Source organism: Polypterus senegalus, chromosome 11 (genome assembly GCF_016835505.1).
Source record: "Polypterus senegalus isolate Bchr_013 chromosome 11, ASM1683550v1, whole genome shotgun sequence".
Taxonomy (NCBI): Eukaryota; Metazoa; Chordata; class Cladistia; order Polypteriformes; family Polypteridae; genus Polypterus; species Polypterus senegalus.
Window position 1 is genome coordinate 26,643,778 of NC_053164.1, and position 112,229 is coordinate 26,756,006.

At 38.7% G+C, this 112,229-nt stretch overlaps 2 protein-coding genes across 2 annotated transcripts; both read left to right on the forward strand.

Annotated features, from left to right (window-relative positions):
• Positions 1–6,868: 6,868 nt before the first annotated feature.
• On the forward strand, positions 6,869–40,003 carry LOC120538755 (cytochrome P450 2B19-like). The gene is made up of 11 exons (XM_039768208.1): positions 6,869–6,959; positions 7,155–7,244; positions 8,898–9,080; positions 9,171–9,333; positions 23,405–23,554; positions 28,006–28,166; positions 28,277–28,453; positions 30,520–30,661; positions 33,240–33,427; positions 34,628–34,769; positions 38,099–40,003. Exons 2-11 carry the CDS (start codon positions 7,155–7,157, stop codon positions 38,296–38,298), a joined length of 1,596 nt encoding a protein of 531 aa, XP_039624142.1. The 5' UTR covers positions 6,869–6,959; the 3' UTR covers positions 38,299–40,003.
• Positions 40,004–53,441: 13,438 nt separating this feature from the next.
• LOC120538761 (cytochrome P450 2B4-like) lies at positions 53,442–97,452 on the forward strand. The gene is made up of 9 exons (XM_039768217.1): positions 53,442–53,679; positions 53,774–53,936; positions 66,810–66,959; positions 69,911–70,071; positions 70,187–70,363; positions 78,249–78,390; positions 90,281–90,468; positions 92,871–93,012; positions 96,246–97,452. The coding sequence occupies exons 1-9, from the start codon at positions 53,506–53,508 to the stop codon at positions 96,425–96,427; spliced, it is 1,479 nt and encodes a 492-aa protein (XP_039624151.1). The 5' UTR covers positions 53,442–53,505; the 3' UTR covers positions 96,428–97,452.
• Positions 97,453–112,229: the final 14,777 nt, after the last annotated feature.

A 112,229-nucleotide genomic window follows, 5' to 3' on the forward strand; every position in this document is an offset into this window, starting at 1 on the left:
ATTATACTACTATACAGTATGTATTTACACGTCTAAGGTCAGACTTTCTTAAAGCTATGCCGGGTTGGACCCTGCTTATGAGAAATGTCAGCTGATGCCAGCCACCCTTAGCTACATGTTTTGATCTTGTTCATTACTCACACTACTTAACATTTATTTGTCTTGTACTGGCAAAGGCTTTTAGCACTTCAGTGGATCTTCATCTTGTGATCACCATCCTCTAAGTTATACTAATCTCAGTGGTCATTCGTGCAACTGCCTTTGTTGCACTGTTAGGTCACTGGCTGATATTACCCAACTTGAAGAAACCTTCAAAGAGTGGCATAGAGGCACAGCCTGAAATTTGAAAATAAAAAGATTACTGAACATAGAAAAACTCACTTTTGTACAAATATGATTGGCTTTCTTGTACTTGGTTGTTTTTTTTCAAGTTCAAGAACAACTTCAATTTCAAATTTTTCATTTATCGGAACAATGATTGTGAATATTGAAATAAAGCTATGTAAGTAACATTCCGGGTGGCACGGTGGCGCAGTGGTAGTGCTGCTGCCTCGCAGTTAGGAGACCCGGGTTCGCTTCCCGGGTCCTCCCTGCGTGGAGTTTGCATGTTCTCCCCGTGTCTGCGTGGGTTTCCTCCGGGCGCTCCGGTTTCCTCCCACAATCCAAAGACCTGCAGGTTAGGTGGATTGGCAATTCTAAATTGGCCCTAGTGTGTGCTTGGTGTGTTTGTGTGTGTCCTGCGGTGGGTTGGCACCCTGCCCTGGATTGGTTCCTGCCTTGTGCCCTGTGTTGGCTGGGATTGGCTCCAGCAGGCCCCCATGACCCTGTATTCGGATTCAGTGGTTCAGAAAATGGATGGATGGAAGTACTGCAAACTGCAAACACTTCAGAGCCTTTCCTGTAGGGGCCTCGCGGTTCAGAAACAGTTTCATCCCAAGTGCTCTAAACGCACTCAATCAGTCCATCAATTGCTCCTGGTAGAACTATTTGTACTTATAAGTACAATCTCCTCACTGTAAACTTGCACTACAGTTATAATATTGCACAACCTGAGTCACTTTATAAAGCGTGTATTTACATATGACTACGACTAGCCTTTTCACAGCGACTTTGATATCTGACCACTACTTATTTAATTCAGACACTTTGCGACTTTCTGACCTTGAACTTTTAAGTTTCTTCGCCACTCTGTTACTTGATCAACTTCCTTTTGTTCTTTATACCGCTGTTTAAACCAACAAATAGTACATTTTTCTTTGCCTCCACTTGGTATTCGCTGAAATTCTATTTTCCCATGTGCTTTTGCCATTGTCTTTTCACAGAATGCTGAGCTTAAGGGCTATTTATATTGATTTGCATATTCAAAGAGGCGTAATTCTGGGAGGAGATGGGGAGTGGTGGCAGGCGCGTGCACGTGCGTTACTTTTCATGCTGACCGGGATTTATGTAGCGGAAGAACGTAGAAGTTGGCGTAAGCACGGATTTATGCATCTGGATTTTTTTCTGCTTACGTATTTTTCCGCTTTTGTCCATACGCCATATTTTAGTGTGAATTCTACGCACGCCGTTATGCATGAGGCCCCTGGTGCTTGGAGTGGTGAGATAGCAGCATTAACCACTACAGCTGGGGTTGCTACTCAAAGAAATTAATCTATTATAATTACTAATTACTTCTGCATATTTGTAACAGAAAAACATGGTAATGATAATGATAATAAATTTTATTTATATACCACCTTTACCATGCTCAAAGCCTTTCACAGAAACTCAGAATGAATAAATACAGGAAACACAAAGCCTTGAGTTAGAATATAAGACAATATACCACAATACTAAAAATATATTAAATACTACAAAAAACAAGAGCAATTAACATCACTTGTGACAAAACACACCATTCATCCTGAGTACCCAAAGAGGATAAACTGAAAGAAGCGTCATAAGTTCGGGGTAAGTTAAATTTCTTACTGAATAATTAAAAATGAGCAGATGCTCAATTTTATTTAGGCTGGTCGGTCCAAACTCTGGGTGGAATGGTGATGAAGGCTTTGTCCAGAATGCAGGTTAGTTTGGGGTACAACAAGATTGCTAGAATCAGTAGACTTTAGTGGGCAAACAAGAAAGCAGAGATGCAGCAGGGTACTGATATAGTCCACAACAAAGCCATTTTAAGCTTTATAAGCCCATAAAGGCGAAAGCAGGATGGATGTTAAGTGTTTGCTATTGTGTGTCTAAGTTCTTTGTATCACCTGGAGCTGTGATAACAGATTAGGAGTACTTATTACTTCCTGAGAAAACATTATATTATTTTATTTTTATGTTACTTTTAAACCATTGCAAATATGTACTGTTAGGCACGTGCAACAATGACCCCTTCATGTCCTCAATATTGCAATTAGGTAGAACTAATTGGAAACAACTAGTGAAAGTGGGAACAACATTACATATTTTAACACCATGCCAGTTTAAACATATAAACCAGCAAGTCGGACTTTGGGTCCTAAAGGAGTTAGTGTCCTTGATTAATTATGGTGAAACAGAGTGGATGTCACATTGATTCTTACGTCCTTTCTGATGGACAAGGATGTCCCAAGGATTTCTTAAAAATGGTAATTCGCAGTGGATTCTGCTTCAGGCCCCACTAAAAAGTGCAGAGTGTTTGTTGTAATTTGGCAACTTATAGCCAAAAAAACACCCTGCAGAGGTTCAAATAACGTGGGCAGATTTTGTCATGTACTGATTGAATTGAGTGGTAGGAAAATGCCTTTTTTCCAAATAAAAATGCCAAGATTTTGAATTTGAAATGTTTTGAAATAATTTTTGCTATGGATGCAAACGCCTTGATGAGTCTTCTTCTACACAATATGCCAGCTTCTCTCTCTCAAACTCATTACGCTGTGTGATATTTGCCCAGACACCACCAGTTGGAGACCATATCTTTATAAAGCACACATTTATTTCTCCACAAATAAACAGAGGTTTCAGTCCCGAACAACACACAAAACACTTAGCAATAATCCCCCACAATGAACTTCTCTCTCTCTCTGTCCTTGGCCACCTTTATTCTCCTCCTGGGAGCTTCGTCCTACTCCCACTCCCAAAGCATCTTTTAGTATAGAAAACAACTGAAGTTTAACAAGAAAAGTTTAAAGAAGATACTTTTTTTTTTTTTTGGTTTTTATTCTACGTGTGTAACAACCTTTTTTCTTTATTCTTGTGTGGACTGTTTGCTTTGAGTTTTCACTAAATCATTTAAAACAAACTTTTGGACTGAGGGATTTCTTTCACCATGTGTTTGACCAGTGCTTGATCCTGCCTTACCTACCAGCAGCTACACAGGCTATACAAACATCCTTATATATAATATTCAAAGTAAATATTTAACAATAGTAATCAATTAAAAATTACATCTTTTTTCAGTTTGTGAAAACAGTGGTTCCAAAATTGCACTTAACTGGGTTGTGTGGGTTCTAGTTGAACCCTTGCTTGACAAAGAAACATTTCATTCCTGAAATTCTTTACATTTATATAGCACTTTTCTCACTAATCAAAGCGCTCGCCACTGGAATTGAAATTGTCCCTTTGGTCTTTGCAGTGGTTACTGACATTTGGACAAAACAGAAATCTTTAATGGATAGTAGGCTACAGGAAACATTGACCTCACGTAGAAGTGGGGAAAGAGGAAACAGAAGAAGATGATTGGGCTAAGAATACTGACAGATCAAGAAAACCTGAATTTAACCTGCGTGATTGTTTGTAGTAAGAGTACTCTTGAAATCATGAACCCATTGGTGTTTCACAAATCTGCCATCATCTCTTCATGGTTATTTACAGAGCCTGTTATGAACATTAACTAATAAAGGTTCTTTTTGCATCCTTCATGTGGATGGTTCTTTTGAAAACCAAAAATTGTTCCCTATGGCAATGCTCTGAAGATCCTCTTTGGCAACTTTATGTTTAAGAGTAGAAGAAAACTTAACAAAAAAACAAAAAAAAAAATAACTTTCCTCATTCTTAATATACAGTGATCCCTTGCTGTATCGCGCTTTGACTTTCGCGGTTTTGCTCTATCGCGGATTTTATATGTAAGCATATGTAAATGTATATTGCGGATTTTTCGCAGATTCGCGGATTTCTGCAGACATTGGGTCTTTTAATTTATGGTACACGCTTCCTCAGTTTGTTTGCCCAGTTGATTTCATACAAGGGACGCTATTGGCGGATGGCTTAGAAGCTACCCAATCAGAGCATGTATTACATATTAACTAAAACTCCTCAATGCTATAAGATATGCTTCCCGTGCGGCGCTCGATTGTTTGCTTGTCTCTGCCTCTATCTCACCTCTCTGACATTCTCTGCGCCTGACGGAGGGGGTGTGAGCAGAGGTGCTGTTTGCACAGAAGCTGTTTGCCTAGTGGATACAGACGCTCCTCTAAGAAATGCCGCTTTATCGAGGTGCGTCCAAAAGCTCACTTATTGATTTTTTGATTGTTTGCTTTAATCTCGCTCTCTCTCTCTCTGACGTTCTCTGCGCTTGACGGAGGAGATGTGAGCAGAGGGGCTTTTTGCACAGAGGCTGTTTGCTTAGAAGATAGGGACGCTCCTGTAAAAAATGCTGAAAGGCTACCTTCGCATTGATCCCTTCATTGCCGCTGCTTTATCGCGGTGCTTGCATACTTAAAAGCGCAACAGCCCTATTGATTTTTCATTGTTTACTTTACTCTCTCTCTGACATTCTCCGCTCCTTACGCGCACTTTGAAGAGGAAGATATGTTTGCATTCTTTTAATTGTGAGAAAGAACTGTCATCTCTGTCTTGTCATGGAGCACAGTTTAAACTTTTGACTAAAGGGTGTTATTTCATGTCTAGAGGGCTCTAATAATGTTAAAAAACGTATTTAGAAGGTCGTAAACAGGTTTTCTATGCTCTAACTGCGAAAATATTAGATTTATAAATAAAGAATCCTGCTTCGTGGAAATTCATTTATCTGTCTGGAGCGGATTAACCGCGATAAACAAGGGTTTACTGTATAACTGTGTGGAGAATATTTATAAACAGTGTGGGAGAGTTTCTAAGGGCTTAAAATATATAAAAATAATCATACAAACATATGGTTTCTACTTCGCGGAATTTCACCTATCGCGGGGGGTTCTGGAACGCAACCCCCGCGATCGAGGAGGGATTACTGTACATACAATAAAAGCAAAAACCTAACAAAAAAGTCAAATGTAGATACCGCAAAACACTTTATATTTAAGTTCAGAGCTAAACAGATTGGCTAATGTTAACCTTCTCTAAAACTTCCGAACTTCAAGGAGCCATAACTGCCTTTAACTGACTTGGCGTTAGACCCCAAGTGTGTGACTCAAGCCCAGAATTCTATCTAATTAAGGTTATTCCCAAATCAGCCTTGGGGTGACGTGTAATGATCTGCTTTTTAAAGTGTTAAGGTTGCTGCCATCTGGTGGATGAAATAACATTATGATGCAATTTCTATGCAGTTTCCACTCTAAAATAACTCATCAATGTTCATGAGTGGGACTGAGTCTTCAACCAAAGTACAATAGTGTGTAAATGAGAATCTGTAAAGTCAGTTTTAGAACAAAGTGAAACTGAACAATTAGTTGAATTAAGCAATAGTGAAGGCAATGTAACTTAGCCATAGACAGAAATATATACCTGGTGAATCTGTTCACCTGTAAAATCTCCATGACACAAGTAAGTTCTGGGCACAAGGGCAAAATAATTGTGAGCAAGTAGAAGGACAAGAAAGGCATTATCCCCCTAAGCACTATTCAAAACTGCAACTGTCCATGTTTGTGTCAAGGGAAATATGATAGTGTGATAGTCTTTAAGCCACACGCTGTGGTAGCCTTCAATAACAGTAGAGGCGCATTCAAGCACTGACATTCTACACTCTCATACTCAAGCAACAGAAAAAAATATGAGAAATGTGTGTAAAGAAACACAATTTTACTGTCTCAATTGCAATTTTGGTAATGCGCTGGTGGCTGTCTCAAAACATATAACACAAAGGACATGTACAAATTCTGAATCAGTACAACACTGGAGGTGCTGGAGATGAAAAGCTCATTCTTGAAGTTCACCACATGAGGGCGTGATTCTTCCAAAAGTTAGAGCTGAGATTCAAGTTCAAAGATCACTTGCCTACACATCTGAAACAATGATGAGTTTGCAAACAAAACCTTTTACAGACATCCACACATATGAAGGGTCGTCAGCAGAGCCTAGGTTAATGTTGATCAGAGCTTCAAGCTTAAGTGGCAAGTGTATCACAACATACTTTATTGAGCATCAAAGATGTACTGAACTTCCACCAAGCGGCTTGATGTGACAGATTTGGAAAGTTTATTGCCATCATCGCAAAATGATGGTCTAAGAGACTGGCCTTTTCAAGAGACACATTAACAGAAAAGGAAGCAAGCACTGTATACATAAACATGTCATCTAATCTCGAGTGAGAATTGTACCTGGATTAAAAAAAAGAAGAAAGAATAAACCACATTCAAATCACAGCCAAATCTGCACACCGATTGAGATGATAGCTGTGGCAGATTGCCAGGGTCATTACCTGGCCGGGATGCCTGGAGGGACCGGAAAAGGACAATAATAGCTTCTGGGTCATGAGAGAGCAACCATCCAGGACTAGGAGAGGACCACGGGAAAGGAGAAAAAGGGTTCTGGCCTGTTTTGACCCGTGGCCATTGCCAGGTGGCGCCTCCTGCCTCGTAGGACCCGGAGAACTGTCACTTCCGCCACACAAGGCAAGATGGCGGATGAATCTGCCATGGACGCCCGGAGTGCTTCCAGTGCAAAGGGGAGCACTTCCACCACACCAGGAAGTGCTGCCTGAAGTGCGTCATCAGCCACCTGGAACACATCCGGGCAGGAATAAAAGGGGCAGCCTTCCAGCAATCGGAAGTCACTGATTTGAATAGGTTTGTGTTTAAATTGAAAATCATTCACATTTTTTCAGTTATTGCTTGAATTATTCACTTTGTAATAAGATAATTTATGTATGTTTTATATGTTTTAAATTAGATGATTTTTTCATACACAATGTGTTGATTGATGTATTGCACTTTTTTCATTTAATTGGTTAATTAATGGGTTTGATTTTTAATTTCTCCCAGATGAAGTTAGCTCACCAGGAGGGCAAGAAAATGATGACAAGGTGTGAATGGAAAGGATCCATAAAGGAAAGTGCTGCGGCCGTGTTTGAGGTGTTGTAATACTGCTTTCATTTTAAAGTTTTAATTGTTATGATTGTATAATTTAATGTGTTAATTGAATACTAGACAATCTTGGGAGAGTTCAGAAACCTCACAATATGAAGAAGAAAAGGATGATTCAGCTCCTGACTGATAACTGTGTTGCCCACAACATACTTCCACATTTAGATAATGTTCGCGTTGAATTCCTCCCACCCAATTGCACGGCAGCGCTTCAGCCATTGGATTTGGGCATCATTCGCACCCTGAAAGTGTATTATCGCTAGGAAATGCTGAGAAAAATTCTTGTCAGCATAACTTGTAGGCAGGTGGGCATTAAAAGTAATGCGAACAAAGCTATTGAAATGATTGCAAATGCAAACGCCTCGATGCAAGTTAAAGAAAGCACTACAGTAACAAATACAGAATCTCATTACAACAAAATTTTCGTTACAACAAAATATTTTTTAGGTCCTTGCCACTTCGTTGTAACGGAATTTTATCTGTATTTGCACTTAATGTCGTACCACATGCATACTGAGGGCTTTATTACTTGATGGTACATATTTACCATTAAATCTCTCCGTATAGTGTATTGATCTATATAGATATGTAGGGTCTGACGCTGCTTTAATCCATTAGATCACGGGTGTCGAACTCCAGGCCTGGAGGGCCGCATTCTAATCCTTTTCCTAATCAGTGACGAGTTTTCACTGCTAATTCACTTTTTTTCCCCTTCATTTTAATAGCCCTGCTAGAAGGATTCAGTCCTGTGAATTGATTTGTTTCCTCATTAAATGGCAGCCAAACAGAAATAAGGCATAAAACGAGCTAACAGATGACCCGCTAAACTGGGGCTTCAAACTCCAACCACTTTCTTAATGGGAAGCCAATTCTTGCTGTTAATTAAACCCGTTATTTAATTCCATGGCTTGTTGCTGCTCTTGTTCTGCCACAGCAGACATTTCCAAAACTGTTGATTTTCTGTTTTTCATAAAAACATTGTCAAAGTATTTTGGTGACCTGAGAGATCAGCCTTACCTTCACTTTTCTTTATTTTCAGATATTGTGTGATGGGCATATGAGCTGGTCATGTGGCACCTTGTTTTGTGTCTCATTATTGTTTGGCAGCTAATTAAGGAAAAAGAAATAACTAAGGGCCCTGAGTCAAGTTAATTAAAAGAAGTAATTAGTAGCAAAACTGGTCACTAATTAAGAAGATGGTTAGAATGAAAACCTGCAGCCACAGCGGCCCTCCAGGACTGGAGTTCAACACCCCTGCATTAGGTAGTTGCGAGTCCCCATAAACTGTCCCGGCAGGAAATAGCCTCGCACGAAAACTAGGCAATTGATCGCCTTAAATTAATGAGGATTAGAGAGATCATCTCCCAGACAGAAACTGAAGGAACCAGCATACACACAAACAGTGATCAGATGGGAAGTTGAATCCGAATCACTAGAATTATTAGGCAGTATGCGACGTTCGTGGCAATATACAATGTAAAATATTAATTTTCCTACTGTGAATACAAACTTGAACTTGAGGTAGATGAGATGCTAAGGAACCGCTTCATACCAGGAGACGGAAATACACTTTGGCTAGAAACAAAGCAACAACGTGAACTCGACTTTATTTCGCAATGCTTCCGTTTTTAATGTTATCAGTGCGCGAATATGGAGCTCTTCGGGACTGCTGTTCTGGCCTCGATTGTCTTGGGTCTGCTGTTCCTGATATTCAGAAGGGACTCGTCTCGCTACAGCAAGATGCCACCCGGACCGACCCCACTGCCTTTTATCGGTAACATGCTGCAGCTGGACTCCGGAGCGCTCTACGAAAGTTTTATGAAGGTCAATAAGGATTAAAACACATGTATTATTTATTTTTTCTTATAAATAGGGGGTTTAAAATAATTACTTTACATGTTTTGTGTCCGGTAGCTGAAAGAGACTTATGGACCAGTAATGACGGTGCACCTGGGCCCGCTGCGCGTTGTGGTTCTTATCGGGTTCGATGCGGTTCACGAAGCGCTGGTGCAACAGCCTGACGAGTTTGCTGGGAGAGCGGTGTCACCTCTGATTATGAAACTCGCCGGTGACTTTGGTAAGAATCTTGTTTCGTAGCTGATGTCTTTTATATTTATTTAAAAAAAAAAAAAAACTTCAAGACGAGCTAACCTTAGTGACGCAATTGTATTCAATTTCAAACTACAGCTTCTGAATTGATTATTTGATTCCACCTTTGGCATAAATGCTTGAGAATGCTACGCGAGCCATTTAAAATCTGAGTATCGTGAACAGAAGGTGTGGTGTGCATAATAGCAAAGTACTATGTACCATTATATAAAAGTGTCAGATTACAGTGCGGCTCCACTCTATAGAGACTCGAGTCTTTTATAAGCGGGCGTTAATGTGCTTATTTACAAAGGCCCTGAGATGATGCAAGAGTATCTGAGAAAAAAGTTCAAGAAATGTGAACTCAGGATTTGGACTGTTCTGATAAACCAGATCTTTCAGGACATCTGGCTTTTAATACGCTCGTATGAATAGAGTGTTAAGGATTGCTTATTAAAAAATACATTATATTTACCTCAGTACAGTTGAAACCAGCTCTTAAATCTTGACTGATATACACAGTATTTTGCTTTGCTGAACTATCGGCTCCCTGAAACAGCGTTGGAATAACTCTGTTCATTAAAAAAAATACATAAATGAATGCACGTCTTCTCACAACTTAATACTTTCTTTCGCAATTCACTTCACTCCATTAGTTTCCATACTCGCTGTCTTTTTACTGAAAATGTTATGGATCCGCATGTTTCGGCAAAATTTATACTATCGTCTCTGACATTATTCCATTTTCACGTTTGCTACATACATATAACACTGCAATATGGTGCATCAAACCGACCATTCCTACAATAAATTTACAAAATGTATTTGCTTATGAGATTATTTAATCCAGAGTCACTAGTGATGAGCCAGCTCCGTTATTTTTATGTATGTATGTATTTATTTTTGCCTCGAGTTCTGCGAAATAACGCAATTGTTCCCAAACTTCGTCAAACACATGGACCTGCTTTGAATTCCACTGGGAAGGAGGAACTGAACTAGTTTTGAGAGGCTTATAATGATGCAATGGTTTTTAATGTCCCCGAGGTATAGAGAAAAGTTTGCCAAATATGTCTCACCGATTATTGTGCCCAGATATGTCATATGAACTGAGAGGAGCAGTGCTAACCACTGTGCAACAATTCCTTAAAAATTAAAAGACACGCACACCAAAAAATGCCACAAACTAGCCATAAGTAAATGCAATATCGATTCTTATAATGTTGGAGAGTATTGGCCATGTTAGGAAGGGTTATGACGGACTGTCAGTCCAACCCGCTATATCCTAACACTGCAGGAGCCAATCCCAGCCAACACAGGGCGCAAGGCAGGAACAAATCCTGGGCAGGCCACTGGCCCACCACAGGAGACACACACACCAAGCACACACTAGGGACAATTTTGGATCACCAATGCATCTAACCTGCATGTCTTCAGACTGTGGGAGGAAACCCACACAGACACGGGGAGAACGTGCAAACTCCACGCAGGGAGGACCCGGGAAGCGAACCCAGGTCTCCTTACTGTGAGGCAGCAGCGCTACCCACTGCACCACTGTGCCGCCTTTTTTTGTTTCCCATTAAGCGTGCAGATGTACTTAGCACTTTCTTCTTCCATCAAGCTCCTTATAAACAGCAATGCATCTTTCGTTTTTGTTAATTAACAATGTGTTTGGGTTTCTGATGAGGAGAGGGCTCCTTTAAGTCTTGTTTTGAGTTGTGGCTAATTTTAAATTCATAATTAGCAATGGGGTAGTAGTGCACAGTGATCCCTGTTATTTACCTGGTGGCAGTATTGGTAAAGTTTTATATTACTATCTTAACACATGCTGTTTAGATACTGTATCTGGCAGTGTTTCTTAAACTGTGGGTTCAGATCTCATTTTTACACTTTTTAGTTAACTAATAATCTGCATAAAATAATCACAGAACCCTGGGAGTTTAAAAACCTAACATGGATAGAAAAGATCTATATATACCCCCAGCCAAAATCACAGATTTTTTGCAATAAACGCCATACCCACAGTGAAACTTTGAATTTTGAATTATCTGCTGCAGTTTCATGACACATGCCGGTAAACCTGCCAGCAATGCCCAGATGTGACAAGATCGAAGCCTGGGCCCGGAGTTGTTCTGCAAACTCCAATAGAGGCTGATTTTTTCTGTTTAACCAATTGTATGACTGCACAGTCCAAAAGCTTTCAGATAGATAGATAGATAGATAGTGTGGCGGATGGCCAGGACCCATGCTTGGCCGGGATGCCCCTTCAACACTGGATCCGGGGGAGCAGCCATAGGGTGCACTCTATGTCCCCTGGAACACTTGGTGGCAGCCCCCCTGGGTTGCATCAGGCCATTATCTTGGAACACCGGAGTTCATCCTTGTTGGGCTCCATGGCCACTGCCAGGGGGAGCTACAAAGCTTCCTGAGCCTGTGTGGGTGGCAACACAGCCACACCTGGAAGTGCAGCCTAATTTAGGTTAATTACCACCTGACGCACTTCCGGTGGGGCTATTAAAGCCGCTTTTCCACTGCATAGTACGGCACGACACGGTTCAGTACAGCTCACCTTTGCGGGGCTTTCCACTGGGAACAGTACCTGGTACCTGGTCCTTTTTTTAGTACCACCTAAGCCGAGGTTCCAAGCGTGCCGAACCGTTACCAAAATGTGACGTGTAAACTCTGCTGGTCACTGATTGGCCGGAGAAAATCCTCATTACTGCGTCACTGAACTTGCGACACGAGACACAACAGACCCGCGAAGGTTTGAACTGGTTTTAACCAAAAATGGCTGTTCCGTGGTCTGTTGAGGAAGTACAGACGTTCCTCTCGTTGGTAGCCGAGGAGCGGATCCAGCGAGAGCTGGATGGGGCGACGCGGAATGAAAACATTTTTCCAGGAGGTCGCTCAGCTCTTGCCCGCACACGGCTACCATAGGACTTACAAACACTGTAGGGACAAGTTAAAAAAAATGAAGAGCGAGCAGTAGAGGCGGCGCAACTATAACGACACATGAATAATCCCGCCCACTCTAAAGCGGTACTAAACTGCAGTTGAAACGCAAACCGAGCTGAACTGAGCCGAACCAAGGTGAGCTGTACTGAACCGTGTCGTGCCGTACTATGCAGTGGAAAAGCGGCTAAAGAGGAGCCTGCAGCCATCACTCAAGGCGCCAGAGTTTGGATGAGGAGGACAAAGCTGCCTGGGAGGACTGGAGAAAGAGTATTTTGTTTGGGTTTATTTGGTGTGCTAAGTGTAGGACTGTTTAGTGCCTGTGGGACACGAGAAAGATGTACCCCATGGGTGAAGAAAATAAATCTTTGTGTTTTATTTTACGGGAGCCTCCCGTGTCAGTCTGTGTAGGGTCGAGGCTGATATAGTGCCTTTTCATAATAGATAGATAGAACTTTATTTGTCTCCAGGGATGTGTTTTTTTTACAGAAGCTCTTTAAATAAATACATACACATATAGGTAGATATATAAGTAAATAAATAAATACACACACACACTTTGGTCTGAACACACCCTGGAGTTACTATAAAGCAAGAAAAACAAAGATCAGCTTAGACTTGCCTGTCACAGTCACCCTGAGACATTATGCAGACATATTGCTATTGGTATAAAGGAGCCCCATAGTGTTTCTAGACACACTTCTGCTGATTAATTTGTTGGCTGAAAGTACTCGGCGTTAGTGTGCCTCAGATTGGATGTTCAGCATTGTTCATAATGGCTCTCAGTTTTATTTTATTTCTCTCCTTTGCTATGATCTCCTGGTGATCCAGAGTGTGTCCTATAATTGCCCTTTTAATTAGCCTGTTGTTTTGGTGGGCCTCTCTTGAATTGATGTTACTAGCCCAGAACTCCACAGCACAGGAAATCACACTGACCACGTCACTTCCCACATTAGGAAAAAGAGCCTGCTCTGCCCTTTATTATATTGTTCCCTGTGTCCAACTTGTCATTAATGTGGAACCCAAAGTACTTGTAGGAGTGCATCATCTCTACATCCACTTCTTGAATAGTAGCTGGACACAGAAGCTATCTGGTGTAGTGAGAGTTGAAGCTCTCTGGTGTAGTGAAAGTTAATAACCAGTTAATAAATTGGTTTTGCTGATGTTAAGGTGTACAAAATTCTCTATGCATCAAGAAACAAACCTTTCCACCAGACTCCTATACTCTGCCTCATCCCCTTTAATAATACACCGCCAAAAGTGCAGAATCATTTGAAGATTTCTGCAAGCAATATGACCTGCTGTTATATTTATAGTCTGAGGTTTACAAAGTAAAGAAAAAATGGGACAGGACTGTTCCTTGTGGTGCTCCAGTGTTGATCACATCTGTATCGGAAACACAGTCCTCAAGTCTTACAAACTGCGTGTTGTGTATTCAGCTTAAACAGCACACAGCCTCCTTTGTTCAAATGCTTTTATTGAAAAACTCAACCTCAACCAACCCAAACGGTCCTCACTCTCGTTTCTCCTCTTTTCCCTCTCACTCCTTCCTTCCATGCATACTGCCCTCTACTGAACATAGCATCAACACCACATATTCCCCCAAAAGTAAGTAAAGCTTGTACCAAATTATATTTTGCAAACTATCAGAACTTGAACTCAATCATCCCAAATAGCACACAGGATTTTTACATTGAGAAAACATGTGAAAATACATTCTGCATTCATCCAAAACCAACTATTATTGTCATTTACATCTGGTAATCATTTGCCCATACAGATGGTTTTCTAACTCTCTCACTCCGTCTAACAGGTTCAGATTGGGCAAGTCTGTTTGACATAATAAAAACAGGTAGATGTCATTCATCATTTTCTTCTCCGGGGTCTGAACGAACAGGAGCAAGATGAAAAGCATTCCATATACCTCCTTCCAACAACTCATAGGTATACTGTCCTTTCTTTCTCAATACTCGAAGTGGTTTAGTAAGCTTAGATCTTTCTTTCTTTTGTATTCCAGGTCTTTTCACAAATGATTTAGGCTGAAAATCAACTCCTCGCTTTAGATCTATGTAAATTTTACTATTGTCCTGTTTTTGTTGTACTGCATCCATGATAGCGTTCGTTTGTGTCTCCAGCTTTATATTTTCTTTCAACACTGCAATATGTAACTTTGTATGCATCTGTCTACCATGAAGTAGCTCTGAAGGAAACATCTTGGTTGTTGCATGGCGAGTTGCTCAATAGTTAAGAACTCGGAAACAAATGTGTTCCAAGGTTTTCCTTCAAGGCTGGCGGTTAGTATCGTTTCTTTGAGACTTCTGTTGAGTCTCTCAATTTCAACCTTTGCTAGTATAATGGTGATTTTCTGTTTCTTATATTCCTCTCTGTTAGGATGGTTTCAAATTCTGCCGAGACAAACTAAGGACCATTATCTGAAATCCGTTCCTTTCAATACCCTTCTCTGCTGAAAACTGATGTGAGGAACGCAATCACAGTAGCAGAGGTTACCTGAGAAGTAAAAGCCACTTCTGGCCATTTGCTGTAATAATCTATCGGAGTAATTGCAAAACGGCAGACCAGTGCTCCATCTGTAAATGTTCATACAATATCTATTGAAAGTTTCTCCCATGCAAAGTTAGAAAAAGATACTGGCTGAAGCGGAGGAGTGTGTACAATAGCTATTTTGTCATGGAGTTGACATGTTACACATGAACAAATTGCCACTTCCACCTGGGCATCAATACCAGGCCACCAAAAACAAATCTCGCAATCTTTGTTTTGTTCTGACAATACCTTGATGACTCTCATGTGCAATATGTACAATCTATCCTGTAAGTCCCGAGGCACAAGTAAGCGGTGAGATCCACAAATGATATAGCCATCCATTAAAGACAATTCATGCCTCACTCTGTAATACATTCGAAGGTTGGGTCTAGGTTTTTTTCAGATTTTGCCCATTTCTTTTGTAAAAGCTCTTTTAGCTTAATATGTACTGGGTATTTAAGATAGGCATTTTTAATTTCGGGCGGCACGGTGGCGCAGTGGTAGCGCTGCTGCCTCGCAGTTAGGAGACCCGGGTTCGCTTCCCGGGTCCTCCCTGCGTGGAGTTTGCATGTTCTCCCCGTGTCTGCGTGGGTTTCCTCCGGGCACTCCGGTTTCCTCCCACAATCCAAAGACATGCAGGTTAGGTGGATTGGCGATTCTAAATTGGCCCTAGTGTGTGCTTGGTGTGTGGGTGTGTTTGTGTGTGTCCTGCGGTGGGTTGGCACCCTGCCCAGGATTAGTTCCTGCCTTGTGCCCTGTGTTGGCTGGGATTGGCTCCAGCAGACCCCCGTGACCCTGTATTTGGATTCAGCGGGTTAGAAAATGGATGGATGGATTTTTAATTTCTTCTGGAGTAATAATGGAAGAGAATGCCTTTATCAGTGCAACCAACTCAACATCCTCATCAGGTATTTTATATGTGCTAGTTAAAGGTAGTCGTGACAAGCAATCGGCTGTAATATTCTCTGAACCTGGTTTGTACTGGATGGTGTAATTGAAATTTAGAAGACTGACTGACCATCTAGCTATGCGCATTCCCACTCTTCCCAGTCCTTTACTTGTCAGTAATGTCATCAGTGGGCTATGATCCATCCTTAATTAAAGTGATGTCCCCACAGGTATGTTCTCCACTTTTCTGTAGCCCATACGCATGCCAGAGCCTCCTTGTCAACTGTTGAGTATTTTCGTTCTGTTTCGCTGACTGTTCTGGAAGCAAATGATACAGTTCTCGCCATAGTCTGAAGCATCTGTAGTGACCATAGTAGGTAACAGAGTTAGTGCTGGACTATTTACAATTAATTGTTTGACAATACCAAAACTGTGTTGGGCTGCATCAGACCACGTAAGCACTGAAGTTCCACGGAGTAATGCTCTCAATTGTTTAACCACTGATGCGTAATTAGGTTTAAATTTAGCATACCAAGAAGTGAGACCCAAAAAGGAACGTAATGCATGCAGGTCAGAGAGTGCAGGAGCCTGCATAACTGCTTTCACATGTTCTGGTTCGAGTTTTAAGCCTTCTTGAGAACTTATATGACCTAAGAATGACAATTTGTTTTGTCTAAACTGACATTTTGAAAAATTCAGTTGTAATCCTGCTGCATTAATGTGGTGCAAGACAGCTTTAAGGTGTTTATCATGAAGGTCAGGAGTTGACCCATACACAATAAAATCATCCAAATAACACTGTGCACCTTGCTGATTTCTAAAAATTGACGCCATCATCCTCTGAAAACAATCAGGTACCGAAGCAAGTCCATAAGGAACATGTCTGAAGCGGAATAAACCGATGATAGTGATATTTCAGCTGTCCTCATGAAGTAGTACTTAATGATAGACATTTTGAAGGTCCAGTTTTGTAAATACCTTTGCACCTGTTAGTTCTGCAAATATTTCTTCCATATTTGATAATGGATAACTATCAATTACAACTACTTTGTTAGGTTCACGCAGATCAACACACAAACTAATACCTCCTGTTTTCTTTATGGTTACTACAATTGGTGAAACCCATTCAGATGGCTTTGATGGCTAAGATGTTTAGTGAAAGTTACATGAATTCTGGTTAAGCACAATGAAGCCTAGATTGATGAAAGTGCATTGTAGGTTTTTTATTGGAGACTACTAGAATTAATGTTATTAAACCTCAGATCTCTGCCGCACACCTCCGATCTTTCAGTTCCAAATACACATCAACAATCGCAGCACATTCCTGATCTTCTTGCCCATTGTGTGCCATTCATATTTTTATTCTACAAAAAATCAGTGCCTTTCCAAGTTCTTACATTTTTACATAATATTTAGGAATTACTGTGTTTTAACTAATATTTTTGCTAGATGGGGCACTTATTTCAGTTCTTTTCCTCCTTTTATAGGGTAATATTGATACTGATTTTATGCTATTATTGATCATTTTGTATTCAGTACCGCCGCTCCCTATACGCAGAGTACGCAGTCTGCGTAGGGTACCAACTCCCAGGGGGGTTTACCATCCCAGCTGCTCAAAAAAATTGTTTTTATATACTGCTCAAAAGAATTAAAGGAACACTTTTTAATCAGAGTATAGCATAAAGTCAATGAAACTTATGGGATATTAATCTGGTCAGTTAAGTAGCAGAGGGGGTTGTTAATCAGTTTCAGCTGCTGTGGTGTTAATGAAATTAACAACAGATGCACTAGAGGGGCAACAATGAGATGACCCCCAAAACAGGAATGGTTTAACAGGTGGAGGCCACTGACATTTTTCCCTCCTCATCTTTTCTGACTGTTTCTTCACTAGTTTTGCATTTGGCTACAGTCAGTGTCACTACTGGTACTATGAGGCGATACCTGGACCCTACAGAGGTTGCACAGGTAGTCCAACTTCTCCAGGATGGCACATCAATACGTGTCATTGCCAGAAGGTTTGCTGTGTCTCCCTGCACAGTCTCAAGGGCATGGAGGAGATTCTAGGAGACAAGCAGTTACTCTAGGAGAGCTGGAGAGGGCCATAGAAGGTCCATAACCCATCAGCAGGACCAGTATCTGCTCTTTTGGGCCAGGAGGAACAGATTGAGCACTGCCAGAGCCCTACAAAATGACCTCCAGCAGGCCACTGGTGTGAATGTCTCTGACCAAACAATCAGAAACAGACTTCATGAGGGTTGCCTGAGGGCCCAAATGTCTTTTGCACCCTGTGCTCACTGCACAGCACCGGGGAGCTCAATTGGCATTTGCCATAGAATACCAGAATTGGCAGGTCCACCACTGGCGTCCTGTGCTTTTCACAGATGAGAGCAGGTTCACCCTGAGTATATGTGAAAGACGTGAAAGGGTCAGAAGAAGCCGTGGAGAATATTATGCTGCCTGTAACATCGTTTAGCATGACTGGTTTGGTGGTGGGTCAGTGATGATCTTGGAGGCATATCCATGGAGCGACTCACAGACCTAGGCTAGACAACGGCATCTTGACTGCCATTAGGTATCAGGATGAAATCCTTGGACCCATTGTCAGACCCTACGCTGGTGCAGTAGGTCCTGGTTTCCTCCTAATGCACGACAATGCCCGGCCTCATGTGGCAAGAGTATGCAGGCAGTACCTGGAGGATGAAGGAATTGAAACAATTGAATGGCCTTCACGATCCCCTGACTTAAACCCAATAGAACATCTGTGGGACATTATGTTTCGGTCCATTAGGCGCCGCCAGGTTGCTCCTCAGACTGTACAACAGCTCAGGGATGCCCTCATACAGATCTGGGAGGAAATGCCACAAGACACCATCCGTCGTCTCATTAGGAGCATGCCCCAACGTTGTCAAGCATGCATACAAGCTCGTGGCACACAAGATACCGAAAAGCATTTTGAGTAGCAGAAATGAAGTTTTTGAAAAAATGGACTAGCCTGCCACATCTTCATTTCACTCTGATTTTAGGGTGTCTACACAATTGAGCCCTCTGTAGGCAGAAAACATTTATTTCCATTAAAAGACTTGGCATCCTTTTGTTCCTAAGACATTGCCCTGTCGTTATTTGTATAGATATCCAACTTCATATTGAGATCTGATGTATCTAATGTGTTTCTTTAAAGTGTTCCTTTAATTTTTGTGAGCAGTGTATATTATAATAATAAATTAATATTAATAATATACATATACAAATAAACAAAAATATAAATTTATATATTGCATTTTACGGTGAACGCAGAGTAGGCAAAGCACATGTGATGACGCGCGGGTCCTCATGTATTTACTTTTATTTGAATAAAGTTCTGTTTTGGCCCTTATAATAGGTGTTTTTTTATTATTTTATTTTTACTTCCGTAATATTTGGGGGAGGGGGCACAAAAGTAAATTTCTGCTTAGGGCACCCATTTGGCCAGCAGCGGCCCTGTTTGTATTAATAGGTATGTTTCAATTGCTGATTATTGGAAACCCTATTGGATACACTTTAAAAAATGTTATGCATAAGAAAGCAAACGCTCACAGAGCCTCCACCACTAATAGTCATCAGTCAAAGGCATTTTCACATCACTTGAATTGGAATCTGCTGGGTATGAAATCTGCTGAGCCACCACAAGCGTCTTTATGCTCCGTTTTTAAATCTATTGTAATGTGCTGTTGGAAAGCAGATATTTAATGGAGTCTACTAACATACAGAATTTTCGCTGTTACTTTTTAATATGACTTATTGTTGCAAAACTTTAATAAACACAATGTAATAAATAATTCTTAGATAAAGTAAATAAAAAATATAAAATGGTCCAAATTTATTTCAGTTAATTTAACCAAATACCCCAAAACTGAGTGTTGTGCCTTGTGTATACTGTGGAGCTTGTTGTGTTGATTAGATTAGATAGCACTTATCCCAAGAGGGAAATCTAGGGATACAGAAACATAATAAATAAATATATAATAAGAAAAAAAAAAACCAACCCACACATACACACACACACACGCACACACACCAGAATTACTACAAAGAAAGGAAAACGTCTGACTTGGCCACAGATAATAAGAGCAGTCACAATCCTAATGAAGCAATAGACAGGCGTATTTGCCACTGGTGTAAAGCAGCTCCTGTAGCATTTCTTAACACATTTCTGCTACACATTTCAAGGTTGTATACAAAATTAATAATACTTTGTCATTACTTAACCTATTACACTAGACAGAATTATATAATCAACCCTGTTCAATACCTATTAACCTGGAGTAATTACTTATAAATGGAGATGGTATCCCATTTCCCAATACTAAATCAAAGGTGTCACTGTGCTTTCACTATATTAGATTAGATTAAATTAAATTAGATTAGATAACTGTATGAAATTCAGACACATTTGTCACATTTTAGTATTTATATTAATGAACATTACTTTATCTTTAAAAAATAACAACAAATGACAGAAACACTGCATTTACCAATTGGAGTATGCCGTTTTCAGATTTAAGCAATTGATATCCTTCTCTTAACATATTCAAAATTTGCATCATCAGAGTGGTCCACCTTGTGCCAATAAAGATGTTCTGAAACATTAACTAAAATGAAAAAAAATCTTATTTCATTATTGTTGTAAACTAGCTACAGGTACAAATAAAAAGTATAGAAAATAGATCAATTGTTGGAAGGAAAACTGCAGTCATATATTGAAGACTCCATTTCTTTATTTGCATTTATAACAGCAACATATATAGCCCAGATAACATTTTTGTCATTCGTAACTCACTCATTCAAATGCACGACACAAGATAAACACAAATTATGTATTTTTATTTCTGAACTAACTCCACAATAGGATAAATTTGGCAATAGTGAAAACCTTTTTTACCTTCAAAGAATAGTGTGATTTTAAATTATTAAACTTAGCAATGCAGGATTTTTAAATAATGTCCACAATCTCTAGCTGAAATACAAGTGGCAGGACCTAAAATCAATTATTAAATTGAGGTGCTCTCCTATGTCTTGCATGTCCTGTTAACATGAATTGAGCAACTGTCCTTTCAAATTCTCTTCATGTGGCTGTATTTATGGATGCCTCACATTTACAGAGCCTACAAAATTTTAAAATAATTGAAAAATGTGTTTGAGGAGGGTTACTTGGTGACAGAGAAAACCTGCATATTGTTTGGATCTGGTCAACAGGCTACTCTTTGATAATCTCTGCAGTAGAGGGAGACTGTTAAGTGTCCATTGACCAGTTGCTCCTATGAAGTGATTCAATTGTTCCAACCCATATAACAATTGATATGTTTCAATGTCAAGAGAAAGGAAAAAAAATGCGCACATTTACTCCTGATTTTGAGAGGAGTAACTTGTCTGTAATTCCCAAGTTTAATTCCATTCTATAAGTATATTTTTGTTACTCATTGCATTGTTCTCCAGGGTTTCAATGGGGGCTGCAACCCCATCAGCCAAGTTTGTCATACCATGTTTATTTGTCTCAGGTAGTGCATGAAATGAGTTTGAAGAAGAGTCAACATCCGTATAACTGTTTAAAAACTGGGCCTTTTCAGGCAGTGGCACAATACCAGTAATTCAGTGCTCCCATAGAGAGAGGTTAGTAGCACATACTGATACAGTGCATTGTCGCACCCACCACATGACAAACCAACTCAGGATCCCAGATTAGAAACCAAGTGCAGCCATGCAACGGGGTACACCTCAGCACTGCACTAGTTCAGATGGCGTGGAACAGTGTGAGGTTTTTTATAGTGTCTGGAGTGTCAATTCTGCCAAACCCCCAGGTTTTTTCTCTGCAGGTTGGAGGGCCTACATGCAGGGCTGGATGCAGATTAACGTCATACCCAGGACAAGCATGCTTATTGAACATGTGTTAGTCCTTTTCTTTTGTACTATACTTTTCATACATAATACCAATATTGTACATTTTGTAGTGATAGCTGATTCTGAATTGGCTCAATGTGAGTGTGATTGTGGTTGTGTGTGTATTTGTAATCCCTTCAAAGTCTCAATTTGATAATGACAGTTATGCTATAGTCTAAATTAAGGTTAACATGACCTGATATGAGCACAATAGTGACTGACACAACAATAGCACGACTGTCTGGAATGCTTAAACACTATTAACTGTCTTAAAAAAACAGATTGAAGTGAAGCAAATAGATAAGCAATAGGCAGCATGGTTCTCTTTTTATGTGTCATTTTGTCAAAATATGTTGCTATAGGAAAACCACAAATGATTTTTTAACTTGCCTACCTGGGGTCACCAAATGGTTTTGCTTTCTCCAAAGGGAGAAGGGTGATTTAATTTCTCCAACCCAAGGATAGCAAATTAATGAAGATAATGTGATGTTTCACCTTCTAGCCATAATGCTAGAAATATGAATAGAGCTGGGCAATTCATGAACAAGTTTATGAATATCTACATTAACTTTCACTTTCTCTGTTGTGATCCCAAAACGTGGCTGAAAACTTACTTTCACAAATGACCCAGACATGTTTGTTTGAAATAAGCAAAATAATACCATTTATTAATAACATAAGGGTAATATAAGATGGATATTTGAAAATATATAGATATATATGTATATAGATATGCAGTGTATAACAAAAGACACTATCAAACAACACATAATATAAAATTATGAAAGCTTACTTTGAACTTTTTCTCTTTGATAGAAGAAAGCAAATAAATTATAAATTATATCTTTTGGCTTAGACAGAACATTCCTTTCTTATAGGAAAAGGCACACAACTTATGAATTCTGATTTAATTATCCAAGTTAAGACGAATATGTTCTCTGTCTGTTGTCGTGACTCAGGAATCTCAAAAGGACACAAGTCCTAAAAATACTTTCAAGAGTTGAAAGTGGGGAATTCCATCAAAACCCCGACTAGAAAAAAAAAGGCCTTGAATAATCTTGATAAAATAAAAGATTTCTTTTTAACAAAGACTCTCTGTTGCACCAGAAGCTCCTTTAAGCACAAAGGAATTGTGTGAGAAGACAAAGCAATCCACAGCAATCAAAGTCCAAATACATAATCCAAAGGCAAATTCAAAAGCAGAACACAGGTTCCTTGAAGTTATTGGCACATGGATCTGCTCCCTGGGGAACCACCTACAAAACATATGAGTCATAATCTAGGCATTTTTCAATTACAAATAAGCACAAAGTAAAATATGCATAATGAAACAAACAAAACATTAATATAAATACATGGCACAAAACTAGACAAAAAGACAAGAAACACAACTTTGAACACCAGCCAGAGAAGAAATGCTGGCTGAACCATAACATCTGTCTATGAAGTTTCTACAAAGTCTGCAAAGTTATCATTAGGCTTTTGTATGTCCTGTTCTGGTTCTTTAGCAACCAAGTGACTATTTTTCTAACCCTTTTCTATTGCAGTATTTATCTATTGAAGGCACTTACTAATGTTTCCCTTCTACAACTCTTCAGCATATATTATTGTGATTTAAGAATTTAATACATTTTAGGCATGCACTATACAGGTTATGTGAATCCTTTACATGTTATAACACTAATTGAAGTTTTTGCGATTCTTGGAAAGCTGTTTTGTTGTTGTTCTTGTTTGCTTTGAATCGTCAGCAATGTTTTCTCTGGTAGGTTTGATACAAAGCAATGGAGAGCGCTGGAAACAAATCCGCCGTTTCTCTCTGTCAACCTTGCGAGATTTCGGAATGGGAAAACGCAGTATCGAAGAATGGATCCAAGAAGAAGCTAAGCACCTCACTGAAGAGTTTAGAAAAACCAACGGTGAGTGAAGTCACCTGCAATTTCAACAGGAAGGTACAAATTTACCTGAAAGACTTAGAATATGTAAAGTAAGACTGATCTGTACTTGTTATCAATATAAGTACAATTTTGTTCTGCTACATGCAGGAAATGCAGTCTAAATGGTGCTACATAGAGGAAGCTTGCTATAGCTTGGAGTAGGGTATGGGTGGCCTAATCTATATACAGCAAGCATTAAATTGGACAGCCTAGCAGCACTACAGATTAGTAGTGATAATTAATAATCAATAAGACATAAATCCAGAGGACACCAATAAATGTTGTAATGAGTGTGACTTACCATGCCAATAGGGAGGGACAGCAATAATAGGAATGGGAAGATGGATTTTAATTTGGTTAATTAATTATCATTTTTGTCTTCAGCCATACCAGTAATTAATCAAATAATTTGGCAAGGCTCCTACTTTATTTACCATATATTTCTCTGTTGCAGGAGACCTGTCTCCTGCCTTTAGACTTATACAAAGGTAACTGAAGCACACTTGGTTCAAGAAAGAGAACAACACAATTTATTGATCAAAACAAGAATTATAGAAATATTATAACTGCTGTGAACGGCACCCGGGCACAGACAGGCGGACATGTTGTTTCTCAAACCACCACACGTTTATTTACAGTATTTACAAACTATGGTCACAAAGACCCCCAAATCCTGGTCACAAAGACCCAGTTCAGTGCACAAACCCCAAACAGTCCTGGCCACAATGCCTTTCTTCGGGCCGCCTCCACTCTCCACTGCTTCGTCCTCCTTCCACCCGACTCCAGCCTCGAATGAAGGGAGACGGCCCCTTTTATACAGGACCCGGATGAGCCCCAGGTGTTCCCGGCATTCCTCCTCTAGCCACGCCCCAGCGTGGCGGAAGTGCCGGCTGTTCTCCGGCAGCTCTCCGGGTATCCTCCAAAGTCTTCCCCCCAGCACTTCCTGGTGTGGCGGGAGTGCTGGGGAAACAAGTCCCCAAGGCATTGGGGCGCCTCCTGGCGGTGACCACGGGCCCCTACAGGGAAGGGCTTCCATGCCCTTGACCCGTGGCCCCCAAAGCAACCCGGAAGGCAAACCCCACGTGGTCCAGGCAGGGCTCTGACCCTCTTCCGGTCCCTCCTGGCGTCCCGGCCGGGTCATGGCCCCTGGCATCCCTGACACTGCATATATATTATATGATGACACATAAGACAGGACACAGACAGACTAGACAGGAAAACATTTAACATAGAGAGGCTGGCAGTTTTCTTACAATTTAGAGTTCTAATTTATCTTGGCACAGATAAATGGTTTTACAATACCAAGTCTCTGAAGGTGATATCTGATGTTGTGTGGAGTTGCTGCTTTGTTGTTGCTCTGTGTTCTCAGTGAGAGTTCTCCTTCGTTTTACTGTATGATAATTTGTTTGTAGTGTGTAGTGCTTTCCTCAGTTAGGCCCATTGTTTTATTGTCTGCAACCTAATATGAAAGATAATTACTCTTTATGGCATTGCTAAATTGTCAATTGTTAAAGCTACTTTCTAAAAGGGCCTGGTGTGCTACTAAAACCTGAATGGACAATGTCTACTTTGCCCTACAGATGCCAGTTTTGCAATAAAAGAGATGACAATCATGGTATTACTAAAGCAAATGTATTGGTGCCTGAAAAATAGGTGACATATTTGTTTAAGCGTGGCATTGCAATGCCGTGCTTCTGCTTTACAGGTCCTGTAGGATGGGTTTGAATAACAAAATTTTTAAACCGTCTTAAACTTAAGAAATTGATTCAGGCTTAAAGTCGTTTTCACAGGATCTGGTTCAAGTCAGGAATCAGCAGTGGAAAGGGAAAAAAACACAATCCTCAAAGTACCGCCAACTTCGTCTAGGTGAGAATTAGCTATTTCGTGCAGATATATAATTACATCCTCTTCTTCATTCTTTGTCTAATAGGCAAACTGCAGTAGGTCCTTATTCCAAAATGGATTAAATTCATTTTTTTCTCAGAATTCTACACACAACACCCCATAATGACAATGTGAAAAAAGTTTACTTGAGGTTTTTGCAAATTTGTTAAAAATTAAAAAACTGAGAAATCACATATACATAAGTATTCACAGCCTTTGCTCAATACTTTGTCAATGTACCTTTGGCAGCAATTACAGCCTCAAGTCTTTTTGAATATGATGCCACAAGCTTGGCACACCTATCCTTGGCCAGTTTCACCCATTCCTCTTTGCAGCACCACTCAAGCTCCATCAGGTTGGATGTGAAGCGTCGGTGCACAGCCATTTTAAGATCTCTCCAGAGATGTTCAATCAGATTCAAGTCTGGGCTCTGGCTGGGCCACTCAAGGACATTCACAGAGTTGTCCTGAAGCCACTGCTTTGATATCTTGGCTTTGTGCTTAGGGTCGTTGTCCTGCTGAAAGATGAACTGTCGCCCCAGTGTGAGGTCAAGAGTGCTCTGGAGCAGGTTTTCATCCAGGATGTCTCTGTCCATTGCTGCAGTCATCTTTCCCTTTATCCTGACTAATCTCCCAGGTCCTGCCACTGAAACACATCCCCACAGCATGATGCTGCCACCACCATGCTTCACTGTAAGGATGATGGTATTGGCCTGGTGATGAGCGGTGCCTGGTTTCCTCCAAAAGTAACGCCTGGCATTCACACCAAAGAGTTCAATCTTTGTCTCATCAGACCAGAGAATTTTCTTTCTCATGGTCTGAGAGTCCTTTGGGTTCCTTTTGGCAAACTCCAGGCGGGCTGCCATGTGCCTTTTACTAAGGAGCGGCTTCCGTCTGGCCACTCTACCATACAGGCCTGATTGGTGGATTGCTGCAGAGATGGTTGTCCTTCTGCAAGGTTCTCCTCTCTCCACAGAGGACCTCTGGAGCTCTGACAGAGTGACCATCGGGTTCTTGATCAACTCCCTGACTAAGGCCCTTCTGCCCCGATCGCTCAGTTTAGATGGCCGGCCAGCTCTAGGAAGAGTCCTGATGGGTTTGAACTTCTTCCACTTATGGATGATGGAGGCCACTGTGCTCATTGGGACCTTCAAAGCAGCAGAAATTTTTCTATAACCTTCCCCAAATTTGTGCCTTCAGAAAATCCTGTCTCGGAGGTCTACAGACAATTCCTTTGACTTCATGCTTGGTTTGTGCTCTGACATGAACTGTCAACTGTGGGACCTTCTATAGACAGGTGTGTGCCTTTCCAAATCATGTCCAATCAACTGAATTTACCATAGGTGGACTCCAATTAAGCTGCAGAAACATCTCAAGGATGATCAGGGGAGAAAGGATGCACCTGAGCTCAATTGTGAGCTTCATGACAAAGGCTCTGAATACTTATGTACATGTGCTTTTCTTTTTATTTTTAATAAATTTGCAAAAATCTCAAGTAAACTTTTTTCACTTCATTATGGGGTGTTGTGTGTAGAATTCTGAGGAAAAAATGAATTTCATCCATTTTGGAATAAGGCTGTAACATAAGAAAATGTGGAAAAGTGATGCGCTGTGAATACTTTCCGGATGCACTGTATATAGTCTGGGAACAGCCTCTCAAAGTAAAAAATAAATAAATAAATAAAATAATCATAATTTAAGTATAGTAAGAGTTAGAGCCGTTTTTAAACATACATTAAATGTAATAACATGATGGCTTGAACAGAAAAAAGTTTTGAAATTGATAACTTTGTTGAATAGACACTTATTGTTCTCACTTAAATTGGTGGTCAGCAGCAGATAGAAAATGTAAATAGAGAAATAGCTACTTAACTGTTAATTCAATTATCCAAGTGTTAATGGGTTATCTTTCAAATTATATTCCAACATATTAAAATTGGATAAGCTACAGAAAATACAATCAGATCAAGAAAACTATTGTGCACCTGGTGCTTGTATAAGAACACATTTACCTATAAAATGTCTTGTGGATTGTGCTAGAAAATGATATTTTAGAAAGAGTGGGAATGTTGTTGTACTTTTCATATTATCTGACACACCTCCAACCCCCTTTGGATGTATCTTCTTGACCTGTATCAGACCCTTATTCCACCAGCTTTATCTTGGTGTTCCTCTTCACCCAAGCATGCATCACCTTTCACTCCACATGTTCTGGTATAAAATGAAACAGCTCACCAGACCCTAAAACCAGCAATGCTAACCACAGTGCTACCATGTAAACCTATAAGTCAATGAATTTAGAATTCATTCTCCACTGTATAAAGAAACTTTTAAATAATCAATAGAGTTGGTGATTATAAACCTTTCTTTTACACAAATTTGGACATTTTGCTGAAGAATGGAATTCTTAGTATAGAACTAAAGAATGACCATAAAGCTTCACAGACTTTGAGCAGTTGTGTAATCATGTAGAAAAAGTGAGAATTTCAGAGTTAACAGTACTTACATGGTCCATAGTCATTGTTTTTAAATTACTGTGTTCTACTTCAGGCTCTCCATGTGATCCCACCATCTTTTTGAGTCGGGCCGTGTCCAATGTCATCTGCTCTATTGTGTTTGGTCAGCGGTTTGATTACCAAGATAAAAACTTTATTGAGCTGCTGTCTCTGCTTGATGCAAATTTACGTTTGCTTGCCAGCCCTACTGGAATGGTAATATAGTTGAATGTACATTTTTTAGATATAGTTTTGCATGTAGGAGTTGAAAAACCAAATCAGTTTATTTTTAACAGCTTTTTATATTTCTTTCATGACTTCTCCAGCTGTATAGCATGTTTCCAGTACTCACTAATTTAATACCTGGACCCTTCAACAAGATGCTAAAAAATGTTAATGAAATTAAGCGATTCACCTCAAATATGATTAATCAACACAAAGAGACTCTGGTTAGTGACAGCCCTCGAGATTTTATAGACAGCTTCCTCATCAAAATGAAACAGGTAAGCCAGTAATTAAGTTTGGTGGGGTATGAAGGGATGATTTGGTGCAGTTTAGCTAAAAAAAGATTTTCATTACATTAATTGTTAAATTTAATTAGGATTCCTACCTTAATTGTACTCTTTTCTAAGCCACGTCATGTAACAATCACCCTGGAATGTATGGTTTTCTTGTCCAGTTAAACTAAACTGTATTTAAAAGTTTTAAATTTAGTAAAAAATTTAATAATTAAATTTAGTGTTTCATGTGCTTGTTAAGAGCTTTTTTATGATGTTTAATAATTTGACATTCTCAGAACTGCTTAATCCAATTAGATAGATAGATAGATAGATACTTTATTAATCCCAAGGGGAAATTCACATAATCCAGCAGCAGTATACTGATACAAAGAAACAATATTAAATTAAATAGTAATAAAAATGAAAAGAATTAAAATAAAATTAATGTTCGCATTTACTCCCCCGGGTGGAATTGAAGAGTCGCATAGTGTGGGGGAGGAACGATCTCCTCAGTCTGTCAGTGGAACAGGACAGTGACAAAAGTCTGTCACTGAAGCTACTCCTCTGTCTGGAGATGACACTGTTAAGTGGATGCAGTGGATTCTTCATGATTGACAGGAGTTTGCTTAGTGCCCGTCGCTCTGCCACGGATGTTAAACTGTCCAACTTTAATCCTACAATGGAGCCTGCCTTCTTAACAAGTTTGTCCAGGCGTGAGGCGTCTTTCATCTTTATGCTGCTACCCCAGCACACCACCGCGTAAAAGAGGGCACTCGCCACAACCGTCTGGTAGAACATCTGCAGCATCTTACTGCAGATGTTGAAGGATGCCAACCTTCTCAGAAAGTATATTCTGCTCTGAGCTTTCTTACATAGAGCATCAGTATTGGCAGTCCAGTCCAATTTGTCATCCAGCTGCACTCCCAGATATTTATAGAATTCAAAGTATTCCTAGTGGGTACCAGCCCATCACAAGGTCAACTCACATAATTACAAAGAGGCTGCCTATTTATAAGCACCAAATAAGATGTGAAAGGAAAACTTAAGCATCTGGAGAAAAACCTGTTCAGAAACTGACAGCATGTGGAAACATCTCACAGTCAATCAGGTGGGGGATTCACACTGAACCTGATAAGCAGCAGCACTTACCACTGTGCTGCCATGCTAGCCGTTCTCTGAGCAGTTACTCAAAAATGAAGAAAGTCCCGTAAGCTGACAAAAGTGTACATGACAATGTCTCACTCAGAAGATTCACTATTGTTTATTTAATTTGATAATTACACCTCATAAGATATTCTGTCAGTGAGTTTTTATTTCTTAAGCAGTCTTAACTTTTTCCAAAGCAGTAAGTCAATTTCCAATCTGTAAAAGAGTGAATGTGGTGCCATATGTTTTTCTTTGAAATTCATCATCCAAGCTTCTTCCAAAAGTTGTGTTTACATGAGTTAAGTAATTGCCTCTTATTAACTAAGCAAAGCTATTCCCATGCTGTTATATTTATGCTGGCTGCCCTAACCTTTAAGGCATAATACCTGCACAGTATAAAACTGTCTTGTGAATGATAAATGTTCCAAAGTGTGTTAGAAATCAACATCTTAATTAAAGAAAGAAACATCCTCTATTGGGACAACTTTGATAAAAAAACATTTTTGTGTCAGTAATCAGATAGGAGAAAATTTGTCCATCTGTGTAATTTATTTACAGTACATTTGCAGTACAGATTCAACATGCTTGCTATGAATTCTAGGTTTGGTTGGAGTTTCTGTGCAATCTGCATGTTCTTTGTTGATTTTTATCTTGGTACTTTTTCTTCCACAACCTAAACACATGCATGTTATGTAGCTTTATTAACAAATCTAAATTAGTGGGTGTATGCTTCAGTGAACCCTGGGACAGATGTGTGTCTCATATAAGGCCGGCTCCTGTTTTTTTGAATGCCTGGATAGACTCTGCTCAAGTTGAATGAAGAAATTTTAAGATTATGTTATTCAAGTAAAGGTGGCAAGATACAGCATGTATATCTTATCTATCATTTTGATTCTGCATTTGTATTTCTTATAATGCTCAAGGAAAGGGATAACCCGGCCACTGAGTTCCACTTTGACAACTTAAACATGACAGTTTTCAATCTCTTTACGGCGGGCACAGATACCACCAGCACCACACTGCGATATGGACTGCTGATTCTTATAAAGTATCCTCACATCCAGGGTAAGAACTTTTCAAAATCATTGAGCACATGGACACTTAGAAAACTTGTTCATGTATTTTTAATGTTCATTCCACAGTAACCATAAATAGCAATGAAAGATGTAATGAAAGGCTGGAGTGTAAAGTCATTTCCACTGTTTATATTCTTTATTTTCATAGTGCTATAATCCTATGTCCAAAGTCTCATGATTTAAGTAAAAGAGTTAGGTAAAAATTTACAGCATATATAGAAATAAGTAAAATATATATAACTGTACTGATTTCTGATGGGAAATTAATGTATCTATAATTCCATTTGAACCATTGTTTTTTGTGTTTTATTATTATTATTTAATTGTTATGGAGAGTTGGAGTCAATCTTTCCCACATTGGGTGAGACACCGATCCATTGTCTGGTGTTTCATGGATATCACTATACTAGCAAAATTAAATGTAGATTTTTAGAAAAGTGGAGGAAATGTAAGTAATGGGAGCATTTTGAGACAAAATATGTGACCATGAGAAGAATATTTTAAAATAAGAAAAAAAGAATCAACAAGTTTGATCGATGCTTTATTAAAACAATAGACAAAACCAAAGTAAAAGGTTTGGAGTTTTCTCAGAGCACTCTGCTTAACTCTTTAAACACAGCCCCATTGTTTTAGACCTGCTGATGGGACTAAACAATGAAGCAATTTTTTTTTTAAAAACTGCATAAAATTATTCATTTACTAATTGATTTAATTAAAGTGCAGTATTTTGCTGTTAAATTGCTGTATTGTATACCCCGATATCACGTTACAGTGTTTTTCTTTTTTCCCCCAAAACCCCTGCTTTCTTGAACATCCTGATTCAAATGTGTACAATTTGATGGACAGATTATTATCCCCTAAATGAGAGGGATATTTCAACTTTTTTTTTTTTGTTAACTTGTTTTTGAATCTTTCAACTATCAGTTTTGTAATTTGGATCTCCTGAGAGTAAGATCTCTGCTTCAAAATAATACAATGCCACTTGTCTTCATTAATAGATAACTGTGCTTTGGACACTTATTTGAAAAAAGTAAAAATGTTATTTTTTTGTATTGTTTCAAAAAAGTAAAATTTGAAATACTGTTTTTATTCAAAGTGAATTTTTTGGTAAAAAACAAAATGGTGTTTTATTTATTTATTTATCCATCCATCCATCCATTATCCAACCCGCTATATCCTAACACAGGGTCACGGGGGTCTGCTGGAGCCAATCCCAGCTAACACAGGGCACAAGGCAGGAAACAAACCCCGGGGAGGGTGCCAGCCCACCGCAGGGCACATACACACACACCAAAAGCACAATTTAGAATCGTCAATGCACCTAACCTGCATGTCTTTGGACTGTGGGAGGAAACCGGAATACTCGGAGGAAACCCACGCAGACACGGGGAAGGACATGCAAACTCCACGCAGGGAGGACCAGGGAAGCAAACTTGGGGCTCCTAACTGCGAGGCAGCAGCGCTACCCACCGTGCCACCCCCAATTCAGAATTATATAGTTAGAATTTGTATTTTTCTGAATTACTTGATTTTAAAAAGACAGCTCTTGCTAAATTTTATATATTGTGCTCATTCTTTGGTGTCACTTTCTAAAAACCAAAAAAACTCAAACACCACACTTAAAACCTTTGCTATAGAAATGTCTACAGCAGTGTTAATCTTTAGGGTATGCCATCTGTAGAAAATCACTACACTCTATACCAAAACGCTGTACTGCTTCCACATTTACACACACTTTGGCACTGCCTCTAAAATTTGTAAACCTGTTTGAAAAGCTTTTCTTTAGTTTATTAATAAAGTATCATTCATCTGTCTCAGTTTTGTCTACTCCATGTCAAATACTCCATGTTTGACAACAGACTTTAGAAATTATGATTTTTAAGGGGTTTAGGAAAGTTTTGTATTTGTTTGTGCCCATTTGCTTCGTTTAGAATTAACTTAAATAATTGTAATGATGCTGTGCGTCTTTGTGTTTAACAGATACCACCATTTTGAGCAACATAGTTGATGGCAATGGTTCACTGTTGCTCCCTTGTCAAAATCACAGCTTGTGCAACGTAACTTCAGAGAGCCACCGTTGTAGAAAACTGTGTGAAATTACTGTCTGTATCCAAGTTTCTGGACACTTGAAAGACTTTTATAATGTGTCATTCTCAACATTTATTTTATGGTTGTTGTCTTTTTGCTTGTCATATTAACTGGAATATTTGACTTATATTTTGTTTGTGCACTTTTGGTTTCTACTGACTCCTAGTTTTCATACTTCCATGTTGTCATAACTATAGCATGTTCCTTCTTATTTGAAAAATAAAAAATCTGTCTGACCATTTATTTAGGCAGAATAGACAATTAGTCAAATTGAGAAGATATTTATTTTAAAAAATCAGATAAATACTATAACTCTATATTTACTCTGAAGTTGCAGATTTCTGATATATATGGGTAACTCCTTCAAACAGGAAGACAGCAGAACATTTATCATCAAAGCAATGAAAGTTGTTCTTGTGGAGGGCCTGTAAACCTGTGCTGTTATTTTTATGTCAGTGGGTTTATTTCTTTCAATTTAGAAAAGGTCCAGAAGGAAATTGATGCAGTGATTGGACAAGGCCGTGCTCCTGCCATGGAGGACCGGAGAAAGATGCCCTACACTGATGCTGTACTCCACGAAGTCCAGAGGTTCATCGATCTTGTCCCCTTAAATGCTTTTCATAAGACAACAAAGGACACTGTCTTCAGGGGCTACTCCATTCCAGCTGTAAGGGTCAATCATTCCCTGAAATGAATCTATTATTTAAATTTATGGAACGTTTTAGTAAAAAAGAATAGGAAGCAACAATTTGTTTAAATGATCTTAGATTCTTTTTTTTTTAATCAACTTAACAATGACTATTTCATATCTATCAGAGTGGTGCAATGGTTACTTCTACTGATTCATGGCTGGAACAACTCAGGGTGTCAATGTTTTGCCAGGTTGCTGTCCATGTGCAGTTTGTATGTTCTCACCATGTTTGTGTGTGTTGTTCTTGAGCCTTTCTTCCTCTCATATTCCAAATGCCTGTGTATTAATTGGATTTTCTAAATTATTACCATGTGTCATGAGACACAATATGTCTCTGAGGATTATTGTGAGAGTCAACACACAAGAAAATGAATCACAACACAAAGAAGTGGTTAAGTAAAACAAAGGGTAAAAACAGAGCGATCAAAAATAGCTAGGTCACCAGAATGAAAGGACAAGACAATAATCAGGAGTCAAATTAAAGTCAAAAAATTTATAACACAATCCTAACAGTGGGACATAACAAAAAATTTCTGAGATTGTTTTTATGTCCTTAAGGATAATGCACAGTGCGATCACTGCCATATTTACAGTATATCATTGCTATGGTGATGTCAATAGTGCAACAAAACAGGTCACATGACAAATTCTAAATGGTGTTGTGTAACAAAACAAAAGTTTATTAATTCAATTCCAGTCCTAAAATGCATATTAGAAATTGAATCTTCATAGTGTATGTTAAGAGTCGAAGATAAGGAAAAAATAAACATATACCAATTGTGAATATGGGCATGTGCACATTTTTTGCCTGAGAGTTGTCATATTTATATTTGTTTTTATGGCTATGGCCATGTTGTTTATGGCTATATCACTTATGGTCAATGCCAGTGTGACATATGACATCATCTCCTTGCCACTATTTAAGATGGTGTCATTCTGTCACTGGATTTAATCTAAAGAAACAGATATCTATGTATCCAGTGTAGATAGGGCAGAAGAATTTACCTTCTTTCTTTAGACATGACATCATTTCCACCTTAGGCAAAACAAGGTATAGTGCTGCAGGATTGGTCACTGCACCTTTAAAACCAGTCTTGTGCATTATTTACTTATTATGTGTATGTTCTAAATAGCATAAAAAGCCTTTTGTTTTCTTTTTTTTTTATTGTGATCCAGGGTACAGTGGTGTCTCCTGTGCTTCACTCAGTGTTGTTTGACAAGACAAAATGGGCAACCCCTGACACCTTCAACCCTGGTCATTTCTTGGATGAAAACGGCTGCTTCAAAATGAACCCAGCTTTTATGCCCTTTTCTGCAGGTACAGACACTTTAAATATTTGTTTTAAGATGAAACTTCACTGTATGGGTTTTCAGGACCATCACAAATTTTGAGTGGGTAAGCTGTTCATCATGTGTGTACCGATTTATCTTTCTTAAACATATTCTATGTTTATTTTCTGAGGAGAGCAGTACACTATGACAATAGCAGTGCTATTACATGAAAATAGTTGATGAAAATATTTCACTAAAATGTAGTGAATTTACCCACACTAAAGCATTTAAACCTACCATCAGTAATAAAGAAAAATAAATTGATAACTGAGCTACTAGGAGCATCTCAAGTCATTGAAAAAAGATTTCTAACATTTCTAAATACACAACAAAATGCATTATTTTTGACCAAATACACATGTAATCTCTTTTCACCACTTCTTTAACACTGAATAAGTGTGCTATTTTCACTCTTTTCCAGCAACACAGTGGCATGTTAGACCTTTCCAAGACTGCTATCTCTTGTGGTTGAGTACAAAAGTGGTTGGTCAAAATTTTCTTAAAGGTTCTTTTTTTATCCATGTGATCATGTAAAGGAATGAAATTAGATTTTAAGGGGAGGCATGATGGTTGCCCCTGCTTCCTTCCTATACAAAGGTATTGGTTCGGAATTGCAAGCGAAATACTGCTTTTGCAGACTTTGTATACTCTCCACAAGTGGATATGGGTTTTTCTCTCAGTATTCCAATTCTCGAGGTCCATATATGTACAGTTAAGGTCAGAATTGGTTCAGTGTGAGGGAGAGTTTCTCTTGTAACATGCTGGTCTCCTGAACAATGAATTGGATAAAACAGCTATAGAAAATGGTTAAATAAATAAGTCCAATATTAAAAGGGGTGTCATACTTAATGCGGCAACTTCACCATTCCAAATTCCAGCTCAGTCATTGATAAGTAGGGTTTGCCTGTTCTTCCAGTGCTTATGTGAATTTTATTGGTATTTGGAAAACATGCGTGTGTCTCATGTGTTTATTTATTTTTTTTTTAATTTTTATTAATTTTATTACAATCAATACATAGCAATCAAGTTTTTACAAAAAAAAGAATTATGCTAAGAACAGATCGATCCCCACCCTTGAGAGAGAGAGCAAGCCAAACGGTGTAAAATTTAAGGCTTGTAAAAATACCTAAATCAACAAATTCTCTCTGATCTATAAACTCATTTCAAAATATTACTGATTAGATCCTGCCATGTTTTGAAAAAAGTCTGCACAGATCCTCTAACTGAGTATTTGATTTTTCCAATTTTAAATAATATAACACATCAGTTTCCCACTGACTTAAAAGAGGAGAGTTTGGGTTCTTCCAGTTTATCAGAATAAGTCTGCGTGCCAACAGTGTAGTGAATGCAATCACAATTTGTTTGTCCTTCTCCACTTTAAGACCCTCTGGAAGAACCCCAAACACAGCTGTTAATGGGTTAGGAGGGATTGTGAGTCCAAGGCTGTCTGAGAGGTCATTAAAAATATTTTGTCCAGAATAATGTTAATTTGGTGCAGGCCCAGAACATGTGACCTAGTGAGACTGGGGCTTGGTTGCAACGTTCGCAGGTTGGATCATGCCCTGGAAACATTTTGGAGAGTTTTAGTCGAGACAGATGTGCTCGATATATAATTTTGAGTTGTATAATTGTATGCTTTGCGCATATGGAGCTTGAGTGAATTCTCTGCATTGCTACTTTCCACTCCTTTTCTGATATATTAATTGAGAGGTCATTTTCCCAGTGTCCTCTTGGATCTTTGAAAGGAAGGGATTGTAAAATGATTTTATATATTGTAGAGATGGAGTCTAATTCCTCAAAATTGAGCAATATTTTTTCCAGCGTGGATGAGGGTGCAAGATGAGGAAAATCTGGAAGGTTCTGTTTAACAACATGTGTTTATATACAAAAATATAAGCCAAAGAATTATCTACACTACCTAAGAGATAACTAAGGTTAGAAATGTATTGTTTAGTAGAATGTTTGCTGATGACATTGTGATCTGTAGAGATAGTAGGGAGCAGGTTGATGAGACCCTGGAGAGGTGGAGATATGCTCTAGAGAGGAGAGGAATGAAGGTCAGTAGGAACAAAACAGAATACATGTGTGTGAATGAGAGGGAGGTCAGTGGAATGGTGAGGATGCAAGGAGTAGAATTGATGAAGGTGGATGATTTTAAATTATTGGGATCAACAGTACTGAGTAATGGGGTTTGTGGAAGAGGTGAAAAAGAGAGTGCAGGCAGGGTGGAATGGCTGGAGAAGAGTGTCAGGAGTGATTTGTGACAGACGGGTACTACCAACAAGAGTGAAAGGGAAGGTCTACAAGACGGTAGTGAGATCAGCTATGTTATATGGGTTGGAGACGGTGGCACTGACCAGAAAGCAGGAGACAGAGCTGGAGGTGACAAAGTTGAAGATGCTAAGATTTGCACTGGGTGTGATGAGGATGGACAGAATTAGAAATGAGTACATTAGAGGGTCAGCTCAAGTTGGATGGTTTGGAGACAAAGTCAGAGAGGTGAGATTGCGTTGGTTTGGACACGTGCAGAGGAGAGATGCTGGGTATATTGGGAGAAGGATGCTAAGGATAGAGCTGCCAGGGAAGAGGAAAAGAGGAAGGCCTAAGTGAATGATTATGGATGTGATAAGAGAGGACATGCAGGTGATGGGTGTGACAGAACAAGATGCAGAGAACAGAAAGATAAGGAAGAAGATGATCCGCTGTGGCAACCCCTAATGGGAGCAACTGAAAGAAGAAGAAGAAAAAGTAGAATAAAATCATCATATATTGTCCCACATTTTTCTAAAAAATGGCATCTACAATATTCAGTCTACTTCTATTTATTAAGATGTGCAGTTATTTTAGTATATTATTATCTGGAAGAATAACATCTTTGTTAATTTAGATTTTTTTTTTATAGTATATTTGGCTAAGTCAAGAAAATATTCAGAAACTTCACAGACCTTTGCAAACTGGGGAAAGGAGGAACTGAGCTAATTTTGAATGGATTGTTAACATTACAATGAGATAAATCTTTATTCTCATATAGTTCCAATCTTAGGGTGCATTTGCCAGGGGAAACAAAGCAGCAGAGTGGAACTTGTCTTTCTTTGAAGTTGCAACTTTAGCAGCAGCTTGAACGTCTTTTTTTTGTTTCCACTTCATCTGCACAGATTCTTTGCACATTATTCTTCCATCCAGAAGATAGAAATGCCTTGTAAATACTAATACATCTATTTTATTATTATTATTATTATTTCTATTTATGTTACATATTGTTTCTTCTATTAAGTGTAATGCTACTGATCGACATGTCATTCTTTTATGTTTCAGGAAAGCGCATCTGTGCAGGTGAGGGTCTGGCCAAGATGGAGCTCTTCTTGTTTTTCTCCACCCTTCTACAAAACTTCTCATTCCACCCCACAGAGGATCCTGACAAAATCAGCCTGTTACCAGATTCCAAATCGTTTATTAAAGTTCCCTTGCCATATAAGTTTATGGCCATCCCAAGATATCAAGAGATGGACGTTTGAGCACAGAGACACTTAAAATGAAAGAACATGCTAAAAAAGCAAGAAATAGATAGATAGATAGATAAATACTTTATTAATCCCAAGGGGATTAATCCCAATCCTCAATTTAAAGAAAATCCTTGATTTTTACCTTTTTTCTACAACTACAACTTTTTCTACCATCTTATTCTGGTACTAATGCATGTTTCTATTTTAATTTCTTTTGTTTAATAATTGGTACTTACTGTAGTGATGTACTGTAAACAGTGCTAGACTGAATCTTTTTAATATGAAGATAAAAAAGAACATTTGCAGTTTGGATTATCACCCCTTCATCTCTCAATTCATTCTCAATTAAAAGTCATCCCCCAAACATCCCTTTGTCAGCTGGATTCTGCAAGGCAACACTAATGGGCCACACACTTGCCTCATGTGCAGCAGCTTTTACTCTTCTCGGAATCTAGAAATTTCAGCACACTTTGCTACAAAGGTCTTTAAGCTTTGTAGCACCTAGGTAAGAAATATTAGCTGCATTTTTAAAGTTTTTGGATCAACTTCATAGAGAAATGCTTACCTTTAAACTGCTGGTGAACTACTTTGATGGGACTGTAATAACTTTATGAATCAAATCTGTGATTTGTGTATGCTTTGTACATTTTATACACTTTTAAGAAAAAGAACTTCAGAAAACCTAACAAACAGCCTGTTGTTTGTGCTATATAAAATTTGCTCATTTTATTAAATAGATACATTAACAGACAGCTTATAGGTAATTTGAAAATGGCTTCATGTCCAGTACTACAAAATTGAAAGCACTTCCCAGTCACTAATAAATAAAAAATAGTGACCATGTCAAATTCTATCATCTGTGCTCTGTATAAATATGACAGATGTAGCTCTATTCTGCCATCACCTCAACAGTCACTTTTTTATGAAATTCTTCGAATTATTTTTTTTTTGTTTCTTTTTAAATTATTGATGTATAAATTTTTATATTGCCTGACATGGCAAGAACATCTCTGTTTTTTCAATGTGGAAACCTACCATGAAAACATGCAAACTGCAGGCAGGGAACACCAGGGATGTGACTCCCTGCAAGGCAGCAGCGCTATTGCTCCACCACCGTGCCATCCCGACATGTGTAATTATTAACACTATTAGTTATTTAAATGAAGTTAAGGGTTCATCAGTAAAATGTGACATACTTCCTTTAGCACATTGTATCATGAAAGTGATATTAAGTATAAATCTAAAGATTCAAAATGTGCAGAGAGCTGGATGTGTTCTGTGTGGCAATCGCTGCCTACCGCTGCTATCAGCACAGACAGAAGCCCCAGAGGCACATTGTGATTAACAACTGTGTCAGCTTTAAGATGACGTGCATGACGTACCACTTTAATAACAAAATAAACTACAAAATTAAATTCAAAATCTCCACTTTAATCATGAAATAGACCTTTTGTTTCTTCACTGTGTTCCTAATTATTTTTTTTCTCTGTTGCTCAAAGTCACTGCCATACATTCCGATGCTGTTGCAAAGCTGAAAAAAAAAGACAGGAGAGAAGATGGTATGTGAGACCTTTAAAATGTATTGTGTCTTTACAACACAAAATATGCAACGCGTCAAAGGAAAAGCACCACAAATACATTTGTATGTGAGCATTTTTCTTCAGTACATCAAACCATTCATCAAACATTGAAACATGCATGTTGATCCTGTAGGATCTGCAAAGCGGCTTGTTGTCACATGTTGATAGAAAACATAGACTCTTACGTCACATTCCAACTTGAACACACTGTGCCACCCAATTTTTTTCTGGTACTGCAAATGACACACGCGTTGCGTTAATTTCTGAGGATGTGCTCAAAGGTCGCGTCAAATAAACGAATGCGTGGCAGCCATGATGCACGTTCATGTTCTGAGCGTGAAGTATAAATAGAGTTTCTTCTTCTTCATTCTTCTTCTGCTTTCGGCTGCTCCTATTAGGAATCACCACAGTGGATCATCTTCTTCCATATCATCCGGTCCTCTACATCTCGTTCTGTCACTCCCATCACCTGCATGTCCTCTCTCATCACATCCATAAACCTCTTAGGCCTTCCTCTTTTCCTCTTGCCTTGCAGCTCTATCCTTAGCATCCTTTTACCAATATACCCAGCATCTCTCCTCTACACATGTCCAAACCAACACAAATCTCACCTCTCTAAGTTAACCTTTTGAAATGGGCTATTTTAGACAAATATAGAATTAGTCCAGAGACATACAGATTCCGTTTGTAGAATGATGTATGAAGGAAAATAGATACTATGAAGGAGCTTTACTGTTATTCAAAAGTATGTCCGATGGCTGCAACCCCAGATAAATAATAAAGATAAAATAATGGATCTACTAGGGGTTGGGATTGATTTGTTTTCAATCTTATTTTTTGTAAAATTGATCTATTTGTGTGGAATGATTACAATAAAATCAATAAAATGAAAAAAATAATAATAATGGATCAATTGTTACATGGTTTCAACTCAGAACTCAGGGTGTGGATTCGGGAGTACTCATCAAAGTTTACGAAGGAGGCCGCTGAGCTTGTAGAAATGTTCCTAGCAACCTACTGATGACATGCTGTACTGCAGCCAGAGCCTCTAGGAGTGACAAGACCTATACTGGGATCTTCTGCTCCCCAACCAGGTATTTTGCAGGTTGGTGGTGGCTGAGGTTCTCATTGTGGTTCTTAGTTTGCTCAAAAGGTATTGGGGAAAGAAAAAAGAAAGGCACCAGATTGAGTGCTATGGGTTTGGGCAGATTGTCCATCTAAAAAGTCATTGTCCAGGGAAAAGGAAGGTAGAAAGTCAGTTGTGTTTTTTTTCCCTGTCCTATACTTAATTTGACCCTTGTAATGGCAGAAAAGAGAAAGATGCTGACTGCGACTCTTGATGAAAAGAAACTTAAAGCACTGTTAGATAGAGGTAGCACCCAGCCCTTATTAAGAATGGATTGATTTGACTCTAGTGCAGTGGAGTCAAGGAGGAGTGTGGTGATAAGGTGTGTACATTGGGATGAGGTGACCTAACCTCTAGTTTGGGTTAACATTAAGGTGGGTGATGTTAAGCATGCTCTACCCATAGGTGTGTTGCGCAATGTGTCATTCCCCATACTGTTGGGTCTCAATGTACCAGACATTGATGATTGGCTGCAGAGGGATCTGGTGACAGAGACATTTGTGGTCTCTAGGGCACAGGCAGCCAAACAGAAAGCAAGTGATTTAGATAGTTGGGACTCGGCCCCATTCACAGAGAATGAATTAAAGTTTGACACTGCCCTGAAGACCTCCAGAGAGAAGACAAGAGAAGGTTTGGGGAACATCAGTGCATGAAGGGGTAGAGTTGACTGTCTCTGATTTATCCAGGTTGACCTTAAACTTACCAGAGGCTTTAGCAGATTCTTAACAGCCATGAATTTATTTATAATGTTGGTAAATGATAATTTGTATCATTTCTGTTACACAAAATCATCCTTTTTAGAAAAATATGAAATGCAAAAGAAAAAGAAAGATTGCCAATATAGTTAATTTGCTATATTTATTTTGGTATGTCACACATTTTATATGGGAGAGTTTTGCCGACAGACATTGCCATACGTAATGTTATGTTCCACTCAATGTTCTGCCTGGATGATAGTGATGAGCAACAATTCATTGTTTTTGAACAACTTTTTTTAGTGAATTGTATGAATCAAATCATGAGCACACTGTAGCTTAACAGGACTAGTGCTAAAGCGCATGCATGGCCTGCGTAATGTCGTTATCGTCTTCCATTTCACTGATGCTGCCTGCTGCTGGAAGTGTAAAGTAAAATATATATGCAATTCTAAATTATTGTACTAATTATTTAATTAAATATGTATGAGGTGACCAGAGACCCACAGCCTCCCCTCCCATAATACAGTATAAGTTATCTCTAAAAATGAACTAAATGAATCAAAACAAAAATGATTCACTTAAGCTGGTAGTTTAAAAGAATTCATTCATTAAAATGAATCAAAATGCACATCACTACTGCATGAGAGAATTTTTTTTGAAAGGACTGGAAGAGAAAGGGAAGTCAGAGATGCTCAAAGTTTGTTAACACAAAGATAATCCTATCTTTTTTCAAAACATAAAGCGTAAAACTAAAAAGTAAGAAAGAAAAATTTTGCTTAAGAGTTAACATACTTTTTAGCCAATCTCAGATAAATAAGAAGTAAAAAAAAAAAAAAAACATTTTAAATAGTAACATCGATGACTTCAACGGGGCGCCGTTCCAGTGAAATGTGGGAAACATTGCCTGGATAATGAATGACGTGACATCCACAAACTATAGCACCGGCAGCAGTCTCGCTGAGAAAGATTAATGGATTTTCATTAAAACTGGATGCGAACAATTCGACAGTATCCATCCATCCATTATCCAACCCGCTATTTTCCTAACTACAGGGTCATGGGGGGTCTGCTGGAGCCAATCCCAGCCAACACATTGAGCAAGGCAAGAAATAAACCCTGGGCAGGGTGCCATCCCACTGCAGGGCATGCACACACACACAATTTAGAATCTCCAATGCACCTAACCTGCATGTCTTTGGACTGTGGGAGGAACCCAGAGTACTGGGAGGAAACCCTGGCAGACACGGGGAGAACATGCAAACTCCATGCAGGGAGGACCCAGGAAGCGAACCCAGGTCTCCTAACTGCGAGGCAACAGCGCTACCCACTGCACTACCATGCCACCCCTCGACAGTATCATGTATTGAAATGTAATGTTAGTATGCACAAACTGGCGTGGTGTGTAAGCACGTGGGGGAGAACAGGAAAAGTTAAAGAAGCATTGTGTTCCAACACAAGTCATTGTCCTGTCTGTTGATTCAATTCCACAGTCCTAAGCTGAGGCAAGACGAAGGACTAAATACAGGCAAAGAAGGTTTTTTTCTAAATGGTTGTGTTTCAGACTGAAAAGTGAGTTTAATATTTGTCCAAGATTAAAAAATGTGAACCAAAATTCGATTGCACACTGAGTCCTCCATGCTGAATCATTACAAGACAAGATGGCTAGCAATGTTGGAGTTGTTCATGGATGGGAAAGGACTAATTTTAACAGAGAATATATTGGAAATGACAAAACAATGGAGAATTACATTACTTTTGTATCATATGGGTCCAGATGTGTAAGGTACAGTATATATATATATATATATATATATATATATATATATATATATATACTTAGTAAAAAAAGAAACGTCCCTTTTTCAGGACTGTGTATGTCAACAATAATGTTTTAAAAATCCAAATAACTTTACAGATCTTCATTGTAAAGGGTTTAAACAATGTTTTCCATGCATGTTCAATTAACCCTAATCAATTAATTAACACGCACCTGTGGAATGGTCGTTAAGACCTTAACAGCTTACAGAAAGTAGGCATTTAAGGTCACAGTTCTAAAAACGCAGGACACTAAAGAGACTTGTCTACCGACTGTGAAAAACACCCAAAGAAAGATGCCCAGGGTCCCTACTCATCTGCGTGAACGTGCATTAGGCATGCTGCAGGGAGGCATGAGGACTGCTGATGTGGCTAGGGCAATAAATTGCCATGTCCACACTGTGAGACGCCTAAGACAGCGCTACAGGGAGACAGGAAGGACAGCTGATCATCCTCGCAGTGGAAGACCACGTGTAACAACACCTGCACAGGATCGGTATATCCGAATATCACACCTGCGTGACAGGTACAGGATGGCCACAACAACTGCCCGAGTCACACCAGGAACACACAATCCCTCCATCAGTGCTCAGACTGTCCGCAATAGGCTGAGAGAGGCTGGACTGAGGGCTTGTAGACCTGTTGTAAGGCAGGTCCTTACCAGACATCACCAGTAACAACGCCGCCTATGGGCACAAACCCACCTTCGCTGGACCAGACAGGGGTGATGGACGGATTCGTGTTTATCGTCGAAGAAATGAGCGTTACACCGAGGCCTGTACCCTGGAGCGGGATCGAAGGCTAGGGCCATTCCCCCCAGAAATGTCCAGAAACTTGCAGGTGCCTTGGTGGAAGAGTGGGATAACATCTCACAGCAAGAACTGACAAATCTGGTCCAGTCCATGAGGAGGAGATGCACTGCAGTACTTCAAGCAGCTGGTGGCCACACCAGATACTGACTGGTACTTTTGATTTTGAGCCTCCCTTCATTCAGGGACACATTGTGAAACATTTTTAGTTTATGTCTTATGGTGTTGACTCTTTTAGTTTTCATACAAATATTTACACATTAAGTTTACTGAAAGTAAAAACAGTTGAAAGTCGGAGGACGTTTCTTTTTTTGCTGAGTATATATATATATACTGTGTATAAGATTCTGTGCTTGCCATTGTATTTGCCTGATATTAGATGGAAAATCCCACCCTAGTGGACATTTTCAAAAGTGTTTTTGTGACTTATGTGTTTAGGGACTCCTAGTTTATTCATGACAGAAAAATGGGTTTTAGTGTGTTCAGTTCTCTGCTCTACTATTTTTCACAAATAACTGTGAGGATTAACAGAAGTTGAATTCTATTATTACATTTACTGAAGACACCTTCATTGCAAGCCTAATCACCTGGGGCCTCATGTATAACGCCATGCGTAGAATTCGCACTATAACATGCATAAGCACAAAAGCCGAAATGTGCTTACACACAGAAAAATACAGATGCAGGAATCTGTATGAACTCCACTGCATAAATCCGGTCAGCGTGAAAACTAACGCTTGTGCACGCGCTTCAAGTAACGCCCCAACTCCTCCATGAATTACGCCATTTTGAATATGCAAATCAATATAAATCGCCCTTAAGCTCAGCCTTCTGTGAAAAGACAATGGGATAAACATGGGGGAAAATATAAGAATTTCAGCGAATACCAAGTGGAGGCAAAGGAAAAACATACTATTTATTTAATTAAACCGTGGTATAATCAACAAAAGTAAGTTGATCGAGTGACATAGCGTGTTTGAGAAACTTGAAAGCTCACGTTCACAAAGTCACACAGTGCCGGAAATAAAAAAGAAGTCACATATCAAAGTCACCGTGAAAAGAAGAGTTGTAGCCCACTGTCTGAGTGTCATATGAAAGCTTATTAGGGTACAAAGAAAAAAAAGGCACACAGTGGGGAAAAAGCACGAAATGTCAATTTCAATCTCGAAATTTCCACTTTAATCACGTAGTTACATTATTCACGTTATTTTGTCATTAAAATAGAACATCATAAACTTCATCTTAAAATCGTTTAATTAACCAGTTTCTCAAATCACATCGTAATTAAAGTATAGCACGTTAAATACTCTGTTTTGTATGTGATCTTCTATGTGCTCTATGTATGTGAATCACTACGCGCTTCTTAAACCGGCTCTCTTCCTCCGACAAGACACAGAATCCATTACATTCTGTAATACATATTCATGATATTACAGCTCTCTGAATAACTAAAATACTGAGATGTATACGTGATATTATTTTCATGATGATAGTTAAAGTACGTTATTAAACATGGGTTTCACGGCGCAGTGATTGTGTGCGACCTTCAATTAAATTATTTATTGCAGCAGTACTCATGGGCGGCTCTATGTCCAATAGAGAAAGTCCAATGTCAATATGGTATCTTATGCACGGTGGATGGCCACGTCTGTTGCGGACACTGCATAGCCGCCTCATGCTCATGACACAAGCATTTAAGCTTTGTCGAAATTTGCCGCTGCGTTTTTAGCTGTGTCGTTATTTTCTCTTTCTGTTTTATATTCAATATATATTGGTGTGGCCACCCCTGCAGTCCTTGCTTTCTTTCTCCAAGTAACCGATCGCCACACAATCAGCTCTGTAATAGACATTAAGCCATTTGTAAGCTTAGAGCGCCGATTCTTCAAAACGTTTAAGGAACATTGACATATCTTCGTAGTACATGTTTAATTATTCTATCCTTCATGCCAGTCCCAGTGAAGAATATAGATTATTTAAATGAAGTTAAAGTTTTATCTGTATAATATAATAAACATATTTTGCTTCATTTCATCTTAAAAATGATATTGTCATCATATGTAAATATGCGCTTTATAAAGTGGCACAGGTTGTGTAATATTTTAACTGTAGTGCAAGTTTACAGTGAGGTAATTGTACTCATAAGTACAAACAGTTCTACAAGGAGCAGTGACTGAGTGCGTTTAAAGTTCTTGGGCTGAAACTGTTTCTGAACCGCGAGGTAGCGTGTTCTTGAAGCTGTATACCGATAATTCTCTTTTCGATCAGCTGCTGTTGTGATTCACACTCAGATACAGTGATATAAATACTCTGAGTGGTGCAGTGAGAGTAATATGGAAAAAGATGATCCGCTGTGGCAACTCCTAACGGGAGGAGCTGAAAGAAGAAAAAGAAGAAGAAGAAGAAGGTGCATTGAGAGTAACAACGCTAAAGCAGTTATGGTATTTGGAATACTATGGACCATTATATTGTTGCAAGTTAATTACAATCAGATGCATTACACTAATAAACAATATGCGTTAGTTTCAGTGTATTTATAAAGCCGCGTCTGGAAAATAAGGAGTAACCACACAGGAACAGTAGCATTGCTTTGACGCTGGGTGCCGCCAGTCTGCAAAACCGAACGGAGAACTTGCGTATGACAAGGTATGAGGTACCGTGGAAAAGTGCGTGGCTTTACACCAAGTTTAGGTTTTATACATCGCGATTTGAACGATGAAAAGTTCTTAGGCAACATTTCTGTGCTTACGCACCATTTATACATGAGGCACCTGATCACCAACAATGATTAGATAACTTATGGACATGAGATGTGTGTTCTTTCACATGGGATAAATTGAAGAGAGCAAAGTAAAATTATTAACTTTGGTATTTTGGTATACAGTAATCCCTCGCTATATCGCGCTTTGACTTTCGCGGTTTCACTCTATCGCGGATTTTAAATGTAAGCACATCTAAATATATATCACAGATTTTTCGCTGGTTTGCGGATTTCTGCAGACAGTGGGTCTTTTAATTTATGCTACACGCTTCCTCAGTTTGTTTGCCCTGTTGATTTCATACAAGGGACGCTATTGGCGGATGGCTTAGAAGCTACCCAATCAGAGCACGTATTACATATTAACTAACACTCCTCAATGCTATAAGATATGCATCCCGCACGGAGCTCGATTGTTTGCTTGTCTCTGCCTCTATCTCACCCTCTCTGACATTCTCTGCGCCTGACGGAGGGGCTGTGAGCAGAAGTGCTGTTTGCTTAAAAGATACTGACGCTCTTCTAAAAAAATGCCGCTTTATTGCGGTGCTTGGCATATTTAAAAGTACACTTATTGATTTTTTGATTGTTGCTTTAATCTCGCTCTCTCTTTCTGACGTTCTCTGCGCCTGACGGAGGAGATGTGAGCAGAGGGGTTGTTTGCATAGAGGCTGTTTGCTTAGAAGATACTAACGCTCGTCTAAAAATGCCGCGGCAAACTTAAAAGCACAAGTATTGATTTTTTGATTGTTTGCTTTTCTTTGCGAGCGCTCTCTCTCTCTCTCCCTCTGAAATTCTCTGCTCCTGAAGAGAAGAAGATCTATTTGCATTCTTTTAATTGTGAGAAAGAACTGTCATCTCTGTCTTGTCATGGAGGACAGTTTAAACTTGTGACTAAAGGGTGTTATTTCATGTCTAGAGGGCTCTAATAATGTTAACAGTGTGGGAGAGTTTATAAGGGCTTAAAATATATAAAAATAACTACACAAACATATGGTTTCTACTTCGCGGATTTTCGTCTATCGCGGGGGTTCTGGAACGCAACCCCCGCGATCGAGGAGGGATTACTGTATTATAAATGGTAGCATACTGGCACAGTTGTTACCACCTCTGCTTCACTCATAGATCATACACCTCTAGACCTGGGTTGAAATCCAAGCCTGTCCACTATGCCTGTGAGGAGTCTGAAGATTCTAAATGTTTCCAGGTTTCTGGGATTTCCTCCAAAATATCAAAGGTAATGCTTTAGTTTATATATCAGTTATAGACAGATATTAACAGCGTCTCTGCGTTATATGTGCAGGTTAAGTTGTTTAACAGAAACTTGAATGGCATATCCTGGTCAAGGATAAGTTTCTGGCTTGTTCTCAATATTGCCAGGATTAACTTTTGCTCCCCACAGATGTGGAATTGAATTCAGTTAATTTAAATATGAGAATTTAGAAAATGTGAAGATCTTAACATCAGGCAACATGGTAAGATTGTAAAAAAGCACAAAGTTAGCACAAAGCTTTTCATATGAAAAAGAGTTACTGTGTAATTACCTTGTAACTGTGAACTGGAGTCAACTTATTAAAAGATTTTCATTTGTATATTGTCATCCTCAACCCTGATATTATTCTATTATGACTTTGTCTGAGCAGCATCCAGTCAGGATGGATTGGGATTTCTTGGTAGCTGACCTACTGGATCTTTTAAATATTGTGATGACTGTCATGGTATATCATATATAATCAGATTGTATTCTGTGGTTTTTATCTCTACATTGTTTGCACTGTTAACTATTCACATGTTGGTGACATAATTGATTCACTCATTTGATCCCATGTTCTACTAGGGGGTATTATCCTGGGCTTTTGAGTGTAAAGCAATCACTTTCATAGTTTTTCACTTATTCACAGCTGCTAATGAAGCATATCTATAAATTTAAGAAGAGTATTCCTGCCATTATGGGGTTACCGGGGTCATCTCATGGAGGAAGGCCTGGATGGAGTGCCTGCAGGAATCTGCCTGGCAGCCAGGCCTGCCACAGGCCCTCCTATAAGCCCTCTGCCTGCAGGAGGAATAGCAGCAACATGCGATGTGACCTGGGTGATGGTCGAAGGGAGAAGCTTTTGTGAACTGGCACCCAAATACATTAACTCTTGGGACATTAAATATCACCTTTCTTGCAGGGAAAGAGCCAGAAATGCTGGGTGAGGCGAAATACTTCCAAACTAGACATTGTGAATGCTGCAGAAGGGGCATGTGCTGGCCCTCCAGAAACCCCCTCTTAAACAGTTTTTCAATAGAAAAGAAACACACTCTTTCAGTACCTCTTTGTGGGGTCATCTGCCAGCTTGCCACGCGACTTGCTCCTCGTGCGGGGCTACAAACATTTAAAAGATCAAGCTGCAGACATCCTGTGGTCTCTCATTCTCCTGTCTCTTTTTCCCCAGACTTCCTCCGCTCTAGCCATTGCTGCCAGCCCGCTGGGTTCCCTTGATGAAGAAGACTTTGTGTTCTTTTGAGCAGGAGTTGGGGCTGACTCCGGTGTGATACTTTGACAGCTGTTTCCTGTAATGCCGGTTCACCTCTGTAAGAGACTTGTGTTTGTAACTGACAGAACAACAATAACATTTCTACTGCTTGAACTCTCCTGTGCAACTTTATGACCCAAGATTGACAATATAGTTGGGTATCACATCCATCCACTCAATTGACTTTGGAATCAAATCCTTCAAAAGAGGCTGGATTCCTCCTTACTCTGGAGTTGTCTTGGTAAAAGGCATCAGGCAACAGTGGGCTTCTTATTGACGCCTTGCCTGATCAATGCCATGTTCGAGTTTGTCCCGGAGAATGAGAAGGCTGCCCCATGCAGCTAAAGGTGGCAGAGGGGAAGACTCTAACTGCCACATATGCTTATGCACCAAAGGTCAGTTTGAAGTGCCTGGAAGGATTCTGGAAAGGGTCCAAGCTGAGGATCCCATAGTTCTGCTGGGCAGATTCAACACCTATGTGAGTAATGATGGAGACACCGGGAGAGACACCTCCCTAATCTAAACCCAATGTATGTTTTGTTAACGGAATTCTGTGCTAGGTATGGTTTGTTCATAGCAAACATCATGTCTGGACATAAGTTGGCTCATTATTGTACTTAGTACCAGAGTACCTTAGGCCAAAGAAATATGATTGATTTTATAATTGTATCATCAGATTTGTGGCCTTATGTTCTGGATACTCTGGTGAAGAGAGGGACAAGTTGTGAACTGATCATCACCAGGTGGTGATCTGAGTCAGATGGCTGGGGAGGCACCTTACAGACCTGGAATGCCCAAGTGAGTAGTGAGTGTGGATTGGGGACATCTGGGATAGGCCTCTGTCCAGGATACTTTCAACTCCAACTTCCCATTGAGCTCTTCCCAGATCAGGGGAGGCTGGGGACAGTGTCTGAATGTGCCTTATTTAAAGCATTCATTATGGAAGTGGCTGCAAAGATATGTGGCCTGAAGGCCATAGATACCTCTTGTGGCGGCTTCCCAAAGATCCAATGGTGAACACCAGAACTGAGGAATTCCATCAGGCTAAAGAAGGAGGCCTTCCATGTACGGTTGGCACCGGAGACTCCCAAAGAAGCAGAAAGGTACCAACAGGCCAAAAAAGCTGTGGCCTTTGCGGTCAGGTAAGCAAAAAAACAGGATTTAGGAGAAGTTCAGAGAGAGACCATGGAAAACAACTAAAAGGTTTTGGTAAACCATCAAACAACTCAGAATGGGAAGGCAGGGCTTCACACAGGCTGTTCTCAGCAAGAGTGGAGAAGTGCTGAGCTGGACTGAGGATGTAGTCTGGCGGTACAAGGAATGCTTTGAGGAGCACCTGAACTTGACCTCTTTGGAGAAGGAAGAGCCAGATGCTGATAGGGGTTCAATGTCAATTTCCCTGAAGGAGGTCACTGAGTTAAGTAACTCCAGCATTTTACTTTCTTGAGGATTTTGGAGGGGTCATGGGGGTGCACCCAATCAGTCTACACGTGTTTTGTGGACTTAGAGAAGGCATATGAATGTGTTCTTTGAGGGATTTTGGGTGTTGGGAGAGTACAGGATTTCAGGGCCCTTAAAAAGAGCAATTTTGTCCCTGTACAATCACAGTGAGAGCCATGTCCACATACATAGAAAAACATTAGCTCCATTCCCAATGACTGTGGAACTCCTCTAGGGTTGTTCTTTGTCTCCTATCCTGCTTGTGATTTCCATGGACAGGGAATCAAGGAATAGTTGAGGTTGGGGCATTATGATGACCTTAGAACTGCATTGCTGATTTTGCAGAGAACTGGTCCTGTTGGTTTCAATGGGCAGGGAACTCCAGCAAACACTGGGAGAGTTTACTACCAAGTGTGAAGCAGCAGGGATGAGGATCAGCATCTCCTAATTTGAGGCCATGGTTCACATTAGAAAAAGTGGTGGACTGTCCTTCTCTAAGTAGGAGGTAAGTTACTCTGTTAAGTGGAGGAGTTTACTGTATGTACCCCAGGGTCTTGTTTGCGAGTGAGCAGAAAAGGGGTGGTGAGATCAACAGATGGATCTGGGAAGTGAGTAAAGTTATGTGGTTCCTATACCAATCCATAAAGTTGAAAAATTAGCTGAGTCAGAAGGCAAAACTCTTGATTTACCAGCTGATTCCTGCCCTTGTCTGTGAGTTTTGGGCAATGATTGAAAGAAAGAGATTGCAAGTATAAGTGGCTGAAATGAGCTTTCTTGACAGGATGTATGCACTTTCCCTTAAAGATTGGATGAGAAGCATAGACATCCTGGGGAGACACAGAGTGGAGCCATTGACCCTAAAATTGAGAGGGGACAGTTAAGATGGTTTGGGTATATGATATGGATGACTCCCAGATGCCTCCACATATAGGATTTTAAGGGCTTGACCATCTGGGAGAACACCCTGTGAAAGAACCAGGGTCCGTTAAGACGATTATATCTTCCAGATGTCCTGGGAATCATTAAGATCCAACATGAGTTGGCAAGTGTAGGGAAAGGGACATACAAGCCTCACTGCTAACTTTCCCTCATAATCCAGTCTCAGATAAGTGATGGAAAATGAATGAAGTAGCCTTACTGGTGAATTTGGTTCTGTGCACACTCACTGGATAGCCCAGTTATGGTTTCAGTTTATTTTGGTATTTGTGTAGTTTTCATTTTATTTACCTTACTGTTTTACTTTGTCTGCTTGATTTACCTGGATTGAATTATATTAATCATCGTGGCTTTTCAGACTTCTCAGCGACTATTCAAATCTTTCATCCTTTTTTAAGTCAGATCACTTGCTTTAAACTTTAGATGGTCACCTTTCTCCAAAAGGACCAAGGAGTGGCATCGTTTCCTTTTCATAAAATCGACAGACATAATGGCTAACACAGTACAACAACCTAGTACTACATATAATCAACAGTAATTTCAGAGGTATTTCAAGTAAAAAAAAAAAAAGACAAACCTTATACTACCTATCTAATCACAACACTGTTGCAAACGTTCATGGGAGAGATGTAAACTCAGGGGTTCCCGCGTATGGTTCTTACACGCTATTGACGAGTTAACCCGTTATCCCAGACAGAACAATAATGAGGACTCGATCAGACAACATATTATTGATATATTCTGCATTTGCCATGCATATGTCCGACAACGGTTTTGATTGCTGCCGGTGATAGGATTCACAATTAAGTTTTTAGAAAAGTGGTAATACCGGTAAATACTAATGACATTCTTTCAGATTTTTAAATCTATTTATTAAAATATTGAATGATTTAGTTTAATGCTATTTTAATAGCTAGCTGGGAAAATTAATGCCACTACTATGTGTGCGCATGTCTATAGACCTATGCAGTATAGACCTGTAGAATAAGTTACCTACCTGAAATATAAGATCATGTAATATGTAGTCAAAGTAAAATTGCACGTATTAAGGATTTTATTACATGATGTTGCGTTCTATTAAATCTCAGTATATTGATTTTATATAGACGTGTAGGTTCCGACGCCGCTTTTTTAGACATTTGCAAGGCGCCATAAACAGACGAAACCTGGGCAAATGATTACCCTAAGTCAATGAAGATTTGAGAGAACACCTCAGAGTACCCAGGCGGAAAGACAAAAAACCTGAGAAACACACAAACTATGATTAGTTGCTGCGTTGAACCCGCGTTACTAGAATTGCTAGGCAGTTGCTATTGTGAGGCGTCCATACCGCCCATATTGAGCACGTACCAGTGTTATTAAAATATAATATCGTCTTTTTCTGTACAAAGTAGAATTTGAGATAGACGTGCTGCAAAGGAACCAATTGGCACATAGCTGCACCCAGTGACGGAAATGCCCTTTGACTATTGACAAAACAATCACGTGAACTTGAATTTATTTACGAGTAACTCTTCCGTCTTTATTGTTATTAATGATCAAGTATGGAGCTCTTTGGGACGCTGGTTCTGGCCTCGATCGTCTTGGGTCTGCTGTTCCTCTTATTTAGAAGGGACTCGTCTCGCTACAGCAAGATGCCGCCCGGACCGACCCCACTGCCTTTTATCGGTAACATACTTCAGCTGGACTCCAAGGCTGTCCACGAGAGTATTATGAAGGTTAATAACGTTCAATTTCCACATATTCTCTTGTAGTGTTTTCATGTAAAAAGGGATTTAAAAATAATTACTTTACTTGTCTTTTGTCTGGTAGCTGAAAGAGACGTATGGAAATGTGATGACTGTGCACCTGGGCACGCAGCGTCTTGTGGCTCTTGTCGGGTTCGATGCGGTTTACGAAGCGCTGGTGCAACAGGCTGACGCGTTTGCTGGAAGATCGGTGTCACCACTGATTATGAAGCTCACCGGTGACTTTGGTAATAATCTCGTTTCGTTATAGCTAATGTCTTACGTTTAGTTTAAAAAAAAAAACTATACAAGACGATTTAACCTTAGAGACGCCATTGTATTCAATTTCAAACTACAGCTTCTGAATTCTCTATTTTATGCCACCTATGACTTGCGAATGTTACGTGAGCCTTTGCAAATCTTATTATCTTGAACAGAAGGTGTGATTTGCATAATAGAAAAGTACAACGTGCCATTATAGAAAGAGTGTCAGATTACAATGCGGCTCTGACGAAAAGACCCAAATCCTTTATAGAATAGCATTAATGCGCATATTCACTGGAAGGCATTGAGTTGATTCAAATGTACCTGAGAAATGTGAACCCAGGATTTAGACTCTTCTGATGAACCAGTTCTTACAGACTCTGGGATGCCTTCAGGAATCCTGACTTTCAAATGGTTAGATTGTTAAGTTTTGTTTATTTTAACGAAATACAAATAAACTCCAGTTATATCAATTCAATTTCAGAGCAGCAACGTTTAAACCGCATCTATTAAATGTTAAATGATACCCCAAAGCGCGTATTTTGTTGTCTACACCATTGGGTCTTGGAAACACAGAGCTGGAATAACCTTTTTAAAAAAATGCATCGATAAATAAAAAATAAGTCTTCTCCTACCTTCGTGCATTCTTTCGCATTTCACTTAACTAGATTGTTTTCCGTACTCACTGCCTTTATGACGAGATGGATTCACATATTTGGGCAAAATTTAAACTAATATCCCCAATATCTTTTAGTTTTCACTTTAGCTACATGCAGTATGCAGTGCATCAAATGGACCATTATTTCAATACATGTAGATTTAATTTACATTTATTTCTTAGGATATGCTTTTATTCAAAATTACTAATGAACAGTTGAATTCCTTGTGCATCGAGTTCGGCGAAAATGTTTGCCCAACTCCAGAACTGCATTTAAGGTAAAGGGAAGGAAGAACTGACATATTTTGAGTAGATTATAATGATGGAATGTGTCCCTAGGGGCTAGAGAAAAGTTTACCAACTGCTAGAACGATTGTTGTGTCCAAATATCTGATCTGATCTGTAAAGCAGTGCTAACCATAGCGCCAAGTTTTGTATTAACATGTTTTATGTTCTGTTATTTTGAAGTAATGTTAAATTTAATTTTGTAGTTCAAGATTAGTTTAGAGGTAGATAATGATTCTGTTTTAACGGGTTATTGTTTCTTTAAGAAAGGGTGCTGGGTTTCAGGGGTTAATGTAGGAAGTTAAGTTTTGTGTGTGGATAAATAAGGCTGTGAGATAAACACGCTTTTCCTTTCATATTTATAACTGTTGAACTATATAACGTGGAAAATAAACGTTGTTTGATTTACATAACAAAGTGGTGAGTTAATGTGAAAGGCCAAGGACTGGGTCCGCGTAAGTTCCTGCCGTAGCCGCACGTCGTTTCGCTCCTACATTAGTAAGAAAACCCGTCTTAACGTGGAATACACGAGTGGATTAAAAGGTCAAGAAACGTTCGTCGAAGAATAGGGAAACCAATCCGGCACTCCTGGAAGTGTGTTCCAAAATGACTGTAATATTGAACGAAGTAAGTGGAGTAAAGAACGCTTTAATGGACTTAACTAGCTACTGAACTGAGGCATTAGAAACCCTATTGTGTATTGCAAAGTATATAAAAAAAAGGGCAAATACGGAACAAGAAAAGGATTCAGTCACAGGCAGGGCTGGATTTAGACTTGATAAGGCCCTGAGCTATTTGAGACATGGGGCCCTTTATAAGTCCAGATATTCTATGTAAGTGCCAAATATGATTTGTTTTAAGGGGCCACAAGAAGGCGGGGGCCCTAAGCTATAGCTTGTGTAGTTTATACGTAAATCCTGCACGGGACAGGGGAAAAACGGCAAGTCGAATTAACAACCAAGGCTATGGAGGATGCTTTAGAAAGGCAAATAGGTTTAAGAAATTTTAAATTGGGTCAGCTTACAGGAAAAAAGAATGAAATATTTAATTTAATGGATAATGATGGTAATATGGGTGTTGCCAAAACCAGATTGTTAACAGAGTTTAAAGAACTTTTTGAAGAATTGAATGACTTAAACAGATCTGTTAAAGCACTGTTACACCAGGACAAAATGAATAAGGATCAGCAGAATTGGTTTGAGCCCAAGGCAATTTCATTCAGTGAATTTACAGAAGAAGTTAATATTTGGATTAATGACATATTGTAGAGAAGAAGCAAGAAAAATTAGTGAAGGAAACTCTCCTGGATACAGCGAGAAAGAAAGTCTAGAAAATCTTAAACAAATTCTCTGCGTTCTGCAGCATCCTCCGCATGCTTAAAGGCAGAGCTAGAAAAGGCTGCATTGTTAGCTAAGGCAGAAGCACTGAAGAAAAGGCAGAGTTTAAAGGAGCAGAAATTAAACTTAAGACTGAAAGAGAACAACTTGAACTTCAGGCTGCACTTGCTGCTACTGATGCACAGCTTAAGGTTTTGCAAAAAAATGAAGCGGTACTGACAGCAAGTGACATAATGGTGATACAGAGAAAATAACTGTTTCTGGCATATAGTTAAAGGTGAACAGCAGGATACATATGATGAACTTTATTTACCGCCTGTTTCAATTAGGACTTGTCAGCCTAATAACAAAGTGAGAGGTCAGGCAGACAGACTTGGTTCACACACTGGTGGTGCTGGACATTTGAAGGCTCTGCAGATTCAGAGGTTTTGTTTGCTGTAATGCAAAAACAGAACAATATTACAGAATCTTTGGCTATTCAAAAAAAGATCATTTACATTACTGTGTCATCTCAAAGCATTCCCATCTTCAAGGGAGACCCTCTGATATGTCAACTGTTTGTCAGAACATTTGAAAATGGCATAGAAAGTAAAACAGACAACAGCAGGGATCGCTGTACTTTATGGAGCAGTACACTAGTGGCCAGTGCAGGGATTTAGTGAGATGTTGTTTTCACATGGATCTCAAGCAGGGTTACTGCAAGTTCAAGAGAATCCTGAAAGAGCATTTTGGAGATAAATGTAAAATCTCCGTTGTATACAGAGATGAAACTTTAAATTGGCCTACCATTAAAGCAGAAGACTGTGATTCACTTAATTTGTATGCCCTTTTTCTGACTAGTTGCATTAGTTCAATGACAGATACAGAATATATGGAAGAGATGGACAATGCTAATATGCGTGCAATTGTTTCTAAGCTGCCATATAAGTTGAGGGAAAAGTGCAGGAATGTGGTCTGCGATTTTCAATAAAAACAAAAGCACAGGACTAAATTTAAAGACATTGTTGAGTTTGTTAACAAATAATCTAAAGTTGCATTACACCCATTGTTTGGGGACTTAAGGGACAAAAACAGAGGGCAAACAAAGTCTCCATTAGAAATCAAGTCAGAGAAAAAAGGGAATAAAAGAAACTTTATCACTGCAGCAACACAAAGGTGGCCACAAGGTTGTCAGCACAGATTTATCCTCAAAAGAGAACAAAAGAGTGCAAATCACCCCTAATGTTGTACTTAATAAGCCTGGCCTTTTTTGTCAATGGCCTATACTTCAGTTGCTTGAAGCCCGGGTATATGATTTAATCCTGTGAGGAGAAATTATGTTGGCAACTGTTTTCATTGATATACCCTACACTGTATCACATAAAAACTAAAGATAAAGCAACACATAAGGAAGGGGATCCAGAGGAAACCACGACAACCGTGACCAGTGAATTTATTATGCAGAAAATAAAGAATGTGCTGCCACAGGGCCAGGGACACAGACAGCTTTATTGCCAGGCAGTAATGCCTCTTTGTGCACAGAAGAGCTTATGAATGAGCTAAACATTTGGGGATAAAAGGGTATAATTCTGTTGACCACTATGGGAGAGCAAAAGGTTGTTCATAATTGTGTTGTAACATACCTGGAGGTGAGCAGTTTCAATAACAACAACTTCATTGGTCTCACAGAAGTTTTCTCTCTAAAATAATTCCAGTGAACAAAGATAACATCCCACAGCAGGTTGATATATGGCCTTATCTAAGAAGAGTGGAAACCACATGAGTCAATGCAGAAATAGGACTGCTGATTGGCACTAACATACCAAAGACATTAGAACTAGAGGAGGTAATCCACAGTGTAGACAAAGGAACATAAGCTGTGAAGACTGTGCTAGGGTGGACAGTGAATGGACCACTGAGAGGGGCCAGCAGCAAAGGAACAAAACATGGAATAAGACAAGTACTGTCAAAACGAATATCTGTGGCCAAAACCAAAAGAATTGTGGAGTCAGCAATTCAAATATGACTTTCCAGAAGGCAGCCAAGAAGAACAATTGGAGATGTCAAAGGTGAATCTCTTGTTTATGGACAGAGTGTCTCCTTCATCCCATTTAATAAATCTGGACAATATTATATAGGGTTACTATTAAAGAATCCAAAAGTAATTATGCCTAACAATCATACATTAACTGAGCAATGTGCATTAAATTTGAAAAGGAATTTCATAACAAATTCTTCATTTCATGTGGATTATCTCACCTTCATGAATGATATAATCATTATAGGGTATGCAGTAAAAGTTCCAGATAAAAGACAGAGTTGCATAGATGGAAAGATGTGGTATATATGTATATTATGTGTGTGTGTGTGTGTGTATATATATATATATATATAAGTCTGTGCAGGCTTTCCTGATAAGTTTATTCAGGTATTGTGCTTACTTTGAGTTCAAGTTGCTTCCCCAGGAGACCACAGTGTAGAACACCACACTGGCTACTATGAACTGATAGAAACTTTCCAGTAGGTTTCTGCACACATCAAAAGACCTGAGTCTCCTTAGCAAGTACAGTCTGCTCTGGCCTTTCTTATTGTTTATATGGACCCCTAGGTACCTGTAGCTCTGCACCACTTCCTCGTCCTTTCCCTGAATGGTGACTGGTCTCAGAGGCTCCTTGGCATGCCTAAAATCTAAAGTGAGCAACTGTCCCTTTCAATCTCTCCGTATGTGCCTTAATAAATAGATACCTCACATTTACATAGTCTACGTGATTTTAATATAACTGAAAAAATGTGTTAGTGGAGGGTGATCTGGGTCCAGAGAAAATCTGCATGTCTAGTGCTGGCTAGCAGGCTGGTAATCAATGATCCCACCAGCAGAGGGTGACTGTTGAAGAGTGTCCATTGACCAGAAGCTCCTATGAAATGATTCAATTGTTCCTGTCCAATATAAACATTTTTATGTTTTAATTTCATGAAAAGGGGAATAAATGTATTCACTCCTGATTTTGGGTGGAATAACTGGTCTTTAATTTCAAAGCTAATTCCATACTATAAGTACACTAGTGCTACTCATCGCATTGTTCTCCATTTGTCAATGGTGGCTCCTATTCTGTCAACTAGGTTTGTGATGTCATTTTTATTTGGTTCAGGTAGTGCATGAAATGGCTTTGAAGAAGAGTCAGCATCCATTGTGAAATTGTGCCTTTTCTGGCAGTAACACCATACCAGTATGTCATTGTTCCCATGGGTGAACAAAAATGTAGGGCAATTTTTTACTCTGTGGTGTGCTGGGCTCTTAATATCATTTGAAGAGAAACTTGCTATATCAGCAAACTGATTAAGAAAGCATGTAAAGTTATGTAATGCTCTATTGCCCTGCTGGAGGTAATAATGAATGAGAAAATGTACACAAAACTGAGTGCTATTATGAACAATGCTACACATTCCAGGGATGTTATACAAATGGTGACTGTGTGCTCTGACCTCCAAATGTCATACGAAAAGATAATTTCTCCTCAAGAATTAATAAGGTATACTAAAATCAAAAAATCCTTTCTCTGACACACTAACAATGAGGACTTTCGGTCAAGAAATGTTTTAGCAGAACTTTGTCAAGAAAAAATGACTGGGGGCCCTTTATACCAACAGCAATACATCTGCATAATGCTTCACTGGGACTGCTCTTTTATCTTTTGCCATGTCAGACATTTTCTGCTTTTATTAATTCTGGTGTGTATTTAAATGCAGTTGTTATTGCTGGTTCTCTATATCTTGTGCTTCTGTAAAAGGCTATGCTTGTCTCTTGGAAATATTAAAGTAAACCTCTCTAGCTGTCTGAAGACTATTTGTATTCCTTTTATGTAGGACTAGATGCAGTTTATTTGTAATATTCTCTAGTGCCTCAGAAGTTTCAGAATAACCTCTAGTTATCTGCAATAGGTGTATTAATGATTTTCTTCCATTAAAAAAAATATGCACTGATTTTATTCTCATACTTGTTTTGTGTCTGTCTCTCTCTCCCTATTAGAGTTTATCCTCAAAGTTGGTAATGAGAAGAGTTAATATATGCAAAAATGGTTTTCTGTTAACAACAGCCATGGTGATAATGTTCTTTTTGCTTAACAGTGGTTTGCATCTTGGAAATCTGCCATGCAGGCCGTTTTTGCCCAGTCTCTTTCTTATGGTGGAGTCGTGAACACTGACCTTAATTGAGGCAAGTGAGGCCTGCAGTTCTTTAGACGTTGTCCTGGGGTCTTTTGTGACCTCTTGGATGAGTCGTCTCTGCGCTCTTGGGGTAATTTTGGTCGGCCGGCCACTCCTGGGAAGGTTCACCACTGTTCCATGTTTTTGTCATTTGTGGATAATGGCTCTCACTGTGGTTCGCTGGAGTCCCAAAGCTTTAGAAATGGCTTTATAACCTTTACCAGACGGATAGATCTCAATTACTTCTGTTCTCATTTGTTCCTGAATTTCTTTGGATCTTGGCATGATGTCTAGCTTTTGAGGTGCTTTTGGTCTACTTCTCTGTGTCAGGCAGCTCCTATTTAAGTGATTTCTTGATTGAAACAGGGGTGGCTACGGAAATTGAACTCAGGTGTGATACACCACAGTTAGGTTATTTTTTAACAAGGGGGCAATTACTTTTCACACAGGGCCATGTAGGTTTGGATTTTTTCTCCCTAAATAATAAAAACCATCATTTAAAAACCTCATTTTGTGTTTACTTGTGTTATATTTGACTAATGGTTAAATGTGTTTGATGATCAGAAACATTTTGTGTGACAAACATGCAAAAGAATAATAAATCAGGAAGGGGGCAAATAGTTTTTCACACCACTGTATCTATCTATCTATCTATCTATCTATCTATCTATCTATCTATCTATCTATCTATCTATCATTTTTGTGTATCTTTGTGTTGAAATATGTGGCTTAAGGGAATTTTTTACTTTCCCATCTAGAGGGAAATAACCCAGAAACATTTGTTGAAATAAACAAAGTAATGCTATGTATTTATAACATAAGGATAATAGAACACGGATATATCTCTCTATTATATAGAAAAAAAAATTCAAGTCCTGCGAGTCGAGACTTTGGCCATAACATGTTTTCAAGTCACGCCCTCCTCTCAACCATAGAAAACCACACATTCGTGTTAATGCTTTTGACAGACACAATTATTGCTCTCTCAGCTCTTATAAATTTTAACGTTCTCCTCACTGTAAATTCCCAATTAACGAAGATGTATTATGTGCAAATCTTATTGAAGAATTTCATCACGAAGGGTTATCAACAATAAAAATGAGTAAATGGGTAATCCTAGCACCGAGAAACAATGAAGCCAAACAAATTAATGCCAAAAATGTTGATTGGTTACACTGCAAATTGGTTAAATGTGTATCAATCGACTATGCTGAAACAGTTGGTGGTAATCATGCAGAAGATGAAAACATCAGCCGCACTAATTACTGTAAAAAGAAGGATGTATCCAAGAGAGGTAATATTACAGTACATCTTCAGGGGATAACATTAACCAACAAAGGAGATCTTGATACAGTATGCCATTCGTATTAAAACATTAACAGTTTCCTGTTAGAATAGCTTTTGCAAAGACAATTAACAAATCTCAGAGCCAAATATTAGAAAAAGTCATTTTATTTAATAGCGAGAAAGAAACGAAATTCAATCATCGGCAGTTATACATGGCGTCGTCACGATGAAAGTCCAAACACAGAATCAAAATTCAATGTGATATTAACGAATATTTAATTAAAAAATAGTTTTTACTTAAGTTTTACAGTTAAAGTGTAAGTTTAAAAAGTATTTGTGTGTTAATTTCAAAGCCAAACAGAACAACATGGTATTACGCAACAACTAACTCTAACGGAAAACATTAAACATAATTTAATTTCAAATTATTACATTTTACTATTTTTAATATGGTTAATTACTCACTGTAATGTGAAATAGTAAATTGTACATCCACATCCCCATACACAAGTGGCAGTACTGCAAAGAGGGTAGCGTGTAGAACAAGCACTGGGGTTGGCGAATGAAGCGAGCAGGGGCAAAGCTCCCTACTGCAAATATATGAATATAGATATTTAGAAAAAAGAAACTAACAAAAAACACAAAACATACAATTACAAAAGCTTAGTTTAACTTTTTTTATCTAATCGAAAAAGTCATTAAGCTTAGACAGAATGTTCCTTTCTTATAGTTAAAGAAAATAATTTATGAATTTTGATTTTTCAGTTTGTGAGGTTAAAATGGATGTTGCATGAATGTATATAAGGAGGAATACAGGTCTTGCCATTGGCTTGTTGGGTGTAAGCTTTTCCTCTTGGTTGACCACTGATGCAAACATCTGTCCATCAGTGTAACTCATTCTTGATTTATGGTTCTTTGTTCAGAACTTGTGTCCATCTTGTACCTTAGAGACAGATGTCTCTGACTGTTTTATTGTCTGGTATTTGTCATCTTATCAAATAAGGCTGAAGGTGCTACCTTCCAAACGGTGTCTGGGGGCAGATGACTAAGCCTGAATTTTGGTTCCCACCTGGCAAAATGCATAATTCCAGTCTATCCTACATGGCATGTCACATTGGGAAAAAAAAATGTACCACACTCCTCGGCAGTACATATATAAGTGATTTTACCAGTGTAGTATGGAATACATTCTTTAAAAAGCTGCTGAAATGAACACCAGTAAATGTTGAAATGTGAACTAAGTTTTAGGGAACAGTATTACTAGCTTCTCCACCCAAAACACCCAAAAACAGAAAAAAGAAAAACCTTTAAATCTCCAAAAAGCTAAAGAGCTAAAATCACTATGCCCCACACACTCACCTCGCAGATAACGTCTCAACCCACTTCTGTTAGCAGATGAGAATTGTACAGAATTTATATCCAAACAAATCAGTTTCTTCCTAGAAACAAATACATCCTCAGAGATTTCTGCAGGAATTCTCTGGGAAACTCTGAAGGCCTTCTTAAGAGGACAGATTATTTCATATCTTTCCCACAGAATTAAATTAGAAACCAAGAAAGTATTAGAGCTAAAAAGCAAAATTACTAGAATAGATGAAGAACATGCCAGGTTTCCAAGTGAGGCTTTACATAGGAAAAGGCAGGTCAGAACTCAACCTCTTGACAACTAAAGAACCTAAACAACTAATTTATAAGTCCAGACATCATTACTATGAACATGGAGAGAAAGCTAATAAGCTTTTAGCTCAACAAATCCACAAGCAAGAAGTCTGCAACGCAATCCCAGTAATCACCAACATGAACTGAGACAAAATCATCGACCATAAAAATATAATGTACACATTTAGAGACCACTATAAATCCTTATATTCTACTGAGTTTAAAGAAGACAGCACACAATCTAATACATTTCTGGATACGTTACAGATACCACAAATAGATCCTTTTAATGTGGAGGAACTAGATAAACTTCTGGCGCTGTCAGAATTACTATATGCTATAAAGTCATTTCAAGGCAGGAAAGCAGCAGGTCCTGATGGCTACCCTGCAGAATTTTATAAGAAATTCTCCATTTAGCTAGCTCCCCTCCTATTAGCAATATTTAAAGAAGCTAGTGACAGTCAAACTCTTCCTCAAATTTTTCGCCAAGCATTAATCACCGGTTTTCCTAAACAAAATAAGGATGTATTATAATGTGCATCATACAGACCAATTTCACTTTTGAATAAAGACGTTAAGATACTCTCAAAAATCGTAGCTAGAAGGATGGAGAAAGTGCTCACTTCGGTAAAGTCACAAGATCAAACTGAATTTATCAAGGGTCAACACTTATCTTCCAATCTTAAACGCCTGTTTAAGGTAATATACTCACCAACAAAGTCAAACACCCCAGAAATATTATTTTCATTGGATGCAGAAAAAGCATTTGACATGATTGAATGGAAATACCTTTTCACTACATTGGAGAAATTTGGGTTTGGCCCGAACATTTCTGCATGGATCAAACTACTGTACTGTATACCAATCCAGAAGCTTCAATTTGTATCAAAAACATTTGTTCAGACTACTTTAAACTAGAACGTGGTACCAGACAAGGATACACATTGTCACCACTACTGTTTGCAATCGCCATTGAACCACTGGCAGTTCACTGTCGAAATGCTGATCAGATAAAGGGGATTATGAGAGAAGGACTGGAACAGAAAATTTCATTATATGCAGATGATATGGTACTGTATATATCAGACCCACAAAATTCTGTGCCTGCAGTCTTAACAGCACTCACAGAATTTCAAAAGATCTCTGGTCTCAGAATTAATCTGAATAAAAGTGTACTCTTTCCAGTGAATTCTCAAGCATATAATATTAGATTAGACACTCTACCTTTTATCATTGCAGAACAGTTTAAATACCTAGGGGTAAACATAAAGCTCTTTATCAGCAAAATTTCACCGTCTGCATGGAAAAAATGAAGCAAGACTTGCATAGATGGTCAACCCTTCATTTCACTCTAGCTGAAAGAATTAACACTGTTAAGATGAATATTCTTCCTAAGCTTCTTTTTTATTTCAAAACATTCCAATATATATCAATAAATCATTTTATAAGCAATTAGATTCAACAATAACCTCATTTATTTGGAACTCAAAACATCCACATATCTAAAGAGCGACCCTACAAAGACCAAAGGCAGAAGGTGGCATGGCTCTACCTAACTTCCAGTTTTATTACTGGGCAGCAAACATACAAGGTATAAAAACCTGGACACAAATAGATGAACATACACAAGCCTGGTCCGTAATAGAAATAAAATCCTGCAGTACTTCTTTATATTCCCTGCTCTGTGCCCCAATAAATGCAAGTTATCTGCAATATACTAATAACCCAATTATGCTTAACTCACTCAGAATATGGAACCAATGCAGAAAGCATTTTAAGACGGAGAGACTTTTATCTGTGGCAAAAGAACCACCTTTTTCAACCTTCGCAAACATATGCAGTTTTTCATATCTGGAAAAAATTTGGGATTAACTTGCTTAGAGATCTTTATATAGACAACATCTTTGCATCCTATGAACAATTACATTCCAAATTTAACATTCCAGCTACACATTTCTTTCACTATCTTCAAATTAGGAACTTTGTTAAACAGAACCTGCCTGATTTTCCTCATCTTACACCCTTGTCCATGCTTGAAAAAATATTGCTGAATTTCAAGTACTCAGACACCATCTCTGCAATATATAAAATTAATTTACAGTCCCTCCCTTTAAAGATCCAAGAGGACACCTGGAAATACATCTCTTAATCAATATATCATAAAAGGAGTGGAAAGTAGCAATGCAGAGAATTCACTCGAGCTCCATATGCACAAAGCATACAATTATTCAACTCAAATTATATATCGAGCACATCTGTCTCGCCTAAAACTCTCCAAAATGTTTCCAGGGCATGATCCAACCTGCGAACGCTGCAATCAAGTCCCAGCCTCACTGGGTCACATGTTTTGGCCCTGCACCAAATTAACATCATTCTGGACCAAAATGTTTAATTACCTTTCAGACAGCTTTGGTCTCACAATCCCTCCTAACCCATTAACATCTGTGTTTGGTGTTCTTCCAGATGGGTTTACAGTGGAGGAGGACAAACAAACTGTGATTGCATTCACTACACTTTTGGCACGCAGACTTATTTTGCTAAACTGGAAGAATCCTAACTCTCCTCTTTTAAGTCAGTGGGAAACCGATGTTTTATACTATTTGAAATTGGAAAAAATCAAATACTCAGTTAGAGGATCTGTACAGATTTTTTCAAAACATGGCAGGATCTAATCAGTAATATTTTAGAATAAGCTCTTAAAGCACAGAGGAAGCAATTATTTCTGCATTTCTTTTTCTTCTCCATTCATCTCTATTGGCTTATCAAACTCATTAGTTTTAGCGTTAAGTTTTGCTCCATTGGCCTTGCTCTTTCTCTCAGGGTTGGGGGTCGACTTGTTTTGAGTCTTACTTTTTGTAAAAATTGATTGCTTTGTATGGAATGATTACAATAAAATTAATTTAAAAAATTTAAAAATAAAAAATGTTTTAATCTGTTTCACTTTTCACAATAGTGAAATCAAGTATGAACCAAATTTTAGTGCTAGCTCTGTGAAACTGAAATAAAAACTAGGAAATCAGCATTGATTAAAATATCCAACCTGTGAAACCAAACAAAATTCAACAAGGTGTTTAGTGTTGACTTCTGATTCATAAATGGATTTCTTCATTTCATGCACTTTGTTGGAGTTAACATCAAATATCAGATTGAAAGTAAAAATCACCAGACTGTTACAGAGCCTCCTCTAGTTCTCAATCAAGTGTCTTAATGCAGAGGCTTAAGGTACCATTAGAAATATTACAAATGTATACCTTTTGAATACAAATACTGATCCTGCCATTCTTCAACACTTCTGAACAAGTTGTTGTAATACAAGGCATTTTAGGCATGTGCTGCACAGGTTATGTAAATCCTTTATGTGTTATAACACTAATTGCAGTTTTTGTGATTTTGGGAAAACTGTTTTGGTGTTGTTTGCTTTGAATCCTCAGTAATGTTTTCTCTTGCAGGTTTGATACAAAGCAATGGAGAGCGCTGGAAACAAATCCGCCGCTTCTCTTTGTCCACCATGCGAGATTTTGGAATGGGAAAGCGCAGCATTGAGGCGTGGATCCAAGAAGAAACTAAGCACCTCACTGAAGAGTTCAGAAAAACCAAAGGTGAGTGAAGTTGCCTGCAGCTTCAACAGGAATCGTAAAAATTTAGCAGATAGATTTGGAATTTGTTAAGCAAGACTGAACAGTTGATATCAATCCAAACAAAGGTTTGTGCAAGTAAATGCAGTCTATAATATACTACATACAGGGATCTTGCTATAACTTGAAGAAGAATATAGGTGCCATCATCCTTCTATAGCAGAGATTAAAGTGGGCAGCCTAGCAGCTGTGGAGATCAGGGAAACATAGATTATGTAGATCCTATTCTTGGTATATTATTAGACACTCACCCAGGGTGATGCCAATAAATGTAGGAATAAGTGTGACTTATCATGTCACACATAGGGACAACAATAAATGTAGGAATGGATAGATGAATTTGAACTTGGTTAATTATCAGTTTTGCCTTCTGCAATACTGGTAACTAATCAAATAAGTTTGCAAGGCTCTTACTTTATTCACCTTACTTTTCATTATGTTGGGCAGCCTAGCACACAGGACATTAGGGGAAAACCTAGTTTATGTAGAACCCATTCCTGGTATGCTATTAGAAGACGACTGTTACAACTAAAGAGATGACAATTCTGGTATTGCAAAAATGCTGGTGGCTGAGAAAAGGTGACATATTTGGTTAAGGATGACATGGTGATGGAGTTCTCATCACTATTGCCTTACAGATCCCGAAGGCTGGTTTGAATAACTTAACATATCCAAACCCTCCTAAACATAACAAAATTAGTTTAATTCAGGTTCAAGGGTGTATCTGCAGGACCAGGTGCAAGTCAGGAATCAGCAGAGGAAAGCAAATAATTCCATTGCATACAATCACACTCACATTCAGTTGTGGCCACTTCAGATTCTCCAGTCAACCTAATATGTGGATATTTTAGATATTATAATGCATTGGAGTACCTTTAGCCACCGAGAGAATGTACAAAATTCAAAGTGAGAACACTCAAGGTTTTGTTAACTTATTTAGTGAAATGCATATATTTAACAATAAAATGAAACTGAAATAACCAACAAAATAGTCGATTGAAAGTTTATATCAATTCAGGAATCACAACATTTTCACTTTTGTATTCACTTTAAGAGAAAGAAAGAAAGAAAGAAAGAAAGAAAGAAAGAAAGAAAGAAAGAAAGAAAGAAAGAAAGAACGAACTTTAATAGTCCCCAATGGGAAATTTAGCTTTTTTCAGAAGTAAGTACATAAATAAATATACTTACACAAACACTATAATCTGAACACACACCAGAATAACAAAAATGAAAGAAAAGTGAAAACAAAGAAAAACTTCTGACATGGCAGTCTCAGTTCTAGTGAGGCATTATACATGTGTATTGCTATCAGTATAAAGGACCCTAGTTGTGTTCCTTGACACACTTTTTCGGAACAGTTTCTTGGTTGAAAGTCCTCATTGTTACTGTGTCAGACAGAGAATGTGCAGCATTGTTCATAATGGCACTCAGTTTTGTTTTAATTCTCTCTTTTGCTGTTGCATTCAGGGGGTCCATAGTGCATCCTATTACCGAACCTGACCTTTTATTTAGCTTGTTAATTCAGTGGGCCTTTCTTGGAGTGATATTACAAGCCCAGCACACCACAGTGGAGAAGTTCCCATTGTTTCATCACAGGCTTGTAGAAGTTAAGAGTTAGAGCCTACAGTTTATTTAAGCATACATTTAATTTAATAACATGTGGGCTTGAAAAGAAAAAAAGTTTTGAAATTGATGTTTTTGTTGAATAGACACTAAATTGTTCTGTGTTAAGCTGACATTGTTGGTCAGCAGCTATTAGGAAATTAATTAGAGAAGTAGCTACTTAACCATTTGTTAATTCAATTATTTAATTGTTAATTGCTTATAATTCAACTTTTCAATATGCAATAAGCTTAATAAACCACCATCTGAATAAGAAATTATCTGTTTAAGTTTAAATTTACCTGTAAAATTTTTTGGAAATGTACTGGTCTAGTGGACGACCGGGACCCTTGCCTGGCCAGGACGCCCCTTTGACACTGGATCGGGGGAGCAGCCATGGAATGTAAACTATGTCCCCTAGAACACTTGATGGCAGCCCCCCTGGATTGCATCGGGGCCACTTTCTTGGAACACCGGAACTCATTCCTGTTGGGCTCCATGGCCACCGCCAGGATGAGCTGCATGGCTTAACAAGCCTGTGTGGGTTGAATGCAGCCACACCCAGAAGTGCAGCCTGAATTCAGTTAATTACCACCTAAAGCATTTCCGGGTGGGCTATAATAGGAGCCTGCAGCCACTACTCGAGGTGCCAGAGTCGGGAGGAGGAGGACAAAGCTGCCGGAGAGAGGTGGAGGAGGAGGAAGAAGAAGAGAAGTGTGTTTTGGGGTGTTTTTGTTTCTGTGTTTTGGGGACTGTGTAGGGCCTGTGGGACACGGGGAAGACGTGCCCCATGGCTGAAGACTAAAATAAAATCTTTTGTTTTTATTTTGTACCTGTGACTCCAGTGTCAGTCTGTGTCAGGTCGGCGCAAACCAAGTGCTTCTGCCACAATTGGAAAATCCTTTTTCTTAGAAAAATTGTGAATGCTGTAAGAAGCATTATTTTCATATCATCTGACACCTCTTCTAACAACGTCTTCTTGACCTGCATGTATATAGACATATTTCTTTTTCTAGTGCATGAATAAACTCTTTTAAATAATTATTATAATTGATGTTATAAATGTTTCTTTCAGAAAAGTATGGTCATTGTGCTAAACTATAGAATCCTTAGTTAAAATGTAGTACTTAAGAACAGCCATAAGGCTTTACATACTTTGAAGTCCTCACTTTTTCTTCATGTTTACACTGCTGTTCAAAGACTTAACAGTACTTACATGGCTTATAGTCTAATTGACATTTCTGTTTTTCCTGATAAGCCTATGCCTGCTCATCTTCTTAAAACTGCATTTGAATCACTTTGTTCTAACACAGGCTCACCATGTAATCCCACCATCTTTTTGAGTCGGGCCGTGTCCAATGTCATCTGCTCCATTGTGTTTGGTCAGCGTTTTGATTACCAAGATAAAAATTTTATCAACTTGCTCTCTCTGATGGATGCAAATTTACATTTGCTAACCAGTCCCATTGGAATGGTAAGATAACTGAATGTTTATTCACTGTTTAGATATACTTTTATATGTGGAAGTTGAAAAAACAAATCAATTGATTTTGACTAGTTTATTCTATTTCTTTTTATGTCTTGTCCAGCTGTATAACATGTTTCCAGTATTCACTAAATTAATACCTGGAACATTCAACAAGGTGTTAAAGAACTTGAATGAAATTAATCAATTTATTTCAGCAATGATTGATCAACACAAAGCAACACTGGTTAGTGACAGCCCCCGGGATTTTATAGACAGCTTCCTCATCAAAATGAAACAGGTAACAAAGTAACTACATTGGTGGTTTGGGGGGGTTCGTGAATGGATGATTTGCTACTGTTTAGGTGAAACAAGATTTGAATGAACTTATTTTTTTAAATTTTATATTAATTCCTGCCTTAATTGTTCTCCTTTTTCAGCCATGTCAGATTGCAGTGAACCTGCCTGTTTGGTTTGCTTATCCATTAAAGCTAAATTCCCTAGTTTCAAGAACTTGTTAAAAGCTTTCTATGATTTTTCAATTCTTTAACATTATTAAAACTGATTAATCCAATTCAGAGTCCTTATAATGGGTGCCAGTCTATCGCAAGACCAACTCACATAATCACCAATACTATTTATAATCACTAAATGAGATGAGAAAAGAAAATCTGAGCATCTGGAGAAAAAGCTGTTCAGAAAAGGACAGCATTTAATCACAGTGGATCAGGTGTGGAATTCACACTAGATCTGTGTTGCAGCAGCGCTAAGCACTGCACTGTGTTTACATACTAGCCATTCACTGAATAATTACTCATAAATGAGCCGAGCCCCATGAGCAGATTCAAATGTACATTACAATGTCTCATGGAGAAGATTTCCTATAATTAATTTGCTTTGACAATCGATTTATACTTCCAGTGCTGCCATGAACAGACACCTGCAACAGCAGCTCCCATGTTTGTTCGTATTTGTTGCTATTTGCTAGAGTTTCCTGCTTTTTGTCTGGATAACATGGGTAACTGAAGCTACCGAAGAGAAAAGAATCACACTCATATTCAAGTGACAGCAAGTCCTTGATTTGTGCCTTTGTCTCCCAGAGCTAATGTATAGATGTGGTGGAAGGAGTGTAGGTGTCCCGCTCTGTAACAGCAGGAGTAGCTATACACTGTACCTGCCTTCTGTCATCATGGGCAATGTAAGATTGTTGGTGAATACAATGGATGAGGTCTTCACAGTGATCAGGAACCAAAGGCAAAACAAACTTAGCAGTCTTGTGTGCTCCACAGTTGCATTGGATAGATTTAAAATTGTGTAAGCAGACAAAAACAGGATGAAAAAAATAAGAAGGGAAGTGGACTCATTATTTTTATGAATGAAAAATAGTGCAACCACAGACACATTACAATTGAAACACAGGTAGGCAACCCAAATGTTGAATTGTTCACAGTGGACTTATGACCTTATCATATACCAAGAGAGTCTCCACCCCAGCAGGCAATCACAACAGGCACAGTATATTCTTTAATAAGCAAACTTACTACTAAACATACCAGTGTTTTCATCGCAATTTCTTGAGACTTTGACCATGCTTCACTTTCCTCCACCATCACCAATTTTTACCAGTTTGTGGACTGCACAGCAAGGGAAAATGAGACCCAGAATTTGTTATACATTACAATTATAGAAGCACACAACTTGGTTTCTTTTCCATCTTTAGGCATATTTGATGAAAATTTGGTACAACACATTGTCCAGCAGCTGCCAGTCATCACAAGGTCCATGCACAAATGGAAAGTGGAGGCTGGTGAGGCTTTAAAGGTTGTCTTTAAGACTACTGATTGGAACATGCTTTGTGAGTCACATGGTGAAGACAGTGAGAGACTCAGCCATTGTATCTCAGACTACATCGTTTTGTGTGGATAGCTCCCACAAAGAAAGTGTACTGTTTTCCCAACAACAAACCATGGATCACAAAAGGACTGAAAGGCCTACTTAATATAAAGAATGGAGCCTTCAGGACTGGAGATACGGATTAAATCAAGCAGGTCCAATCAGAACATAGGAAGCAGCTCTCTGAGAGGAAAGCTTACCACGTAGACAAGCACAAGTTACTGCAGAACAATGCGAATAAAGTGAGGATTATCCACAGGCTACAAGCAAGCTGTAAAACCTGTAGAGGAAAGGAACCAGAAGAGAGCTAAAGAACTGAACCAGTTCTTCAACAGGTTTGACTAATTCTTGACCCATTCTCCAAAACTGCTAGCCTCTGTGAGCAAACTGAGGAGGTTCTGGAATCCGAACTGTTATCTGTACCCTGCACAACCTTCCCCTACAATGGTATTACACCCATGGCCTCCAGCCTCCTTCCACTTCCTGGACTATCTGTTTTTGCTGATAATCTGAGGGGAGAACTGTGAAAACTCTGCATAAGCAATGCTGCAGGGCTGGATGGAGTCAGCCCCAGGGTGAAGACCTTTGAGAGGCTTGTCCTGAAACAGCCCTGATCCCTGGTTTCAGAACATCAGGATCATTGGCAATTTGCAAATTAAATTAATTTGAAAAATAAATATAACAGTTTTAGTCTTTGCGCTGCACTCTTCTAAAACTCTAAGAACCATATATTATGGTTAATTCAATCCTGATTTTTATAAAATACTAAACTTAGACATTAACATACTGAGTTAAAAAAGTCACTGATTACTTCTAAAAAACCCAGCTCTGCTCTGTGTTCTGATATTTGCACGTTCAGCCCTTTAATATTAGATATCCCCTGGTAAGGATGCTTTTTTTAAATATTATTAAAAATTATTAGATTTTCTTAGCTATTGCTGAAACTGCTACACCAAGAGCTGTGTGGCTATTAGAATGGTGGGCCAGTGACTGTTGTAACAGCTGTAGCTCTTCTCCATTGTAGTTTTGCCACATTGTCGGTGCTCACTGATGATGGTAGTGCTCATATAGGTAACAAAGAAAAAATGCAATAATTCCGATCTGACTGTTCTCATTCATGTCACATGGCCGTGATTCACGTACATTTCCCCTCTAGGACCACATATGAAAGTGACTGAAATCTGCTTTGAAACAATCAGATTTCTTTGACCACACAGCCCTGAAAACATCAGATTTGTATCACAATAAAGCAAAAAATCGAATTTGAGTCACTTCAGCATAGTAATGTAAATGAAGTCTCTCCCACAGGCTCATTCTTCCATGGTGTGCTAAGAAGCATCTCTGCGGATATTTTCTGTTTGCTGCTATAAGGTAATTCATTGCTTCCTCCTGGTGCCCCACAAATTGCTGAGATTGTTTAAGTTCATTTTACAGTTACTCTGCAAAGGGTTTGGTGTACATTGTGTAATTTATTCATAGGTCTATTAGAAACACTATGACTAGATAAAGATACTCTTAAGCAGATACAGAACTAGATAAGAAAGAGGGCTAAAAAGAAGTAAATCCATCCTATGGCCTGTGGAAAGTTACTAGGAAAGTTAAGACACTTAAAAGTATAAAACTTATCACATGATGCAAGCTACACCAAGCTAAACATTTTGTTAATGATGCAACCTTGTGCTAAAATTATTTAAATTTACTTCTTCCCCTCATTGAGCAACATTGGATGCATTAGAATGACAAAGCAAAAAAGGATTTTAGAAATTTTAGCAAAAATATTAAAAATAAGGGCGGCACAGTGGCGTAGTGGTAGTGCTGCTGCCTTGCAGTTAGGAGACCCGGGTTCACTTCCCGGGTCCTCCCTGCGTGGAGTTTGCATGTTCTCCCCGTGTCTGCGTGGGTTTCCTCCGGGCGCTCCGGTTTCCTCCCACAATCCAAAGACATGCAGGTTAGGTGGATTGGCGATTCTACATTGGCCCTAGTGTGTGCTTGGTTCCTGTGTTGGCTGAGATTGGCTCCAGCAGACCCCCGTGACCCTGTATTCGGATTCAGCGGGTTTGAAAATGGATGGATGGATATTAAAAATAAAAAAAACTAAATCTCACATTTTCACAAGTATTCAAACCTTTTACTCAGTTGAAGTACCTTTGGCAGAATTTACAGCCTGGAGTCTTCTTGGGTATGATGTGACAAGCTTTGCACACCTGGATTTGGAGATTTGTCTGATAATCTTCTCTGCAGATCTTCTCAAGCTCTGTCAGGTTGGTTGGAGACTTATCTTTGGACAGCTATTTTAAGGTTTTTCCAGAGATGTCCAATTGGGTTCCTGTACAGGCTTTGGCTGAACCACTCAAGGACATTTACAAAGTTTTCCCTAAGCCACTTTTGTGTTGTCTGTGCTTTGATGTTAGAGTAATTTTCCTGTTGGAAGGTAAACATTTGGCTCAGTCTGAGGTCTAGAGAACCCTGCTGCAGTGCTCATTAAGTATATCTCAGTACTTTGCTCAGTTCACATAACCCTCAACACTAACCTGTCTCCCAGTCTCCAACCACACAGCATGATGTTGCCACCACCATGCCTTACTGTTGGAACAGTATTGCAGAGGTGCTTATAAAATTAGAACTTAAGAACAATTTAGATGCCCATCAAAGCTCACCAGTTCTATCTACTTAATTATTCCGAAATAACATCCAGTCTAATTTTGAAGGTCCTTGAATTCTACTGTCTGCCACACTACTTGGTATCTTATTCCAAGTACCTATGGTTCTCAGTGTGAAGGAAAACTTCCTAATGTTTCAACAAAATTTTAGCCCTAAGAAGTTTCCGCCTCTTCCCCTGTGTTCTTGTTGAACTCTTTTTAAAGTAACAGTCTCAATCCACTGTACTAATAGCCTTCATAATTTAAACTCTTCAATCATGCCTCCTCTTAATCTCCTTTTGTGTAAACTGAAAAGTCTTTTCTTTTTAACCTTTCCTCATAACTCATCCCCCATAGCCCTGAAATCAGTCTAGTCACTCTTCTCTGGACTTTGTACAGTGCTGCTATGTCTTTTTTGTAGCCTGGAGACAAAAACTGCACACAGAACTCTAGAAGAGATCTAACTAGTGCATTATAAAGCTTCAATATAACCTCCTTTGACTTGTACTTTGCACATCATTCTGTTCATCTTATAAATAGCTTCTGAACACTGTCTAGAATTTGATAGTAATGAGTGATGCCTAGTCTCCTCCAGAAGTTATGCTAATATTGATTTCATCAGAAAAGATAGTCTTGCTTCTCAGAGTATGAAAGTCTTTAAGGTTCCTTTTGGCAAAGTGGGATTCCATGTGTCTTTTACTGAGGAGAGGCGTCTTTCCAGCCATTGTGTCATAAGGATCAGTGGAGTGTTGTAGTGGTGGTTGTACTTCTACAAGATTTTTCTGTCTCTAAACAGGTTCTGTGGAGCTCAGCCGGTGTGACCATTAGGTTCTTGGTTAACTCTCCTGCCAAGGCCCTTCTCCCTCAATTGCTCCAGGAAGAGTTGTGATTTTTCCAGCCTTTAGCTATTTAAAAATTATAAATGCAGCTGTGCTCTTGGAAACCTTCAGCAGGGCAGTATTTTTTATTTTTATTTTCTTGTAGCTTTCCCCAAAATTATGCCTGGACACAATCCTGTCTGCATGCTCTGCAAGCAATTCCTTCAACCTCATGATACACTGTGTCAACTGTGGGGCCTTCTACAGACATTTGTGTGCCTTTTCTAGTCCATTGAACTGACTGCAGGTGGACTCCAAACAAGTTGTAGAAATATCTAAATGATGATCAATACAATGGGATGTACCTGAGCCAGATTTGAAGTGTCATAGCAAATGGTCGAAACACACGTGTCAATGGGATATTTCACTTTTTTATTTTAAGAATTTTGCAAAAAAAATGTAAAATCCTGTTGTTTCATTTTCATTCTTTATTTAATGATGCATAATGGGGGGTTAAAGTGAAATGATTTTAGCATAATGCTATAATTTAACAAAATATGAAAAAGTGAAATGGGTATGAATACTTTCTATATCCACTGTGTGTGCATATATGCACATGTGTAAGTGAGAAAACACATACAAAATAACTTACTTCACAACTGCAAAGCTGGTTCCTGCATGACAGAAGTCAACCTTTAAAAACAAAGAATTAAATGCCACTTCAAAAAATAATTGCAATTGCATGAGAAGTCAGGATCAGATGAAGTAAGGCGCTGAGTGCTAATAAATGACAGGTAGAGACTAATAAATAGAAGCTAAATAAATACAAATTGTTAAGTTCAATTAAGCAGCAAGGTAAAGAATTTTATGAAAAAATTAGGCAGATGTCCAACAACTCTTTTAAAATTCACAGTTCAAAGACAAGCCAGTTTTAAAGCCAGATCAGAATCCATACACTTCATACTGATTAAGAAGGCTTTCAAAGAAGGTGAAATATACAATATATTATTTGCTGCTTATTGGGGGTGCCACCTTTTTATTTTCTATCTCTCTGAACACATGAGCAGCACAGAGGCAGCACATATAGACAGACAACTTTTATACTGTCTTTAAAGTAGAAAGGAAATATATTTACTTTTATCTGTTAGTAGATTCTGCATGAAATAGCAACATTCCTGAATACAGTAGTGTTATTTCATCGTCCCCCAGTCTCCATGCCTGACACAGACATGCCATGTTGTGTAGGTCAAATAAAACTAGAGTAAGAACAAATCCAAACTCATATTTAGTATCCCTCAGTCACCAGTAGGATAAGTGCCAGCCTTCTTTCATTGAGTTTTGCTTTTTGCATGCTCTTTGTTTACTTCGATCTTGTTTCACTAGACTGTTAAATAAGACAACTAATAGGATTAACTAACAGAAATAGCATGCTGAATTAACTGAAAACAAGTGCAAGGTTTAAACATATAAAGAGTGACTTTTTTTTAATATATTGTAACACTTCTACTATATTTTCCTGCTCAGATTTTGGAGCACTCATTACTAAGTGCCTCATCTTCCAGTTTGGTTTAGAATACATTCACTCTCAATTGAATCACGGGCTTCTGAAAGTATCTGTTTACTATATAATGAAACATTCACATCTGTGTGTCCAGTCTGTCAGAGCAATCTTATTGGTCTGTTTGGCTTTGATGTTATTGATCAGTTTGTCATTGGTGAAGCGAAGAAAGAGGAAGTGCGAGTGTGAAACGTACAACGGGGAGTAAAGACACACACTAAGAAAGTTGTCTTCAAAGATGGAAAATATAATACTGTACAGGAGGTGAGAAAGTCACCTTGAAAATAACAACAGAGTCTGTGAAGCGGCCTTTACAGGAACATGCTTGAGAGATGGAGCTGGTGAAGAGACGTTCACACACACATGAATACAGAGGAAAGGCACTGAAAAGAAACACAGGGCAAGAGATAGCAAATGTTTTTAAAGTAGGAAATTACCGGTCTTTGACAGGTCCTGTGGCTGGTAGTTTGTAAAATTACAAGATATGTCCAGCAGGGTGCACTGCTCTACTTATACTGGAGCTTCAAAGGGACAACAACAACAATAAAGCATTAACAACAGGGAAACAATCATGGTAATTTTATACTTGTAATAAACAAGTATATGCAGACAGTCCATGTCAGGTACAGCAGGAAGATCCCCATTTGAATAACATCAGCATGAATGTTTTCGTAGTAGTCAGGACCCCCAACCCTAAATTATTAGCTCTAGTACTCTTTATGCATGGGCTGTAATCTTGTTCAAGTATGATCTGAGCATGAAAAAAGTGTGGAAGGTAGAAGGTTATGAGTCTCATTTGGGCAGTGGTGGAGGGTTTAGGCTTTAAACCATAAGGTTATGAGCTCAAATCCTCCTACAGACTCTGTGCAACTGTAAGAAGGTCACTTAACTAACCTTGCTTTAACTGGAAAATTTAATTTATGATGAGTGATCTGTGTCAAAAAATACGACAATGGATATGTGCTTAATCTGCTCAAAGACTTGGTAAGAAAGTATTTATTCATTTACTGTGGTTGGTATGGAAGCTGCATTCCATAACACCTCATGCAGTTAGTGTTATGCGTGTTATGTAGTTTTATTAAAAATCTAAATCAGTCCTGTGGCTGTTTCCTGCTTTTTTGCCTGATGCCACCAGGAGAGGCTCTAGGCTAAAATTGAACTAAGAAATTTTAAGGTTATGTTATTTGCTACTTACTGTAAGTCAAGAAGGCAACGTATATCTGAGCTGTCCTTTTCATTCAACTAATTTATGAATTTGTATTTCTTATAATACTCAAGGAAAGTGATAATCCAGCAACCGAGTTCAACCTTGAAAACTTAATCATCACAGTTATGGATCTCTTTTCGGCGGGGACAGAGACCACCAGCACTACTCTTCAATATGGACTGCTGCTTCTTATGAAATATCCTCACATCCAGGGTAAGGATTTTCCAAAATCATTGAGCCCATGAACACTTACAAAAGAAAGATTATTGTTGTGTTACTAATGCTCATTCAGCTCCTTCATCCTAACATATGTCCCGTGTTGATTCAAGATTCGCTTTTTGGCATATCGTTCTCTAGTTCTTCCTGTTCATAGCATTTTCAGCTTCCAACCAATCCAGCCATTACTTCTTTGGTCTTCTGTGCATTCTTTTGCCACCAAGGTTGAATTAAAGGGCTTTCTTTGCCACCGTCTGTTCATTGCTCGGCATCAAATGACCATAACACCACATGCTTTTCGTATCTTTGCCATGATTAACAGCACTCCCATCACTTTACGTACATCTTCATTCATTACATGATTCAAACAGGTCCAGCCTAGGCTCCAACATAGCATCCACATTTCCATGACATCCAGTGCTTGCCTTGCTTGGTTGTCACTGGCCAACACTCTGTACTATAAAGGGCAACAAGTCAAACAACAGACTTGTATATCTTTGCTTTAATGTAGCTGGGCAATGTACAATCACAAAAGAAACTGGTGACCTGGCACCATTTCACCGAGGCCATGTTTAGGTGTTGGGAAAAGAGTTGCCATTTAACGAGTTAAGAGATCCAAGGTATTTAAAGTTGGTGACTTTCTTGAGGTCTTGTCCATCAATACATATGGTACCAGGAGACTGCGGGCCACATTCCATGTATTCTGTATTTATGATGTTGAATCAAAGTCCGTTTTCTTCCAGCCAGTCTTTTCATCACTGCATGATCACTTGGCTCATTTCCTCTGTAAGACATCATTAGTGTAGAGAAGCATCTATGAAATCTCATTTTGGATGTCTGCAGTAGTGATGTCCATGCAGAGAATGAATTGTAGTGGAGATATGGCTGATCCTTGGTGGACTTTAATACGGATGTCAAAGGGCGGTGAGTTTCCGACTAGACAGCGCACAACACTTTTGACATTGTTGTAGAGGAATAAAACTTCTGGGACACCATCCAATTGGAGGGCATGCCAAATCAGCTCATGGAGGAATTGGTCACAGGCCTTCTCCAGGTCCAGGTACATCATGTGCAAAGTCTTGTTCTTTTCCCAGTGCTTTTCCAGCAGTAGGCTGGCCACATGAATGGCATCTGCATTGATTTGGCATCTCACTGATGATGTTCCCACCCTCAAAGAACTTCATCACATGGCAAAGTAGGCAGGTTAGTCGGTAGTAGATCTGTGATGTCACCTTTACTTTTTCAGATTGGCACGGTGATATGGGTCAATCATGACTGATGTACTGTGCCATTTTCAGAGATTCAATAGAATAATGCTGAAAGAAGTTCAGTTCCTCAGCATCCAAGCATCTTCCAGACCTCAGCTCGGATGTCATCGGGTTTCGTCAATTTCCCATTTTTTATTTGCTGGATTGTTGCCTCGACCTGATGTCTCGATCAGAGGGAATGATCTATGGACAGGTTTTGCAGCTGGTATGGATGGGTGTGGGAAATCCTCATTTGAGATTGTTGATAAGAATGCACTTCAGAATGGCTGATGGGTCCCACAGGACTTGTTGGTTCTTGTCTTTGATGTTGTTGACATAGCAGAGATTCTGGTTTGTGCAGTGTCGAGAGTGTGGCCATATGGTAGATCTTATTCAATCTTCAGGCATATCCAGATGGTTGTAAAGTTCTTGATAATATTTCTCCTTTGGTATGGCTAGTGCTCTTTTCGCTGCTGTCTTGGCCTCTTGAATTGTAGGTAGTCGCCTTTGGGCTGCATCTGCTTCCATATCTTTTGTGCCATCCTCCTCTCCTTAAGTGCATCTTGCACTTCCTCATTCTACCACTATGTTTCCTTTTCATTGAGGTACTTGCTGAGCTTCATCTTCCCAAGGATCAAGGTCAAGGTCGACGCTGAGGGCACCTAAGGCTTGCACCATCTGGTCCTTGTGTTGGGGAAGCTTCAGCCGCTTGAATCTTTCTACTTTGGCCTTTTGCACTCTTGGCAAACCTGTGAAGTTGAGTTGGAGATCCAGGACTAGAAGGTGGTGCTCTGGGGTGTGTCTTTGCACAGTCCAGGATATGGCACCCATCATCATTCCAATGACCCAGGCCTTGACCACTGTGTACTTGTTTGTAACCGTCCCTCACTTGGCCTACATGCCCATTCAAATCTCCACCAATGATGGGGTGGAGGTTGATTTGTTTTCAGTCCTATTTTTTGTAAAAATGTATCTATTTGTATGGAATGAGTACAATAAAATCAATAAAATAAAATAAAAAATTTAAAAATTGCCACCAATGAAATTGTATTCATCAGGAGAGATTGATTGGAGATGTGCATCGAGGATCTCCCAGGAATCATTCTTTACATTATCAGAGCAGTCCATTTTTTGGTGCATAACATGAAACAATATATAGGGGTTCCTTGGTTGAGGGTGACGTGTGTTGCCTAAGAGTCATGCCCTAGCTCCTTGGAATAGGTTTTGGTGTGGTGATGCCATGATGCAACCAAATAAGTTTTCCAACTGAAGTGTAGCACTGCCTGAAATTGGCTCCCACTCTTAGCCCAGGTATCTAGGGCCATTGTTTCCAGCTGACACCTGTGAGGAAGTGGTGGTAGGATTCCATCGGCTTTGTAATGTTCATTCAACATTAACTAGAAATGGCAATGAAAGGTGGAATGAAAGGCTGAAGTGTAAAGTAATTTCTACTGTTTATATTATTCATTATGCTTTTTTTCATATCCAGATTCTTGGGATTTTTATTTTGTATTGTCTTTTAAAGAGAGAAGTATAAGAGTTAGGTGAAAATTTAGAGCTTATATAGAAATAACTAAAATAGAAAGAACTGTATTGATTCCTGATGGGAAATTAATTTATCTATCATTCTGTTCTAATCATCTTTCTTTCTTTTATTTGTTTCTCAACACTAGGGGGCTTCGCCCCCTGCTTACGGCGCTCGCCAACCCCCGTTTTTGTTTTTCCGGATACACACTTTTAAGATTTTTTTTCTTTGAATTGTTGCTATTTCATTAGTTTCACTTTTATTTCAGAACTTCTGTAAAAACAATATTTGGAATCTTTCAAGTCCCAATGTGCTGAAACTTTTAAATGAGGTCAGTGAGACTTGTGTTTAATGACTTTGTACCATAATTCAGGATAGGTTTCTCTGTTTTGAATTTCAGCACAGACAAAATGATCTACGTCATCAGCAGTTAATAATTTTTTTTGCAAAGTAACCAATAAATGCATGTGAGGTAAACCCCGTTTTTGAAATTCTCTGACTTAAACTTCAAAGCCTTACAATATTTACATACTTCTGATATATCACCTATGTCCATATATTCGATCTATAGTCGCCTTTTCGTTATTTCTCCGAGTAATAATTTCTCTTTCTTTGCACTAATGCGATGTTTACTTTCTTTGTTTTGACACTGTCATTTTTTTCTGCTTTCATATTCTGTATCTTGCTCTGCATGTGTTTCTACGAGTCTTTTGAATTCCATTTTTCATTATCTCTAACTTGCTCTGCATGTGTTTGGCCCCTTGTTTTTTAACCTTTTTATGACGTTTTACTTTGTTTTCTACTCTTTTATTTCTGACCTCTGCGGCACATGGCTTGTGCCTCCTCCAGACAATGAGGGGGCAACCGCCCTGGTTGCACTGGGGACTACGGGTGCAGAGCTTGGAAACTCAACCCTGTAGGGGCCCGTGGTAACCGCCAGGGGGTGCCTAAGTGCCTGGAGAGCCCTGGACCTCAGCACTTCTGCCACACCAGAAAGTGCTGGGGGGAAGAAGACTGGGGACACCAGGAGGGCTTCCGAGTGCGCAACCGGCACTTCCGCCACACAGGGAAGTTTTCACAGAAGAGTGTCGGGAAGCACCTGGAGCCCATCTGGGTTTGTATAACATTGAATGACTGGAGTCAGGTGGAAGTGGACGGGAGTCTTATGAGGGAGGTGTGGAGGCGGCCTGAAGAAAGGCACTGGAGAGAGAGGCCTGGACTTTTGGGGATCGGAGCAGAGCCACTGGGTTGTGCACGAACTAAAAACTTGTAAATATTGTAAATAAATGTGTGTGCTGGGTGAGAAAACATTGTTCATCTGTCTGTGTCCGGGGCTCGTTCCACACCTCGCTTTATCCTGCTTTTGTTTCAATGACATCTAGTCTGTGGTGATTACTTTCCCTTTTTGAGTAATAATTTCCATTTGTTTGTGCTCCTGTGATCTTTACTTTCTTTTTTTTATACTTTCTAATTACCCTACTTTCATATTCTTTAACGTTCTCCACATGCATATTGTGCCATTTTATTTTTTTTTTTTGGAGCCTTTCGAATTTTACTGCTTTCATAATCTCTAATCTGCTCTGTATGTGTATAGCGCCAACGTCCGGATTGGACATGCTTTTTTTTTTAATTCCATTTGTTCCGGGCTGATAATTACTTTCCTTATTTTCTGAATTTTCACCTAGATTATTCTTCTTCTTTTTTGTTTCTCCAACACTTTTGAGTATATTTTCTCCATGCTGCTTTCTTCTTCGCTTAGTTGTCTACGTTTCATTTATAACATATTGTCCTTATACGCTTTATATGCGCTGAGAGCCCGATCTGTGTGTGCGCAAAGCCAAAACACAACTGAGTGTGTTCCTGCCCGTGCTGTTATTTGGTTTTAAGTAGGGCGTGTCTTGAAAGAATCTCATGTTCCACATCATTGCGAGACAGTTCTGGGTTAATCTCTTTCACAAAATCTCATGTTTAAGGTCCCCGCGAGATGTTCCGTGGCCAATCTCTTTAGTCTCACGGGGCTATTAAGTGTCCTCTCTGATCTTATAAGAGCACGTCTCGTCGCCCTACTGATTCTCTCCAGGATTTTTTTTAATAATAGAGAGAAATGGATATGGTGAGCAGGAGTTAATCTTTCCCACATTAGGAGTCAGACACCAGTCTCCCTGTTTTAATATGTAGTGAAAACAAAATAGACAAAGGCAAAGTTTAAAGGGTTTGGCATTTGACAAAGCACCCTGCATTAATGCTAATACATAAGGAAAAATGAAATCAAACTAAAGTAAAAGGTTTCTCCAACAAAAACTTGCTTCTGTGGACTTGATAGGCTCCTACAGAGGCAGGTCCAAAACAACCACAAACTTCCAGCTATGTCTTTTCTTGCTGAAAGATGTGAGACTTCCCGAGCATGCCAAACATAAGGTTTTATGTTGATGTGGTACCGTCATCCAATCTGGGATGGAAGAAGGAAAAATGGTAACTGAATGTGTCTTATCTCAACTCATCCCCCATTTTACCTGTCGTGCAGACCTTTCAGCATACTTCCAATAGGGAAAAATAGTTACAGAAACAAGATCTCAGCTCTGGACAAATGACCCTTGATGTTGAGAGTCGTTTCCTCCCACAGTCCAAAGACATGCAGGTTAGGTGGATTGGCGGTTCTAAATTGGCTCTAGTGTGTGCTTGGTGTGTGTGTGGGTGTGTTTGTGTGTGTCCTGTGGTGGGTTGGCACCCTGCCCAGGATTGGTTCCTGCCTTGTGCCCTGTGTTGGCTGGGATTGGCTCCAGCAGACCCCCGTGACCCTGTATTCGGATTCAGCGGGTTAGAAAATGGATGGATGGATGTTGAGAGTCATGTCTTCTTATTCAGGTTGGCCGGAAGAGGCAAAGTCTGGGGTGGAGTGGGAGGCACACTGGAAGTGATGTTCTGATTGTTGTTACTCCATTCTATGGAAGTTGGGGAGTTTGAGTTTGTAGTTTTTTGGAATACTTGATTTTAATAATTACTTGCAAAATCTTATATATTACACCCTTTCTTTGTTGTCACATTGGAAAAAACAAAGTAACCCCAAACACCTGACTTAAAACATTTGGTATAGGAATGTCTACTGTAGTGCTGCTCTTTTGATTTACCATCTGTAGAAATGGAAAAGCATTACACTTCATAACAATATGATGCATTGCTTCAACATTTCCATAGTTGGCCTACCTCAAACATTAGACATGTCATGTCTGAAAGCAGGCTTTGGATGTTATTGTAATTTTTTGGGTGTTTAGGAAGGTTTTGTATTTGATTGTACCCATTTTATTGATGCTTTGTGTCTCCATTTTGAGCATCTTAGTTGATGGAAATGGCTCACTGCTTCTCCTATGCCAGGGGTATTCAACTAAAATCTAAAGAAGTCCAATTAGAGAAAATTTCTTGAAGCAATGGTCTGAAAGATCATGTTGTCTAACTCTTTAGTATCATATACGAGTATTTAAGTAGCCTAGTAGTTGTATCAGCATCTGCATGTAATCAATACCAGACTTTCAAATCAAATGAGTTTAGTACAATTCAAAAACTTTTTGACAATATTTATTGTCACGTAACACAGAACTGAACATGTATGTATGACTGGAGATATAACAACAACAACAACAACATTTATTTATATAGCACATTTTCATACAAAAATGTAGCTCAAAGTGCTTTACATAATGAAGAATAGAAAAATAAAGACACAGTAAGAAAATAAAATAAGTCAACATTAATTAACAGAATAAGTAAGGTCTGATGGCCAGGGTGGACAGAAAAAACAAAAAAACTAAATAAAATCTGCAGGGATTCCATACCATGAGACCGCCCAGTCCCCTCTGGGCATTCTACCTAACATAAATGAAACAGTCCTCTTTGTATTTAGGGTTCTCACGGAAGGACTTGATGATGATGGTCACATACACTTCTAGCTTTTAGTCCATCAATGTTGGAGCATCATGATGCTTTGAGTAGGTGGTGGTGGCGGACAAAGAAACCGGAAAAAGAAACAGAAGAGAGAGTAGGGGTCAGTATGGATTTTAGAGCCAGCATGAATAGTTATTATGATGAACTGAACATACAGAGTATCAGGATTAAGTTAAAGTGAAGTTATGAAAAGGCCATGTTAAAGTAATGTGTTTTCAGCAGTGTTTTAAAGTGCTCCACTGTATCAGCCTGGTGAATGCCTATTGGCAGGTTATTCCAGATTTTAGATGCATAACAGCAGAAGGCCGCCTCACCACTTCTTTTAAGTTTTGCTTTTGGAATTCTAAGGAGACACTCATTTGAGGATCTAAGGTTATGATTTGGAATATAAGGTGTCAGGCATTCCGATATATAAGAAGGGGTGAGATTATTTAATGCTTTATAAACCATAAGCAGAATTTTAAAGTCAATTCTGAAAGACAGAGGTAACCAGTGCAATGACATCAAAACTGGAGAAATGTGTTCGGATTTTCTTTTCTTAGGATTCTAGCAGCTGCATTCTGCACACGTTGCAAACGATTTATGTCTTTTTTGGGTAGTCCTGAGAGGAGTGCGTTACAGTAATCTAGTCGACTGAAAACAAAAGCGTGAATTAATTTCTCAACATCTTTCAATGATATAAGAGGTCTAACTTTTGCTATGTTTCTTAAGTGATAAAATGCTGTCCTAGTGGTCTGATTAATATGTGATTTAAAATTCAGGTTACAGTCAACAGTTACCCCTGAGTTTTTTACTTCCGTCTTAACTTTTAATCCTAATGCATCAAGTTTATTTCTGATAACCTCATTGAATCTATTTTTGCCAATCACTAAAATTTCAGTTTTCTCTTTATTTAGCTTGAGAAAATTACTATTCATCCATTCAGAAATACCAGTAAGACATTGTGTTATTGATCGAGAGAGTCGGGGTCATCAGGTGCTATTGAAAAATACAGTTGTGTGTCATCAGCATAGCTGTGGTAGCTCACGTTGTGCCCTGAGATAATCTGACCTAACGGAAGCATGTAGATTGAGAAGAGCAGTGGACCCAGGATAGAGCCTTGTGGAACACCATATCGGATATCATGTGTCTTTGAGTTTGATTACCACAACTAACAAAGAATTTTCTACCTGCCAGGTAGGATTCAAACCAATTTAAGACACTGCCAGAGAGGGCCACCCATTGACTAAGTCGATATGTATAATGTTCTGTCACAGTATATAATGTTCTTAAATTTATTAAATAAAAGTAGGGCTGCAGTTCAAAATAAGACAAAATACATACAATGTGAAAATTGTGCATGTTTGAATAAGGTGTATAACTTCAGAAAAATAAAATAAATGGAGAAAAAGCTTGAATTTCCCCTTTTCTGTTTCACATCTTGACTCAACAGTCTCAACCAATTTTACAGATAATAAATCTTAACACATCTTAACAATTAAACAGTTTTAAATGCTCACTTTCTTCCCCTCAAGTAGTGTTTCAGCTACTGCACTCTTGCATTCTTTGACAACCCCGCCATCAGTAAATGGCTTTTTCTGTTGACCCAAAATCCAGACGTTGCTAGGCAGGAGAGAATCCTTTCCCAGACGGGTTTATCCATTCCCGGGAATTCGGGAATCCTGCATGTCATAAAACAGTGCACGGGCATCTCACATGTGAACGGTTTTAGAATGACCAACACTTATTTTTAATAAAACTACTGCAGTATGTTGACGCCAATAAAAGAATAACCTTATCTACAAGCAGTTCATGCTGTCATATAAGTACATGTATCTAGTTCAGGGATGCCCAACGCAAAGGTAGTGCAGGTAGATCGCGTTGCATTAAAAAAAAAAAATTTTTAAAGGTTAGTCTATCATATATCCTCCCTATGCCACTTGATTGACATACAGGGCAGCCAGTCTGAGATCTCCTTTCTTCTAACACACTGGTCATCCCGCACGCACGATCAAACGCGCGAGCTACTGCAAAACTCCGGCTGTGATCTAGTTAGCCTTCCAATTTATATCGACTAAAGAAGGGATTTAAAAAAAATTGTTTGGGGAGAGTATGGGCTTTATGTGTACTTAGAAGAGGATTTTTTTCTCTCACAATGTTACAATCGAAGTGCGTTTGTCTGATCTGTCAATCTATCATTGCTATTCCAAAGAAGGAAAATGTGGAAAGGCAATTTCGAACTGTTCATAAAAATTACGAAACTGACTTCCTTCCGAAAAGCGATCTGACAAAGAGAAAAGAGAGGGAACTAATATCGCAGTTAATCGGACAGCCGTCATTTTTCGCTCAGCTGAATACAACAGCTCCTTGACTGCATTATTCGGCTCTACTTATTTATGTGCGAGTCAGCCTTTTCCCAGTCCCATGTCATCCACACCAGGGGAGATGTACAGCCACAGTCCTTGGTCCAACAGCCGTGTCGGGGAGGCTGACAGGTTGACGGCAGTGAAAGAGATCTGGAGGCGCAGCTGTGATGGCCTGCAACCCGAGCAACAAGAGCAGCTGTGGCAGGTGTTGTGGGAATTCAAGGACATCTTCGCACTCTCAGAAGAGACCGGCCTGACACACCTGGTCCACCATGAGATCGACACAGGGACGCGCGCCGATCAAGACACGCCCCGCCGCCCCTGGCACATCAGGAGGCCGCTGACACGGCGATTGAGGAAATGCTCAACGCAGGGATCATTGAGCCGCCCAATAGCCCGTGGGCTTCGGGGTTGTGATGGTCCACAAAAGAAGAGTCAGAAAATGAGGTTCTGCGAGACTACAGGCCTCTGAACAGTGTGACTAAAAGACTCGCACCGCCACCCGCATAGATGAGTCCTTGGATCTGGTGTCGGGTCATCGTGGTTCTCCTCATTATATATATATATATATATGCACAGCGCACAAGGGTCCCCTCATCAGTCCCATGCCGAACTTCAGCAGATGGCAGTGGGAGCCCGATGGAGAGAGTCGCGGTGGACATAGGGCCCGTTCCCTGTACAGATAAGGGGAACCGTTATATCCTTGTTGCAATGGACTACTTTACCAAGTGGCCAGAGGCGTATGCCATTCCAGACCAGGAGGCAGAGATCGTGGCTGATGCCCTGGTGGAGGGCATGTTTGCAAGGTTTGGAGCCGCAGAGACCATCCACAGTGACCAGGGAAGGAACTTTGAGTCGGCTGTGTTTTCAGCCATGTGCGCGCCTGGGCATGCGGAAGACCCGACCACACCATTGCACCCCAGAGCGACGGCTTGGTTGAACGCTCAATCAACCCTGGTGAAACAGTTAGCCATCCTCACGGCAGAGCACCAGCGGGACTGGGACACTCACCTTCCCTCGTCTTATTGGCCTACAGGTCTGCGGTACAGGACTCCACCCTATGCACACCAGCCCTGCTCATGTTATATATATATATATATATATATATATATATATATATATATATATATATATATATATATATATATGCAGAGTACGCCAGCTGCTGAGAAAGCACGCTTTGCCTCCACTGAAGTAGGCAGCACAGTCATCAGATACAGATACACTTGTTCTAAACAATGCCCGCGCTTGCCGTTGCTGTGAAACACCGCCATTTCAGCTGTTACTGATGCATCCAGTTTCTTGTCATCATTCTGTGATGGCAAGTTTCTTGGCACAGATAATACGGATGCAACAGACTGACGCATTGCAATTTCAAGTTGCTGTTCAAAGCTGTTGTCTGACAGACGTCAATGAAGTCTTCAGTTTTCAACTATAACTCTGTTATTTCTTGATCGATTTTTACACTTTTACACGCTATATATGCAAACTTGGCCGTTCCCGGTTTGGATTCCCAACTGGGCAGTGAATGTGTGGCTCAGGATCCTGGTGGACTGGTCATATTGGGCTCTGAGACTAATTATTTTATGTGATCTCACTTCAGATTTTATTGGGTATGTTTGTTCGAAACCTTTATGTTTCGTCTCATAATGTCGTTTCACATTTGGCACTTTAACAAGTGCCACGGTTTCTGAACATATGAGACACACTGGTTTAGTGCTCCCAGTACGAAGTATGAACAGAAATAAATTTGTCCATTCCGGATTAAATGCCCTATTTTCGCTGTTCATTTTCCTTTTTTTGGAGAGTGCCATTTGTTTCTTATTTTTGGGTCCCTTTTTTCCGTCTTTTCTTTTTCCAGCGCAGTCATCTGTATCTTTCTTTGGCTTATTTTTCCCTTTGTTTTTTCTACATGTATCGCTATCTTTCTTTTACTTTCTACCATCTCTCTTCCTTGCCTCTAACTCTCTCATCTGTCTGCGCTGTAAAGTAAAGTAAAGCAATGTTCACCACCTAGAATCCACAGACTTGATTGGCTGAGTGTTATCACGTGAAATGGCTTAACGCGCATACAATTGGTCTGTGCATTTCCACATCCACTAAAACATTACTGTAAAGACTAAAAAAGCTGTGGCAGCTAAAATAGAAGCCTCCTGTCAGGTTTTAAATCATAACTTTATGTTTTGGCTGTAAGTCTGGGTCCGTATGAGACAGCTTATGGGTCCGGACCCGGACCGTGGCCCGCCTGTTAGTGACCTCTGTCCTATGCCAGCACCAAAACTTGCACACCATAACTTCAGAAGAGCACTGATGTAAAAGACTGTACGGTCTGTATCCAAGATTCTGGATACTTTGTCGATATTTATTTTTTGGAGTTGTTGACTTTTTGTCTGTCCTATTGACTGGAATATTCAACTTATATTTTATTTTTGCGCTTTTGGTTCTACTGACTCCTGGTTTTCACACTTTCACGTTATCACAATTACAATAGCTTGTGCTTTATTTCCTTCTCCTTCTTATTTGTAAAATATTAAATCTGCCTGACCATTTACTTAGGCAGAAAAGAGAATCAGTTAAATTGAGAATATTTATATTTAAAAATAAAAACAGACCAACACTTCAGGGGACAGTTGTAATCTCTGTGTACTGTAAATCAATTGTCAGAGTAAGAACTCTTCATTTAAACTGAAGCAAACTGGAAGACCACAGAACATTTATCATCAAAGCAATGAAAGCTGTCTTTGAGGAGTGCCTATCATATTTATTATTTTAATTGTTCAGTAAACCTGTACTGTCTTTTTAATGCCAGTGATTTGTTTCTTTCCATTTAGAAAAGGTCAAGAAGGAGATCGATGCAGTGATCGAACGAGGCCGTGCCCCTGCCATGGAGGACCGGAGAAAGATGCCCTACACTGATGCTGTACTCCATGAAGTCCAGAGATTCATCGATCTTGTCCCCTTAAATGCTTTTCATTGTACAACAAAGGACACTGTATTTAGGGGATACACAATACCAGCTGTAAGGGTCAATTTTTCCCTGAAACGTATCAGAATTTATATTTATGTAACTTCCTAGTAAATTTCAACTGGAAGGAACAATTGTGCATGAAATTTACACATTTCTGATTTTGTTTCAATAGCTAAGATTCTATATTTTAATTAACTTAAGAATGAGTATTTCAAACCTTTTAGAATGGTGTAATGGTTATTGCTGCTGACTAATGGATCTAGCAACTCTGGATTCAAATCTTCTGTGAGGTTTCTACTCATGTACAGTTTGCACATTTTCACAATATCTATATGTGTTGTTCTAGAGCTATTTTTCCTTCCACATTACAAATGCATGTGTGTTAATTTAATTGGATATTCTAAATTATTGCCATACATTATGAGACACAATATATCTCTGAAGATTATTGTGAGAGCCAAAAGTGCAGGAGATGGATCACAGCATAAAGAAGTGGTCAGGTAAAACAAAGGTTCAAAATCAAGATATCAAAAATGGTGAGGTCACCAGAATCAGAGAGCATGATGATAATTAGGAGTCGAAAGTAAAATAAAAGCGTAAAATTAGAAAATGATCCTAACACTAAGGCATACTTGAAAAACAACCTAACTATAGATTCTTGAAATTGTTTTTCTCTACTGAGGGATAACGCACAGTGTATAAATTTAAATTATTGTTACCAGTGACATTATCATTGCAATGAAAGAGGTCACATGACAAATTCAAAACTATGTTGCGTGAAACGAAATGCGTGATGGTAACATAAGGATTCATTCAATTCCAATCCTGTGTCAGAAATGGAACCCTTATATGAAAAAAGCACAAAATAGGCAAAAAATATGTCTTAATAATTATGAGTGTGGGTACAGTATGTGCACTGTTTTTTCAGAATAGGTGTCATATTTTTATTTGTTTTAATGGCTAGGGCCATGCTGTTTATGGCTATAGATAGATAGATAGATAGATAGATAGATAGATAGATAGATAGATAGATAGATAGATAGATAGATACTTTATTAATCCCAAGGGGAAATTCACAATTTCAAATTCACAAATTCCTACCACATAGTTGCTGCCAGAGAAACATGATATCATCTCCTTGACACTTTTTTTTTTTTTGGATGGTGGCATGCTGTCATTGCCTTCAATCTAAACAAACCTGTATCTGTGTGGTTAATGCATTAAGTGCAGATGAATTTACCTTCTGTCTTTGGACATGCCATTTTTTCCACTTTAGGCAAAACAGAGTTCAGTACTGCAAGACTAGGCACTAAATTAATATCAGTGTTGCAGGTATGGATTTTATCTTTCTCTGATCCTATAATAAAAAAATTGTGGATTCAGAAAATTAATGGACAGATGAACTACTCAACCAGCAACTTTAAAACCAGTCATATGCACTATTTATTTAGTACATAGATTGAACTTTTATTTGTCTGATTGGGAAATTAGGCTATTTACAGGAACACTTCAAATACATAAATGCACAAAAAATTGATAAATAAACAAACACACACACTATGGACTGAGCACACAGCAGAATAACTAAAATAGAAAATATAAAAAGAAAGAAAAGAAATCTTCTGGCTTGGCAGTCTTAGTTCCACTGATCCATTATGTGTTAATATTTTTATTGGTATGAAGGCACACCTGTCATGTTTCTTGACACACTTCTGCTGAATAATTCATTGGCTGAAAGTTCTCAGTGTTAGAGTGTCAGAGAGAGGATGTGCAACATTGTTCATGCAATGATGACACTCACTATTGTTTTCATTCTCTCCTCCACTACTACATCCAGCAGGTCCAGAATTGTCCCATAACTGAGCCTGCCCTTTTAATTAACTTGGTGATTTGGTGGGCCTCTCTGAAAATGATGTTACCAGCCAAACACACCACAGAGTAGAAAATCACACTGGCCATCTCAGAGTTGTAGAAGATGTGAAGGATGTCACTTCACACATTAAAGGAACACAGTCTCCTAAGGAAGAAGAACCTGCTTTGCACTTTCTTATATACTGTAGTTCCTCTGTGCTCTGTGACCAGTCCAACCTGCCATTGATGTGGACCTCTAAGTACTTCTGGCAATACACCACGTCTACATTCAATTGTTAAATAGTCATAATAATAATATATTTTATTTATATAGCGCCTTAGTGACTGGGTATAGAGGCTCTTATTGCAGCAAATGTCAACAACCAATTGTTTGGTTTTGCTGATGTTAAGATAATTCTGTTTTCACCAAAAAAAATAAATAAAAATTCTCCACCTGACTCTTGTACACTGTGTCTTATCCCTATTATTGATATACCCCATAAGTGCAGAGTCATCTGCGAGTGTATGCATTCATGAATTTGTATGTGCATATTGTAAATAGCATAAAAAAGTCTTTTGTGTTTTTTCTTATTGTAATCTAGGGTACAGCGGTGTCTCCTGTGCTTCACTCGGTGTTGTTTGACAAGACAAAGTGGGCAACCCCTTACACCTTCAATCCTGGTCATTTTTTGGATGAAAACGGCTGCTTCAAAATGAACCCAGCTTTTATGCCCTTTTCCGCAGGTACAAATACTTTAAATATTTATGATAAGAAGAATACTTCATTACATGAGTTTGGAGGACCTTTGCAAAGTATGAGTGGGAAAGATATCACCATGTTTGTATTAACTTAATTATTCTTATACAAATTCTATGATGCCTTTTGAGGCAGAGCTGTACACTCTTGGCAAATGCGGTACCATCACATGAAAAAAATAACAGGATAAAATACAGTGAATTTCACCACACTAAAGCATTTAAAACCTAAGATTAGTAATCAAATAGAAGAAATGTGTAAGTTAATTCCTGGGCACAACTTAAGTTATTGAAAAAAGGTTTTTATATTTTTAAATACACAACAATATGCAGTTGTTTGGTTTTTTTTTACCAAATGCGCATACAGTTTCAACATTTTACATCACATCTCCAGAAATGTCAGTGTGAGGGCTTCACTTTAGATATCCAACTTTGCCCAATTGTTTGCTCTTCTAATTTTGTCTGAGGAAACATTTCAGCAGCAAGCTTTCCTCCAGCTTTTTAATGCTAAATGTACAGTATGAACTAGGTTCACTCATTTTTCTTTGTAGAGTTGAAATAAGACTTTTCCAGCAGCCCAGTAGAAGGTTTGAGCTCTCCAACACTACTCCCTCTTATTGGTAAATTGCGATCAAGCACAAAAGTGTACAAGTTAAGGAATGAAATTGGGTTGTTAGGGGTGGTACGATGGTTGCCGAAGTGTTCTTCCAACACAAAGGTAAGGGTTTGAAATCACATGCCCAACTACTGCTGGTGCAGACTTTACATATTCTCCTCAAGTGCATAGGGGTTTTCAATATTCAATTTTTTTCTCCCAAGGTCCATATATATGTGCAATTTAGGTTTACTGGCAACTCAGAATTGGCTTAGTGTGAGGGTGAGTTTATCTTGTGATGCATTGGCCTCTCGAACCCTGAAATGCATAAAACATTCATAGAAAATGGTTGGGTAAATAAGTAAAATATCAAAATGGATGTGTCAAACTAAATGCTGCAGCTTCACAGCTCCAACTTTCTGCTAAATCATGTGCAAGCAAGGTTTTTGCGTTCTTCCAGTACTTAGGCAGATTATATTGGTACTTTGAAGACATCCAGATGAGATTAATCGGAGGCTCTAAACTGACCTGATATGAATGAATGTGTGTGCATATTATTATGTGTGTGGGCCTACTATTTCGATCAGGACTAATGTCTCTCTTGCACCCAATTCTGCTAAAATATGCTTTGCTTCCTGTTGTTCTGAACGTCAAGTCAAAAGTTTAAAGAACAAATAACTGTTGTGGATTAAATTTTATGATCATATACTGTACTTTTCTTTTCAAGGTAAAGTATACATTTTTATTCCACACATGTACTCATGTAATTAGAAAATTCTGTAATTGCTTTTGTCACAATGCTCTGCACCTGTAATCAGTGAAGGACACTATAGAAAAATAATCTGAATTAAATTCAATTGAAAATAAGCAGGCTTAACTTTGTGATATTTATGAAAATCTATGTTGAAACCCTGTATACTAACATAAACAAGCCAATGAGAATCATGTCATTATTGCTATATACATTATGTCCCTGGTTGCCACATAAACCTTGAACCTGATTTACTAATACACAAGAAATTGTTGGTTATCTGCAGACAATTTAAGGGAAAAGAAAAAGTTGTTACATGAGACCTTTTAACTGATTGTATTAATCATGTCAGTCAGCACAAACTCTGAGGTCACAACCCTGGCAGCTGGGAGTGCATCATCTGTTATTAACTTTAAAGTTCCAAAGCACAAAGTTACTGTAATTACTCAAAATGCCCACTAGAGAGCAGAACAAAGTCCCTGTTAGTCACACAAAATTAACCAACAAAGAAACTTTAGGAAGAAAAAGATTTATTGTGAATAAAGTTCAGCTGAACAAAAATTATCTCTGAGGTGCACAAAGGCACATGTGGTAATACCCTCAAAATAGGCAATCCTAGTGTCAAACATAGTCCTAAAACAAAATCAAATAATTGTTAAAAAAAAAAACAGAGCACAGAGGTAAAAAAAAACACTAATCACAAAAAGCATTGAAATAACTTAGGAGAACTCATCACACCATGAGCAAATTCACAGTGAACCACAAAGAACTGGGGTTATCCCAACCTTTATAGGGCTGAGGGCAGTCCTTTGATGGTGATAGGCTCTTGGGGGACCACCCACAAAACAGATAAAAGAAGAAAACATGCTTAAACATCAATAAACGAATTAATCAACAATATTAGCATAAATAATGAACAAAATACATATAAAAACAGCATTTGAATCCCAGGCAGGGGGAGAACCCTGGGTAAAATACAACAGCATCCTTGTAACAAAACTTACAAAATGGCAGCGCTCATGAAATTCAAGATAGCTTTGAAAAAGACTCAAAAATTTCTAAATATTTGAAAACATTTTAGGAAGAAAACAAGGTCAGAAATTAAATCTGTGACTCCAAAACTATGATTGTTGATGAAGAACAGAAAAAAGGCTCATAAAAACGTGTAAAAAAATAAGAATATAAATCAGAACACCAACATTTAATTTAACCATGATAAAATCTATACTGTGATGGTGGTTCACATTTCAAAGTTGGAAAGGGCACTGGTCTGTGGCAGTTACAGAATAATACAGATGGCAACATTTCCTACTACATGCCTGTGGTATTGGTTCACGTTTCACCTCTATTCTTTTGGTTCTTTTATTACTGAACTGATTAAAGTTTCATATAAAAATGTAGGCCAAAGAATTGTTATCTGTATTAGCTAGGTGATATGAGGGCTCAAAAATGGTTTACAAGTATAGAATTATCATGCAAAAAATACAGTAGTGTCCTGCATTGTTCTAAAAAATTGTATTTACGCCATTCAGTGTTTACTTCTGTTTATTAAGATGTGCATTTATTTTATTATTTTATTGTCTGCGAAGCATAATAATATATGATGAGTTATTTAGAAAATTGTATATATATATATAAAAAATTCTTCTATATTAGTCCACATGTCTGACTTGATCCTGCACAATTGCTTAGGTAATCATTTTAGTTCATAAGTACAGTGGTATTATTCAATCATTTTTTCTACTCTTATCTGAATTGCTTATAAAGTGAAGGTCTTAATACTGCATTTACCTTGAATAGCACACTGACTACATTTCATATTGTTTCTTATTTCAAGTTTAATGCTATTAATCGACATATTATTTTATATTGCAGGGAAGCGCATCTGTGCAGGTGAGGGTCTGGCCAAGATGGAGCTCTTCTTGTTTTTCTCCACCCTCCTACAGAACTTCTCATTCCACCCCACAGTTGAGCCTGACAAAATCAGTCTGACACCAAGTTCTAGGTCATTTTTTAAACTTCCCTTGCCATATACATTTTTTGCCATCCCAAGATAGCAAGAGATGGACATTTGAGCACAGAGGAACTTTAATTAAAGAGCAGATTAAACCAGCAAAAAGCAGGTATTCTATATAAAAGAAAATCCTTGAATTGTACCTCTTTTTAATTATTTGATCAGCTTCTTTTACCACATTCCTTTGGTACTTATGTTTCTTTATATTTTAATTTCTTTTTTTTTTAAATATTAATGTACTGTAAAAAGATAGAGAGAGAGAGAGTCAGTTTTCATAAGTAGCTAAAAATAAGAGGTTTTTCAGTTTGGATTATCATTTCTTCATCTCTCTGCTTATTCTCAATTAAAAGATAATCCAAAAACCTACCTTTGTCAGGCTGGATTCTGTAGAGCAACACTAGTGAGCCACACACTTGCCTCACATGCAGCAGCTTTGATTCTTGTTGGAATCTGAAAATGTCAGCATGCCTTGCTACAAAGGTTTTTGAGTTTTGTAACACCTAGGTGAGAAACACCAGTATTAAGTTAATTCAGAATCAGCATTCACAAGTTTCCAATTATCTAGGGTTAATTCTCAGACTGGTGATTTGGAGTGTGGATTTTATAAGTTCTGTTCTTGTCTGTACTGGTTTAGGTTGAGTTTGAGAGTATCAGGCCTGCTTCTCCTTGAGAATTACAACTTGAGAATATTTGGTCACTTGTGTTGCCGCAAGATCTTGGTGGCATAGTGGTTCAGTGGTGTTCATTTGAGAGTGCCATGTCTAAAGAGTACTAACATGGAAATTTAAAGTTCAGATTAAATTTTAGACCATATGCTTTGGAGAGAATATGATTTTTAGCTAAAAAAAAAAACTGATCATATCTTAAAGCAAATTTTGTGCAAAATTTGTGATCAGCAATACCATTAACTGTGAAATTGTCTTTTTCATTTAACAAACGTAATCACTGATATTAAATTGTAATGTAATCGGAATCTACAGAAAGCATTAACAGCACCCAGTCATCAGTATTATGTATCAGTTTATAAAACACATTAGCCAACTAGTGATTTTGGTAATTTATGGAAAAGAAGAAAAAGAACTTTTAAATGGTGGCCTCCCAAAATGTGGCATAGAAAGATGATACTTTATTTTTACTGACAATATAATGCAAACACAATCTGGTTATATAGACTGAATCCATTATTGTTGAATCTTTTCAGGTGCATTTTCTAAAATCTTTGGATCAACTGCATAGGGAAACGATTACCGATAAACTGCTGGTTAGCTACCTTAACTTTACTTGAATCAAATCTGTGGTTTGTGAAGGCTTTGTACATTTTATACACTTTTAAGAAAAAAAAAACAACAAATATCCTGTTATTTGTGCTCAATAAAATGTCATATTTTTTCCAGATACATTAGAAGCCTATAGGTAATTTGAAAATATCTTCATGTCCAGTACTACAAAATTAAAACCACTTCCCATTAACTAAATAATAAAATATAGTAACCATTACAATTTCTGAGTTGTATTCTGCAATAAAATGACAGACATGATTTTATTCTGACATAGCTTTAATATTTAGAAAATTCTACTATTTGTTATTTGCTTTTTTCTTTTTAAATTAATGGTATGCATATTTTCATATTGCCTACCATGACAAGAACAGATTATAATCCAACAACAACACTAATAATAATTCTCAGACTGGTTAAACACAGGGACACAGATGCAGCAAAATAAAGTTAAATGAGTAACATGGCAAGAGGAGTGCAGCCCTAGTCTTTGACTGTATTGCTAAACGTTGATTTTTATTTTTTTTTTTTTTATTAATTTTTAATTCAAACTGTAAGTATCTATCAAATGGGCTTACAATAAAACTTGTTTTTAAAAGCCACCGTTATGGGTCTCTTTTATTTACTAATAGCTATGATTTCATTGATAACACTCTTATATTTGTTCTTACACAATAAAAAGTTCTCCACAGTTCTCTAACTGGAAAACAGTGCCATTGTACATTGATAGGGTGCATGAAATTGTATTGTTTACATATTTTGGTGAAGATATGGTAATTAGGAATCACGTGTGAACTTTGATTTATTGTGTTTATATTGGAGTAGTCAGTAGTCAGTTTATCTAGAGACCTTAATATGAATAATTAAGGCACATAGGGCTGTATAATAAGAAATTCTAATTGTGCTGTCACCATCAGTGTAAACTACCTATTTGTTTGTCTGATTAAATATTGAGTTACTCTTTCCAGACTTTGTTTAAACTGTTGGTAAATGGTATTTTTATCACTTATGTGACACAAAATGACCCTTTTAAGAAAAAAGTAAAATGCAAAACAAAAAAGAAAAAGAAAGAAAGACAGCCAATGCAGTCCATTTGCTACATGTATTTTGGAATGTCACACATTTTATCAGGAGAGTTTTGCTGACAGAAGTTGCTATAAGCAATCATATGTTCCTCCTTTCGTCCTGAAAAACACAGAATGAAAAATACAGGAATAGAAAACTAATTCAAGAAAATGCAAAGTTTGTTAACCAGAAGAATCCCTTCTTTTCTCAAAACAAAAAGGGCAAAATTAAAATCATAGACAAAAGTCTGAAAGAAGAGGTCCTTAAAAGCCAGAAAATAAAATAATAATAATAATAATAATTAGAAGAAGAAGAAGATTAGTTATCAAATAGAAGAAAAGTGTAAGTGAATTCTTTAGTAGAGGCTGGAATATAGGTGGACTCAGTACCTGTGACTTTAAGCGTGAAACTGTTGTGATGTGTGGTATATTATGGGAAATCTTAAACGTTATTTTTATTTATTTACTTTAAAACAGTAAAGTTTTATTTCATTGTTATTAAAGAGAAGAACATATAACGGTAACAAATAAAGCGTGAAACTGTTGTGATGTATGGTGTATTATGGGAATTTTTAAATGTTAGTTTTATTTATTTAGTTTAGAAAAGTAAAGTTTATTTAATTGTTATTAAAGAAAAGAGCATGTAACAGGAACACATAAATTAGTATTGCTGTATCTTTTCCTCTTGTCTGTTGCTGACAAAAAAAAGCAATGGGGATGAAAGGCATAATTACTTTAAATGTTGTTTATTATTAACTAGCAAAATACCCGCATTTCGCAGCGGAGAAGCATTGTGTTAAAGAAGTTATGAAAAAGAAAAGGAAACATTTTAAAAATAACGTAACATGATTCTCAATGTAATTGTCATAGACTTATTTTAGTATTGACAGTGAATATGATGATTGTAAAGAGTTTAATTTATGATTGTAAATGTGTCTGAGAAATGCATATTTTTAGGATGTAAGGATCTGTTTGTAAATTACGTTTGCTGTTCTGCCCTCGAGCTATAAAATGACCAAGCTGTCTGCTGAGCTTACTCTTGAGCATGCAGCGTACAGTTGGCCATGTGAGAAGCAATCTTTTGTCAAGTCAATGCCGACCTTTTTTAGAGTCTGGCACTGTGACTTATTTATTGGCATAGTGAAGCACACCCTTACTGGAAATTGGAGGCGTCTGAATTGGAATGGGATGTCAGAGGGTATGAGAAGGATGCGAGGAATAAATGCAGTCTTCCCTGAGCCAGTTCCAGTGAAGACATAATTGGTGTGCCAACCTTCAAAAAAACAGAGTATGCTGAAGCATGCCCGGAGGATTAAGAGCGTGAAGAAACTAAATAAAAAGGCAGGAGTCACCAGCATGAGACATGAAGCATGGCAGACAATAACAGGCTTGAAGCGGTGGAGTAAAGAAGAAAGGAGCAGTGAGCACAACGAACAGCTGAGGAAATTAAGGAAGCAAGTGAGGAGGCACATGAGCGCAGGATGTCTTTAATGTATATAGGCAGAGAGACAACCATGTGGTAGGTGCGCGGACAGTGGTCGTGCGGAAAAAGTAAGGGGGACCGGGAGCGGCCCTTGTGTGTCTCTGCCATGAAATAAATGTTACTTCACAAGTTTGAGAACCACTGGTATAGCTTTTAATACTTCACCACTTTGCTGCAAACGTCAAACTAATTTACCATAGTTTTGGTTATAATGCTTTACCATTTTGTAGAGAGTATGTGAGATTAATTTAATCAACAATTCCACATTATAAATGCTAAAACAAAAAAAAATCTTTAATGTGTTATTTCTCAAAGAGGAATATTGTGAATTCCCAATCCGTTACGTTTAGCCTGGTATGGACCAGGGGCCTCATGTATAACGCCGTGTGTAGAACTCGCACTATAACATGGCGTAAGCACAAAAGCCGAAATGTACTTACGTACATGATGGGTCTGGACTGAGGGGGAGCCATGTCACAATACGTGCACATGGGAGGCAGCCAGAAAAGGGTAATTCCATGCCGGACCAGGGGGTGGCAGAGTGCAGTGACTCTTATTCTCTTTTTGCTGCAGACTAGTCACAGGAAATTCTGTCTGGGCCTGGTGACATCATTTCCAGTTCTGGGCTCGGCGACCTCATTTCCGGTCCTAGGCTTGATGATGCTACTTCCTTTACCCGGCTTTAAACACACCATTTTCTTTGTCACAAGTTAGTTCTGTTTCGGACTCAACTCTGTGAACAGATGTTGTTGCTTTTTCTTTGATTTTGACCCAGGCTTCAAGTATACAGGGTAGCTACCCCAAAACTTTTTTGCAGTCTTTCGCATTTTATTTGACAAGTGATAATTATACAAAAATGTTATCACATAACGCAGCACTCATTTGTGTGAAACCACATACTGTATATACATTATATTCAGATGGCTTTATTATTCATTTAATTTTCAGCAATCTTATCAGTGTAGAGTGTACAAAAGCCAAAACAGTTGACTTAAAAAAGAAAATTGTAAATTCTTAAACCTGAATTAAAAAAAAAAAAGAGTTTGGTCATTTGTATTTATAAAGTTGCAAGTACTTTAAATTAAATTTAATGTGTGGTTTACTTTTAAAAATTGGACTCTATTTGTAAAATTAAACACCTATCAAGCAATCTGCCTGTTATTGTTATATTTGTTTTTGCATGTTTTTTTAGTAAAATATAGTCATTTCTAAACTAGAAATTTATATTCATTTATTTATTATCTATAGTAAATTGCAAGTGTTCTTTGGCATCAATTACCAAACTGTATGAACTTCATTTTAAAAATGAGCTGTATACTTTTAGTCCAAAAAAATGCATACATGAGTGAAATAAATCAGCAAGCCCGGAAATTTTGTAAAATTTTGCCAAATCAATATGCAGAAAACAATACAAATTTCCATACCAGATCGGTCAAGCCCCAGGTTAACAACGACCAACACCAGTACTGTAAGCCAACAGGGTGCTGGCGGACAATTGGGCAACTGTTGGCCGAAGAAGAAGAAGAAGGAGAAGAAGATGGAGGAGACGTACAGAGGCAGGAAGAGAGGAGGAAAGTAAAGACAGTGGAACTGAGGGTAGGAACTTTGAATGTTGGCAGTATGACTGGTAAGGGGAGAGAGTTAGTAGATATGATGGAGAGAAGAAAGGTTGATATATTGTGGGTGCAATAGACTAAATGGAAGGGGAGTAAGGCCAGGTGAATTGGAGGTGGATTCAAATTGTTCTAGCATGGCGTGGATAGGAGGAGAAATGGAGTAGGGGTTATTTGGAAAGAACAGTATGTTAAGAGTGTTGTGGAGTTGAAAGTTGAAAAGAGTGTCAGACAGACTAAAGATTATGAAAATGGAAATTGGAGGTGTGATGATAAATGTTGTTAGTGCATATGCGCTGCAAGTTGGGTGTGCAATGGACGAGAAAGATTTCTGTAGTGAGTTGGATGAAGTGATGGACAGTGTACCCAAGGGACAGAAAGTGGTGATTGGAGCAGATTTCCATTAGTATGTTTGTGAATGAACAGTGGAGAAAAGGAGGTGATGGGTAGGTATGGTGTCAAGGAGAGGAATGAAGAATGTCAGAGGATATTGGATTTTGCCAAAAGGATGGACATGGCTGTGGTGAATATGTATTTTAAGAAGAGGGAGGAACACAGGGTTACGTACAAGAGTGGAGGAAGATGCACACAGGTAGATTACATCCTATGCAGAAGAGTTGATCTGAAGGAGATTGAAGACTGCAAAGTGGTGGCAGGGGAAAGTGTTGTTAAGCAGCATAAGATGGTGGTCTGTAGGATAACGTTGGAGATCAAGAAGAGGAAGAGAGTGAGGGCAGAGCTAAGGATCAAATGGTGGAAGCTGAAAAAGTAAGAATTTGAGTTTGAGGAGGTGAGACAGGTATTGGGTGGCAGTGAAGAGTTACCAGATAGCTGTGAAACTACAGCAGATGTAGTAAGGGTGACAGCAAGAAGGGTGCTTGGCGTGACATCTGGAAAGTGGAAGGAGGAAAAGGAAACCTGGTGGCGGAGTTAGCAAATACAGGAGAGTATACAGAAGAAGAGGATGGCAAAGAAGAAGTGGGATAGTCAGAGAGATGCAGAAAGTAGACAAGAGTACAAGGAGATAAGGCGCAAGGTGAAGAGAGAGGTGGTGAAGGCTAAAGGAGAGGGTGCATGATGAGTTGTATGGGAGGTTGGACACTAAGAAGGGAGAAAAGGACCTGTACCAATTGGCTAGACAGAGGAACCGAGCTGGGAAAGATGTGCAGCAGGTTAGGGAGATAAAGGATAAAGATGGAAACTTACAAGCGAGGAGAGTGTGTTGAGAATATGGAAAGAGTACTTTGAGAGGCTGATGAATGAAGAGAGCGAGAGAGAAAAGAGGTTGGATGATATGGAGATAGTGAATCAGGAAGTGCAACAGATTAGCAAGGAGGAAGTAAGGACAGCTATGAAGAGGATGAAAAATGGAAAGGCCGTTGGTCCAGATGACATACCTGTGGAAGCATGGAGGTGTTTAGGAGAGATGGCAGTGGAGTTTTTAACCAGATTGTTTAATGGAATCTTGGAAAGTGAGAGGATGCCTATGGAGTGGAGAAGAAGTGTACTGGTGCCGATATTTAAGAATAAGGAGGATGTGCAGAACTGCAATAACTACAGGAGAGTTCAATTGATGAGCCACAGCATGAAGTTATGGGAAAGAGTAGTGGAAGCTAGCTTAAGAAGTGAGGTAATCATAAGTGAGCAGCAGTATGGTTTCATGCCAAGAAAGAGCACCACAGATGCAATGTTTGCTCTGAGGATGTTGATGGAGAAGTTTAGAGAAGGCCAGAAGGAGTTGCATTGCCTTTTTGTGGACCTGGAGAAACCATATGACAGGGTGCCTCGAGAGGAGCTGTGGTATTGTATGAGGAAGTTGGGATTGGCAGAGAAGTACATAAAAGTTGTACAGGATATGTACGAGGGAAATGTGACAGTGGTGAGGTCTGCGGTAGGAGCGATGGATGCATTCAACGTGGTGGTGAGATTACATCAGGGATCGGCTCTGAGCCCTTTCTTATTTGCAATGGTGATGGACAGGTTGACAGACAAGATTAGACAGGAGTCCCCGTGGACTATTGTGATCTGTAGTGAGAGTAGGGAGCAGGTTGAGGAGACCCTGGAGAGGTGGAGATATGCTCTAGAGAGGAGAGGAATGAAGGTCAGTAGGAGCAAGACAGAATACATGTGTGTAAATGAGAGGGAGGTCAGTGGAATGGTGAGGATGCGTGGAGTAGAGTTGGCGAAGGTGGATGAGTTTAAGTACTTGGGATCAACAGTACAGAGTAATGGGGATTGTGGAAGAGAGGTGAAAAAGAGAGTGCAGGCAGGGTGGAATGGGTGGAGAAGAGTGTCAGGAGTGATTTTTGACAGATGGATATCAGCAAGAGTGAAAGGGAAGGTCTACAGGATGGTAGCGAGACCAGCTATGTTATATGGGTTGGAGACGGTGGCACTGACCAGAAAGCAGGAGACAGAGCTAGAGGTAGCAGAGTTAAAGATGCTAAGATATGCACTGGGTGTGACAAGGATGGATAGGATTTGAAATGAGTACATTAGAGGGTCAGCTCAAGTTGGACGGTTGGGAGACAAAGTCAGAGAGGTGAGATTGCATTGATTTGGACATGTGCAGAGGAGAGATGCTGGGTATATTGGGAGAAGGATGCTAAGGATAGAGCTGCCAGGGAAGAGGAAAAGAGGAAGGACTAAGCGAAGGTTTATGGATGTGGTGAGAGAGGACATGCAGGAGATGGGTGTAACAGAGCAAGATGCAGAGAAAAGAAAGATATGGAAGAAGATTACCTGCTGTGGCAACCCCTAACAGGAGCAGCTGAAAGAAGAAGAAGACAGGTACAAATATATTGAAGGATAAAATAGCAATAATCTTACTTTTACTTAACTCTTGCTTTATAGAAAGGGTCATATAACTGGTCAAGTAGAGGCGATTACAGTTTTGCCTAGGGCAGCAAAAATCCTGGAGCTAGCCCTGTTTGCATGCCATGCAAGAATAGGTGCACCGTTTTAACATGTAGTATATCCATAGACCACAATGCTTATCTGTATTCTCTTTGCTGTTATAACATATAGTGGTGCAATAGTCAAAATTTCAGAGAAATATTGGAGCAAACAGAAGCAATTTTTAAAACACTTGGGTCCAAGTAGCTGTCTCTTTCCTGTTTCAGGGTCAAATTTTTTGTTTGATTTGTTAGGTAAATAAAGTGGGGAGAATTTTCAAAGTGTGTTTAAAGTTAAACAATGCTGCTGTGGAGTAAAGCCTATGAAAGCCATATTATCAAGCCCTTGCTGCACTACATACTGTAAGTTAATTACATAAGGAAATAACCTTAGGTAACTGTCTTCTAACAGGGCAGTTACTTCTGTACTACAAGAAGGTACAACAATGGACAAAAAGGAGTGGAGTACTTAAAGATACCGTACTTTACAATGGTTGTGAAGCTTAGTCTTCCAACTACTTTCACAATCACTTTGTCATTTTACCTTAAATTTTTCTTTTTTACTTGTCTTATATTCAGAAAGGTGGAAAATTTATAAGAAATGTAGAAATACTGTAACTTTTTTTTGTGTGACAGTTGACAGTCATTTAATCATTCTCAGAATTCACCTTAATAGAACCAGGTCTCAGTTCATTAACCTGCATCAGACCACTTTAGTTGCAAAAACAAATGTAGAAAGGAATGAATATAGGGTACATTCCTTAGGTAAAAATAAACATATTTTACAAGTAATCTCTGCATTAAAGCATATTTCTGAATCCCAAGTGACAATCCCCTTTATGTGCATTTTTGCTGATACGATCAGAAACAGATAACACTTACCCAAAATAAAAAACAGGTATAAGTGCACTAATGATCAGATAATTCAGACCTCCTTTGAAGCAGGTCAGAAATAGATAGCACACTCCTTTAAGTAAAAACAAAACAGGTTACCATCCTTGTACTATAACCATGTAAATGGAGACACACATACTGACTGCACATGAACAATGCAGACACTGGAGATGTGTTTTAATGCTACATGTAAATGTATTTGGGTAAATTGTATCTTGGCTCATTTTAGATACTAAATACATGTTAATGTTTATCTCAGCCAGAGTTTCTCACTTGGCTGGGGTTCAAATTCATGTTTTGTGTTGTTTTTTGTTCATTTTTGATTCTTTAGTTTGTATTAATTTTATTTATGGTTATGATTGATTATGTGTTTATGCCTCAGTGAATTTCCGTGTATGATGTGGTAGGTTCCCCAAAAGGGATGGCCACCTTCCATTAACCCCAGGAATAGCACACTGCTTCTAAATCCAGAGGGGCTGCCACAGTTCTTGGTGGTTTATTGTGAATGTGCTAGGGAGTCAATGAGTTTATTTGTGCTTCTTGTTATTCTGCGACTTTTCGCAGCTGAAATCCTCCAGCTGCATCTTTGACCCTGCAGTACCAATGGGCTTTTCAAAGAAGTCTTTGATGTTCTAATTGTTAGTGTACTTGACATTGTGAACTCATCATTAGATACGGGGTCTTCCCTGATAGTTTAAAGACAGCGGTTGTTTAATCCCTGCTCAAGAAAAATATACTTATCTCCTCTGTCTTTGATAACTTTTGACCAATTTCTAACCTGCCTTTCTTAAGTAAAATTCTAGAAAAGGCAGTTATTAGGCAGCTAAATGATTACATGAATAAGCATTCTATTCTCAACAAACTTCAGTGACGTTTTAGAACAAATCACAGCACAAAAACTGCGCTAGTTAAAGTAGTAAATGATTTGCAGGTTAATGCAGACAGTGGCTGCACATCTGTTCTTGTTCTGTTAGACTTGAGCACAACAGTTGATACCATAGACCAAAATATTTTTATAAATCATGTTAGACAATTGGTGCATCTTTCTGGTAGTATTTTAAATTGGTTTCAGTCTTACTTAACACGTACAAAATTCTTTGTAAGTTGTGGTAATTGTACTTCGGAAGATATTGTATATAGCAGCATTTCTCAACCGTTAAGTATTTGCGACTTGAGTTTTCATAACAGCTTTAATCGCACACCCTCCCTAACATTTTTTTGAAATGTAGATGCATATTTTATTATACCTACTTAACTTTTATCGACATTTATCTAACTCTATATTTATTGTTCTAGTATCAGAATGTAGTTTAAGTTAACTTGTTTTGGTTTCAACAGATTTTTTTTCATATTTTTGATTCTTGTTTTCTTTTTTTCAGATCTTCATGCCCCCCTTTTTGTTACTTTGCGCCCCCCAAGGTGGGCCTGCCCCACAGTTGAGAACCACTGGTATATGGTGTACCACAAGAATCTATTCTGGGTCCACTGCTCTTTTCAATCTACATGCTTCCATTAGGTCAGATTATCTCAAAGAACAAGGTCATCTACCACAGACCTGTAGATGACAGCACCTGATATTCTTGGCCATGTGATCCAATGTCTTAGCAGTATTCTGAATGGATGAGTAGAAGCTTTCTTAGCTAAATAAGGAAAAAACAGAAATGTTATTGATTGGCAAATATGGAAATAGTGAGGGTATTTGAAATTTAACTTAATCCTTTAGATTTAAAATGAACTGCATTTTTTCACTTAAGGAATGTAGCAAAAGTTAGACTTTTTACAACTTTACAAGATGCTAAAAAATTAGTGCAAATTTTCGTTATTAGTCAACTAGATTACCGTAATGCACTGCTAACAGGACCACCTTAGAAAGACATTTATCATTTGCAATTAGTGCAGAATGCAGCAGCCAGAATCTTAACTAGAAGAAGAACATATTTGGCGTCATTACATTGGTTACCTATGTCATTCAGATTTAACTTTATAATTTTAATTAAATAATCTTTTTCCATCCTATATTGTTGGAATGTCTCTCTCCCTCTGCTTCAGGTTTTAACCTTAGATCTTCTGATCGTTGTCTGCTTATAATTCCAAGAGCTAAACTTTAAAAAAATTGTGAGGCAGCCTTTTGCTGGTGTGCTCCTTAAATCTACAATGCTTTATAGATTGAAATTCTCGAGGCTAATACTGTGGAACATTTTAAAAAACTGCTATAACCCAATTATTTTAATTTGGCTTTCTAATAGCTAAATTTTAGTTGTATTCTTAATAGATTATATGGGCATAGAATTATCATGTTCTATAAAGACCAGGGGCCTCATGTATAATGCCGTGCATAGAACTCACACTATAACATGGCGTAAGCACAAAAGCGGGAATGTGTATACACACAGAAAAATCCAGATGCAGGAATCTGTGCGTACGCAAACTTCCACCTTCTTCCACTACATAAATCCTGATCAGCGTGAAAAGTAACGGATGTGCACGCGCCTGCTGTCCCGCCCCAACTCCTCCCAGAATTACGCCTCTTTGAATATGCATATCAATATAAATAGCCCTTAAGCTCAGCGTTCTGTGAAAAGACAATGGCAAAACCACGAGGAAAAATAGAACAATTTCAGCGAATACCAAGTGAAGGCAAGGAAAAACTTACTATTTGTTGGTTTAAACAGTGGTATAAACAAGAAAAGGAAGCTGATTGAGTGACATAGCGTGTCAGAGAAACTCGAAAGCTCAACTTGACAAAGTCGCACAGTGCCGGAAATAAAAAAGAAGTCGCATACCAAAGTCGCAGTGAAAAGGTGAGTCGTATCCCACCGTCTGAGTTTCATATGAAAGCTTATTAGGGTACAGAGAAAAAAAAAGGCACACAGTGGGGAAAAACCATGAAATGTCAACTTTAATCTTGAAATTTCCACTTTAATCACATAGTTTATTTTGTCATTAAAGTAGAACATCATAAACTTAATCTTATCCATCCATCCATTTTCTAACCCGCTGAATCCGAATACAGGGTCACGGGGGTCTGCTGGAGCCAATCCCAGCCAACACAGGGCACAAGGCAGGAACCAATCCTGGGCAGGGTGCCAACCCACCGCAGGACACACACAAACACACCAAGCACACACTAGGGCCAATTTAGAATTGCCAATCCACCTAACCTGCATGTCTTTGGATTGTGGGAGGAAACCGGAGAACATGCAAACTCCACGCAGCGAGGACTCGGGAAGCGAACCCGGGTCTTCTAACTGCGAGGCAGCAGCGCTACCACTGCGCCACCGTGCCGCCCAACTTAACCTTAAAATCGTTTAATTTACTAGTTTCTCAAATCCCATCGTAACTAAAGTAGTATGTTAAATGCTTTGTTGTGTATTTGATCTACTTTCTGCTCTATGTGTGTGAATTACTATGTGCTTCTTAAACCGGCTTTCTCTACCTCCGACAGGACACAGAATCCATTACATTCATGATATTACAGCTCTCTGAATAACTAAAATATTGAGATGTATACATGATATTATTTTCATTATGATAGGAGTTAAAGACATGTTATTAAACATGGGAACACGGTGGCGCAGTGATTGTGTGCGACCTTCGATGAAATAATTTATTACAGCAGTACTCAGGGGCGGCTCTAGGCTTGTGATGGCCATGAGAAGAGAAAGTATCGGTGGCCCCTTCTCCCGCCAATGTCAATATGGTATCTTGTGCACGGCAGATGGCCACATCAGTTGCAGACACTGCATAGCCGCCTCTGGCTCATGACACAAGCATTTAACTTTTGCTGAAATTTGCCGCTGTATTTTTAGCTGTGTCATTATTTTCTCTTACTGTTTTATATTGAATATATATTGGTGTGGCGGCTCCTGAGATTTGGCAGCCCTGTGCAGGTGTAAAGTTTGCTCATGCCTAAGGCCACCCCTGCAGTACTGTCTCTTTCAAACGTACTAACCTCCAATTCCAGTCCTTCGTTTTGTTTCTCCAAGTAACCAATCGCCATACAATCAGCTCTATAATAGACATTAAGCCATCTGTAAGCTTATAACGCCATTTCTTCAAAACTTAAGGAACATTGAAATATCTTCGTAGTATATGTTTAATTATTCTATCCTTCACGCTAGTCCCAGTGAGGCATACAGTGCGAGGCAGGGTGAACGGAGCGCCAGATCCTTGCTAGCGTAGCGACACCGTGGTCTTTAATTATTAACAATATAGATTATTTAAATGAAGTTAAAGTTTTATCTGTATAATATAATAAACATATTTTGCTGCATTTCATCTTAAGATGATATCGTCATCATATGTAAATATGCGCTTCATAAAGTGGCTCACGTTGTGCAATATTATAACTGTAGTGCAAGTTTACAGTGAGGTAATTGTACTTATAAGTACAAACAGTTCTACAAGGAGCAGTTGATGGATTGATTGATTGTGTTTAGAGCTCTTGGGATGAAACTCTTTCTGAACTGCGAGGTCCACACGGGAGAGGTTTGAAGCATTTGCCATGTGAGAAGCAGCTCAAATAGGAAGCATGGCTGAGGCAGCGTGTGCTTGATGCTGTATAACGATAATTCTCTTTCCGATCAGCTGCTCCGAGTGGTGCAGTGAGAGTAATATGGAAAAAGATGATCCGCTGTGGCAACTCCTAAAGGGAGCAGCTGAAAGAAGAAGAAGAAGGTGCAGTGAGAGTAACAACGTTAAAGCAGTTATGGTATTTGGAATAGTTTGACCATTCCGTGCATCATTATATTGTTACTGGTTAATTACAATCAGATGTATTAAACTAATAAACAATATGCGGTTAATTTCAGTGTATTTATAAAGCTGAAAAAGAAAGATAAAACACACAAGAACTGTAGCACTGCTTTGACGCTGGGTGCCGCCAGTCTGCAAAACTGAGCGGAGAACTTGTGTATGACAGGGTATGAGGTACCGTGAAAATGTGTCTGGTTTTATGCCAAGTTTAGGTTTTATACATCGCGATTTGAACATGGAAACGTTCTTACACAACATTTCTGTGCGTACGCATCGTTTATACATGAGGCCCCAGCTCTCTTTAATGATCTCCACTTTTCTCTGCTTTCTGTTCTGGTTTTTCTGTGGTTGGTGATCTGTGCCACCGCCACCTGATACATTGGGGAACCACTTCCTGATTCACTATCTCCACATCATCCAACCTTCTCTCTCTCATTCTCTTCATTCATCAGCCTCACAAAAGTACTTATTCCTTCTGCTCAAAACACCAACCTCACTTGTGAGTATTTTTCCATCTTTATCCTTTGTCACCCTAACCTGCTGCACATCTTTCCCAGTGAAAATCCACTATCATCTGACCTTCTTCATTCCTCTACTTGACACCATACCTACCCATCACCTCATAATCTCCTCTGTTCCCTTCATCAACATGTCCATTGAAATCTGCTCCAATTACCACTTTCTGTCCCTTGGGTACACTGTCCATCACTTCATCCAACTCGCTACAGAAATCTTTCTCATCCATTGCACACCCAACTTGCAGCGCATATGCACTAACAACATTTATCATCACACCTCCAATTTCCATTTTCATAATCTTTAGTCTGTCTGACACTCTTTTCAACTCCACAACACTCTTAACATACTGTTCTTTCCAAATAACCCCTACTCCATTTCTCCTCCCATCCACATCATGATAGAACAATTTGAATCCCCACAATTAGAACCCCCCATCCGCCTGGCCTTACTCCCTTTCCATTTAGTCTCCTGCACACACAATATATCAGCCTTCCTTCTCTCAATCACATCTGCTAACTCTCTCCCCTTACCAGTCATACTGCCAACATTCAAAGTTCATACCCTCGGTTCCACTTTCTTTACCTTCCTCCTCTCCTCCTGCCTCCAGACATGTCTCTCTCATCTTCTTCTCCTTCTTCAGCCAACAGTAGCCCAATTTCTGCCAACACCCTGTTGGCTAACAGTACTGGTGGCAGTCGTTGTTAACTCAGGCCTCGACTGATCTGTTATGTAAATTTGTATTGTTGTCCGCATATTGATCAGGAAACATTTTACACCAGATGCCCCTCCTGACATAACCCTCCCCATTTATCCGGGCTTGGGACCCTCACAAAGAAACACACTGGTTTGTGCATCCCCTGTGGCTGGGTTAATAGATAGTAATAAATCTACCAATACCAAATACTGTACCAAATACTAATGGCTCATGATTTGAAAAGGACTCTTGCTATATACAATCACTCAGGCTAAGTTCAGGTTTTCTTAATCTGTTAATGTTCTTCTAGGAAGTTTACCGTACATTAAAGATTTCAGTTTTTTCAATGCATGAAGAATCAAATTTATATGCAAAGAACTTGTGCTAAAATGAAACGGTGCTTGGTCAAGCAATAGTTCTATGTGGAACCACACAACCCACTAAAGAACCATATCATTAAAGAACCAATATCTTTAATAGTGTATGTAGCCTACTAGACGTTAAAGCTTTCTGTTATATGTTCAAATATTAGTATCCTTTTCAAAGCCCAAAGAACCAATTTTCTTTGCAAAGAACCTTTCCTAGAATGAAATGGTTCTTTGTCAAGCAATAGTTCCACAAGGAATGACATAACCCATTAAGTAACTATTAT

Coding starts and splice junctions, on each gene's coding strand:
- LOC120538755 (XM_039768208.1), top strand. CDS start 7,155: ATGAAGTTAGCTCACCAGGAGGGCAAGAAAATGATGACAAGGTGTGAA. Junction 9,081..9,170: donor TCTACGAAAGTTTTATGAAG/GTCAATAAGGAT, acceptor TGTGTCCGGTAG/CTGAAAGAGACTTATGGACC. Junction 28,454..30,519: donor TCCTCATCAAAATGAAACAG/GTAAGCCAGTAA, acceptor ATAATGCTCAAG/GAAAGGGATAACCCGGCCAC.
- LOC120538761 (XM_039768217.1), top strand. CDS start 53,506: ATGGAGCTCTTTGGGACGCTGGTTCTGGCCTCGATCGTCTTGGGTCTG. Junction 70,072..70,186: donor TAACCAGTCCCATTGGAATG/GTAAGATAACTG, acceptor TGTCTTGTCCAG/CTGTATAACATGTTTCCAGT. Junction 70,364..78,248: donor TCCTCATCAAAATGAAACAG/GTAACAAAGTAA, acceptor ATAATACTCAAG/GAAAGTGATAATCCAGCAAC.